The sequence below is a fragment of the Staurois parvus genome, unplaced genomic scaffold (genome assembly GCF_062004578.1).
Source record: "Staurois parvus isolate SC_StPar_1 unplaced genomic scaffold, SC_StPar_1.0 ptg000188l, whole genome shotgun sequence".
Taxonomy (NCBI): Eukaryota; Metazoa; Chordata; class Amphibia; order Anura; family Ranidae; genus Staurois; species Staurois parvus.
The window spans coordinates 220059-364237 of record NW_028317984.1 but is presented as its reverse complement, the minus strand read 5'-3'; the positions used below and the strand labels follow the sequence as shown (position 1 = coordinate 364237).

The 144179-nt window shown below is 42.1% G+C and overlaps 2 protein-coding genes and 1 long non-coding RNA gene across 4 annotated transcripts in view; 2 read left to right on the top strand and 1 right to left on the bottom strand.

Annotated features, from left to right (window-relative positions):
- SNRPC (small nuclear ribonucleoprotein polypeptide C) overlaps positions 1 to 916 on the top strand; it is a 14761-nt gene extending 13845 nt beyond the window's left edge. Inside the window, exon 6 of the mRNA XM_089677562.1 lies at positions 1 to 916. This exon is cut by the window's left edge and continues 38 nt beyond it. Within this exon, the coding sequence (XP_089533688.1) occupies positions 1 to 87 (87 nt within the window). The 3' untranslated portion in view covers positions 88 to 916.
- LOC149462004 (uncharacterized) overlaps positions 1 to 23192 on the bottom strand; it is a 30785-nt gene extending 7593 nt beyond the window's left edge. The window contains exon 1 of the long non-coding RNA XR_016312740.1: positions 22918 to 23192. This is a non-coding gene — a long non-coding RNA (uncharacterized LOC149462004). The remainder of the gene's footprint in view (positions 1 to 22917) is intronic.
- Positions 23193 to 45125: 21933 nt separating this feature from the next.
- BLTP3A (bridge-like lipid transfer protein family member 3A) lies at positions 45126 to 143963 on the top strand. Of its 2 annotated transcripts, none has more exons than XM_089677558.1 (21): positions 45126 to 45302; positions 87594 to 87756; positions 87937 to 87975; positions 91191 to 91282; positions 91397 to 91586; positions 91658 to 91795; positions 93984 to 94148; positions 104152 to 104320; positions 106033 to 106101; positions 114327 to 114467; positions 116612 to 116685; positions 116768 to 116894; positions 117000 to 117190; positions 117277 to 118289; positions 118506 to 118645; positions 119973 to 120052; positions 120202 to 120319; positions 125451 to 125713; positions 128857 to 128965; positions 136896 to 136987; positions 141631 to 143963. In XM_089677558.1, the coding sequence occupies exons 1-21, from the start codon at positions 45259 to 45261 to the stop codon at positions 141739 to 141741; spliced, it is 3528 nt and encodes a 1175-aa protein (XP_089533684.1). In that variant the 5' UTR covers positions 45126 to 45258; the 3' UTR covers positions 141742 to 143963. The 2 variants fall into 2 exon arrangements, with proteins under 2 accessions (XP_089533684.1, XP_089533683.1); XM_089677557.1 differs by having other exon boundaries at positions 141586 to 143963.
- The last annotated feature ends 216 nt before the right edge of the window (positions 143964 to 144179 follow it).

Below are 144179 nucleotides of genomic sequence, written 5' to 3'. Positions count from 1 at the left end.
ATGATGCCAGGTCCACCAATGATGCGTCCACCATCCCGTCCCATGATGCTTCAATCTCGTCCGGGCATGGCACGCCCTGACCGATAAGGATATTTACATACCTGTAACTGCTTTTCAAATGGTGTATGTTAATATGGAGTCACAAAGCCTATTGGCCAAAATACTACTTACCAGATGCTATTATTTTTGTTTTATAACTGTTCTCAAAATTTAAAACCTAGTAAAGAATATTGTGGAAAGGGTGATACCAAAAGTGATATTTCAGGTATTAGTGGAATTTGGAAAGTATCTCTTGGGGAACGACAGCACCAGGATTCCACTGCCACAATTTGACTCTGCTATAGGAGGAAGAATGGGACTCCAAGTTGGATATGAACAGAGGGTAGGGTGTTCCCTTTGTTCTCCTGTTCTGTCCAGTGTCAAATTAAAAAATCAAGATGGGGAGTGGGACCTGCTGCTTCCATGGCAAATATGCGGCCTTAGGAACTCATTAACTAATTCGCTGAGCTCTTGCCCTCAAAGTCCTTGAGAGACCTCTTTCCAGAATCTACTAAAAAAAAAAAAAGTTTGGGTTGACTGACCCTTTACATAACAGCAGTGCCAGCATGCATGTTGGCTGCAAATGTTGACCTTTTCATATTCCACAGCTTAACAAGTTTTAGTTCCTATTTAAGGCATTTGACTTATATACCTAAAAAGGAAACAGTACATCTTTTGTTATTTTGACAAATCATCCCAACGGTATGAAAAGTTATTTTTCAAAATAAATCACGATGGAAGTTGCACAACTTTCCACACAAGACAGTTGGACTTTGTGTTCAAACAAATGTTTTATGTACGTTTTTGTATTCTTTCCTAGAAAGCAACTGTTTCGTAAGAACTGCTTTTTTTTTTAAATTAAAAATTTTGTGTTAGACCTGTTGCATCATCTTTTTACTTGTTCCATTGTTCTGTATCCATAAACTGCAAGAATAAATTCTAAAGAGGTTGAACATGGGCACATATTGCCAAAATGTGGTCCTTTTAATAGGCTTGAGAGATAAGTTCACCTTTTTGTAGAAAGAGAAAAAAAAAAAATTTGCAGGTTAACAAGTGCTCTTACCCCCCCCCCCACTTTTTTTTTTTTGTTTTTATTTTCACTGTAGCTCGTAAAGCACTGCACACACAATCAGCAGGTTGTGGGTGTATTGCCAGGCTTCTGCAGGCACTCAGCATAGCTCCCATATGGACAGACAGTTACTGCATTGCAGGAAGAATCTGAACTATGAGAGCGCTTAGAAGTGCCCATGCATTGAGAATTAGGAGCGATCTGCTGCAGTGACACAGGACTTGTAGTTCATGCTTTCACAGAAGTCTGAATTATGCGGCTACATGGGTGAAGCCCCAAACAGTCGTGCTATTTTTAAGTTCTGATAGTGGGTTTAGGGAAAGGATCCCCCACCCACTGTCACAGCTGGGGATAGGGAGGGTTTGGGGACTGGAATATAGTAACATGTTACACTCTCTATATACATGTAACATGTTACAAAGGGTGAACTTCTTTAACCTACTATTACCTATGTTGACCTAAGAGAGAGGTAGGCAACCTTAAAGAGCTGGAGATCTACCTGAACAACAGGGGAGAAGTCAAAGGGCAATGGGCACATTGTTGCCTCCTCACACCTGGTTTAAACCTCTAATTGCTGTACTACCGTGTTGCAGACGCTTGCATTGCACTGCAATTATGGGTTTAAATCCAGTGGTGAGGCAAAATATCCTCCTAACCTATCAAACACAGTTGGATTGCTTTTCAGAGGAGCAGCAGTGCTTCCTGCACTTGTGAATGAACCATTAGTTGCATTTGGCAGCGGCACCCTTAGGGCTTGTTCACATGTAAAGTTGGGAGGTGGTAAAACCTTCTGGTGACGTTTTGATGTTACCTCCCCAGTCCCTCCCCCCTTTAGCTGCTGAGGCAGCTGCCAAAGATATACACATACCACAGCAGGACGCCTGTGAATTGCGGCCCATTCAATTAAATGGGGCCGCTCTGTAGGCGCCCTGCAACTGCATGCTTCTGCGGGGTCCAAGAGGTTAAAGGAAGGAAGATGAGGAAGCAACACAATGTTGCCTGCTTCAACCCCTTGTTTGCTGTACTGTACCAGGTTGATAGGGCATTTAACTCCTGCTGGGACATGTGTACACCCCTGGCCACTGCAGCTAAAAAGGGTGTGGTTGCGGCAGGAGTAGTAAAAACACATCCTAACTATGGGGGGGGGGGACCCTTACTGTTCTATAATATCCTGAACACCTGCATTCAGGATATAATAGAAGTCTATGGCTAAGTGCAGCAAACCTGCAGGAAAGCTGCAAGTACACGGCACTGCACCTGCGGTGTGGATAAACCGCAGCGTATCAGTGTGAAAGTAGCCCTACACTACACTGTCCAGTGTATTGCTTCACACTCCTCTTTCATGCTGCTGGCACCACTCTAGAGACCGCTAGCCAGGATAAAAGGTAGATATGTGGAGGAGGCATGCTGGGGAGAGGCAGAGTACCTTGCTGAGAAGTGGATGCTGTGGAGGCGGCAGCAGCAGCAGAACACCTCGCTGAGAGGTGGATGAGGAGCCACACTAAGGAGAGGCAGAACACCGCACTGAGAGGTGGGCACAGTGGAGGAGGCAGTATGATGTGGAGAGGCAAAATATCTTGCTGAGAGGTGGATGCTGTGGAGGAGGCGGAGGCATGCTGATGAGAGGTGGCACACCTCGCTAAGAGGTGGCACGCTAATGCAGGCTCCTCGATGCGGGACACATTGATAAAACGGATTACAGAGGAGCTGAGGTTCTGTGAGTACTGAATCCAGGAATACTTGGGAGTATTTTGGAGTACAGGGAATGATTTGAAGTACTGGGAGTAACCTGGAGGACTAGGCGTTTGGTGTAGTTATAACAAAAACAAAAATCCTGATTAGGATTAGTAAGGAGGTTTCACAGCAAAATGTGTGTGTGTGTATGTATGTATGTATATATGTATGTATATATATATACAGTCATGGCCGAAATTGTTGGCACCCTTGATATTTTTCCTGAAAATCAAGTATTTCACACAAAAAAGGTATTGCATTAACACATGTTTTGCTATACACATGTTTATTCCCTTTGTATGTATTGGAACAAATATAAAACAGAGGCAGAAAAGCAAATATGACATAATGTCACACAAAACCCCAAAAATGGGCTGGACAAAAGTATTGGCACCCTTAACTTAATATTTGGTTGCACACCCTTTGGAAAACATAACTGAAATCAGTCGCTTCCTATAACCATCAATAAGCTTCTGACACCTCTCACCCGGAATTTTGGACCACTCTTCCTTTGCAAACAGCTCCAGGTCTCTCTTATTGGAAGGACACCTTTTCCCAACAGCAATTTTAAGATCTCTCCACAGGTGTTCAATGGGATTTAGATCTGGGCTCATTGCTGGCCACTTCAGAACTCTCCAGCGCTTCTTTGCCATCCATTTCTGAGTGCTTTTTGACGTATGTTTGGGGTCATTGTCCTGCTGGAAGACCCAGGATCTTGGACGCAAACCCAGCTTTCTGACACTGGGCCCTACAGTGCGACCCAAAATCCTTTGGTAATCCTCAGATTTCATGATGCCTTGCACACAGTCAAGGCACCCAGTGCCAGAGGCAGCAAAACAACCCCAAAACATCATTGAACCTCCACCATATTTTACCGTAGGTACTGTGTTTTGTTCTTTGTAGGCCTCATTCCGTTTTCGGTAAACAGTAGAATGATGTGCTTTACCGAAAAGCTCTATCTTGGTCTCATCTGTCCACAAGACGTTTTCCCAGAAGGCTTTTGGCTTACTCAAGTACATTTTGGCAAACTGTAGTCTTGCTTTTTTATGTCTCTGTGTCAGCAGTGGGGTCCTCCTGGGTCTCCTGCCATAGCGTTTCATTTCATTTAAATGTCGACGGATAGTTCGCGCTGACACTGATGCTCCCTGAGCCTGCAGGACAGCTTGAATGTCTTTGGAACATGTTTGGGGCTGCTTATCCACCATCCGGACTATTCTGCGTTGCAATCTTTCATCAATTTTCCTCATCCGTCCACGACCAGGGAGATTAGCTACAGTGCCATGGGTTGCAAACTTCTTGATAATGTTGCGCACTGTGGACAAAGGCAAATCTAGTTCTCTGGAGATGGACTTGTAACCTTGAGATTGTTGATATTTTGCCACAATTTTGGTTCTCAGGTCCTCAGACAGTTCTCGTCTCCTCTTTCTGTTGTCCATGCTTAGTGTGGCACAGACAGACACACAATGCAAAGGTTAAGTGAACGTCTCTCCTTTTTATCTGCTTTCAGGTGTGATTTCTATATTGCCCACACCTGTTACTTGCCCCAGGTGAGTTTACAGGAGCATCACATGCTTGTAACATTCTTATTTATCCGCAGTTGTGAAAGGGTGCCAATACTTTTGTCCAGCCCATTTTTGGAGGTTTGTGTGACATTATGTCGAATTTGCTTTCTTTCCTCCCTTTTTTTGTTTTGTCCCAATACACACAAAGGGAATAAACATGTGTATAGCAAAACATGTGTTAATGCAATACGTTTCGTGAGAAATACATGATTTCCTGGAGAAATATCAAGGGTGCCAACAATTTCGGCCATGACTGTATATATATGTATATGTATATGTATATGTATATATGTATATGTATATGTATATGTATATATATATATATATATATATATATATGAGAGAGGTGTGTGTGTATATTATACAGTATCTCACATAAGTGAGTACACCCCTCACATTGCTACAATGTAAAGTAGTGAGTGTACAGCTTGTTTAGCAGTGTAAATTTGCTGTCAACTCAAAATAACTCAACACACAACCATTAATTTCTAAACCGCTGGCAACAAAAGTGAGTAGAGCCCTAAGTGAAAATGTCCAAATTGGGCCCGAAGTGTCAATATTTTGTGTGGCCATTATTATTTTCCAGCACTGCCTTAACCCTCTTGGGCATGGAGTTCACCAGAGCTTCACAGGTTGCCACTGGAGTCCTCTTCCACTCCTCCATGATGACATCACGGAGCTGGTGGATGTTAGAGACCTTGTGCTCCTCCACCTTCTATTTAAGGATGCCCCACAGATGCTCAATAGGGTTTGGGTCTGGAGACATTCTTGGCCAGTCCATCACCTTTACCCTCGGCTTCTTTAGCAAGGCAGTGGTTGTCTTGGAGTGTTTGGGGTCATTATAATGTTGGAATACTGCCCTGCGGCCCAGTCTCCGAAGGGAGGGGATCATGCTCTGCTTCAGTATGTCATAGTACATGTTGGCATTCATGGTTCCCTCAATGAACTGTAGCTCCCCAGTGCTGGCAGCACTCATGCAGCCCAAGACCATGACACTCCCACCACCATGGTTGACTATAGGCAAGACACACTTGTCTTTGTACTCCTCACCTGGTTGCCGCCACACATGCTGACACCATCTGAGCCAAACAAGTTTATCTTGGTCTCATCAGACCACAGGACATGGCTCCAGTAATCCATGTCCTTAGTCTGCTTGTCTTCAGCAAACTGTTTGCGGGCTTTCTTGTGCATCATCTTTAGAAGAGGCTGCCTCCTGGGATGACAGCCACGTAAACCAATTTGATGCAGTGTGCAGCGTATAGTCGGAGCACTGACCGGCTGACCCCCCCCCCCCAACCTCTGCAGGAATGCTGCCAACACTCATGCATCGATTTCCCAAAGACGACCTCTGGATATAATGCTGAGCACGTGCACTCTCAGCTTCTTTGGTTGACCTGTTCTGAGTGGAACCTGTCCTGGTAAACCACTGTATGATCCTGGCCACTGTGCTGCAGCTCAGTTTCAGTCTTGGCAATCTTATAGCCTAGGCCAGTGGTGGGCAACCTTTTTTTTCAACTGAGCCAAATCTCGCCAAAACCATGATTGAAATTTATTTTGAGAGCCACATTTTTAAAACTGAAAATACATCTCCCATATAGTAATTCATCCCCCATAGTAATTCATCCCCCATATAGTAATTCACCCCCCATAGTGTAATTCATCCCCCATAGTAATTCATCCCCCATATAGTAATTCATCCCCCATAGTAATTCATCCCCCATATAGTAATTCATCCCCCATATAGTAATTCATCCCCCATAGTAATTCATCCCCCATATAGTAATTCATCCCCCATAGTAATTCATCCCCCATATAGTAATTCATCCCCCATAGCAATTCATCCCCCGTATAGTATTTCATCCCCCGTATAGTATTTCATCCCTCGTATAGTATTTCATCCCCCGTATAGTATTTCATCCCTCATATAGTATTTCATCCCTCATATAGTATTTCATCCCTCATATAGTATTTCATCCCCCCATATAGTATTTCATCCCTCATATAGTATTTCATCCCTCATATAGTATTTCATCCCCCCATATAGTATTTCATCCCTCATATAGTATTTCATCCCTCATATAGTAATTCATCCCTCATATAGTATTTCATCCCTCATATAGTATTTCATCCCTCATATAGTATTTCATCCCTCATATAGTAATTCATCCCTCATATAGTATTTCATCCCCCCATATAGTATTTCATCCCCCCATATAGTAATTCATCCCTCATATAGTATTTCATCCCCCCATATAGTAATTCATCCCTCATATAGTATTTCATCCCTCATATAGTAATTCATCCCCCATATAGTAATTCATCCCTCATATAGTATTTCATCCCCCCATATAGTATTTCATCCCCCCATATAGTATTTCATCCCCCCATATAGTATTTCATCCCCCATATAGTAATTCATCCCTCATAAAGTAATTCATCCCTCATATAGTATTTCATCCCCCCATATAGTAATTCATCCCTCATATAGTATTTCATCCCTCATATAGTAATTCATCCCTCATAAAGTAATTCATCCCTCATATAGTATTTCATCCCCCACAGTACTATCTCCCCCCCCCCCTTCTAGTAAGCCAAGTCCCCCGTGTCAATTCACTTACCTTTTGCGTTCCTCTCGCTGTCTTCCCGCGCCGTTCGGGTCTTCAGGGCGGACTGTGAGAGGAGCCTAGCTCCCCTCCCCTCACGTTCGGCACGCTGCCCCGCCTACACACATCCTGACAGCCACATCCGCGGGCCGGATTAAAAGGTCCGCGCGGACTTTTGGGGCTGCCAACCGAGAGGAGGCAGGGGAGCGGCCGACCGAGAGGAGGGAGGGGAGCAGGCGCCCGGCACACAGAAGAGCCGCATTAGAGTGGGTAAAGAGCCGCATGTGGCTCGCGAGCCGCGGCTTGCCGACCACTGGCCTAGGCCATCTTTATGTAGAGCAACAATTTTTTTTCTTTTTTTTTTTTCTTTCAGATCCTCAGAGTTCTTTGCCATGAGGTGTTATGTTAAACTTCCAGTGACCAGTATGAGAGAGAGAGCGATAACACCAAATTTAACACACCTGCTCCTCATTCAAACCTGGGACCTTGTAACACTAACGAGTCACATGACACCAGGGAGGGAAAATGGCTAATTGGGCCCAATTTGGACATTTTCACATAGGGGTGTATTCACTTTTGTTGCCAGCGGTTTAGACATTAATGGCTGTGTGTTGAGTTATTTTGAGGGGACAGAAAATTTACACTGTTATACAAGCTGTACACTCACTACTTTACATTGTAGAAAAGTGTAATTTCTTCAGTGTTGTCACATGAAAAGATATAAAATATTTACAAAAATGTGAGGGGTGGACTCACTTCTGTGAGAGTGTGTATATGTATGTATATATTAAGGTGTATGTGTATATGTGTGTGTGTTTAGATAGATATACACACACGGCCAAAAATATTGGCACCCCTGCATTTGTCAGGTAATGCACCACGTTGCCCTGAAAATATTGCAATTACAAATATTTAGGCGTTATGTTTTTCTTTTGTTTGTATTGGTATGACACGAAAAGAAGAATGTGACACATTCCACGCAAAACCCCAAAAATGGACTGGACAAATTATTTGCACCTTGTCAAAATTGTAAAAAATAATTGCATTCCAAGTTTGTGATGCACCTGTAATTTGTAATTAAAGCGGAGTTCCACTCAAAAGCGGAAGCTCTGCCTATTTGCCTGTTTTGACAGGTTCCTGCTCCCACTTCTGGCTCAGTTTGCCGTGGCGAAGTGAGCCAGAGGTTCGGCCCCTTCCTTCCTCCTGCAGTCTCCTGGGAATGTTCAGGTCCCAGAAGACTGCCGGACCAATCAGAATGCACAGTGCAACTTGCGCATGTGCAGTGGGCAGCCGGCTGTGAACCTGCAAGCTATCACAGCCTGGTGCCCACAGTTGTGATGCTGGGGAGAGAAGAGGCAGAGAAGGGATGTCGCAAGTAAGCACATCGCTGGAACTTGGGACAGGTGAGTGTGTGTTTAATAAAAGTCAACAGCTACAGTTTTTGTAGCTGCTGGCTTTTAATAAACACAAAACTGACTGGAACTCTGCTTTAACCACTTCCCGGGCGCAAGGTGGTTCTCTCGTTCTGGGAGGATGTCATATGATGTCCTCCCACTCTAACTGTGCATGCGCAGCTCCGGGAGCCTCGGATACAGCGGATCACCGATCAATGGAAAGAGCTGAAGATGTCAGCTCGGTCATGTGATCAGCTGTGTCCAATCACAGCTGACCGCATGTAAATAGGGAAACGCCGGTTACCGGTTTTTCTCTCCTCACAAACTGTCACACTTTCAGCTGGAGAGGAGAGCCGGTAATCGGCTTTCCATAGAGGGGACATCTACAGTGATCATCGGGGCCCCAGCAGTGCCACCTGCCAGTGCACGTCAATGCCACATATCAGTGCCCATCTGAGCTGCCTTTCAGTGCCACCTATCAATGCCAGTCAGTGCCATATGAGTGCTGCCTTTCAGTGCCACCTACTAGTGCCTCCTCATCAGTGCCCATCACTGCAGCCTCATTAGCACACATCAGTAAAGGAGAAAAATCAATTATTTACAAAATTGTATAACAAAAACTAAGGTTTTTTTTTTCTAAATTTTCAGTTTTTGGGTTTTTTTAGCAAAAAATAAAAAAGCCAGAGGTGATTAAATACCACCAAAAGAAAGCTGTCTACAAAAAATTTTTTTTATAAAAATGTCATATGGGTGTTGCATGACCGCGTAATTGTCATTTAAAGTGTGACAGCGCTGAAAGCTGGCCTGGGCAGGAAGGGGGTATAAGTGCCCGGTAGGCAAGTGGTTAAACTCACCTGTATCAATTAACCACTGGCCCTCCAGAGGATTTACACCCCCCCCCCCCTCCTGACCAGGACAATTTTTGCAATATGGTGCAGTGTTACTTTGTGCAGTCATGCAACGCTGTACATAAATGAAATGTATGTAATTTTTTTTCCCCCCACAAATAGAGCTTTCTTTTGGTGGTATTTGATCTCATCCTGCGCTTTTTTTTTTTTTTTTTTTGCACTATAGACAAAAAAAAAGTTTTTGACTTTTTGCTATTAAACATGTCCAGTAAAAAAAATTTTAAAAATCAAATTTTGTCAAGAATTTAGGCCAAAATTGAATCTGTCTTTGCTAAAAAAAAAAAAATGTAAATTCATTGGTTTATGTGAAAGTTATAATGTGGACTGTAGCAGTACATCTGCTGTAGGGTGGCGGGCAAGCGGTTTAGGTGCTGATGATATAGAAATCACACCAGCTAAAATCAACCAGTTAAAATTGTGAAAAATTGACTCAACCTTTTCTGGTGTGTGTCTCTGTATGCCACATGGAGAGGACAAAGAGCAGCAAAGAATTGTATGAGGATTTGAGGACAAAAAACATGTGGAAAAGCATGGACAATCTCAAGGTTATAAGTCCATCTCCAGAAAATGTAATGTTCCTGTCAAGAAATTTACAGCCCATGGCACTGTAGCTAATCTTCCTGGATGTGGATGAAAGAGAAAAATTGATCAAAGAGAGCAACAAAATAATTTTTGAATGGTGGATAAAGGACCTCAGTCAACTTCCAGAAAAATTCAAGTGGGCTGTCAGGCACAGGATACAACTATGTCAGCTCGCACAGTGCATCCAGAAAGTATTCACAGCGCTTAACTTTTGCCACATTTTGTTATGTTACAGCTTTATTCCAAAATGGTGTAAATTCATTTTTTTCCTCAACATTCTACAAACAATACCCCATAATGACAATGTGAAAGAAGTACATTTTGAAATCTTTGCAATTTATTAAAAATGAAAAAAAAAAGTACATAAGTATTCCCAGCCTTTGCTCAATAGTTTGTTGACGCACTTTTAACACCAATTACAGCCTCAAGTCATTTTGAGTATGATGCTACAAGCTTGCCATACCTATTTTTGGGCAATATCTCCCATTCTTCTTTGAAGTACCTCCAAACTCCATCAGGTTGGATCGGGAGCGTCAGTGCACAGCCATTTTCAGATCTCTCCAGAGATGTTCAATCATGTTCAAGACTGGGCTCTGACTGGGCCACTCCAGGACATTCACAGGGTTTGTCCTTAGCCACTCCTTTGTTATGTGGGTTGTGAGCTTAGAGTCGCTGTCCTGTTGAAAGATGAACCGTCACCCCAGTCTAAGGTCCAGAACGCTCTGGAACAGGCTTTCATCGAGGATGTCTCTGTACATTGCTGCATTCATCTTTCTTTCGATCCTGACTAGTCTCCCAGTTCCTACCACTGAAAAACATCCCCACAGCATAATGCTGCCACCACCATGCTTCACTGTAGGTATGGTATTGGCCAGGAGGTGAGCAATGCGTGGTTTCCTCCAGACATGACACTTGGCATCAGGCCAAATAGTTCAATCTTTGTTTCATCAAACCAGAGAGTTTTGTTTCTCATGATCTGAGAGTCCCTCAGGTGCCTTTTGGCAAACTCCAGGTAGGCTGCCATTTGCCTTTTACTGAGGAGTGGCTTCTGTCTGGCCACTCTACCATACAGGTCTGATTGGTGGAGTGCTGCAGAGATGGTGGTTCTTCTGGAAGGTTCTCCTCTCTCCACAGAGAGACGCTAGAGCTCTTACAGAGTGACCATTGGGTGCTTGGTTACCTCCCTGGCTAAGGCCCTTCTCCCTTGATCACTTTTCCCTCTAGGAAGATTCCTGATGGTAACTGAAATTTGTTTAATACTTTCTACAAATCCTTTGTTGGTAATGACATCTTCAAGATGCTTCCTGTATGGAGAAACTAGTTGCATGTGTTGCTCAGGTGTGGTTGTGGCTCATTCTTCCATGCAGTCTTCAAATCTTGAAGGTTCCATGAGCTCTTCTATGAACTCTGATCTGTAGTTCTTTCCATAGATTTTCTATTGGATTCAAGTCAGGTGATTGGCTGGGGCCATTCTAGCAGCTTTACTTTCTTTCTTTGAAACCAATTGAGAGTTTCCTTAGCTTTGTGTTTGGGATCATTGTCTTGAAGTGTCCACCCTCATTTCATCTTCATCATCCTGGTAGTGGCAGCAGATTTTTATCGAGAATGTCTTGGTACATTTTTCCAGTCATCCTTCAACGAAATGAAGTTTTCCAATACCGTATGCTGAAAAACATCCCCACACCATGATGTTCCTACCTCCAAACTTCACTGTTGGTATGGTGTTTTTCGTGATGCACAGTGCTATTTGGCCTCCAAACATGGGGTGTTTTATGGCATCCAAAGAGTTAAATTTTGGTCTCCTCTGACCAGACTATATTCTCCCAGTATTTCACAGGCTCATCTAAATGTTGTACAGCAAACTGTAAACGAGCTTCAGCATGCTTTTTCTTCAGTAATGGAGTCTTGCATTGTAAGCGTGCATACAGGCCATGACAGCTGAGTGCATTACTTATTGTTTTCTTTTAAACAATTGTACCTGCTAATTCCAGGTCTTTCTGAAGCTCTCCATAAGTGGTCCTTGGACAACTCTTTTATTCATTCTTTTGGTGTCTTGGCTTTCCATGCCTCTTTGCACCCCCTTTCTCCATGTGTTCCATACTTTTTCCCTGTGTCATTCCATTTTATTAAACATAACCTAATTTTCTAACTTACTTTTTTTGTATGGATTGCATGGGTTGTTACCGACATGTGGTGAAACTTTCATGTCAATAGCACCTTTAGAAATATATTTACTGAGAAAAATGGTAATGTGTTCAATATTTTTTTACCCACTATATATTTTGGATCTAGAGAATCAGGTAGCAACACTGCAAAACATAGGTAACCTGGAAAGGAGCTTGGACATTACCCAGCAGGTGCTGGCAAAGGCCATTATTTATGGGGGGGGGATAAGGAGGTACAGGAGCCAGAGGTAGAAAGCTAGGTGACAATTAGAAAAGAGGGTAGATGGAAGAGCCTTAGACAGGCTAGTTCTGAGTTGGTACATCCCAATAAATATGCCATGTTGCATGATGTTGGGGATGTGGCATGGCTGGAGCAGGCTTCCTCCCCTAGCTGCCAGGGTAATGACTATTCCGGTAAGGAGGAGGGCAAGATACAGGCAAGGTTAGGCAGGTACTGGTGGTAGGGGACTCAATTATTAGACGGACAGATAGGGGGGCAGTCTGTCACAAAGACTATGATCCCCAAACGATATCTTGTTTCCCGGGTGCTTGGGTTCTGCATATTACGGATTGGGTGGGGCTGCAGGACCCAGCTGTTTTGGAACACGTTGGTACCAATGACAAAGTTAGAGGAAGGTGGAGTATCCTAAAATATGATTTAAGGGACTTGGGGGCAATATTTAAGAGAAGGACCTCCAAGGTGGTATTTTCAGAGATACTGCCTGTACCAGACCAGACCAGAGAGGCAGCAGGAACTCAGAGTACTCAACAAGTGGCTGAGGAATTGGTGCAGGAAAGAGGTTTTCTGGTTCCTGGAGAACTGGGCTGACTTTTCAGTCAGGTGCTGGCTTTATAGCAGGGATAGACTGCACCTTAATGGGGAGTATGCAGCTGTGTTAGGGGAGAGGATGGCCAAAAAAGTTGGAGGGGCTTTTAAACTAGGTGGTGGGGGGGAGGGATCAGATGAAGAGATAGCCAGCAGTGAGTAAAGGTCAGAGGGTATTAAGGGAAGCATTAGTGGTAGTAAAACCATAATAGCTAAACATAACAGCCCCAGAAAAACTAAGGAGGAAATATTATGTGCCGGTACAAAACGGAGAGGCATGTACACAAATGCCTGGAGTCTTGCTAACAAAATGGAAGAACTGGAGCTGCTGATTCACAAGGAAGATTTCGACTTTGTGGGAATATCAGAAACTTGGTTAGATAGCTCACACGACTGGCTGGCAACTATCCAGAGGTATTGCTTGTATCAGAGGGAGAGGGAGGGTAGAAAGGGGGGGTTGCCAGTATATCAAGAATGAATTGCTAGTGAATGTGAGGGATGACATTGCAAATGGAGCTAGGGGGAGGTAGAGCCCCTAAGGTAAGAAGCAAATGGGGTATGTTATAGCCCTCCTAACCTGAAGGATAAGGAGAAGTTGAATCTCCTATTACAGTTACAAATGGCAGTGAGACAGGGCAATGTTATCATAATGGGGGACTTCAACTACCGAGCTGACAGGGCGGCAAGGACATCTCACACATTTAAGGCTTGTCATTTCTTAAATGTTTTACAGGGAAACTTCATGTGCTAATTGATGGATACCCCAACTAGAAAGAATACATTACTAGATCTGTAAATTACAAATGACACAGATCTGGTCGCCAATGTGAAAATATGGGTCAACTTGGGAACAAGTGATCATAGGATAATGACATTCAGCATAAATTGTAGGAAAAGAAGGCACTTGGGTAGTACAAAAACACTAAATTTGAAAAGAGCCAACTTTTCTAAACTGCACTCAATACTACACGATATTAAATGAGACCAAATCCTAGAAAGATTGAAAACTGAAGAAAAATGAGAGTACTTTAGGAACAATAAATAAAGGTATTAACCAGTGCATTCCAATGGGCAATAAATATAAAAGAGCTAAGAATAAACCTGAGTGTCTAAATTTTAATGTAGCAAGATACATTAACTACTTCCCACCCAGTCTATAGTAAAATGATGGCTGGGTGAGCCTCTCATCCCTCCGGGAGGGCGTCACATGATGTCCTTCCCAGATCGTGCCATGCTCGTGCCCGCAGGGCCGCACTGTGGCGAGATCTGTCACAGGCTGTGTACCTCGGAGACGGCCAATGACAGTTCTGTGTACTGGCCCCGTTGCCAGTACCATGTGACCTGCTGTGACCAATCACAACAGGTCACATGACAGTTGTAAACAATAGATGGCTTCCTTTCATGCCATCCATTGTATACAAGTGTGTCTAGCTGTGAATGGTCACAGTGATCATATGCACAAGCTGGACCAATCACAGCGTCATGTCATGTGATTAGGCGTGGTAAATTACAGCTAATCACAACAAAAAAACCTGAATGAATCGATTTCATTCAGTTAAATACTTGCTTATAGCAAAGAAATTATTTTCTATAAGCAATCAAATTGTGTAAAAAAAAAAAAAAAACAAAATACTGATCAATTCCCCAAAATAGTACAATGGTACTATGGTAACATTATAGTACTTTGGTCATAGTGTGATATGAAAAAAAATCTTAAAAAAGAGAAAAAAATGTAATAAAAAATAAAAAAAATTAAAAAAAAGTATCAATTTTTTTTTCGTACTGTCACCAGTCAGTGTCCCTGATCACGGCAACACCAGTTATATAATGACACTGTACTGCACTGGTGACAGTATGTGAAAATAAAATTGTGATAATAACTTTTTTCAATTTCTTCATTTTCCAAAAATTATGAAAAAAAAATTAGAACTTCAAAAAGCTTGCCATGCCTCTTATGAAATACGGTGGACTGTCTGCTTTGCAAAAAGGGGTCATTTGGGGGATATCTGTACTGTTCTGACATTTTGGGGTCTCAAGAAATTACATTGGCTGTCAGTACTTCAGGACTGATCAATTTTCAGATATATTCCATAATTTGTGAACTTTATAACTTTCCTACAGACTAAATAATAAATACTGATTTGGGTTATTTTCACCAAAGAAATGTAGTAAACTACATCTTGGCCTAAATATATGAAGAATAATTAATTATTTGCAAATAGAAACAAAGAAAAACTTGGGTTTTTTTGTCAAAACTTTGGTCTTATTTTGTTAATTTAGCAAAAAATTAAAACCCCAGTGGTGATTAAATACCACCAAAAGAAAGCTATAGTTGTGTGAACAAAACGATAAAAATTTAGTTTGGGTACAGTGTTGCATGACCGTGCAATTGTCATTCAAAGTGTGAGAGTGCTGAAACCTGAAAATTGGACTGGGCAGGAAGGGGGTAAAAATGCCCAGTATTGAAGTGGTTAAAGAAAACAAAATTGCCTTTGAAAAATATAAGGCAAAGGGTACATTGTTGGCATTTGAACACTACAAGGAATGCAATAAGGAGTCTGCCCTTGTGGCTAACAGAAGACAGTGTCTGAAAAAGACTTCAAAATATTAACACAAATAAATCACCAGAACCTGATGGATTACACCTGAGAGTCCAATTATAGCCAGACCACTAGTCCTAATTTTTATGGACAGCATGCTGACAGGAATGGTCCCAGCTGATTGGCGAAAGGCCAACATGATTCCAGTATTTAAAAAAGGGCAGAGATACATTCCTGGAAACTACAGACCAGTCAGCCTAACTTTGATAGTATGTAAACTATTGGAAGGAATGATAAGGGACTATATCCAAGCATTTGCTGATGTAAACTGTATGAGTAGTAGTAATCAGCATGGATTTAAAAAAGGTTGTTTTTGCCAAACCAATCTGTTAGCATTCTATGAGGAAGTGAGCTGCCATCTAGACAAAAGAAGGCCTGTGGAAGTTGGTCTATCTGGATTTTGAAAAAGCATTTGATACAGTCCCCTATAAAGGCTTAATATACAAACTGAGGTCTGTAGGCATGGACCATAGGGTTTGTACATGGATGGAAAACTGGTTACAGGGGTGTGTCCAACGGTTGGCGATTAAAATGGTGTACTTAGATTGGTCTGGCGTGGTAAGTGGGGTACCACAAGGCTCTGTTCTGGGACAAAGTCTGTTTAATTTATTCATAAATGATATAGAGGCTGGCATAAATAGCTCAATCTCAGTGTTTGCTGATGATACAAAGATAAGTAGGGCAATAACACCGCAGCAGGAAAAAGACACTTTACAAGAAGACCTCAGTAAAATAAAGGGGTGGACAGAAACATGGCAAATGAGGTTTAATGTTGAAAAACGTAAAGTAATGCACTTGGGGGGAAATATGAATGCAAGTTACTCACTAGGGGGAGAAGCTCTGGGGGAATCCAGGATGGAAAAAGATCTGGGGGTCCAAGTAGATTACAGACTCAGCAATGGCATGCAATGCCAAGGTGCAGCAAGCAAAGCTGGCAGAATATTAGCATGCATTAAAATGGAAATTTGCACAAGAGATAAAACTATAATTCTGGCACTTTATAAAACACTGGTTTGGCCACGTCTGGAGTATGTTGTCCTGTTCTGGTCTGCAGTCCTCAGATGTGCTGGAACTGGAGTGAGTCCAGAGAAGGGCAGCAATACTAATAAGAGAACTGAAGGACCACAGTTATGAGGGATGACTACAAACATTAAACTTATTCTCCCTGGAGAAGAGATGGTTGAGAGGAGATATCACAATATACAAATATCTTAATGGTGATTCTGGCATAAAGAATAAACTATTCAGTTTATAGGAGTAAAAGAAGACACGGGCCACTCAATTAAATTGGAGGAGAAGCAGTTTAACCTTAAACTGTGTAGTGGGTTTTTCTCTGTCAGAGTGGTAAGGATGTGGAACTCACTTCCACAATCGATGGTGTCAGCAAGAAGTATTGATAGTTTCAAAAACTCTTGGATAGGCTTCTTAACGAAAACAGTTTACAACAGGGGTAGGCAACCCTAGAGTGGTGGAGATCTATTGAACAACATGGGAGAAATCAAAGATCACCAGGCACAGCACCTTATATTTAGGCACCATTCACATTTGGGTGTAGCAGAAACAGTGCTATTATTCCTTAAAAGGCACCCCAAATGCAGGTAGCAGCTGTGCGTTTTTCACACGTTGCAAAATGCGCTTGGCTCATGTCCAAAATTTGGTACATGAGTTTCTTTTAGCACGTTTATGGAGTGGAGGGAGGCCCATTCAAACGAATGGTGCAACTCCAAAAACACACTAAAAAGTGTGCATAAATTGAAATGCAGTAGCATTGCTCAAGTATGAACGGAGTCTTAAGGGAACAAACCTGAGCAACGCCACACATAGCGCAGAGTTCACAGGTCAGCAGTACATAGTGCAGAGTTCAGACAGTGGCTGCCAGTGTCCCCCTTCCATCTGCTCCTGCAGTATAATGCATTTTTTTGGGGGGATGGGACCCTGAAAATTAGCGGGATGGATGTGAGGGGAGGATCACAGGAGCCGATGTACATTGTGACGATCGTGGCGTCAGACCCCAGCCCTTCTCACCAAACTCGTGACCGAAGGGCTAGCCAATCTAAAACCGCGCTGTCATGTGCGTAACAATGCCACGCCCAGCTGCACCCTGCACAAAGATTTTCCAGCTAATGGACCACAACCTGTGTGCCGGCAGCCTGGGAGCGATTGTTACTGGGTCAGGTTAATTACGCAATTAACCCTTCACACTGCCACCACCTCCTTTTTGTACAGAGAAAGGGAAACTTGGCAACATCAGCAATAACACTATGATGTTTAAATAATCGTTGGTATACCACTGTCACCGCAGGCAGAGATGTGCCAAACTTTAAAACACACACACAGTAGCGCTTTTCAGAGGCAGGGATTCTTAGTTTGCATTAAAGAGCTTTAGAAACAGTTCAACACTTTCAGAAAGTAAGATTTATTACTAAAAGGTCAAAAGGGTACAATAAAAATATTTACAGAAAAAGATGTAGCCAATATATATATATAAATATACAGAGAGCAATAGCACAGCAAAGAGAACAGAAAGGAATTTAGATAGATAAAGTACTTGCCATCAGCCTGGGTTAAGCAGATCAGGTTTCAGAGCAAAAGGGCCATCTCCCAAGTTGGTTCCGATGTTAAAAGGAAGAATTCTTCAACTTCCAACAACTCAGCTTAGCTTAGCTTTTTCTAGGAACTCCACAGGGTGTCTCCCTGAAGCTGAGAACCAATCGCCTCATTTGGGGAGGGGGTTGTGTAAGCGGGGAGCTCAGGCTATGACCAAAGCCTTCTCAAATTATACTATGGCCAATAACTTTTCCTAGGCACATATAACATTCTATCCACGAGTAGATTAATACCCAGAATCATCTGCTGAACGGTTAGGTATGAAATATGATACACCTGCTTGAATGGTTAAGGAGATATCATTTTCTGCTCTCCTGTGTATGTCAGATAGGGGGTGTAATATACCAGGTGATTTGTATTAAAGTGAGCCATCCGAATATGTGCTCCATGTTTGTGTAATTATTTCCTATTTGGAAATATAAAATTATATGGAAAACTGGGTTTTAAAATGTAAGTCTGTTTTACGACTCCCTGGAATGTCTTTTGAAGCTCAGTGAGGGCTCGGTTTATGGCTTTACGATCCCTTCTCCAGCAAGAGTCTCGCAGACAGAGGGGCACCAGCTAGTTGTGGGATTTATAACCATGACGCCCTCCCAATGAGTTTGCTGCCTATGATCTGCATCAAACAGACCACATGTCACTCAACAGAGAGGGAGGGGGGATGAGGAAAGCTGATTTGGGAGTAGAAATTATACAAAATGGAAGATTATTAACAAGATGGATGACCACGTCCATCTCTGTATGCACAATTGCTACATACACATGTAGCTGTGCAGCTCAGGCAGCTGCTTCTGTGTGTGACTCTGCTGTGGGGAGAAGTTCTGAGAGTGGGTCGGCACTGCGTTGATGCGATCTAGACATCACCCATTCACAATCAACAGGTCACTGACCCCGGCTATAGAGTATGTTTGGGAGTGTAGCATTTCCACTAATGTTTGTAGTGAAGCCCAGATGGTTAGTTAAAGTGTTATTAAACCCAGGACCCTGCATTCACTATATCTAGTTTCCCACAGTACACAGAACATGGAAATGCAATTATTTTAGTAAATATAAACTGCTAAATACCTTTTCTCATCAGCAGTATATAGCAGTCTTGTGACTTCTATCAGTGGCCAGCTGAGCACTGGTTAATCTTGTAGTAGGAGTTTTCATTCTCCGCGGACTGTCCTATGAGGCTGCATGCCCCCTGACCTTCTGGCCAGACAGTGCTCATTGGTCCTGTGCTGATCACATGCACCCTCCCAAAGGAAAAAAAAAAACTCTAGCAATACACATTAAGCTGAGCATGTGCAGAGTGACTCCTGGAGCTCTGTACTATCAGCAGATGGAGTGGGGACAGTAGAAGAAGGGGAGGATCAGAGAAGAGGGGATCAAACAGCCTTTTTACTATGCGGAGGATTAACCCCTTAGGTTCCAGTGAGTATAACTAGCATGCGTTGCTGCATATACAGATTGATTTTACTGTTGTGAGTTTAGTAACACTTTAACAAAACAAAGGCATACCAACAAGTGAAGTAATTCCTTTTGCTCACTGAGAAGGAAAAAATACCAGTAAACAATACAGTATAGCTTACAGGGATCCTTACAGCTTGTAACCCACAATGTAGCAAATTTTAAAAACCTTTGTATTTTTGCTAGCTAGACAGAATTTTAATAAAGTAGTTACCCCTTTTAAAAAGAATGCTGTAAAAACCAGAAATACCGGCTTGTCTTAAGCAAGAGCACAAAACATCAGAATATTTGTGATAGTGTAAGCCGTGTACCGGGTGGGCTCCCCTGGATACAGTGACGTCAAGAATAGAGATGAGCGAATCAAACTTGGCGAAGTGGAATTCGTTTCGAATATTAGGAAAAATTTGATTCGCGCCGAATCCGAAAATTAGCAAACTTCGGATGCACGAATCGAATTTTCCCCGATCGGCCGATTTTCATCCCTTCTACAGCCGGCAAAAAGTGTCCTTGCAGAGAGCTCCGCTATTTCTGACAGTTCTCTGACAGTTCCTTCACATTTACAGCGGTTGAAACATTGTATCTATTTGTTTCCATTTAGGATACAGATGTTTTTATTCGGAAACAAATAGATACAATGTTTCAACCGCTGTAAATGTGAAGGAACTGTCAGAGAACTGTCAGAAATAGCGGAGCTCTCTGCAGATACACTTTTTGCTGTACTGGAATTCTTCTTATTTTCATCCTACTTCTTCTTCTTCTTCTTCTTCATCCTCATCCTCTTCTTCTTCTTCTTCGTCATCCTCATCCTCTTCTTCTTCATCATCCTCATCCTCTTCTTCTTCATCCTCATCCTCTTCTTCATCCTCATTCTCTTCTTCATCCTCATCCTCTTCTTCTTCATCCTCATCCTCTTCTTCTTCATCATCATCCTCATCCTCTTCTTCTTCATCATCCTCATCCTCTTCTTCTTCTTCTTCATCCTCCTCTTCTTCTTCTTCTTCATCATCCTCATCCTCTTCTTCTTCCTCACCATCATCCTCTTCTTCTTCTTCATCCTCATCCTCTTCTTCTTCTTCTTCTTCTTCTTCTTCCTCATCCTCTTCTTCTTCTTCTTCTTCTTCTTCTTCCTCATCCTCTTCTTCTTCTTCTTCCTCATCCTCTTCTTCTTCTTCTTCATCCTCCTCTTCTTCTTCTTCTTCATCATCCTCATCCTCTTCTTCTTCCTCACCATCATCCTCTTCTTCTTCTTCTTCATCCTCATCCTCTTCTTCTTCTTCCTCATCCTCTTCTTTTTCTTCTTCTTCTTCATCCTCATCCTCTTCTTCTTCTTCTTCTTCTTCATCCTCATCCTCTTCTTCTTCCTCTTCATCCTCATCCTCTTCTTCTTCTTCTTCATCCTCATCCTCTTCTTCATCCTCATCTTCTTCTCCTTCTTCATCCTCATCCTCTTCTTCATCCTCATCCTCTTCTTCTTCTTCTTCTTCTTCTTCCTCATCCTCTTCTTCTTCTTCTTCTTCTTCTTCCTCATCCTCTTCTTCTTCTTCTTCTTCCTCATCCTCTTCTTCTTCATCCTCATCATCTTCTTCTTCTTCTTCATCCTCTTCTTCTTCTTCTTCTTCATCATCATCTTCTTCTTCTTCCTCATCCTCTTCTTCTTCTTCTTCCTCATCCTCTTCTTCTTCTTCTTCATCCTCATCCTCCTCTTCTTCTTCATCCTCATCCTCCTCTTCTTCTTCTTCTTCTTCTTCATCCTCATCTTCTTCTTCTTCATCCTCATCCTCTTCTTGTTCTTCTTCCTCATCCTCATCCTCTTCTTCTTCATCCTCATCCTCTTCTTCTTCTTCTTCTTCATCCTCATCCTCTTCTTCTTCATCATCCTCATCCTCTTCTTCTTCTTCATCCTCATCCTCTTCTTCATCCTCATCCTCTTCTTCTTCCTCATCCTCTTCTTCTTCTTCATCCTCATCCTCTTCTTCTTCCTCATCCTCTTCTTCTTCTTCATCCTCATCCTCTTCTTCTTCTTCTTCCTCATCTTCTTCTTCATCCTCTTCTTCTTCTTCATCCTCATCCTCTTCTTCTTCTTCCTAATCCTCATCTTCTTCATCCTCATCCTCTTCTTCTTCATCCTCATCTTCTTCTTCTTCATCCTCTTCTTCTTCTTCTTCATCCTCATCCTCTTCTTCTTCAATTGAAGCTGCTTCTGCTCCGCCACTCTGCCATTGGACTCTTGATAGTCGTCTCCCCACACTGCTGCTGGGGGGACTTTTTAACATAGGCCTCTGTATGGCCTTCAATTTAAGCTGCTTACGCTTCGCCACTCTGCCATGGACCCCTGTACCGCCTCCTCATGCTGCTGCTAGGTCCAGAGTGTCTCATGGGTCCCTGTACGGCCTCCCATTGCTGCTGTCTCCATCGCCACACTCTGCCATGTGCCACTTTCAGGTCTCCTCACACTGCTGGTGGGTTCCATTTTGTCATAGGGTGCTGTATGGCCTCCCATTGCTGCTGCCTCCACCGCCACACTGTGGCTCCACACTCTGGTTTTGGCCCCGTGACTGCCCAAATGAGTGAAGTGTGCGGTGATTCTAAGATCGACGGCACTCATCTGCATGTCATACTGACTGACAGTATTATTTCTCTTCCCCAGCAGACTCCAAGGGCATTTAAATTAAAGGTACAGTGTTCTGCACTAATATAAAGGCTCTCTGAAGCCTAGAAACCCTTTTAATAAGTTAAATTCGCAGCGAATAAATTCGCATCGAATCAAATTTATTCCGCAAATTCGGCGAATCAGCCGAATCGAATTTTTGAATAATTCGCTCATCTCTAGTCAAGAACAAGGAAAGCAACCCCAACACCAGCTTTTGCCACAACAGAATTTTGGAAACATACAATAAATTTACATACACCCAGCCCAAAGGCTGAGACCCCTGTGCTGCACAGCACGGCGCCTACTGATGGATGAAGGCAGATAGTGAAGTAATTTACCTACTGGCGGGCACAAATAAGCTGCCACACCTTACCTGTTATTACCCTAAAAGAGCAAGAATCAGTGTATGGGTGTATGGTATGGGCTAGCCTGCGGTGCAGCACAACAGCTTAAAATCTTACACAAATCTACAGTATTCCCCCTCCCATAACTGGTCCTGTAGCACGTGCCTGAGTATTCCTTCTGAGCAAAACGCCAGTCTGGCTTGAGTTTGTGGGATTTTATCAGCTCTCCAATGTGAAATGTCACTTTAAGTTGTGGAGTCCTTCCAATAATCAGTAACAACACTTGTGGCCTGACACAAACAGAGACCCTAACTAACTATAGGCCTGGACTCAGTCTCAAGGCGCCAACACTGAAATGAGGTGCGTGCATGATCTTACCGACCTGAGTCTGCTTTCCATCCGCTGGTGACTCTGAACAGAACAAATGTCTCTCTAACAAGCATGCGGTCTCGCCGTATATGTTGCTTAGTTCCTCTGCTCTCATCAGCATTCCTGGCAGCAATCTCATCAGCATTCCTGACAGCAATCTCATCAGCTTCACTTAGCTGCAGCTCTGGATACGGAGGGATGCTTTCACACCTGGATGTCATCAGATTCTAAGCTCACAGGGCCCCTTATTCACCATGCTCCAAAAATATGGCTTCTCTCTCTCCTTCCTGTTTTCTCTCCACTCTGTGTGAAAACCCCACCTCTTCATGAATATACAAATATCTATGCAGTCTGAGGCTGTGTTAGCAAAACAGTGACATCTTGTGGCTAAACCGCAGAATGTCAGTCAAAACATTTAATTTATTCCACACAATAATTTACTTCCACACAAACAGTGTTCAAACAATGAGAGCTGTTTCCCCATCTCACATGCCACCCCACTAGAGGTTGTCGTCCTTGGCAACCCTCCCCATACAAACTCATTCTGGGCATAACGCTGTGGGGGCACACCAGCATTGGGCCTTGTTGACCTTCGTAGAGTGACAGGCTCAGAAGCACTGGGGACGTCAGGCACATTTAATGGTAGAGGAGCTGCTGACCGCTCAACACTTTCCCTTGGTGGCAAACTTGCTATGGTTGGAGCCTCTATGGGTACCAGGGCAGGGACAACCCACCATTCCTCCCCTTCCTCTAAGGGGATTTCCTCTGTACTCTGAGCAGGAGGAGCCATCCCCTCCACGCACACTGGTTCATCAAAATTACAACGTCTCAACATGTTACGGTGCAAGTTTCGTGAGGGCCCCCCAGTCCCTATTGGCTGTACCTCATAGACCGGGATGGCAGGGTCTACCCTCCTCTTCACCATGTATGGGACCCCCTCCCACTGCCCATCCAACTTTCCAGACGGCCGCTTGGCTTTGACTATCACTCGATCACCCGGGGCATACCCCTCCTTCTGCACTGGTTTTGGATTGAGGTGTACCACTTGTCTAAGGCGCTCCTCCACAACCTTGTGGATCGCTCTCAGCCGGCGGTGGTGCTCTTGCACCCATGCGGTAGTATTTCTTGGTGGTGGCTTCATCGGATCGGGCATGTGGAGATCTTCAATCTCCCGTCCGGCTCTCCCAAATATGAGCATATGTGGGGAGTATCCGGTGGTACTATGTACCCTGTTATTATAGGCCCACATCAGTTCAGGTAGGTATTCGGGCCACCAAGCTTTTTTGCGGTGCTCCAGAGTCCACAGCATCTGGAGCAAGGTGCGGTTGAACCGCTCGCATGCCCTGTTTCCCTGGGGGTGATACGTGGTGGTGCGGGAACGTTCGATCCCATACAGTTGGTACAACTCATTCATGAAAAACATGCCCCTGGTCCGAATGTATTCTCTGTGGACACCTGAACACCTGTATAAAGTGTTTGCAGACCGTTTCAGTGGCCAACTCTGCCGTCTGGTCTCTGGTGGGTACAGCCACCGCATACTTTGTGAAATGATCTGTCATGACTAGACAGTACGAGTGGTCCCGAGGTAGAGTACCCAGTCTGTACATAATCGATCATAAGGAGCTCTAGGGGTGCTGATGTCCGGATGGCTGGACAGGAGCCCGCTGTTCAGAACTCTTACTCAGCCCGCAGGGCCGACACTTAAGACATGCCTCAGCCACCATGTCTGCCAAATCTGGACAGTACATGAGCCGTCAGAGCCACTTGAACGTTTATCGCTCCCAAAATGGGCACTCCTCTCATGGGCTTCCCGGGCAGCCTCCGGTCCCAATGACTGGGGATGACAATTTGTCGCTGGTATTGCAACTCTGACTGCAAGTATATGGTCCAACACATGGAGGCCCTGGGTAACAGTTAAGCTTATCCCACTGCATCAACAACTTTTGGCCCTTGGGAGTCAGACGAGCCTGCTCTTCTGACCAAGGCCAGATCTTGGTCCGGACCCATTCTTTTACTTTCCACAGGGTCCGGGCAGCTATCCTGGACCCTCTCCCAATCAGCCAACGTCTTTCCCAGCACCACCGCATCCCGGACGCCACCCCACTTGAATGTGCCACATCCTGGAACATGGGTAATCGACCAAGGTCATTAGTTTTAGTGTCCTCTAGCTCCTCATCGGCACTCTGAGCCAACAACCCTACAGGGACTCGTGAGAGTCCCTACCTGACCGGAACTTGATGCGGTATTGGTACTTAGAAAGGCGAGCCAACGACCTCTGCTCAAGCGCACCGAGTTTGGCATTTTCCAGATGTGCTAACGGGTTGTTGTCCGTCATCACGGTCACCTCTGCACCGGTCAGGTACTCCGCAAACTTTTCAGTCATGGCCCACACCAGTGCCAGTAGTTCCAATTTAAAGAGGCTGTAGTTGTCAGGGTTGCGCTCTGACTCCCTCAGAGCCCGGCTACCATAGGCAATGACTCTCTCACGTCCATCCTGGACTTGGGATAACACAGCCCCCAGACCATGTAGACTTCCGTCAGTGTACAGCAGGAATGGGGTGTCGAACCGCGCATAAGCCAGAATCAGGGCACTGATCAGCGCCCCCTTCACTGTTTCAAAGGCCCCTTGTTGCCGGGGTCCCCACTCGATGGGACGATTCTCGGGCCCCCTGCAGTGCCCCTTAATAACTCGTTTAACGGGCCCACAAATGAGCAAACTTGGGTATAAACCTCCTGTAGTAGCCGTCCAGTCCAATGAACGCCCGCACCTCTCGTAGTGTACTCGGCTGGGGCCACTTCTGGACGGCCTCCACCTTGTCGGGGGTTGGCTTTACCCCCTCCTGGGTGACCAAATGTCAAATACTCTATCTGCTGTTGAAACAGTTGGCACTTCTTGGGCTTGATTTTGAGCCCATGGTCTCGCAGCCGTTCTAAGACCTGTCGCAGTTTCTGGAGGTGATCCTCAAAAGAGGCCCCAAACACTACTACGTTGCTCAGGTATATCTTTACTGACTCAAAGTTGAGATCTCCCAGACAGTGCTCCATCAACCACTGGAATGTTCCCGGGGCATTGGACAGGCCGAATGGCATCTGTTTGAACTCGTAGAGACCCATAGGTAGGATGAAGGCTGTCTTCGTTTTGTCCTTCTTGGCCACTGGTACCTGCCAATACCCACTGGCCAGGTCAAGAGTCGAGAAGAACTTCGCATGACTCAGGGTGGACAACTACTGCTCAATCCGTGGAAGGGGGTAGGCATCCCGGAAGGTCTGGGCATTCAGATTCCGATAATCCACGCAGAACGGAGACTCCCATCTTTCTTCCGCACCAAGACTACTGGAGCAGCCCAAGACTTTGACTCTCCTGGATCAGCTGGTTTTCCAACATGCTGGCCACTATACCTTCACCCTCCTGGTACATTTTAGCGGGATTTGCCGTTAACATTCCCTGATGGGTGCAGCATTGCTGATGGGGATTCGTGTTTGATGGTGGAGGCACACCCGAAGTCCTCATCATGTCTCGAGAAGGCCTCCTGAAATTCCAAAGGGTGTCTTCCAGCAACTTCTGTTGTCATGGAGTCACGATGTTGCAGTTCACCCCCATCCGGGCCATGATCACTCGACCGCTCCACTCCGCTGTCGGGTCTCCCTTTGATGGACCTCTACAGCATAGGTCCAGGCTGATCTCCTATCTGGCCGTAGCATGAAGCTCCTCCGTCGAGGGAATATCCCCTTCGGACACATAAAACTTCGGCCAGCAAGGTATTCCCAGGGACGGTTAACTCACAGTCTTCAACGTTGAGGCAGCGTACCGACACACATCCATCCTTCACAATAGCGAGGGCCTGGGCTACCAGTGGATGAGTCTGCGTTTCTTCTTGGTAAGCGACTCGATCAGGACCTCCAATCCATTCAGTTGTCATCCAGCCCCAACCGGCAGCATTAATATTCGCTCTTGTCGAGGCGGGATCTTCTCCGGGGTCCTCCGCGGCACCTCACTTGTCCAATGGGTCGACCGGACTTGTCACCCTTTCGCAGACTACAGCTCCTCACCATCTGCTGTAGAACCTTCTGGGTTGGCTGGTGTGTGGTGGCCGTTGCCAATACCTTGGCCCTTCTTTGGCATAACGTTGGTGGTCTAGGTCTCTCAGCACGTTCATACCAAGTGTCACGTCCATCCCTCTCCGGGACGAATGATCCACCAGCAGGACCCCCTTCTTGCCGATGTCTTGCCCACACAACCGGACCCGCATCCAGACTATTCCTCGGACGTCCATCTCTCTGTTATTGGCAGCCATCAGCTTGATGACGCTCCCATCTTCCGGCTCCATCATATGTTCCAAGTGTCTTTCGAAGAACTTAAGAGGCCTAAGGGTGCATTCCGACCCTGTATCAACTAGGCAGCCTACATTCTGGCCTTCCAACTCGGCTTCCATAACGGGGCTGCTGGCATACAGGTCGTGTTCCTCATGCTTAGGGCTTAGCTTCTGGTATACCGCCGCAGGACGCCCAGCTAGAGCCCCCAATGCAACCTCTGCCCGCAGCTCGGACGTCAGGTTACACATTCTAACTGCACTTCGCACTCTTTCAGTCCAATCCTGCAACGTCATATTTTTACCATCAAATTTTGGCAGGTGACTCAACAGCGCCCCCACGAGAATGTACCCTACTGGTACGGGCAGGGCGGGGGCAAGCTGTATCAGCGGTGTTGGGGCAACTTGGTCTTGCACCGGCGCACTCTGAGCTGGGTCCTGGACCGGTGCCATTGGCGCTGGGGGAGGATTTCCTGCCGCATTCCCGTCCATAACGGTCGCTGTATCCTGCCAACTACGCCAAGTTGTAAGCCGTGTACCGGGGTGGGCTCCCCAGGATACAGTGAAGTCACGAATGAGGAAGGCAACCCGAACACCAGCTTTTGCCACAACAGAATTTTACTTAGATGTGGCAAATAAACACAACCACAAATGCTGGAAACATACAATACATTTACATACACCCTGCCCAAAGGCTGAGACCCTTGTGTTGCACAGCATGGCGCCTTCTGATGGATGAAGGTAGAAAGTGTAGTAATTTACCTACTGGCGAGCACAACTAAGCTGCCACACCTTACCTGTTATTACCCTAAAAGAGCAAGAATCAGTGTATGGGTGTATGGTATGGGCTAGCCTGCGGTGCAGCACAACAGCTTACAATCTTACACAAATCTACAGTATTCCCCCTCCCATAACTGGTCCTGTAGCACGTGCCTGAGTATTCCTTCTGAGCAAAATGCCAGTCTGGCTTGAATTTGTGGGATTTTATCAGCTCTCCAATGTGAAATGTCACTTTAAGTTGTGGAGTCCTTCCAATAATCAGTAACAACACTTGTGGCCTGACACAAACAGAGACCCTAACTAACTAACTATAGGCCAGGACTCAGTCTCAAGGCGTCAACACTGAAATGAGGTGCGTGCAGGATCTTACAGACCCGAGTCTGCTTTGCATCTGCTGGTGACTCTGAACAGAACAAATGTCTCACCAACAAGCATGCGGTCTCGCCGTATATGTTGCTTAGTTCCTCTGCTCTCATCAGCATTCCTGGCAGCAATCTCATCAGCATTCCTGACAGCAATCTCATCAGCTTCCTGGCAGCAATCTCATCAGCTTCACTTAGCTGCAGCTCTGGTTACGGAGGGATGCTTTCACACCTGGATGTCATCAGATTCTCAGCTCACAGGGCCCCTTATTCACCATGCTCCAAAAACATGGCTTCTCTCTCTCCTTCCTGTTTTCTCTGCACTCTGTGTGAAAACCCCACCTCTTCATGAATATACAAATATCTATGCAGTCTGAGGCTGTGTTAGTAAAACATCTTGTGGCTAAACTGCAGAATGTCAGTCAAAACATTTAATTTACTCCACACAATAATTTACTTCCACACAAACAGTGTTCAAACAATGAGAGCTGTTTCCCCATCTCACAATAGACATGACTGATCTGCAGTAGATTAGGAGCGGAGGGACAACAATCAAAAGTTGGTAAAGGGAGGAGAGTGGGACCAGGAGCTGTGAAATAATGGGATGGGACTAGTGCTGGACTGGAGATGGAAAAGGCACAATTTAGGGCAGTGAGGAGGAGTAGACACATGCTGACCCTTGTGCCTAAGTATTTTGAATTATTTTCCAAGAATATTTGTGTATGCAGAGAAGGACTGACTTTTCTTATCAGAAAATGTGTTGTGTGTCAATGTAAGCTAGAACTGTTGTCACCAACTACCATTTTCAGAAACAAAATAGCAATGGCAGTTCCTGTATCTCACTCATGAAATGTCTATTAAGGCAAAATAATGTATTAATCAGCCTATTCATTTCTCAAGAAAACAATGTAAAAGACTGTGCTGTACAATGTTTTACAAGTAGAGGGCTCTGTTGTAAGTCAAACTAGATGAAATCTGTAAAGTTTACCTACTATAAGGAGGGAGTAGCTAAACTTCTTTATCAAAACCATGCACACTTGAGCGTATAGAAGCCAAAGGCTCTCCCGAACAACCAGGAAACTAGTATTTCTTGAGTTAGGCTAGCAATAGCAGCCCCTGTGTTTTCATGACAAGTTTTCTTTAATATTTAAAATACACGATCTAAGGTCTAATCTGAAAACTGGATCAGAATTTGAGTTTGTATTAGCAAAGTACCAACTGCATTGTGCTCCGAATACACTATTAAATTGGTGCTGATTGGATGGTAGACAATAGTGTGTGCTTAGGTGTCCCTGCAGGTGCTGATGGTGTTAGGGCACGTGCTAGCACTAAAACTGTGGTTAGAAGCAAAACCTCCAAAAATAGGTTTGTGTTTTTATATTTGTGTGCCAATAAAAATATTAAAAAGAAAAATTGTGTCGGGGGGTGTGAGTAACACATTGGAGACAGGTTCTTGTCTATTGCATGTATGGGTAGTTCAGTAATTTGGAGGGAAGGATTCAGCAAATCTGATTGCTGATCTGTGGCTGATGGCAGCTTGATGTCCACAGGTCACAAAAACATATGTACCTGTGTTTGTACTATAGGTTCCTGGTTGTCCTCTGCTTATTGCAGGTAAGAAGAGATCACCTTTAAATATATAGCTTTACTGATTCAACACCTACCCTTCTATGCATGCTGCATTGATTTTTTAGGATATCATCACCTCATCCCCTCTTTGACACATCCACTCCTCACTCAAATCTCTGTTCTCCCTATATAACCCCTAACACTCCATCACTGCATTTTTGACACTTTTTAGCTAAGGACAAGGGCTAAAACCTATGAGTACTATATTGTACACTATATTGTTATACTATATTGTTGTAACAGTAGTAACTCATCATGCTCAAAAAAATGTTTTTTTTTTTAACTGTCACAGGGCTAGGTTATGGTTATTAGGTCATTACCCCATAATTACCTGTATTTAAAATAGGCTACTCTTAAGAGCTCTAATTCCTAAACCCTTCCTCCAATTTGGATGTACATACCCTCAAATTAAACCTGAGAGTGAGCACTTTCAGCCCATATCCATTATATAACTATAGCTTGAATATGTTTTGGTAAATACCTGAAAAAAACTAAAATTGCGCCTGTGTCCAAATATATATGGACCCAACTGTATGTCCGGTGAGCGAGGAACATAACATTAAAGTGACTGGAAAGCTTTAGATTTTTTTTTTAATAAAATAAACATGCTGTGTGCAATAGTTCTGGACAAAGCAGCCCCGAACCTCCTCTTTTGTGGTCCCCCACCGGAACTCACAGCTTCCTTTTCCACGGCGCCAAGTGCCCCCATAGGAAGCTGCTATTCAGATACACAGCCCGGCCCCACCCTCCCGCTCTCTCGTCACAGGATTTGACAATGGCTCCCGATGCGCTCAGCCAAGCCCGTGAGATCAGGTAGAAGGGATAAGAGCTGCTGCAGATGTGCACAGTGCTGGATTGCAATCAGGCTCAGGAAAGTATTTGGAGGGCTGCAGGGGACCTACTATTAAAAGTTTTTCCTTAAAGCAGAGAAAGCATTAAGGTAAAAAAAAAAGTTTATTGTTAAAACCACTTTAAGCATTTTTTGTAACTAAATAGTAATTTTTACTAGGTACTATTATATGCAGGTAGAAGCAGCATAATTACTTATGGTATCCTACAGAGGCACTTGAAAATAACTTTCCTCACAGTGTTCCCTCCCTGTGTCTCAAATGAGGCTGCAATTTAAAACAATTTCACCTTGTAGGTGCTGATTCATTAGAAGGTGGACAGACTGTAGCAGCTTCCTCTGACCCTGACCTGAATTATCCTGACAAAGCTGTAAGAAATATCTCATGAGTTTTTGGCCTTCCCATCAGTTCTGGTTGGTGATCCTTTTATTACAGTAGATTTAAACCCTAACTAGATGACAGTTCGCTAATGCATGGTGTACCATTTAAAACCATTACCATTTTAATAGTAATACGCTCAAGTAATATGCTCTTTTGAAATTGATGACTTTTTCTACATATTTAAACATGAAACCTCAATTTGAATTCAAACAATGACTACAAAAAAAAGCATGCTTTAATTTTACAAATCAATTATATACTTAAATGTTCATTCCCAGTTCTACAAGAAACTATGGACTCCAAACCCCTATAAGCCAGGGGACAAGTCCTTGTCACAATGAAGGAGCACGCTACACTTGCTTAAGTGGGTTAGGTGTTTGCAGGCCTTCGCGGAGGCCAGTGTGTCTCATATGGTGCACATTCTGGAGAGGATTTGGGTGTGTTCAGAATTTTCAGAAATCTGCCTTCATTCCAGCCCAGTGGTTAGATTATCTTGGCCTGACCCTGGACACCATCCAGGTGAGATCCCCCCTCTGGATAAATGTCTTTCTCTGAGGACTAAGATGGACTTGCTTAGGATGCCAACAAAGGATTCACCTCTGTTCTCAGAAAGATCATAGCCTCCTTTGAGATTTTAGGCTCCTTCATTGGAATGTCTTATCGACATGTGACAGGAGGACACAGTCAGTGGATTCCCCGTTGCTGTTACTCCCCAACATGAGACTGTCTGGACTGGTGGACCTCCTTACAAATGCTAGAGAGGAGAAAATCATTTATTCCTCTATCTTGGAGGGTCCTGCTGATGGATACCAACCTGGTGGACTGGGCTGGACTTCTGGACAATCTCTTGGTCCAGAGAACTGGGTCACAGGAAAGGTCTCTGCATTGCTAAATCACATAAAAATATACAGCTGTGCAGCGCATTGCCCTGCTATACATTGCAATGAACGAGGTATACATTTTGCACACTTCAAAAAAGATCCTATTCTGGTTTAGGGCCTGTTGGCTTGTTGCCATCCCCTCATATTCAGTGCTTTGGAACATTGTAATGGACATGAAGAATCATGTATTGATTGTTATATTATTCAAAAGCAGATCTTCCTTGTGTTTTATTCAAGCATATCGCCTTTAACTTTAGACACTGCCTAAAGGAAGACCTAATGTTTGCCTTTTAAAATATGTTGAAAAAGTCAATAATTTCCATGGGGTGTACTTTTACACATTACTGTACCATGTCTTCATCATTCACATACCACTGGTTGAGAACTTATGCTTTATTTCATAAATCATTTTATCTAGCTTTTTCATGAAAACAGTGCAATAAGCAAAACACAAAGTAAAGGACCCACTGCCATAAATTAAATTGAGTTCCGTTTTAATTATGTGAATTCTGGTTGGCAAAAACGGATTGCTCTTGGCACGTAGCTCCTTTCACTGTGAATACAGATAATACCACTGACACTGAGCATGGGATGTCTGCAAGGAGGTTTCCCGCATTGCTCCTGTGTGAACTCAGGCTATGGCATTCCTGTTCAAATTGCATGCTATTCTTTGCGGTGCAATTTGCGTCCATTAACGCAAATCGCACAGCAAAGTATCGGTACTTGCTATCGGTGAGTACTTGATCGAAAGCATCGGTTCTCGCACACACTGATAAAAAAAATGGAATCGGTGCATCCCTAGTGTTAAGGTTAGGATACGGGTTAAGAATTAGTATTTTATTTATTGTCTTATTATTATTTATTTGTTTGTTAGGTTTACAGTATTAATAATTATACTAATAAATGAATAAATACTTGTAAAATAAATACACAAATAAATACAAATAATCATAAAAACATTCAGAAAATACGCATATCTGCCTGATTTGAAGGACAAAAAAACCTGTCTCCATTGAGAATAATTGATTTTTTACTCCTCAAGCATTTTGTAAATTTGAGCTTGCTTGCTCAAGTGTGAATGAGGCCTAAGAGAGGAATTCCCCCCCACTTTGAAAGATTCCCTCAATCTTGCTGTTGCAGTGTTAAGACAGGAAGTGAACAGACAGCAATTGTTTACAGACGGGAAGAAAAAAAAATGGCAGGGCTTTAAACCCTTCCCCACTCAATCCTAAAGAAGAAAATAGTTTTGGCTATGTAATTGTCAATAAACCTAAAATATATCCCTGTGCTGATTTATGTCCCCTGCCTGTTTGCAGAACCTTTCTTTACTGCAAGTTTTACTCTTTTGTAAATGCCTGGTTGATCTTGCCATTTCCCTGTAACTCCCTATTGATAGTGTCAATGCAATAGAGGCTGATCCTCTGGCTGCTGCTGCCTTGCTGCTTGCAATGCACATGCTCCACCATTAGCCTTTTTTCAGCCCTTGACTTCCTCATTCTTCCTCTTGTAGCTGCCCCACATGACCTCAATTGTCTGTTTGAGGGGCGTATACAACTGTTGAATTGACAACTTCACACTGTCCCTGGCGAGCTGCCCCACATGACAAAACGTTATTGCAGGGCAGGAGCACGTGACTGTGTGGTACTGCACCAATGTAGGCTGTGACTGCAATTTCCAGGTCATGTGGTGTGCCATTAGGATTAATGGAGGAACAAAATGCAAACTTTTTTTCAATTTGGATGGAGTAACACCTCGTTTTGCACCTAGCTTTGCTCTCTGAAGAGTGATCTGACTACAGATTGCTCTTCAGAAAGAATTTGATGTTCTATCAGCTTTTAACCACTTGTTTTATCCCCTAAGTCCGGGGTCAGCAAGTCATTGACCACGATCTACCTGTTGATCATGATAACATCTCTTCTTTACTGACCCCAGGAACCTGGCAGGAGCAGGGGGGTGGCATTCACTGGAACTGATCCCTTGTATTTTCTTCCTGCAGCAGCTTAAAGCCAGATTCTCCCCCTTTCATAGTTACATTTAGTTACATAGTTAGTATGACTGAAAAAAAGACAAAAGTCCTTCCAGTTCAACCATATAAAAAGAATAAAAAAAGTTATAATCTTACACCCACAGTTGATCCAGAGGAAGGCAAAAAACCCGCAAAGCATGATCCAATTTGCTTCTGCAGGGGAAAAAATTCCTCCCTGATCCCCCGAGAGGCAATCGGATATTCCCTGGATCAACTGTACCTATAAATGTTAGTATTCAGTTATATTCTGCGTATCCAAGAAATAATCCAGGCCTTACTTAAAGCAATCCACTGAGCTGGCCAGAACCAACTCTTGAGGGAGTCTATTCCACATTTTCACAGCTCTTACTGTGAAGAAACCTTTACGTGTTTGGAGATTAAATTTCTTTTCCTCCAGACGTAAAGAGTGCCCCCTTGTCTTCTGGGATGACCTCAGGGTGAATAGCTCTACACCAAGTTCACTATATGAATCACTGATGTATTTATACATGTTGATCATATCCCCCCTTAATCTCCTCTTCTCAAGAGAGAATAAATTCAGTTCCTCTAATCTTTCCTCATAGCTGAGCTCCTCCATGCCTCTTATCAATTTGGTTCCCCTTCTCTGTACTTTCTCCACTTCCCCAATGTTCTTTTTGTGAATTGGTGCCCAAAATTGAACTGCATATTCCAGATGAGGTCTTACTAATGATTTGTACAGGGGTAGAATGATATCTCTCTCTCTGGAGTCTATACCTCTTAATACAAGAGAGGATTTTGCTCACTTTAGAAACTGCAGCTTGGCATTGCATGCCATTATTAAGCTTGTGATCCACCAGAACCCCCAGATCCTTCTCCACCATTGATTCCCCCAGTTGTACCCCCCCAGTATGTACGATGCATGCATATTCCTAGCCCCCAAGTACATAACCTTACATTTATCAACATTAAACCTCATTAAACCTCATTTGCCACATAGTTGCCCAATTAAGCAGTGCATTGAGGTTGGCTTGTAAATTGGAGACATCCTGTAAGGAAGTTATTCCACTTTCACTTCTGCCAGCTTTCAGCTGCTGTAGGGAGAAAATACAGGGGATCGGTTCCAGCAAATACTGCCCTTCTGTCCAGGTACCCTTTCCTTCTGCTGCCTGGTCTCCCCTGTGTGCAAAGCCTGCCCCCCCCCCCCCCCCCCCCCGCAATATGTCATTTACCAGCCTCTTCCTTTTCTGATCAGTACCAGTCCCTCACTGTGTTCATTCATAACTGAAGCATAGTAAACTGTGTTTATTATGCTTCAGTTTGTGAATGAACAGGGAAACTGTGCAGAGCTCTTCCTGTTCATTAATTCTGTGCAGCTGAGTCTGGAGAAATGGAGATTGAAGACTGTGTCCTCAGTTTACTTTCTCTGCCTCAAAACTGAGACACCTGTTTAGATCCCTGCTATTTTACCAAAGTACCCCAACAGGGCTTCTAAAAAAGAATTATACAAAATAATAATATATAAAATTGTAAAACATTATATAAAAAACTACTGACACCATTCACTGCTTTACTGACACTGTCCACTGCCCTGCTGACACCGTCCACTGCCATACTGACACTGTCAACTTTTAGGCTAGGCTAAGTCTAAAGGTTGCCTACCCCTGCTCTAAATGCTGGACTGTGATGCAACTGTGCGTGTTGTGTGAGGTTATGGGGTGATTGCAGCATGTCCAAATTCACTTGAATTGGTCACATTTGTTGGGTGGTTGTGGCGACTGAGCCTGACGAGGGCATAACCCCTGCCACGCCTGCGGCATGTGTTCTGCCCCAAAATGCTAGTGTAAATGAGCCCTAGAGGAGAGTTATAACCCATCAGTTTTTTTCCAACTCTGTCCCCATTGCGTGAGATTTCCCTTTCTATCCCATAACCAAAACAGGAAGCGAGAGGACATCCCTCCAGAATGAAGGAATCCCTGGCTTTCAACAGATAGTGTCCCTATTGGAGGATTTCCATTCTATTTTTGTTCTGGCGTTAACCCAAAATTTGGGATTTTCTTTCACATTCACTCTTGGTGATAACAGTGGGCTCCATTCACTAAAGCAGATTGCATGCAGTATTTAGGTCATCTGACATATTTTTCCCACATATCCCACATATCACACGCAACAGTCAATTCATTAAAGGAAATAAATAAATGCATCAGTTAAATAAGTAGTAGTCCAGACATGTGGTATTTAAAAAATGTAAAAATGTAATAGCCAATTTTGAGTAATGCATAGACACCTACAGTAATAGAAATCTATGGCTACTGTAAGTGCAGTAAACCAGCAGGAAAGCTGCAGATACACTACACTGCACCCGTGGTGTGGGTATACCACAGCGCATCAGTGTAAAAGCAGCCCTATACTATTATGTCCAGTGTATTAGTTCACACTGACCTGAAGATCTCTTCTTTCCTGCTGCTGGCACCACTCTGGGAGACCGCTAGGTGGGATAAGAGGTGGAGCGTAGTTGGGATCACTCCGAATGGGACAGGAGCCAGCTTTACAGAGGGGGGGATCGGCTTATGCTGCTCCAACTTTACAAGTAGTTCCTCTGCATTGCACTCTGCTTGATGCTCTGGGATCTGGCTGTGATCCACAGGTAGATTGTGATCTACGGGCTGCTGACCCCCGGCCTAGGCGATCAGAGCGGAAGTCCCCCCCTTCCCCGCAGCAGGAGGACCATTCGCAAAGAGCAGCGCAGCTCATGCATGTGCAATGGCTTTGTGGCTTCACGCCGCGCTCCGGAAGTGCGCAGCGCGGCAATCGGTGGTGTGCTGTGTCCCTCGGACACAGCGGATCACCGATCAACGGAAAGAGCCAAAAATGTCAGCTCAGTCACGTGATCAGCTGTGTCCAATCACAGCTGATCACATGTAAATAGGGAAATGCTGGTTATCTGCAGTCCTCGAGAGGAGAGGAGAGCATCCCTCAGAAGGGACATGTACACTGATTATCAGGGCACTAATGATCAGTGTGCCCTGATGATCTGTGTAGCCCCAGCAGTGCCACCTGTCAGTGTCCAGCAGTGCCACATCAATGCCACATATCAGTGCCTACCAGTGCACATCAATGCCACATATCAGTGCCCATCTGAGCTGCCTTTTAGTGTCACTTATCAGTGCCAGTCAGTGTCACCTATCAATGCCAGTCAGTGCTACCTATCAGTGCTGCCTATCAATGCGCATCAGTGCCGCCTATCAGTGCGCATCAGTGCTGCCTATCAGTGCCTCCTAACAGTGCCCGTCAGTGCCACCTAACAGTGCCAGTCAGTGCCGCCTATCAGTGCCACCTATCAGTGCCGCCTATTAGTGCCATATATGAGTGCTGCCTTTCAGTGCCCATCAGTGATGTCTGTCAATGCCCATCAGTGCCACCTACCAGTGCCTCCTCATCAGTGCCACTTATCAGTGTCCATCAGTGAAGCCTATCAGTGCCCATTACTGCAGCCTCATTAGCGCACATCAGTGAAGAAAAAAAATCACTTATTTACTTATTTTATAACAAAAACTAAGAAAAAACTTTTTAAATTTTTTTTTAATTTTCAGTGGTTTTTGGTTTGTTTAGCAAAAAATAAAAACCCAGAGGTGATTAAATACCACCAAAAGAAAGCTCTGTCTCAAAAAAATGCTAAAAATTTCATATGGGTACAGTGTTGCATGACCGCACAATTGTCATTCAAAGTGTGACAGCGCTGAAAGCTGAAAATTGGCCTGGGCAGGAAGGGGGTACAAGTGCCCTGTAGGCTAGTGGTTAAACTAATACTTTGTTGAAGCATCTTTTGATTTTATTACAGCACTCAGTTTTTTGGGTAGGAGTCTATCAGCATTGTACATCTTGACTTGGCAATATTTGCCCACTCTTTCTTGCAAAAACACTCCAAATCTGTCAGATTGTGAGGGCATATCCTGTGCACAGCCCTCTTCAGATCACCCCAAAGATTTTCGATCCGATTCAGGTCTGGGCTCTGGCTGGACCATTCCAAAACTTTAATCTTCTTCTGGTGAAGCCATTCCTTTGTTGATTTGGATGTATACTTTGGGTCTTGTCATGCTGAAAGATGAAGTTCCTCTTCATGTTCAGCTTTCTAGCAGAAGCCTGAAGGTTTTGTGCCAATATTGACTGGTATTTGAAACTGTTCATAATTCTCTCTACTTTGACTAAGGCCCCAGTTAAAGCTGAAGAAAAACAGCCCCAAAGCATGATACTGCCACCACCATGCTTCACTGTGGGTATGGTGTTCTTTTGGTGATGTGCAGTGTTGTTTTTCACCAAACACATCTTTTGGAATTATGGCCAAAAAGTTCAACCTTGGTTTCATAAGTCCATAACACATTTTCCCACATGCTTTTAGGAGACGTCAGATGTGTTTTTGCAAAATTTAGCCGGGCTTGGATGTATTTCTTTGTAAGAAAAGGCTTCCGTCTTCCCATTCTACCCCATAGCTCAGACATATGAAGAATACGGGAGATTGTTGTCACATGTACCACAGAGCCAGTACTTGCCAGATATTCCTGCAGCTCCTTTAATGTTGCTGTAGGCCTCTTGGCAGTCTTCCAGACCAGTTTTCTTCTCGTCTTTTCATCAATTTTGGAGGGACGTCCAGGTCTTGGTAATGTAACTGTTGCACCCAGGGGCGGACTGACAACTCATAGGGCCCCCGGGCAATAGGGGATCATGGGGCCCCTGTGTCCTTGCCTAAACTCACAAAAGCCTATGAAAAAGGTACCAGGGGCATCTCATGGGGCCCCCTACTGACCTCAGGGGATCATGGGGCCCCTGTGTCCTTGCCAAAACTCAAAAAAGCCTATGAAAAAGGTACCAGGGGCATCTCATGGGGCCCCCTACTGACCCCGGGCCCTAGGGCAGTGCTCGAGTTTTCAAATGGTCAGTCCGCCCCTGGTTGTACCACATTTTCTCCACTTGATGATGACTGTCTTCACTGTGTTCCATGGTATATCTAATGCCTTGGAAATTCTTTTGTACCCTTCTCCTGACTGATAACTTTTAACAATGAGATCCCTCTGATGCTTTGGAAGCTCTCTGCGGACCATGGCTTTTGCTGTAAGATGCGACTAAGAAAATGTCAAGAAAGACCTACTAAAACAGCTGAACTTTATTTGGAGTTAATGAGAGACACTTTAAATGATGGAAGGGGTGTAATGGCTACATCCCCAGTTATAAGAGGGTGTGCACACTTATGCAACCACATTATTTTAGTTTTTTATGTTTACTTCACTCCGCTAAAATATTTTCTGTTTGTTTTTCAATTTATATAAGTATAGAACCAGCGCCACGGAAGTTGTATAAGACAAAAGTAAGCTGCAGAACCTAGCCTATAAACTTATAGGATATACAAAACTTCAAAAAAATAGGTTGCGCTTAAATACATAAAGTGTAACAAAAAATGTGACAAAACAATAAAAAACAATATTTTAAATCAAAGTGAAATCCAGCAAAAAAGAAAAAGTCCAAAAGTTCATATAATCAATAATGTCCAAAATAAATAATCACCAAGTGAATCCGCCACCAATGGTTAAATAAAACTCACCGGAGTAATAGGCTGATTGTTGAAAAAAACAGCACATAGCACTTGTTACTCTGGGAGCAATAATTATAGTGCTATATGCTGGTTTTTTCAACAATCAGCATATTACTCTGGTGAGTTTTATTTAACCATTTTTGGTGGTGGATTCACTTGGTGATTAATTATTTTGGACATTATTGATTATTTGAACTTTTGGACTTTTTCTTTTTTGCTGGATTTCACTTTGATTTAAAATATTGTTTTTTATTGTTTTGTCACATTTTTTGTTTTTCAATTTAGTTGTACAGTTTACAGGTCACATTAAAGGCGGAAACGTTCTGAAATTATTTGTATTTGTGTAATTTTTTTACATAACAGAAACCTGACACTTTAACAGGAGTGTGTAGACTTATTATATCCACTGTATACATGATTTACATTTCTGGGTAGGGGACGCGTGTACCACCCTACCCGCGCTGCTATTGGCAATTGGGGATGTCAATCACCGGGTCCCGGCTGGCGTTTCCTTGTCGGCACTCGGCAATCATCAGGGAAAGCTGACAGGGGAGAGACCTGTGTGTAAGCAACACAGGTCTCTCTCCTGTGAGCATGGACATGCTGCTTTGTATCTCTCTTCACAGCAGAGAGATACAAAGCAGCATGTCTCCCAAAGTAAAACAAACACAGTTAACCCTTTGATCACCCCAGATGTTAACCCCTTCCTGCTCAGTGTCATTGCTTTTTATTAGCACTGATCACTGTATTAGTGTCACTGGGTATGTCAGTGGCAGTCAGTTCCCACCCAGTGTTAGAATGCCCACTATAAGTCGGTGATCGTCGCCATTACTAGTGTAAAAAAATAAAAACAAAAATTCCAGAATATACACTGCCACGTGTAGACGCTATAACCAGGGGCGGACTGACAACTCATGGGGCCCCCGGGTTTAAAGATGGCTGCAGTGTGGCAGCCATCTTTATGATACAACATTAATGCGGCATTCCCTCTTGGAGGGGCACCAAGCTTAGCGACATGCAGAATGGCAGGAGACTGAAAGATGGCGACCCAATAAAGGTACCAGGAGCCTCTCATGGGTAGCACTACCTTAAAGTATTATTAAACCCACGGCAGTAAAATCAGTCTGTATATGCAGTAAAGCATGCTTGTTATGCTCACTGTGGTACCTAAGGGGTTAATCCTCCGCACTGTGTAAAAAGGCTGTTTGATTCTGTCTTCTCTGATCCTCCCCTTCTTCCACTGTCCCCGACTCATCTCTTGATAGAACAGAGCCTTAGGGGCAAGCTGCACATGCTCAGTTTGGTGTGTATTGCTAGAGAGTTTTATTTTCTTGGAAGGGTGCATGTGATCAGCACAGGGCCAATCAGCACTGTCCAGACAGAGGGTCAGGGGTCCTGCAGTCTCATAGGACAGTGAGAGGAGAATGAAAACGTCTCCTACAAGCTTTAACCAGTGCTCTGCTGGACACTGGTAGAAGTTGCAAGACTGCTATATATTGCTGATGAGAAAAGGTATTTAGCAGTTTGTATTTACTAAAAATAATTTTATTTCCATGTTCTGTGTACTGTGGGAGACCAGATATAGTGAATGCAGGGTCCTGGGTTTAGAAACACTTTAACAGCATCATGGGCCCCTTGGGAAAGTAATGCACTGGGGCCCCTACCAGGGAGATGGTAACCTGTGGCGAGCATAGCGCGCCACAGCACACAATAGGTGTGGCTAAATTATAAATATTGGGCATGGCTTTTTAATCTGCTTAGAAATTTTAGTCAGATTTTTTACAATTGTTTTTGCTGTATTTTAATTTTGAAACACATCCCCAGTCCCTATCTCTGTAGCCTCAGCTGCACTGCAGATGAATGAACAGGAGACAGAGGCTCCTGCCCATTCATAAACTGAAGCATAGTAAATAAAGATTTACCGTATTTTTCGCTCCATAAGACGCACCTGATCATAAGACGCACCTAGGTTTTAGAGGCAGAAAACAGGAAAAAAAATTCTGAACTAATGGACTGCAGACATAGTACAGGAGATGACCAGAGACTGAGGACAGCACAGGGATGACCAGAGACTGCGGACAGCACAGGGATGACCAGAGACTGCGGACAGCACAGGGATGACCAGAGACTGCGGACAGCACAGGGATGACCAGAGACTGCGGACAGTACAGGAGATGACTGCTGACCTTTGGGGAGGGGGGGGGGAGCGGGTACCTGAATTTGACAGTGCGCATGAGCGAGAAGCACTTGCGCTTTGTGATTGGTCCGGCGGCGTCTGGGATCTGTCCTGTGTCCCAGGTACCGCCTTACCATTCACAAAAAGCACCGCTTCTTGCGCATGCGCACTTGGCCCCCAGCTATCAAGCCCAGCGCCCACACTACAGAAGCCGGGAAGACAGCGCGCCTCTGGATAGAGGAACAGGTAGGATCAAAGAACAACTTCGCGGAAGTTAGAGCGGGTACCTGTCAAGTTCAGGTACCCGCTCCCCACCTCCCCAAAGGTCAGCAGTCATCTCCTGTACTGTCCGCAGTCTCTGGTCATCCCTGTGCTGTCCGCAGTCTCTGGTCATCCCTGTGCTGTCCGTAGTCTCTGGTCATCCCATGTCGGTGATCAGGACACTGGTATGGAACATGGCGGTGATCAGGATGCTGTTATGGAACATGGTGGTGATCAGGATGCTTATGGAACATGGCGGTGATCAGGATGCTTATGGAACATGGCGGTGATCAGGATGCTGGTATGGAACATGGCGGTGATCAGGATGCTGGTATGGAACATGGCGGTGATCAGGATGCTAGTATGGGGTATGGCGGTGATCAGGATGCTGGTATAGGTTATGGCGGTGATCAGGATACTGTTATGGGGCATGGCGGTGATCAGGACACTGGTATGGAGCATGTCGGTGATCAGGAAGCTGGTATGGGGTATGGTGGTGATCAGGATGCTGGTATGGATTATGGTGGTGATTATGATGCTGGTATGGAGCATGGTGGAGATCAGGACTCTGGTATGGTGGTGATCCGGGTGCTGGTATGCTGTATGGTGGTGATCAGGATGCTGGTATGGAACATGGCAGTGATCAGGACGCTGGTATGGATCATGGTGGTGAACAGGGCACAGGTATGCTGTATGGCGATGATCAGGGCACTGGTATGGGGCATAGCAGTGATCAGGATGCTGGTATGGGGCATGGTGATGATCAAGACGCTGGTATGGGGCACGGCGGTGATCAGGATGCTGGTATGGAACATGGCAGAGATTAGGATGCTGGTATGGGGTATGGTGGTGATCAGGATGCTGGTATGGAACATGGCGGTGATCAGGGTGCTGGTATGGAACATGGCGGTGATCAGGGTGCTGGTATGGAACATGGCGGTGATCAGGGTGCTGGTATGGAACATGGCGGAGATTAGGATGCTGGTATGGGGTATGGTGGTGATCAGGATGCTGGTATGGAACATGGCTGTGATTAGGCTGCTGGTATGCTGCATGGTGGTGATCAGGATGCTGGTATGGAACATGGCATTGATCATGACGCTTGTATGGATCATGGTAGTGATCAGGGCACTGGTATGCTGTATGGCAATGATCAGGATGCTGGTAGGGGGCATGGCAGTGATGAAGATGCTGGTATGGGGCATGGCGATGATCAGGACGCGGGTATTGGGCATGGCAGTGATCAGGATGCTGGTATGGAACATGGCGGTGATCAGGATGCTGTTATGGGGCATAGCGGTGATCAGAACGCTGTTATGGGACATGGCGGTGATCAGGACGGTGGTATGGAACATGGCGGTGATCAGGATGCTGGTATGGGTTATGGTGGTGATCATGATGCTGGTATGGAGCATGGTGGAGATCAGGGCTCTGGTATGGGGTATGGCGGTGATCAGCACACTTGGTTTGGCAAATGATGGTGATCAGGATGCTGGTATTGAGCATGGCAGTGATCAGGATGCTGGAATAGTGTATGGCTGTGATCAGGACGCTGGTATAGAACATGGCAGTGATCATCATGCTGGTATGGTGCATGATGGTGATCAGAACGCTGGTATGGGGTATGGCGGTGATCAGGAGAGCTGGAGCTGCTATGGGAGACTGTCAGCTGACAATACAAAGTATGGTGATCTGGGAGCAGACAATGCATGGGGGATCTGGATGGGACCAGAACTGACCTGACAATGGTTGTCTGTGGAAATCTGGATCTTGACAAAATCAGGATTGTCCGAGGGGAAAATGCTGTAGGTGGCTGCAATTGCAGTGGTCAACTCCTGGATGCATGCCCAGCACCAGCGATGTCACTGCATCCGCCTACATAGGAATGGCCACAGGAAAAATGCTGTTGGTGCATGCAATTGCAGCGTGCAGCCCGGCAACATGCGTGGATGGATGCCTCCCCAGCACCAGCAATATCACTGCCTCTTTTCCCCCCTACATCACACGTCAGCCTCAGCTGCACCTGGGAGGGGAAGATTCAGTGCAGTCTCAGCAGCGTTGCCTTGAGAGTTGCACTGTCACTTCTTAATGCAGAAGCCGTGCTTCTGTATTTAGAAATGACAGCAGTGAGAGGAAAACACAGGGCTAGCACGGAATTCATGGGGCAGGCCCCCTACTGGCCAGGGGCCCCCGGGCAGCACCCGAGTGCTTGAGTGGTCAGTCTGCCCCTGGCTAGCTATAACTTTCACGTAAACAAATATACAATTAGTGGGAATTTTTTCTAGCAAAGGCATGTAGCAGAATACATTTTGGCCAAAATTTAAGATGGAATTTTTTTTAAAATGTTATTGGATGTTTTATAGCAAAAAGTCAAAAAAAATTTTTTTTTCAAAATTGTTCTTTTTTGTCTATAATGCAAAAACTAAAAAAACGCAGATCAAATACCACTGGAAGAAACTTCTATTAGTGGGGGGAAAAAAAGAACAAATTTATGTACAGCATTGCATGACCGCACAATTGTCAGTTAAACTACCGCAGCACAGTATCGCACAATCCTCTAGAGGGCAAGTAACATAGTTAGTCTGGCTGAAAAAATACAAAAGTCCATCCAGTTCAACCATAAAATAAAAAAGAAGTTCTAATCCTACACCCACAGTTGATCCAGAGGAAGCAAAAAAAACCCAGCAAAGCATGATCCAATTTGCTCCTGCAGGGGAACAAATTGCTTCCTGATCCCCCGAGAGGCAATCGGATATTCCCTGGATTAACTTTCCCTATAAATGTTAGCATCCAGTTATATTCTGTGTATCTAGGAAATAATCCAGGCCTTTTTTTTTTTAAAGCAATATGGTTAACTTCTTCTAAATGGCCAGACTATGACTGCAGCAACCACCACAGACAGAAGTAAGCAGGTATTTGGTGAAAGATGCTGCGCACAGGAGATCTCTATGATGGCCTCGTCATTGCGGATTCGACATGCTCGCCGGGAGCACTGAGAGCACCAAGATGGCGGCGTAGCGTCTCCGGTTTCTAAGGAACTGGAGGTCTGTCAGCCCTGCCGTTCTTCTCTATGGTAGATCTGGTTGACACAGGGTCGGGATGCAGGCGGAGGACTGCAGGCTGGAGGTGGATGAGGCATAACAAGCGGCTCGGGGATGGCTGGAATCATCAAGAGGCAAATCTTAAAACACTTATCAAGGTACGAGCTGGGCTCTGTAAAGAGTCCGGAAAGCGGGAATTTCTGCACACACACGATGAGGTCATTGGCTGCTTTGTGGGAGGAGTGAGGTCTGTGGAAGATGCTATGGACGGCTCATGAAATGAAGAGCTCCGACTAATAGAATCCAATGCCGGCCTGACTCTTCGTGTTTGCTCTCTCTGCCCATTGTTACCCGAGGGCTTTTCATCAGCTTCCAGTGTGTCTGGGCTCTGTGTTCTTATTGATAAACCATGGACAGCCTCCACTGTTCTATATACAGTTCCTGCATTTGTTTGCTGCCAGCACAGATTTCACATTAAACCCCCAGTATGGCCCTGGAAAGCCCTTGCAGCCACTTATATTCTCTAAAAGCAGCAGAGCCAACCAATCAAAGTAAAGGATTACAGTCTTGAGTTTGAAGCAGAGCTACATTATGTCAGAGACACACAAACCAAAAACTCTGTTTAACCACTTCCAGACCGCCCTGTAGCAGAACTACTGTTACTACAGGGCTGCACAAAATTAGGTGTGTGTATATATATATATATATATATATATATACACACACCCCGTATTTTTCACTCTATAAGACGCACCTATATTTTAGAGGAGGAAAACAGGAAAAACATTCTGAACTAATGGACTGCAGACATAGTCCAGGAAATGACCAGAGACAGCGAACACAGTACAGGGATGACCAGAGACTGCGGACACAGTACAGGAGATGACCAGAGACTGCGGACATAGTACAGGAGATGACCAGAGACTGCGGACACAGTACAGGAGATGACCAGAGACTGCGGACACAGTACAGGAGATGACCAGAGACTGCGGACACAGTACAGGAGATGACCAGAGACTGCGGACAGTACAGGAGATGACCAGAGACTGCTGACACAGTACAGGAGATGACCAGAGACTGCGGACAGTACAGGAGATGACCAGAGACTGCGGACACAGTACAGGAGATGACCAGAAACTGCGGACACAGTACAGGAGATGACCAGAGACTGCGGACACAGTACAGGAGATGACCAGAGACTGCTGACACAGTACAGGAGATGACCAGAGACTGCGGACAGTACAGGAGATGACCAGAGACTGCGGACACAGTACAGGAGATGACCAGAAACTGCGGACACAGTACAGGAGATGACCAGAGACTGCGGACACAGTACAGGAGATGACCAGAGACTGCGGACATAGTACAGGAGATGACCAGAGACTGCGGACACAGTACAGGAGATGACCAGAGACTGCGGACACAGTACAGGAGATGACCAGAGACTGCGGACACAGTACAGGAGATGACCAGAGACTGCGGACACAGTACAGGAGATGACCAGAGACTGCGGACACAGTACAGGAGATGACCAGAGACTGCGGACACAGTACAGGAGATGACCAGAGACTGCGGACAGTACAGGAGATGACCAGAGACTGCGGACACAGTACAGGAGATGACCAGAAACTGCGGACACAGTACAGGAGATGACCAGAGACTGCGGACACAGTACAGGAGATGACCAGAGACTGCGGACACAGTACAGGAGATGACCGGAGACTGCGGACACAGTACAGGAGATGACCGGAGGCTGCGGACACAGTACAGGAGATGACCGGAGACTGCAGACACAGTACAGGAGATGACCGGAGACTGCGGGGACAGTACAGGAGATGACCGGAGACTGCGGGGACAGTACAGGAGATGACCGGAGACTGCGGGGACAGTACAGGAGATGACCGGAGACTGCGGGGACAGTACAGGAGATGACCGGAGACTGCGGGGACAGTACAGGAGATGACCGGAGACTGCGGGGACAGTACAGGAGATGACCGGAGACTGCGGGGACAGTACAGGAGATGACCGGAGACTGCGGACGTACTACAGGAGATGACCGGAGACTGCGGACGTACTACAGGAGATGACCGGAGACTGCGGACGTACTACACGAGATGACCGGAGACTGCGGATACAGTACAGATGACCAGAGACTGCAAACACACTATAGGAGATGACAAGAGACTGCAAACCTGTGGGGAGTGGAGGGGGGGAGCAGGTACCTGAAATTGATTGACAGGTATCCTCTCCCACTTCTGTGGTGTTGTCCTTCCCCCTCCCTCCCCATAATCTTCTGGTACACGTGACAGATCCCAGAAGATTACAGGGCCATTCAAAAAGCGCAGCGCTTCTCACGCATGCGTAGTGGGCAACCGGCTGTGAAGCCGCAAACTGTCACAGCTGGGTGTCCATGCTGGCGCCGGGGAGAAAAGACTGAGGACAGCGCTGGACCGAGGAACAGGCAGGACCGCTGGAGGTCTGCAGAGAAGAGCCAAACGGCCGGCCCGGTATTTTAACACGGGGGGGGGAATAGCAGGCCGGCCTCTCCATATTTGCTCCATAAGACACACAGACATTTTCCCCCATTTTTTTGGGGGGGAAAAGTGCGTCTTTTGGACCGAAAAATACGGTATATATACATATATTTTGCATTACCGGGTAGGGGGGCGCACCCGCGCCGCCATTGGCTACAACTGTTGATCACCAGGCCCCGACCAGAGATTCCCCGCCAGCACCTGGCGATCACCAAGCTACACTGACAGGTGAGAGGTCTGTATGTAAACAATACAGACCTCTCCCCTGTCAGCATCAACATGCTGCTTTGTATTGCTTTACATAGCAGAGTAATACAAAGCAGCATGCATACACAGCACAACACAACACACACAGCAGTTAGTAAAACGGCACACAGCACACAGTTAACCCTGTGATCGCCCCAGATGTTAAACCCCTTCCTGCCCAGTGTCATTAGTACAGTGTCAGTGCTTTTTATTAGCACTGGTCACTATTAGTGTAACTGGATATGTTAGTGGCAGTTAGTTGTCAGAATGCCCACCGCAGTCCCACTATAAGACGCTGATCGGCGCCATTACGCTATTATCGTTTAAACATTACAAAGAATATAACAGAATATGTAAAAAGGAAATAAAGGCTGCAAAAATGGAAAACGAACGACAAATTGCAAATATATTAATAGTAAAAAGGTCCGGTCTGAGCATTTAGGCCCTTTTCAAAATAATCTAGAGGGGGTGACTGCAGACAAAGAGAAGGAAAATGTATTAAATACCTTCAGCTCTGTGTATACAAAGGAGCATGGGGGAGCTTTTGTCCATAATGGGCATGGTATTGACACAGCTCCAGATGATCCACATTGGCTCACAATTGATATGATCCAGAAATATTTAGACAGAATAAAGGTGAATAAAGCACCTGGACCGGATGGCATACACCCACGGGTCCTTAACCCCTTGACGCCGACGTAAAACAAATATGCGGCCTCACGGACCTGGGCTTTTTTCCGTGGGGCCGCATATTTGCGTACCTGTCTTTGTGTTGGGAGCGCGCCCCTCAGCGCGCTCCCAGCACCGAGACCGCGGTGTCACTGAGAGCACCGGGTCCCGTTCTAACGATCGGGACCCGGGACTCCCGGTCCCGGGTCACATGATCGCTGTGATAGCCTCTGATTGGCTATCACAGTGATCAGTCACTGTGCAGCCCGGCCCCCTTGTTTTTTTTCTCTCTCTCTCTATGAATGGAGAAGAGAGATACATTGTATCTCTCGAACTCCTGTCAGAGAGAAGAAAAAAAAAGTTTGTAAAAAAAAAAAAAAAGATAAATAAATAAATATTAAAAAAATAAAAGAAAAAATTAAAAAAAATACCTAGATCAAGGTTTGATCTAGTTCAGTGCCAGGGTTAGTGTTTAGGTCAGGGTCAAGGTCAAAGGTCAGGGTCAAAGGTCAAGGTCAGGGTTTAAAAAAAAATTGGTATCCGTGTCAGTTAGTGTTAATGTCAGTGTCAGTTAGTGTTAGTGTGTTTTAGGTAAAAAAAAAAAAGACAAAAACAAAATGCGCACTATGGTTTCTGGGCTGTACTACGGGTACAAACAACAAATAACATACACATATATGGTATCGCTGCGATCGTCAAGAGCTGGAGAATTTATTTTGGGTTGCTCTTTGGTGGTAGGTTATGGTCATAACAAGAAACACATAGCTAAATAAAAAAAAAAGGATTTTTTTTACTATTTTTGGCCAGTTTTCCTTTGATAATAAAAAAAAATCAGGAGATATCCATTACCATTTACCACCAAATGAAAGCCCAATTTGTCCTGAAAAAATCAAGGTATAATCCACCTGGATGTGCAAAGTAGTTGTGATGATATGTACGGTTTTGCTATCACATGTCAACGGTGCAGAATTGTGCTTAGGCCTTTAGATTTGTTTTACCCTTAGGCGTGAAGGGGTTAAAGAATTGAGCTCTGTCATTTCAAAGCCATTGTTTCTAATTTTTAGGGACTCTTTAATGACTGGCATAGTACCACTGGATTGGCGTAAGGCCAATGTGGTGCCTATATTTAAAAAGGGGTCAAAATCTTTACCAAGTAACTATAGACCTGTTAGTTTAACTTCTATAGTTGGGAAGATACTGGAGAGTTTAATAAAAGACCACATAGATGAGTTCTTGCTGGAAAAAAAAATATTTTAAACAACAGACAGCATGGATTCATGAAAGACAGAAGTTGTCAAACAAATCTGATTTCTTTTTATGAGGGGGTGAGCAAAACCTTGGACAGAGGGGTGTCGGTGGACGTGGTATACTTGGATTTTGCAAAAGCGTTTGACACAGTTAACCACACATGGCTAATGTGTAAGGTAAAGTCTATAGGCTTGTAAAAATCTGTATGTAAATGGATAGAAAACTGGCTAAAAGATCGTATTCAGAGAGTAGTGGTTAATGATTCATACTCTGAATGGTCTAGGGTCATCAGTGGTGTACCTCAGGGTTCAGTGTTGGGACCCTTACTTTACATTTTAATATATTTATAAACAATATAGGGTCTGGGATTAAAAATATAATTTCAGTCTTTGCAGATGACACCAAGCTGTGCAGTGGAATAACTTCCTTACAGGATGTCTTCAATTTACAAGCCAACCTCAATGCACTGTTTAATTGCGTAACTATGTGGAAAATGAGGTTTAATGTTGATAAATGTAAGGTTATGCACTTGGGAGCTAAGAATATGCATGCATCATACATACTAGGGGGAGTACAACCGGGGGAATCAATGATGGAGAAGGATCTGGGAGTTCTGGTAGATCACAAGCTTAATAATGGCATGCAATGCCAAGCTGCGGTTTCTAAAGCGAGCAAAATCCTCTCTTGTATTAAGAGGTATAGAGTCCAGAGAGAGAGATATCATATTACCCCTGTACAAATCATTAGTAAGACCTCATCTGGAATATGCAGTTCAATTTTGGGCACCAATTCACTAAAAGAACATTGGGGAACTGGAGAAAGTACACAGAAAGGCAACCAAACTGATAAGAGACATGGAGGAGCTCAGCTATGAGGAAAGATTAGAGGAACTGAATTTATTCTCTCTTGAGAAGAGATTAAGGGGGATATGATCAACATGTATAAATACATCAGTGGTTCATATAGTGAACTCGATGTAGAGCTATTCACCCTGAGGTCATCACAGAGGACAAGGGGGCACTCTTTACGTCTGGAGGAAAAGAAATTTAATCTGCAAATACGGAAAGGTTTCTTCACAGTGAGAGCTGTGAAAATGTGGAATAGACTCCCTCCAGAGTTGGTTCTGGCCAGCTCAGTGGATTGCTTTAAAAAAGTCCTGGATTCTTTCTTGGATACACAGAATATAACTGGATACTAACATTTATAGGTAAAGTTGATCCAGGGAATATCCGATTGCCTCTTGGGGGATCAGGAAGGATTTTTTTTCTCCTGAAGGATCATGCTTTGCTGGGTTTTTTTTGCCTTCCTCTGGATCACCTGTGGTTATAGGATTATAACTTTTTTTTTTTAATGGTTGAACTGTATGGACTTTTGTCTTTTTTTCAGCCAGACTAACTATGCATACAGTTTTTTAAGTGCATTGCGGCCCATTAAAAATGAATGGGCTTCTTAACTTAATGCTCATGAAATGCCCAACAATTTGTGTTCAGCAATGCACATGTATAGACGAGCCCTGTCCTTGTTCACATCTGTGGGCCGTGGGAATGTGCGGGTAGTGGTGTTTTTATTGTAGGTGCGCTGCAGTGCCATTCATTAATGCTCTTTACTATGAACATTTTAAAGCACCACAACACACAGTAACTTATTACCATGCATAACAAAAATGTTACATGCATTTTACTGTAAATTATCTGCATGCAACGTATGTAAAATGCATAGAAAACCGTTAATCTATGCACATACGGTACATTGCCACATCTCATAGATGTAAATGGATACTTATCTGTCTTAGTTTGCTTCTGTCCCATTTGAAAGTATTTGGGACTAATCAGATGCCTCTCTGATGGCATTTGTAGGTTCAGAGCTGTTGAATCCCGGTCGGCGTAGCCAGAGAAGCTGCTGTTTGAGCAGGGTCTGTTCTTAATCTGCTTCAGCAGAGTTCAGGGGAGACATTAGGGGCCAAAAGAAACCCTGATGTCTCCATAAAGAGGAGCCCTCACCTGCCCAATGCTGTCACATTGGGGGCTTGTTATTTCATTGTTATAGCAATAAACCTAAATAAAAAAGAATTTGATAGCTTTTTTTTTTACCCTTAAATAAAAAAACACACTACCACACCACAACTGCTGCAAAAGTGACTGAGAGCTCAATCTCAGTCCCGTGAAAAGTCACTTTTGCAGCAGTTGTTTTTTTATTCCGGGTCACAATCCTCAATGTCCTTTTTGTCTCTTTCTGTCAGTTGACCATGTCAACTGCGCTTATGCTTATCAGATGACATTTTCATGGAAACTGTATATGCCATCTTAACCTTTGACACTGTACCTGGTGACCCCACAAATTAATTGGCAACTTCAGTCACAGAGGCACAAGCTAAGTGGGCATCAACAATTAGCCCTCATTGATGCTCAGTAAGATCTGACATGACTCTTGCATGCAATGAATGACGAAAGTGAGGCTACCCATCTAGGTGGCCAGGTGTCTCATCACACAGCAGAAGCAAAAGCGTTACATCACGACCGCTTTCAATGCAAAACATATAATCGCTTTCACACCTGTAAATCATGTAGTGTTTCCATTTTTTTTGTCCAACCCCTGTAAATCTACTTCATTATTTTTGAGAGCATCCTCACTTTACAGCATTTTTTTCACAAGTGTCTAAAACTTGCACAGTACTGTAAAAGATGAAAATGTGCTAATAAATCACAAAGACAGCTAGGTTCAAATGGGGCTAATGCATGCTTGAAAAGTAGTGAGGAAACTCAAATACACAAATCTCTAACAAGGCACTATGTTTGAAGCTGGAATCCGAGCTAAATAAATATTGTAATCTTGGTGTGCTTTGTGTATTGTTTTTTTCCATCTCTTTACAGTAATCCAGAATGAAACAACTGTAATTTGCCTCTGTACAGGAGTTCCCTGTATTAAGAACAGTCACTGCTGCTTACTCTCCTTGTGCAGGATGACTGGTCTTGTATCCGCCTTCTCTTTTAGTTTTCCGCAGGCAACCAGCCACCATCAGTATAGCAATAAAGGACGTTTCATATCCTGGCTTTAGAGCTGATCCGGAGTAAATAGGATCCTGTGCAGCACCTCGGGGAAACCCAGGGGTGCCGCAGTACCCTGGTGGAGAAACATTGCTTTAAATTATGTGATACTTGTGGACACATTTCTAAATGCTCCAGTATCATCTATCACGCTTCTTTTTTGATCTTTTCTTCACTAGGTTGTCCCCATTTCTTTGCTATGTTGGTAGCCCCAGACCATGGAGAACAAACAGTCATAGATCAGAGCATAACTGTGTTAGTCAAGTGAGAATAAGTCATTCATATATTCTACCTCGCTGTACACTGCATCTTGTAGAAAGCCAGTGGGAAGATGCATAGAGACCCCTTAGCTTGCAGTGTGCTACACCTGAATAACATGGCCATTACACAGTGGTATGCAGAGTGGTCTCTTTGAACCCTGTGGGGATTTTCTTGCAGTGTTTTTGAATATGTAAAGAGAGGGCGCAGCGCTAAGGATAATGACATTACCTCTGATACATAAAAATATAGCAAACAATTTATGAATATGTGACTATCTTGTGCTAAAACAACGTGCCAAAAAAGCCCTTAGAAATAACAAAGTGGTTATTCAAAACGTGTCTTCTGGTGATCAAAAATGATTGAATCATACACTCACCCGATGCATAATTCAAATATGCATTGTGGGAACTCGCTTCAAAGTGGTAGAGATTTAAACGCACACAGCTACTCACTTTCTTTTTTAAAGCCTTTTTTAGCCCACTTTTATTTAAATGAAAGTTCAAAACAGAAGTTTCCCACACAGGGGTATCGATCATCCACAAAACAACAGTTCAGCCTCCTGGCTTATACTCAGCTTCATGTCTGTCTCCTGCAGACTTCAAGAATTATGGCCACTAGCACACAGCTAGTCTCTAGCAGCCCCTTGCTGCTTTTGGCTTCCACCTCTCCTAGGCGAAGCCCACCTGACTCCTGTCTTCCAGGTGGAGCCCTCCTGACTCCTAGCTGCCGGGGTGGAGCCCTCCTGACTCCTAGCTGCCGGGGTGGAGCCCAGAACCCTGGTCCTGACTCTCTGAAAAGGCCTGCACACACCTGTGCAATCAGTCTCCTGGCCATTCCAAAAACCTGGCCCCAGGATTGGAGATTTCATCCCTCCCAGATCTCTTTGAAATCTCCAGGCTCCAGATCCCAAAACAGACCTTACAAACAAAGGAGGAAAGTGAAAAGCCACTTTCCTCTGCATCAAACACTTACCCTGGAGCCCCTCAACCTGCCTTGTTGAGAATCCTGGGTGACAGATTGCCACACTGTCACATATCCCCCCCCCCCCTTTGTTTTGATCCCGTAGGGGGCAGAACACACAACTTATACCTTCTGGCACCTCTGTGCCAGCTTTCACTTACAGGGGTCCAATTTGGTCTGACTATACCTTTCCTAAAGGGGAACTCTACCCAATGATTCCTTTGGTGTCTCTCCCCAAGCCTCATTGTCACTCTGCTATGGGCTCTACTCAGACCTTGCCTACTCTTTTTCCGGGTGCACTTCCATAAACACTTTCTCTCTTGAAATCCTAATGGGGTCCCTCTGGCCTTTCTATCGACCTTTCTGCCCCTTTGCTTCAGGTGCTCAGGTTTCCTAATACCTCTCTCAGTATTACTGTCCCAAGGCTGTAGGGAAACTATTTCTACTGTATTTGTACCAGGACCACCCCCCTGATTTCTTGTACCTTTAGCTATCAAACCATCATGACTCATTACCACAGCATTCAGTTTACCATGAACAGATAACTTCCAGTCAATATTACACATTTCAATACCTTTTCTAGCATTTGTGGACAGTGTCTGCAGAGGGCACATACACCATAGGGCAGCCATCACCCACGTGAACCTCACAAAATGCCACTTCACCCGGTGTCATGCACTCTGCAAGCAGCTGTCCAACCATTTTAACTTTTCCTACACCAGTTGGATCTGTATCCAAACCCGGTACAGATGAGCTCTCTTTTGATCTATTTTGCCAGTTTTCACATACCATTTCTCCCTGTATTTCAGATGTCTTATCAGACCTGTGACATAAACCTCTTTTTGGCCCAATGACCCTGATTTCTTTATGCACATCCGTCTGAGCCCTGGTCAGGATCTCTGCTGTTCTCTGGTCCATGCCCGGCCCTTCCATCTCATGTGGTTTGTCCAATGGTGCAGTCAACACGCCCTTCACTGACAACTGATCAGCACCATCCTGGACCATAGCAGCAGAAATGCTTCCCACCTGGCTGTTAGGAGGTGAAACCTTTTTTGACTAATTTTCCAATACTCCAAGACATTTCTCATATATCACATTTACAGGTAACCCAGTGGCGTACCCTGATACAACTTTTAACACTATCAACAAATTCCGAAACAAACAACTTTCTTGTTTCCCTTTGATCTGTACAGCCAGCCATTCGGTGCTCCACCTAGTGGTACTCCGCAGTACCAGACCATCCGACTGTGGAGGAAACACCCCAGTATACATTGGTTGTACATTCCAAAGTTCAAGCATCTCCTTTAAAACTTTGGTTACAACCCAACCACTTGACTCTAAACCTAAGACCTTCCTGACCATATTTAGGGCACTGGGAACGCTGAGAGACTCACCTGATGAGACTTGAGAAGTTGAAATTTTTAAAGGGACCTCCTCAGAGCTGGAGGTAACCACAGCCTGGTGCTCCACCAGAGCGCTGCCATGTGCTGGGCTCACTCTCAACGTCTCAGACTCAGCATCCACAAGCTGCCCCCGATCATTCCCAGTGACAACATCATTTTGACACTCCATGCCAACATCACTTTTGTGGGTCACAGACAAAGTCTCTGCTGTATGCACACCTTTATCTATAGGCTGTTCTATAGATCCTCCTGCTGGCACAGCAGAAACAGTGTCCACCTTATTTTTTTGCATAAAAACCTCATCTATCAATGAGATTAGCCTTTTACCCCAACTATCCCAATCCATTGTATATGTGCTCAATTCGTCAGTGCTCCTCAGCACCGATCCATCTGCCCAAGGAGACACATAAGAATAGATGGGCTTAGTTGCAGATCCATTGCACAATTCACTCTGGATCACATCAGACTTGGGTAACACCTGTTTTCCAACTGCAGATTGCAATACCTCACATCCACCACTTTGCTCTGGTGGTGCTTCCTGAACTACCCACACATTTGCATTTTTGCCAGGCTGCATTAACCCGCTGTTCACCTGAACACTTTCCGTATTGTTAGACTGCACCAACACACTCCTATGACACGGTGCAGTTCCACTCTGCTCCACCAGAGTGACATCGCAGTTGTCCAGGGCAACCTCCGGCTCCAATACACGGAGACCCCTGGAGATGTCTAAGGACACCTGTGCTGTCTTACCACCAGTTGCTATGGGAAATGACCCATCTTTAATTACAGCTTTTGCACTGCAAGAGCTCAGGGTTCTCCCAACAGCAGTACATTTCACAACAACATCATCAGCATTTGTAGCTCTTGTGGGCTGTACTAGCCTACTACCAACCTGTGACTGGCACACATTAGTGACATCACTTGCTTTTTGAGAACCATGCACAGGTTTTACTTTAATTCCTACCTCCCCACTGTACAAGGCACTGCACAGGGAAAAGTCACTCTCAAAAGCACATTCAGTGGCCCAACTAACTGGGGTCACTCCTACATCAGAATGGACAGTCTCATAACCAGTCCTTCTCAACATGACAGTCCCAGCCATGGTTTTATCACACACAGTCTTACCCACCACAGTAGTAGGTGTCACCATCTTCATTTGAGTGCGTCGTCTCATAAATGCATCCTCAACTGCACTTTCCTTGTCAACTTTTCCCTTACCCCAAGGTGAAGTAACAGACGCCCTCATAGGCTCCATGGACTCTCTGGCACCCCCTGCAGGCCCAACAGGAACTTCCTCCCTGTTGCCAGAGGTGGTTGCTGGCATTTTAAAACAAGACTCTGTACTTGCAGTTGTAGACATTTGCCCAGTATCAGCGGTATTCCAGAGTCTGGGACAGGAAAAGATCCCATGCCCCCACTGACCACATTCCAGGCATGGTACATTTCCACTCTTATCTTTGTTGGGACACTGAGCCACATCTTCAATGCAGCTCCTCCTTCCAGGCACTACTTTTTCTCCGGTCGCCATGGGAGATTGCACTCTCCAAGCAGAACTTTGCTGGCTCTTTCCAACACGCTGTATTGGCTCCTCTTGATGCCACTTGCCATGATCCTTGTACGACATAGCCCCCTGTACACAGACAACCCGACTGGCCTCCTTTGTGTTGCTATGGGCCTTCACTCTTGGTCCTGGCCTCTGGTCAGCTCCTCTCCTTGCACATAGCATAGGCTTCTCTCTGCTGGACCAACTTTCAAGCCATGACACATTCACATTTTTCACAACAGCTACTGGTTTAACTGCAGCAGCGTTGCCATGGGCAACAACACCCCTCTCCCAGGTACGGACATCCTGAAGCTCTCTCCTTGCAGTGAAGGTTGGCTTGCTTTCCTCTTTAGGTTGGTTCAATGCTGCCAGGTGCCGCTTGCACCAGTCCACAGCAGATTCACCCACATCTAAATTTCCCGGCTTGGCTGGGGCATGCGGTATATAACCCCCTAGCCACAGGGCTCTCTCTCTCATTTCGGCAAACATTGCCTCCTTTTTCTGTTTTGACCGGCTCATCTTTGCAGTCATGCACACAGCAGTGTGTTACACAGTTCAGCAACATGGAACACTGTCTCTTTAAGGCAAAGTCCTTTTCTTTAGCAGGTTCTCCTCACCTGCACACACAGATAGTGCAGACTTATGCACCAAACAGTTCATATAACTGATGAACTTACTTCAATCACCGGGATCTCCAATTCTGCCCACTGCATCCGCCACCATATGTGGGAACTCGATTCAAAGTGGTAGAGCTTTTAAACGCACACAGCTACTCGCTTTCTTTTTTAAAACCTTTTTTAGCCCACTTTTATTTAAATGAAAGAAATCAAAACAGAAGTTTCCCACACAGGGGTATCGATCATCCACAAAACAATGGTTCAGCCTCCTGGCTTATACTCAGCTTCATGTCTGTCTCCTGCAGACTTCTTCAAGAATTATGGCCACTAGCACACAGCTAGTCTCTAGCAGCCCCTTGCTGCTTTTGGCTTCCACCTCTCCTAGGCGAAGCCCACCTGACTCCTGTCTTCCAGGTGGAGCCCTCCTGACTCCTAGCTGCCGGGGTGGAGCCCAGAACCCTGGTCCTGACTCTCTGAAAAGGCCTGCACACACCTGTGCAATCAGTCTCCTGGCCATTCCAAAAACCTGGCCCCAGGATTGGAGATTTCATCCCTCCCAGATCTCTTTGAAATCTCCAGGCTCCAGATCCCAAAACAGACCTTACAAACAAAGGAGGAAAGTGAAAAGCCACTTTCCTCTGCATCAAACACTTACCCTGGAGCCCCTCAACCTGCCTTGTTGAGAATCCTGGGTGACAGATTGCCACACTGTCACAGCATGTAGATAATAATAATCTTATCCAGGTATCCAAGCAAAGTCATCTTAAGATCGGATATGACATATGACTCGACAAGGGTCCTGCTCCTCCTTTGTTTCCTCTTTCACCAGATTGTCCTCTATGGCCTTCTAGCCCAAGTTCTCCCTGTTGTCCTTTAGATCCCAAAGGTCCTCGAGGCCCAGGTGGTCCGCTATCTCCTCTGATTCCTTGATCACCAGCTGCTCCTGGCGTGCCAATTTTTCCCTCCTTTAGCTATATACAGCAGGTTTCTGTGCCTGTGATGTCACTCCTCCTGATTGCATTTCATAGTTTTATGACTTCCTGGACCCTTGTCGAGTCCACCACCCGCAGAGCCACCTGGGAAGACAGCTGAGAGGTGTTTTAGTGTGGAAGCACACGATCCATAAAGGGGAACTCGAACGGACAGATGTGCCCAGATGGTGACCTTAAGATGTCGTATCCGACCTTAAGATGACTTCGCTTGGATACCTGGATAAGATTATTATTATCTACATGCATATTTGAATTATGCATCTGGTGAGTGTATGATTCAATCATTTTTGATCACCAGAAGACACGTTTTGAATCACCACTTTGTTACTTCTAAGGACTTTTTTGGCATGTTGTTTTAGCACAAGATAGTCACATATTCATAAATTGTTTACTATATTTTTATGTATCAGAGGTAATTTCATTATCCTTAGCGCTGCGCCCTCTCTTTACATACTTTCTGCAGGTTTATGGGTACCTTTTGGCGTACAGCAGCTCTTAATCTAGCGCTCACTTTCATTTTTCTTTGAGCGTTTCTGAATAGTAGGTAGCTATTCTGATGACTATGGTACATATTGGGGCAACTGGTAATTGGGCAAAGCTCACAGGCATAGCATCCCACTCCTTTGCAAGCTGCATTTTCATGTGTTTTTCATGCACTGCCATTGAAGTCCATGGGGCTGAAAACATGCATTGATGCACCAAAAAAGGACCTGTAGTATTGTCCCTATTGTACAGCAATGCATTGCACAGGTGTGAAAAGGCCTCATAGAAAAGAAAGGGAATCCTGTTGTTTGGCAATGTGTATTTAGAATGCGCACCAAAACCATGGAACATAATAGAAGTGTATGGGAAAGTGCAGCGAACCCCCACGGAAAGGTACACTGCACTGTAGCCAAAGAGTAGCTGCTCAGTGTGAAGCGGTCTAATGCTGATGCATTGGGGTTATGTAGTACTACACTGTGCGATTTTAGAGCCCAGAAGCAGAACTAATTAAGACTTGACCCTATCAGCAATTTGTAAGTGGTATTTCAGCACAAAAAAACTTGTCAAACTGATGAAACTGTTTTTGTTTTAAAATGGTTCCACTGTGCTATTTTAAAATAGCAATCAGGACTAGTCAGAAAAACAAACAATTTAGAATTTTTTGTAACTATATTTCTAAAGCCATGAAATTGAGAAATTTGACCAATTTTACAGGCCTCATATGATTTTCCAGAGCAAGAACAGAGAACAGTTTGTTGAAAACTATTCACGCTTAAAGCTTGTGTTATTTAAGAAAGCAAGTCTCATGTGGGAAGTAAATTCAGACATGATGTTTACAGAGTAAGTAATATAATAAGTAATGGTATAATCTAATTTAAAAATAATGTCATTGTTTTCCTCCCTTAAATTGAACTGGTAGAAATCCTTTGATCAGCATTTGATGAACTACCATGAATCTTATTAACAAAGAGTGAAGCAAAGCCAGGTTAAATGAGCTTGCCTCTCTTCATGGATAGGCCTCAACAGACAGCAGAATTTATCCCTCCAGTAGGAGGTACAGTCAGTTCTCCTGTATGGGGCATCATGGACAGGAGAGGGGGCGATTGGTAAAGCAGGAAGGGGAGGGGGGCAATTACAGGAACCGATTCCTTGTGTGACTCTCTTCCCTGCAGCAGCTGAAAACCAGACTTTCCTCCTCTCTGTCTTGCCAGGCCCTTCGGGTCTGGTATGGATTTTGAGGGGAACTCCTACGCCAAAAAAAAAAAAAATGCCGTGGGGGTTCCCCCCCAAAATCCATACCAGACCCTTATCCGAGCATGCAGCCCAGCAGATCAGGAAAGGGGGGGGGGATGAGCGAGTGCCCCCCCGCCTGAACCTCAGGTCACATGCCCTCAACATGAGGACAAGGTGCTTTGAGGGGGGGAGCCCCTCTGCCCCAAAGCACCCCCCATGTTGAGGGCATGTGGCCTGGTATGGTTCGGGGGGCCCTCGCTCGTCCCCCCCCCCCCTTGTTTCCTGACCTGCCGGGCTGCATGCTCGAATAAGGGTCTGGAATGGATTTTGGGGGGGGCACGCCATTTTTTTTAAATTTTGGCATGGAAGTTCCCCTCAAAATCCATACTAGACCCCGTTTTTTAAATAATTTTTTTTAATTGCCGGCAATTCTTTTACATTCAGCTGTTAATGGGGAACCCCGCTGACAGCTGAAACATTAACACATGGTTGTCACTACTAAAATACTGCATCACTTGATAAAATAACTCATGAAGTATTTTAGTAGTGTTTACTTTTTTCTGACCCTTGGAACGGATTCATTCGTTTTCAATGCATTCCTATGTAAATGGCGTTTTCGCTTTACAAATTTTTCGCTATACGAAAAGTCCTGCAGAACGATTTAGGTAAAACAGTATAAAATAACAAAACATGCAACTGCTAATTTTCTTTTTAATCTGCAAAAATAAGTGTCATAAGATGCCACCAGCACAAGTATTTAAAGACAAAATATATATTAACCAAATATAAATGAACTGTGTTAACCAATCAGACAGAGAAACAAAAAAAAAACTGTTACAAAACTCCACAGTGATCAGCAGCTGCTAGCCGGCTTTCAGTAAGGGACTGAGTCTAAGAGGAGTACTGGAATCTTTCTTGGTCTACCTGACCTTGGCTTGGTATCAAGAGATCCCAGAACTTTTCACTTTTTAATAGGTGATTTAACAGTACTGATTGGCATATTCAAGGCTTTGGAAATCTTTTTATGTCCTTTTCCATCTTTATAAAGTTCCATTACCTTGCTACGCAGAACTTTTGACAATTCTTTTCCGATCCCCCATGGCACAGTATCTAGCCTAGTCAGTGCTTCCACGTAAGAGCTAACAAACTCATTGACTATTTATACACTGACACTAATTGCAATTTAAGAAGCCACAGATGTGGGACATTAACCTCTAATTGGCATTTTAACCCGTGTGTGTCTGTACCAAGGCCAAACATTCCAGGGTATGTAAACTTTTGATCATGGCCATTTGGGTGATTTCTGTTATCATTATGATTTAAAAAGGAGCCAAACAACTATTTAATAATAAATGGCTTCATATGATCATCATCCTTCAATAAAAGAGCATTTTTTGGCATGATCAGTCATATTTTCAATATCAATGCCAAAATTTCACAATTTCTGTCAGGGTATGCAAACTTTTGAGCACAACTGTTTATGTGTATGTATGTATGTATGTATATATATATATATATATATATATGTGTGTTTATTTATATATATATACAGTGGGGATCGAAAGTTTGGACACCCCAGCTAAAAATTTGTATTAATGTGCATAAAGAAGCCAAGGAAAGATGGAAAAATCTCCAAAAGGCATCAAATTACAGATTAGACATTCTTATAATATGTCAACAAAAGTTAGATTTTATTTCCATCATTTACACTTTCAAAATAACAGAAAACAAAAAAACGGCGTCTGCAAAAGTTTGGGCGCCCTGCAGAGTTAATATCTTGTACTGCCCCCTTTGGCAAGTATCACGGTTTGTAAACGCTTTTTGTAGCCAGCCAAGAGTCTTTCAATTCTTGTTTGAGGTATCTTTGCCCATTCTTCCTTACAAAAGTCTTCCAGTTCTTTGAGATTTCTGGGCTGTCTGTCACGCACTGCTCTTTTAAGGTCTATCCATAGATTTTCAATTATGTTGAGGTCAGGAGATTGTGAGGGCCATGGCAAAACCTTCAGTTTACGCCTCTTGATGTAATCCCCCGTGGATTTCAAGGTGTTTTTAGGATCATTATCCATTTGTAGAAGCCATCCTCTCTTTAACTTCAGCTTTTTCACAGATGGCATCAAGTTACCATCCAAAATTTTCTGAAATTTTATTGAATCCATTTTTCCTTCTACTCGTGAGATGTTCCCTGTGCCACTGGGTGCAACACAACCCCAAAGCATGATTGATCCAACCCCATGCTTAACAGTTGGACAGAGGTTCTTTTCATTAAATTCTGTGCCCCTTCTTCTCCAAACGTACCTTTGCTCATTCCGGCCAAAAAGTTCAATTTTAACCTCATCGGTCCACAGAACTTGTTTCCATAATGCATCAGGCTTGTCTATATGTGTTCATTTGCAAAGTTCAAACGATGATTTTTGTGGTGAGGACGTAGAAGAGGTTTTCTTCTGATGACTCTTCCATGAAGACCATATTTGTACAAGTATCTCTTTATAGTGGAATAGTGTACCACAACTCCAGTGTCTGCCAGATCTTTCTGGAGGGATCGTGCAGTCAAACGTGGGTTTTAAATGTTTTTTCTCACAATCCTGCGAACTGTTCTGTCTGATATTTTTCTTGGTCTTCCAGATCTTGCTTTAACTTCCACTGTTCCTGATGACTGCCATTTCTTAATTACATTCCAAACAGATGATATTGACATCTGAAAACGCTTTGCTATCTTCTTATAGCCTTCTCCAGCTTTGTGAGCGTCAACTATTTTCAGTTTCAGTTTTCTAGACAACTGCTTAGAAGAACCCATGGTGCTGATTGTTGGGGCAAGGTCAGATGAGTCTGGGCATTTAAAACCTTTGAGATTGACATCACCTGGTCTTCCCAGACGATGATTGAGAACAATCCATGACACTGGCAGGTCTCAGCTTTGCAAAGGGGGCAGTGCATGCTATAAATTCTGCAGGGTGCCCAAACTTTTGCAGACGCCATTTTTTTGTTTTCTGTTATTTTGAAAGTGTAAATGATGGAAATAAAATCTAACTTTTGTTGACATATTATAAGAATGTCTAATCTGTAATTTGATGCCTTTTGGAGATTTTTCCATCTTTCCTTGGCTTCTTTATGCACATTAATACAAATTTTTAGCTGGGGTGCCCAAACGTTCGATCCCCACTGTGTACACTCACACACACACGCACACACACACACGCACACACACACACACACACACACACCCACCCTTGAAATTTTCCACATTTTGTCATGTTAGAACCAAAAACATAAATGTATTTTATTGGGATTTCATGTGATAGACCAACACAAAGTGGTACATGATTGTAAAGTAGAAAGAAAATGATAAATGGTTTTCAAAATGTTGTACAAATAAATATCTGAAAAGTGTGGCGTGCATTTGTATTCAGCCCCCTTTACTCTGATACTCCTAAATAAAATCTAATGGAACCAATTACCTTCAGAAGTCACGTAATTAGTAAATAGAGTCCCCTGTGTGTAATTTAATCACAGTATAAATACAGCTGTTCTGTGAAGCCCTCAGAGGTTTGTTAGAGAACATTAGTGACCAAACAGAATCATGAAGGCCAAGGAACACACCAGACAGGTCAGGGATAAAGTTGTGGATAAGTATAAAGCAGAGCTAGATTCTAAAAAAATATCCAAAGCTTTGAACATCTCACAGGGCACTGTTCAATCCACCATCTGAAAATTTAAAGAGTATGGCATAACTGTAAACCTGTCATGGCAATCACATGATCGGAAAAGGTCCCGATTGCAAGAAGAGATCAGGACCTTTCTGTAGGACGCCGAGACGTGTGCTGGGAGCACTCTCAGCATGTTTCTTTAAAAAGTGTATGCCAATATGTGGCTGCTCGGCGTCAAGGTACAGGCGCCGAGAGGCCGCATATTTGCGTATGCTCGGTGTCAAGGCGTTAAACAGTGCATTGAGGTCGACTTGTAAGTTGAAGACATCCTGCAAGGACGTTATTCGACTGCACTGCTTGGTGTCATCAGCAAAAGACTGACATTGTATTTGTAATCCCAGACCCTATATAGTTTATAAATATAGTAAAAAGTAAGGGTCCCAACGCTGAACCCTGGGGTACACCTCTGACAACCCTAGACCATTCAGAGTATGAATCATTAACCACTACTTTCTGAATACGATCTTTGAGCCAGTTTTCTAGCCATTTACATTCAGATTTTTCCAAGCCTGTAGACTTTACCTTACACATTAGCCGCGTGTGGGGAACTGTGTGAAACGCTTTTGCAAAATCCAAGTATACCACATCCACCGCCACCCCTCTGTCCAAGTATACCACGTTCACCACCACCCCTCTGTCCAAGTATACCACGTCCACCTCCACCCCTCTGTCCAAGGTTTTGCTCACCCCCTCATAAAAAGAAATCAGATTTGTTTGACAACTTTTTTTCTTTCATGAATCCATGCTGTCTGTTGCTTAAAATATTTTATTCCAGCAAGAACTCATCTATGTGGTCTTTTATTAAACTCTCCAGTATCTTCCCAACTATAGAAGTTAAACTAACAGGTCTATAATTGGTAAAGATTTTGATCTCTTTTTAAATATAGAATGTCGCAGCTGAAATCGACTGCCCATTCTGCTCTAACATCAACAAGGCATTTTCGTCCACACAACTGCCTCTCACTTGATAGTTTTTCTTTTTCGGACCATTCTCTGTTAACCGTAGAGATGGTTGTGCGTGAAAATCCCAGTAGATCAGCAGTTTTTAAAATATTTAGACCAGCCCGCCTGACACCAACAGCCATGCCATGTTCAAAGTCACTTAAATCCCCTTTCTTCCCCATTCTCATGCTCGGTTTGAACTTCAGCAAGTCATCTGCACCACATCTAAATGCCTAAATACATTGAGCTGCTGCCATGTGATTGGCTGATTTAGCAATTTGTGTTACCAACAGGGTGGATAAAAATCAGTGATTTTTTTTATTTAAATCGGATTTTTTTTATTTAAATCGGATTTTTTTTAAATAAAATGCTTTTTGAGGAAAATATATTACCATCCAAAGGTTATTCCATTATGAAATAAAGATTAGTTTTTTAATTATGTAGAATAAGGCTGTATATGTTTAATTTGTTTGGTAAATAAATTCCATTAATCCATTCACAATGTCATGCTCTTCCAGAGGTTTTTGTAAGATTATTGGGCAGTTTCTCTGCCTACAAAATATTATCACAGATGCTTGGTTTACTTTTGCAGTTCTCAAAACTGAATTTGACTCAGCGGAGATCACATGCCTCGTCTTCACAGCAAAAATTTTATAACATGAACAGAGTTAAGAAAAAGACCTTAATCCTAACTTCTACAAACCTATGAATACAGAATCAACCCCTTCAGTGCTAAATTTCAAGAAGTTCAGTGAATAGAATAGAAACAATATTTTTCTGATTGTTTGGAGTGGAATAGATCTGCACAAGAAGAAAGTGAAACTAAGTGTGAGGAGGAAGGGCTGACGGTCTAAGTTTCTTAAAATATATATATTTTGTTTAGCCAAATTAATTAACAAACATGGATGTTTGTTTAAGCAAATGACATATGCTGTAATGTTATTGTTTCAGTTGAATAAATCTCTTTAAATTGTTATTATTAAGGTAATTATTATTTTTCTCCTTCCTAAGTACAACAGAAAAGTTGTCCAAATATGAATGATTAACCTATTAAACTGGGGATAAAAAAACTAATATGAAAAGTTGTTATTCTAAAAATCTTCATCTACTTGCATATTAAAGTTATACCAGCAAGAATTAGTCTTTATGTAGAAAACTATGATTTAAATCAAGCCTTACTGACTAGTCATTTAAATCGTGATTTAAATCAGTTGGATTTAAATCAAATCCACCCTGGTTACCAAGCAATTGAACAGATGTACCTAATAAAGTGGCCGGTGCGTATACAATATAACTCTTCTGTCTGCTCTTCTCAGAGTGGATTAAATATTTTGGTCTCTAACCATAAAGCTGGTTATTTGTATTTACCACTGCATATGGATATTCAAGAATAAATTGTCTTTTTTTTAAACTGTACATATTAACTAAATTATACACCACACTTTTCTTGAGTTTTTTATCTGATTAATTTACTCGAAACAATAATTGGCCAACTTATTGACTGTGAAAACCATTATTAGTTTCAGCCCTACTGTATTGTCATGTAGAGCTAAAAGTCTAGTTTTAGTTTAGCAGACTGTGTCTGCATTCGCCTACATCTTTGTTTGCACATTGGTATGTAGAAACACGCCTCTGTAAATAGTGGGCAATGATCCAGATAGGCTTCATGACGTGAAAAATAGTTTTTCCTATCTATTGTGTTGTGTTCAGATGAGAAAAGTTGTTGAGAGAGCTGTTTGTGGGAAAGTAGTCACTCTGAACTTAAGAAATAGCATTAAATACATTGTCAAAGATTTATTTACATTGCCTGCATACCATCACAGCCATAAACTAATGAGAAAAGTATGTTGTCCTATAGCAACTAGTCAGAATTATTTTTCATTGACTTTATTGCTTTTAATTGTAGTAAAGCAAAATGTAGAGGACGTAGCACAGGAGTCCTCAAACTACAGCCAACCAGCCGGAAAAAAAAAAAAAACGGACCAGCTAATGGCTAGGCTGCTCACTGGGTCCTCGGTCGCAAGGACCCAACCAGCGGCAGCCTGGAAGTCCCTAATTTCACAGGAACAATAGGAGAGGAGGAGAGCGCACCACGTACAGTGCATTGTGGTGTCCAGTGCGTTACAGAATACAGTGCATTGTGGTGTCCAGTGCATTACAGCGTACAGTTCATTTTAAATATTGTATTGTTTTTTCCCTGTTGTTTTTTTGCACTACAAATAAGATGTGTACGGTGTGCATAGGAATGTGTTCATATTTTCTTCAAACTATAGTCTGGCCCCCCCCAACAGTGTGAAGGTCCGTGAACCGGCCCCCTGTTCTCTGCAGATCTTGTATGGTAATTCTCACAGCTGTTGGTGTGAATTCTCCCCTCATCTTATCATTAAACTGTTGCTAATTTCTGCAAAAAACTGCATTAAATCACTTTAGATTATATAACCACGCTGTCCTCACTAACAACAGGAAACTGCACAGTAATACTCCTCATTACACTTAAAGGATAAGTTCACCTTTTTGGACAAAAATAACAAATGTACATTTTTTTGCATATAAAGAAATGTGCATTTATTGTTTTTGACCAAAGGAGCCTGTAAAGCATTGCACCAGCGATCAGTAAATCGCTGCTGCCATGCAGGTGTCCTGCAGACCTGTCAGAATATCTGCTCGCCGTACGGGAGGTACGAGCAAGCAAATATACTGATAGGAAGCTTCACTGAACTACCTAGTTCATTGAAAACTACAAGCCCACAGCTGCTGAGGCTGTCAGGACTTGTAGGCACTCATTCACAGAACAGCATGAGTGATGCGCCTGTGTGGGCGGAGCACCGCATGGCCGCACTGTTTCCAAATTTGACAGATAGTACGGGGAGAAGTTTCCCCGTACTATCTCTCAGAGGGGAGGGGGGGGGGGCGGCTGGCGGTGGCTACAGGAACATGTTCCATGTTCCACCCTAAAAATGGGTGGAACATGTTCCCAAAGGTGAACTAATCCTTTAAAGTGGAACTAAAAAGTCCTATTGTTTTCAGCCAAGGAAGCTGCCATCTTAGTCTCTATTTGATCTTCAACTGCTGTAATACTGCAAATGTGATCATTTATGACATCAGACATTTAATGGTTTGACAGTTTGATTGAAATGTTAGCCTTTTTTTTCTAGCTATCCTTTGTTGTTTTTTTGTTTTTAGTTCAATTAAAAACTCTTGCTATGTCACTACTGAGCTGGTCTATCTATACATCTATCCAGATCAGGCTTTTGGAGTGCTGTGTCTGGCCACTGCTAGATTGTATGTGTGGACTAGCCTTGAATGCGACCTTTGGGCACTGGGCTCTGAGTTGTGCTTTCCAGACCTGATTGTGTTGTTTTAGTTAGCCTTGGAGCGCTCCCTAGGTCGAAAGACCTTGCACACCCCAAGGTGTCACCCTGTCTCTGAAGAAACACTGTGTGAGTAGGCCATATGGGCCAAGCACCAGGAGCTACCTAGTTACTAGAACCAATGGGCACCATTTAAAAACCCCACTTACTATTGGGTTACCACATAGGAGAATAACACTAAGGGACTGAGCATTGGGTGCTCATCCAGTGGGTGGAGTGTCGTGCATGCTTTGCACTCTCTTTGTCACCATTCAGCACTCACCTTCTTGTTGTTGCAAGTGACACGTAGCGCTCTCCTTGGTTTGTTGCTGTGGCCTGCCCACAGTGACCTGGTCACCTTGGGCTTCCTGACTCTCTCCTGCTGCCAGCAGCAAAGTTTGAGTATTTGAGGCCTAGCCTTGTACACTTTGCTTCATTGCTCCCAACCTTACAATTCAACTTTCAGATCCTAAACACATGAAGAAGAAATCTCACTATTCACTATTAGTACTGGTTCTTGAGGTGCTGGACACCGATGGTCTGGAATTTTGCCTTCTTCTGGAGTCTTCCATAGCTCTCTGGGGCAAGCCCTTCCCCCACAGCTCTGTCCCAGGAAATTTCACTACAGTCATGCAGAATTTAGGTTCCAAATAGTAAGTTTGATTGCTGAATCTGATTGCATAGGTCATAAGCGTGCTTTTATGTCTTTCTCCTGCCAAGTCCAGTTATCTGATCTGCCTGCGGCTATAGCGGTGGCCTCTGATCCTTTAGTTGCTGAATCTCTTAAGTTCCTAATGGACAACTCTAAACTAAAGGAATCGTAGGCCCCTACTCCTAATGTTAGAGACTGTCTTGGCTCATTGATGTTTCACCAGCACCTCTTATTGATGTGGCACGCCCAGGGACCAGCCTGTAGCCTCTACCAGTGCTTTCCCTACTCTGGGATCCTTTGGATCTATGTAGGCTGAAGGAACCCTGATAAGTTGTTACCCCTCTCAAACTGCTAGCAGCCCTGTACCTGTTTGAGGAAGGCTGTTCTGTCTTGGCATCGGTTGTACTTGTGGCGAGATTCGTTTAGACCCAGTCTGTCAGAATGTGTGTGCAGCAAGTTGAATGATCGCCTTAACAGATAGTTTACTCAATGAATAACAACTTCAGAGGTATTTTCCAATGCTTCTTTATGCTTCAAGGTAACAAAGGTGTGAACATAAAGGTGTTTTCATAGGTAAATTTCCAGTGATGTACATAGCCTCCTCACTCTACTGCATCTTGATAACCACTAAACTAAAATGGTGTTACAACAGGAAATGAAGGGTGGAAGCAACCAACTAGTCAGAAACAGCAGGGGTGTGTGGATGATACCAAATAACATTATAATATAACATGTAAATAACAACTGCTAAACAGTAAAGCTGCGTGGCAGCACACTCCCTGTCTGGTATCGAGAGATACCACTACACAATTATTTTCTTCCTTTTAAAATACTATGAACATTGCATACAGTAAAATACTATCTAACCTTCTCAATTCTGCAAGTTAGCTATATTAGAGGTCTTAAGTGACTCCCTCACATAACACTGAATCAGAATTACTAGAAGCAGGCATAATTAGGACAATCTCAGTGACTGGTCTGAGAAAGGTTTTTGAGTCTCCGTCCTTAACGATCCTGACTTCCACACTTCGGACTCTTCCATCATCACTGGCAATGGCTTTTGTAATAAGTCCAACTGGCCACTGGATCCGGTGAGTTTGCTGGTCTTTTAGCAGGACTAGGTCCCCTTCCTTTAAATTGGGCTTCTGGGTTTGCCACTTTTTACGTCCTTGAAGAAGTGTGAGGTATTCCTTCCTCCATCTGTCCCAGAAACGATCTGCAAGGTATTGAGCGTATCTCCACTGACGTTTATATACGTCCTTTTCATCGAAAATACCTTTTGGCACTTGAATCTGTCCAATCTTCCTGCTCAATAATGTAGCTGGAGTTAAGATAGTCAGAAATTCTGGGTCTGTAGATACGGTAGTCAATGGTCTTGAGTTGATTATTGCATTCAGTTTGAATAGTGGGCTACCCCTTGAGACTGGTCTATTGCCTCTCAAACACTTAATCTCTTCTGCAAAGACTTCTTCTTGCACACGACGTATGATAAATAACTCTGCCTTCTCATACTCTAACGCATTGGGTGACTCCTTGCAAGTGTGCCATCCATGACAAGACAATGTCTGGTTGGACTTGTGGAAAATCTGTGCAATATGACTCAATCTTGCTATAGTCTTCACCAATCTTTTCCAAGAAGAGAAACGTTCAAAACGTCTTACTTCCAAGTTTCTTCTTGAGCAGATGTTAGAACTCAATGTTATAACTTCAGGGCGGATTTCTTGATCAGTGTCTGGATCCACCAGGTAGAAATCGATATCTTCTTCTGAGTTTGTAGAAGACTGATCTGTTAAAAACTTGGGTCCTGTAAACCAAATGGTTTGCGTGAGGACAACTGCTGGCACTGACCTCGTGGCAATGTCGGCGGGATTCAAACCAGTCGGGACATAGTTCCATTGTTCAGGTCTACTGATTTTTCTTATTCGTTCTACCCTGTTAGCCACGTACACATAGAACCTTCTTACACTGTTGCATATGTAGCCAAGTACGACCTTGCTGTCAGTGTAGTACTTAACCTGATCAATTTCAGTGTCCATTTCGTTTTGCAGGAATTCTGCAACTTCAACAGCTAGGGTTGCTCCACACAATTCTAATCTTGGAATAGTGTGAGCCGGTTTTGGAGCTAACTTGGCTCTTCCTAGAAGAAACCCGACATGGGATCTCCCGGAGGAATCTATGATCTTGAGATAAGCCACGGCCGCTATAGCCTCGGTGGACGCATCGCAAAAGATATGAATCTCTTTCCTCTGACTTCTTGAAGTTGAAGTAGGTGAATAGCAGCGTGGGATATTAAGTTCTTCCAATACTTTCAAGGAGTCTCTCTTAAGTGCAGCAAATCTGACTAAAGCTTGTTCTCGATTGTTAGGGAGAGTAAGCCTTGGTACACGAAAGGGTAATGGGGCTACCCAACTGTTGGAGTTGTCCTTGAAGAACTCTTCATTCATAATCTTGATAAACTCCTTGTCTTCGACCGAAGGAGCAATCTTGTTGTCATCACAAGTAGTCTGGTACACTGCATCACCAAGATCCTTGTAAGAAGTGAGCTTGTAAGTAATGCCTTGGAGTGCTTGATATGGAACTTCAGGATTGAAATCAAGTCTTTCCTTCACGTAATAGTGCAATGGACATTTCATCGATCGATAGGTGTATGATCCCTCCACATTAGTTTTGTAGGAAGCTACATCCGAGAGCTTGTGACATTGATCTAAACAAACTTCTCCTATTATCACCCATAGAGATGAGCGAATTTCTCAAAAATTCGATTCGGCTGATTCGGCGAATTCCAGTATGAAATTCGATTCGATGCGAATTAATTCGCTACGAAGTTAACTTATTAAAAAGGTTTCTAGGCTTCAGAGAGCCTTTAAATTAGTGCAGAACACTGTACCTTTAATTTAAATGCCCTTGGAGATGAGGAAGGAGAAGGAGAAGGATGAGAAGAAGGAGAAGGATGAGAAGAAGGAGAAGGAGAAGGATGAGAAGAAGGAGAAGGATGAGAAGAAGAAGGAGAAGGAGAAGGATGAGAAGAAGGAGAAGGATGAGAAGATGGAGAAGGAGAAGGATGAGAAGAAGGAGAAGGATGAGAAGAAGGAGAAGGAGAAGGATGAGAAGAAGGAGAAGGAGAAGGAAGAGAAGAAGGAGAAGGATGAGAAGAAGGAGAAGGATGAGAAGAAGGATGAGAAGAAGGAGAAGGATGAGAAGAAGGAGAAGGATGAGAAGGAGGAGAAGGATGAGAAGGAGGAGAAGGATGAGAAGGATGAGAAGGATGAGAAGAAGGAGAAGGATGAGAAGAAGGAGAAGGATGAGAAGAAGGAGAAGGAGAAGGATGAGAAGAAGGAGAAGGAGAAGGATAAAGAGAAGGAGAAGGATGAGAAGAAGGAGAAGGATGAGAAGGATGAGAAGATGGAGAAGGAGAAGGATGAGAAGAAGGAGAAGGATGAGAAGAAGGAGAAGGATGAGAAGAAGGATGAGAAGAAGAAGGATGAGAAGAAGGACAGTTCTGTGACAGTTTCTGTCTATTTCTGACAGTTCTGGGACATTCACTCCATACAGCGGTTTCAACCGCTGTATGGAGGGAATGTCATAGAACTGTCAGAAATAGACTATTTCTGACAGTTCTGGGACATTCACTCCATACAGCGGTTGAAACATTGTATCTATTTGTTTCCATAAATGGATCCATTTATGGAAACAAATAGATACAATGTTTCAACCGCTGTATGGAGTGGGTGTCCCAGAACTGTCATAAATAGTCTATTTCTGACAGTTCTATGACATTCCCTCCATACAGCGGTTTCAACCGCTGTATGGAGTGAATGTCCCAGAACTGTTATAAATAGTCTATTTCTGACAGTTCTATGACATTCCCTCCATACAGCGGTTTCAACCGCTGTATGGAGTGAATGTCCCAGAACTGTCATAAATAGTCTATTTCTGACAGTTATGGAACATTCACTCCATACAGCGGTTGAAACATTGTATCTATTTTTTTCCATAAATGACATTCTGCAGATACACTTAGAGGAGCGCTGCAGATACACTTTTTGCCGGCTTGGAATTATTCTTATTTTCATCCTACTTCTTCTTCTTCTTCTTCTTCATCCTCATCCTCTTCTTCTTCTTATGAGGATGAGGATGAAGAAGAAGAAGATGAAGAAGAAGTAGGATGAAAATAAGATTAATTCCAAGCTGGCAAAAAGTGTATCTGCAGCGCTCCTCTAAGTGTATTTGCAGAATGTCATTTATGGAAAAAAATAGATACAATGTTTCAACCGCTGTATGGAGTGAATGTCCCAGAACTGTCATAAATAGTCTATTTCTGACAGTTCTATGACATTCCCTCCATACAGCGGTTGAAACCGCTGTATGGAGTGAATGTCCCATAACTGTCAGAAATAGACTATTTCTGACAGTTCTGGGACATTCACTCCATACAGCGGTTTCAACCGCTGTATGGAGGGAATGTCATAGAACTGTCAGAAATAGACTATTTCTAACAGTTCTGGGACATTCCTTCCATACAGCGGTTGAAACATTGTATCTATTTGTTTCCATAAATGGATCCATTTATGGAAACAAATAGATACAATGTTTCAACCACTGTATGGAAGGAATGTCCCAGAACTGTCAGAAATAGTCTATTTCTGACAGTTCTGGGACATTCACTCCATACAGCGGTTTCAACCGTTGTATGGAGGGAATGTCCCAGAACTGTCAGAAATAGTCTATTTCTGACAGTTCTGGGACATTCCCTCCATACAGCGGTTTCCGGCAAAAAGTGTATGTGCAGAGTTCCTCTATTCTGCAGATACACTTAGAGGAGCTCTGCACATACACTTTTTGCCGGCTTGGAATTATTATTATTTTCATCCTACTTCTTCTTCTTCTTCTTCATCCTCATCCTCTTCTTCTTCTTCTGAGGATGAGGATGAAGAAGAAGAAGTAGGATGAAAATAAGATTAATTCCAAGCCGGCAAAAAGTGTATGTGCAGAGCTCCTCTAAGTGTATGTGCAGAGCTCCTCTAAGTGTATCTGCAGAATAGAGGAACTCTGCACATACACTTTTTGCCGGCTTGGAATTATTCTTATTTTCATCCTACTTCTTCTTCTTCTTCTTCTTCTTCTTCATCCTCATCCTCTTCTTCTTCTGAGGATGAGGATGAAGAAGAAGAAGAAGTAGGATGAAAATAATATTAATTCCAAGCCGGCAAAAAGTGTATCTGCAGAGCTCCTCTAAGTGTATCTGCAGAGCTCCTCTAAGTGTATCTGCAGAATAGAGGAACTCTGCACATACACTTTTTGCCGGCTTGGAATTATTATTATTTTCATCCTACTTCTTCTTCTTCTTCTTCATCCTCATCCTCTTCTTCTTCTTCTGAGGATGAGGATGAAGAAGAAGAAGAAGAAGTAGGATGAAAATAAGATTAATTCCAAGCTGGCAAAAAGTGTATGTGCAGAGCTCCTCTAAGTGTATCTGCAGAATAGAGGAACTCTGCACATACACTTTTTGCCGGCTTGGAATTATTCTTATTTTCATCCTACTTCTTCTTCTTCATCCTCATCCTCAGAAGAAGAGGATGATGATGAGGATGAAGAAGAAGAAGAAGTAGGATGAAAATAAGAATAATTCCAAGCCGGCAAAAAGTGTATGTGCAGAGTTCCTCTATTTCTGACAGTTCTCTGACAGCTTCTTCACATGTACAGCGGTTGAAACATCTGTATCCTAAATGGAAACTAATAGATACAAATTGTATCTATTAGTTTCCATTTAGGATACAGATGTTTCAACCGCTGTACATGTGAAGAAGCTGTCAGAGAACTGTCAGAAATAGAGGAACTCTGCACATACACTTTTTGCCGGCTTGGAATTATTCTTATTTTCATCCTACTTCTTCTTCTTCTTCATCCTCATCCTCTTCTTCTGAGGATGAGGATGAGGATGAAGAAGAAGAAGAAGAAGTAGGATGAAAATAAGAATAATTCCAAGCCGGCAAAAAGTGTATGTGCAGAGTTCCTCTATTTCTGACAGTTCTCTGACAGCTTCTTCACATGTACAGCGGTTGAAACATCTGTATCCTAAATGGAAACTAATAGATACAATGTTTCAACCGCTAAACATGTGTTCCTTCTGTCAGAGAACTGTCAGAAATAGCGGAGCTCACTGCAGGGACACTTTTGCCGGCTGATCGGGAAATATTCGATTCGCGCACCCGAAGTAGGCAAAATTTCGGATTCAACGCGAATCGAATATTTCCTGAAATTCGACTCGAATTCCGGTTCGCCTGGTTCGATTCGCTCATCTCTAATCACCCATCCAAGATCAAGTTTCTGGGCATAAGGAGCATCATCTGGACCGTTGCATAACTCTCTTATTTTATGAACTCTAGGAATGTGTCTCCCTAGAAGAATCAAGATCTTCGCATCCTTGCTAAGTGTAGGAATGCATTTAGCAATGTGGCTCAAATGAGGGTGATGATGTGCAACCTCAGGTGTGGGGATCTCTTCTCTGTTGTTCGGTAGTTGATCACATTCGATTAGAGTAGGAAGAGGAAACTCTATGTTCTCATATTCTGATGCCACTATAAAGCCATGGGCCCTTCTTCCAGAAGTATTGACTCTTCCTGCGCATGTCTGCAAGGTATAGGACCAGGCCTCTCCATGAATGTTGAATAAGTCAAAGAATTCTGTACTTGCCAACGAACGATTGCTCTGATCGTCGAGTATGGCATACATTTTTATGGCATTTTGTGGACATCCTTCAGGAAAAACCCTTACAAGACATATCTTGCTGCAAGACTTGCTATGAAGCCCTTCTCCACACACCTCTGTACATCTTGTGGTTACGGGGTTGGCATGTTGCTCGGTTCTCTCCCCGCCATCATCTGAGGTGGTCTTGGGGTTGCTGCCGGGTGTAGGTTTCCCTTTGAACAGGTCTGAATGAAGAGCGTCCACATGCCTCGCACTGTTGCACAGGGAACATCTGATGGCGATCTTACAGTCTCTAGCGAAATGATCAGAAGATGCACAACACTTGAAACAGATATTATGTTCTTTGAGAAATATCTTGCGTTCTTCAATAGGCTTGTCCTTAAATGCACGACATTTGGAGAGAGAATGTGGCGCATTATGAATGGGACACTGTTGATCAAGCTTGCTTGCCTTGGTATCTTGTAATTTAGTGTCTGTAGCCAAGACGTTGGATGTGATAGCGGTCTTCCTCACGACAATAGGATGCCTTAAGTCCTTGAATTTACTGTTGGTGGCAATACCCTTTGAAGTAGTTGAAGGAAAGATGGTTGTATCTGGATACAGGAAGCTTGGGTCATTCTTGGTTCTTGCGATCTTCCTGACGAACTCTGCAAAATAGGAAAAGGGGGGAAAAGAAACATGGTGTTCATATTTATACTTTGATCCTACGCTAGTCCACTTTCCCTGGAGATGACTAGGCAACTTTGCTACAATAGGATTTACGCCCTGAGCAGTGTCTAAATAGCTAAGACCTGGCAAACTAGGATCTGACTTAGCAATTTCAAGTTCATGAAGGAGGTCACCTAACTCTCTAAGCCTATGATTGTCCTTAACAGAAATCTTAGGAAAGTCCTTTAGTCTCTGGAATAAGGCAGATTCAATGACTTCGGGGCTCCCATAGTCTTGTTCCAGACGTTCCCAGGCAGCATTGAGGCCTGCTTCAAAGTTATAAATGTAGACAGATTTAAGTCTCTTTTACTTGTTCTGAAGATTGACGCCCCAACCACCTTATTAGTAAGTCAAGTTCTGCTTGAGGTTCAATGTCCAAGTTCTTGGTTACCGCCTTAAATGTAGATCTCCAACTCCTATAGTTCTCTGGGTGATCGTCGAATCTAGACAGTCCAGTAGTAATTAACTCTCGCCGAATCATGTACTTGCTGAACTCTGCAATATCAACCCTTTCAGTTTTTACATCCACAGGTGATACTGATGGTGCACCATCTTGAATCATGGTTGGTATCTGATGCTGGCTGATAGGTGGAGAGAAAGGTATTGCAGATGGGTTCAATCCAGGTAAGGGTCTGGTGTCTGAAGATCTCTGTGCGTTTCAAGTTGAAGTTAACTGTATTACAGGAGGTATAGAGTTCACTCTGTTGTCTTCTGTTGTGCCCTTGTAATCTCTATTCACATATGTTTGTGGTGGCACATGAGCTGGATAGGTTGGTACACTTAATTTTGTGGCACATGGTAGTTGTGGAGTGTCTCTGTTGGAAGGTGCGTCTGGTTGATCAGCTTGCTTTGACGACATGTTGCCTTCTGATTGACTTGCTGGATGATTATGGGAAGAATCTCCACCTGTAGGTGGAACTGTATCATTGTGGTTCTGGGTTAAGACAAACTGTAGGGTCCTTTCAACAGGGTCTTGACAAGCAGCCAAGCTGGGACAATATGCTCCTTCTTCTTCTAAAAGGGCTTGTTCCAAGACGGATAATTCTGCTAAGGCTACTTCCTTTTCTCTATTTTTCTGAAGGATTTCTAGCTGAGCCTCTGATTCTGCTTGTATTCTTGCTTGAATGCGTTTAGCTTCTGCTTCGAAGGCTGCTTCCTTGCTTTTAGCTTCTGCCTTGAAGGCTGCTTCCTTGCATTTAGCTTCTGCTTCCTTGCATTTAGCTTCTGCCTTGAAGGCTGCTTCTCTTTCAGAACAGGTGGCTTGAACCTGGGCTACTGCAACCTTTTGGCGGGCTTTGAGTATTTGGTCGCTCAGTGTTGACCTTACAGAGCAGGACCGCAATGACTTAGAAGATGATTTATGATATGAGCGGGCAGATCTATTTGATTTTCCTGAGTGTCTGGAAGAAGCAGATATACAGGATGTAATTTCATGTAGTTGTGCTAATCTACCCTCTATCTGTGTCTTTGCTTCAAGATAAGTGGTATGTCTCTGCTGGTCAGTAGAAATAAAGTTCTTTAATTCTATTGAAGCTCCCTCTTCATTGGAATGTGACAAAAGGGAAGAGTACTTTTCAGAAAGTCTTTTATAATTCTCAAATGCCTTCTTAACCCTTGAGAGGGCAGTGTTCAATTGCTCAGAATTGTTGCTAGTTTCATTACTGGCTGTTATACAACTTAAAGTTTTCTTCCATAATGCAGTCAGGTTACTGTATGTCTCTTCCTTACTTGCATCATAAGCCTCCCTTGCCTTCAAAGATGGATGAGGGGCTCTAACAGGACGGGCAGAATGCAGCATGGTTTCTGTTTTATCTTGATTACATGCAGGTGACTCATAAGAGGGATCTCTGTCAGACATAATGACAAGTGCTGTAGTTTTAGAATCTTGTTGGAAATCTGCAGAAGCTCAGTTCTGTAGGTAGTTACTTTTATTTGCAAGCAGGCTGAGCTGGGGAGCTGAATATCTATTGCAATGAGGCAGCTAGAGCAGCAGCCTGGCTCACACTGGATGCTTCACTCAGTGCACAGACAAGATTACTGTTCTTCATACAGGAGAATGGTTACTCACAGTTCTGAAGCTGCAGAGATGGCTGTGTTATGAATTCTCATGGAGATTTACTGGAAATTTACTGTTCTGTCTTGGCATCGGTTGTACTTGTGGCGAGATTCGTTTAGACCCAGTCTGTCAGAATGTGTGTGCAGCAAGTTGAATGATCGCCTTAACAGATAGTTTACTCAATGAATAACAACTTCAGAGGTATTTTCCAATGCTTCTTTATGCTTCAAGGTAACAAAGGTGTGAACATAAAGGTGTTTTCATAGGTAAATTTCCAGTGATGTACATAGCCTCCTCACTCTACTGCATCTTGATAACCACTAAACTAAAATGGTGTTACAACAGGAAATGAAGGGTGGAAGCAACCAACTAGTCAGAAACAGCAGGGGTGTGTGGATGATACCAAATAACATTATAATATAACATGTAAATAACAACTGCTAAACAGTAAAGCTGCGTGGCAGCACAAAGGCTTTGTTAAAAAATGGGCTGCCCCTTCTGTGAATCCGGCAGTATTCCTTCTTAACAAAGCCTTAACCATCCCTGTGGATGATGCGTCTGTGTTTAAGGATCCTGCTGACAAGCACTTGAAGACTCTTTAAAAATGTTTGCTGTCTCTGGCAGACCTGGCATTGCAGCCTGTCCTGGCCTTGACCTTAGTCTGCCAATGTCTAGCTGAATTAATGAAGGCCATCAAAAGGGATCTAATTACTATGGAAGTTGATTCCTTAATTACACTGTTCAACAAATTTTTATTATTTGCCAGTTTTGGAAACAAAAGGATCCATTTATTAATGAATTTCACATTCTGAGTTCAAATATAACAATGAAATTTGTCAATTGGCTCTAGTTTTTCTGTAAACGGAAAGTTTTCTACTATAGGCGTAATGACTACATAATGCACAATAATTATATAGATAGATGTCTTTCCACAAATATAAAGCAAGTGATATTGACTACATAACAAAGCCTAAATGGCATAATATATTGCATAGGATTACCAAGAAAAATTATAGCCATAAGCTAAGTTGAATATGATAAGATCGCTCAATTCCACTTGTGTAATGAGGTGTGGTTCAGTGGGTGTGGATGGAAGAAAGTCTGGGTCATGTGAGGTTGACGGTTGATGACTACACGCTTCAGGTTCTTCCTCACTTGACTCAACCATGAAGGATTCTGGTGCTTTAGGAATTGGTAGCCCCTCTCCATGAGGAACTGGACGTATTGCCGATGGAATATTTGGATAGTGCACAGATAACTTTTTCTTCTTATTTAGCCCTTTTACAATTGGAGGCACCATACAAAAGTAACAATTACTAACATGATCTGTTGTCTCTCTCCAAATCATTGGCACAGCGAAAGGCATAGATGCCTTTTTTCCATTCAACCATTGCTCCAGTGCCGTCCCACAAGAATTGCAGCATATATGTGGTGCCCAGCTCTTGTCCTGGTCTCCTATCTTGCAGCCAAAATACAAGTTGTAGGCTTTCTTAATCATTCCTGTTATCCTCCTTTTTTGTGAGATAAAAGTTATTTCACCGCAGATATAGCAGAAATTATCTGCTTTATTCACACAAGTTCGAGGCATTACTGAGTAGCCTATATAAGCATAAAACGAAATGTAAAGACGCTGTCGAACTACAATCAGCTACAGATACTGCAGCTTTTATGCAGTGAAGTGATGCAATTAAAGGCTAATATTGCATCATCTCAGTATACATGCAATTTTCTATTGGTCACCAGTATCAATTGCGCAATATGCAGCTGAAGTTGCATCATAATTTTGAATGGCTTACGTCATTAGATGGGTGAATATATCATGGAAACTAGAGCCAATCAACATTTTTTAGGGTCATTTTCGTTTTCAGCACCCCAAAATTATGTAAGATTAGCTAATTTTATGCCCAAAACTTTTTACCTGTTGAACAGTGTTATAAAGCATTTGAAGCTGCATGCACACTAGCATTTTTTTTAAACTCCTAGAAGCTGTTATGAGCTTTTTTTTCTACTCCTAGAAGCTAATAGTGTTATTCTATGTGTACATTCACACTTCTTTATGCTAGAAGCATTTTTCAAGCTTTAACATTTAGGAGCCGAAAACATTTTTTGTAGAGTTTTCGGGAGCATTTTCCTGTCAAAAAAATGTACTGTAAAAATCCCAAAGCCTCAGATAAATCTTTTTTATAATGAAAAGCCGTTGGAAAGTGGGGTAATGTCTGTTAGCCCTTGCGGATATTTGGGCAACCAGCATTTTAGATGCTTGGATGCTGGAGGTGGTTCCAGGGGTTACAAGATAACTTCCCCTCCCTGGTTCATTTCTTACAACCTGCTTGTGTCATGGCACAGATAAGCAGATTTGTATACAGCCCTAGTGGGTCTTTTGAAGCAGGGGGTCACTGCCCCAGTCGCTGTTGTAGTAAATATACCTGTGACACAACGGTTCTACAGGTTCCCAAACCAAAAGGAACTTTTGGCCCATCTTGGATCTCAGGGCCTTAAATGTCCTAATTTGGGCCCAGAAATTCTGTATGGTGTCTTTCATAGCCACCCCCCATTATGTAAACTTCCTAGAGTCTGTACACATTTCCCATTTTTCCATCCTATCAGCGATTCCTTTGGTTTGCTGTGGTTCTCCACTTCCAGTTTGTAGCTCTGTCAGTTCATCTATCTTCTGTACCAAAGGTGTTTACCAAGGTTTTGGCTTCTATGCTAACTTCACTGCACTCTCAAGGCATTCTCATTGTAGGATATCTGGACAACTTCCTTTTGCAGGAACAGTCAGCACAGATTCTGGTGGGCAAAATAACTTTGAGCATCCAGACCTTGTAGAGGTTTGGATGGGTCTTGAACCTTCAGGAGTCAATACTGGAACCAACGAATGACTTGGAAAATCTAGGCCTTATCCTAGGCACAGCTCAAGTAAGAGTTTTTCTTCCCAAGGGGAAACCATAAACTCTCCACTTCCAAGCTCAGACTCGTCAGTTGCAGAACCAGAAATTTCACTGTGACAAGAGGTACAAAGGCGTTTCACAGTGTGCGCTCCTCTGTGACTCCATGGGATCTGAACTTTTTCTTGGCACTCCAGAGACAGCCGTTTGAACAGATCAGGGATATTTTCTTTGTCACGGTCATTCACAAGGTTGAGTTTCTGGTTGCCATCACTTCTGGGAGGAGAGTATCTGAGTTGGTGGCATACTACATGAAACTGCCTTATTGCAGGAGAAAACTTTTACATTACATGTTAGTTAGCTGTCAGGTTACAAGACTGCTGCATGATTCAAAAGACTGTAACATTAGAGAGATACTTTTTGAAAGAGGCAATCAGTGTTGTAAGAGTGCTGTAATGTTACAAGTGAATATTAAAGATTAATCACAAGTTAAAGGACATTCCTGTGAGGTAAGGGGAAGCAAAACTGTTTCCATATTACAAGAATCTTAGGATGATTTTTATTAAATGACCCTCTTCGCATAAAAATGGCACTTTATTAAATGGTAGTTTCTCCTGCCAACCCTTGTGTCAATAAAAGCTGCTGTAGTGACGTGGAAATTGGTGGGAGGAAACACTGAGCTCAAGGGAGAACCAGGAGATCAACAATTGCTCTTCAAGGGAGTGACATTTAGTGGCATTGTCAATGAGAAAGTTAAGAATTTTGGCAATTTAATTTTCAAAATGGGGTTATTTTAAGGGGTTCTTAATAAATTTGAAAATTTGTTATCACCAATCAGAATACATTTTGTGAATTGTTGCTGTGACTGCTGCACTTAACAATTTTGTAACTAAGATTTTCTTATCAAATTAAGCTACTATATATGAGGCCATTGCACTATTATTGCTTGCCTAAAGCCAGCCATAGACAGATGGAATTTCGATCCATGTATGGGCTATCAATCAAATTCGGTACAACCAGCCTGTCAGGTTTTTTTTTTTAGTTTGATCACTACTGAAGGCTGTATATCATTGTATTCTGGTGGCTGGGAAACTTCACACTGTCAGAATACAATAGCTCCGCAGGAGTGATTCCCCAATCAACACTGAACCCAAGGTTGAAGGAAAGAAAAGTGGTTAATATACTATATGGCCTACCTAAAAGGAGCACAAGCGAATCTTGCCTGTATACTCTGCATGTTAAGTAAGGCTTCAGTAGACCTCTGCCCATTCGTATTGGACTTAATAATGTTTTTTTGTTCGCTCATCTGTGCCATTATCAAATTGGAAAATCTGTGTATGAGGACAAGTGCTTCTAACAATTAGAGGTGCTATTCAGTTACTTGGGGCATTTAATCAGAATGTGGATTGAGCTGTTTATGACCACCCTAAGTTGAAATTGAGACCATTGTCCTTGAGAAATAATCAGATGTGTCAGTTTGATGCTATCATGTTAAAACCGAAACGTAACTTTTAAAATATAGAGTTTGTAATTGTTCAGTGGGTTTAAAATAATTGTCATAGCTGGTCTTTGGTATAATGCCATCATAGCTTTCCAGAAAAATCTCAATTACTATAGAGTCTTAGTAATTGTATGTTTTTTGGATGCTTATGTTTGTTATTACTTAAATGATCTGTGACACAGCTCTCTATCACAGTCCTGATATGTGTAGTAGCTTAAATACTCTTGTTGTGGGAAAAGTGTAAATTTATTCTGATGCAACATTTTCCTTGGAATTGGTTATTATTCTACATTGTATCATGGTCAGCTTTAGGCCTCATGCACTCTGGGAGTACATGATGCTCTAGCATTTAGCTGTGGCTAGAGGGCCCCATCCATGCTGCCGGCAGCTTGTAAAACTTTTAGAGTCTGACAGCTGCTGTGGCTGAATGAGGCTGGGTAGTGCACATAGCTGTACTTCCATTTAAAGTGGAACTTCACTCTCTCAGTCAACATTGACTATTTTTAATCCTTATGCTGCTAGCATAGGATATAAACAATAATATGCTCAGTAATAAATAATAATAAGCCTTTCCCTTAATCTGTGAATAAATAAAGTCCCGTGAAACAATCAAAAATTCTTATAAAAATCATATAATCCTTAGAGAAATAAATCCATAAATCCAAGTGTCCAAAAAATTGTGTGTCCAAAAATTATGTTCAAATCCTCAGCCTCTTGTAGCAACTTGATTTACCTCAAAAACAAAAACATAAAAACCACATAGTGCATTATCCTTAATAAATAAAAATTATATAAGACTCCTCCAGTGATATTCCACCCAAGTGAAAAAGTGTAAACATAAGGATATATAAAATATATATATATATATATATATATATATATATATATATATAAACACATGTGCAAATACACAATGTGTAGTGCAAAACTGTGTAAGTGAATCACTCTTTTTGTGCTCCAAACACACGACAGAGTACACTTCTACTAGAGTAAGGAATAAATACCCTTACCAATGTTCCAAAACAACTTTTGCCTTAGAAACAAACATCAAGAAGACTGTATGATGGGATGAATTTTTCCTCCTGCCAGTATCCTCGAATTTCACTTCCACCTCCTAACACCATGTGGATCCATCCACACTAGTGTTTCAGACCATTCTCCGTCATATCCGCCATCCACATACCCAAATATAGAACAGAATATAGTGTAATACCGCCACACACTAAATTTCAAAAGCTTTAATGGTACTGCTTACAGTGTTAAAATCTTGCTTAACGCATGGTATATATGGAAAACCTTTTTGCCGTCACCAGTCAAGGAGAGTCCAACCGCCTGTAACAGTCCGTATTCCCCTCTCCAAGATGGCCGCCACTTCACTTCCGGTTTCTCGTTTGCGTCTGACGTCACTTCCCTCTTAGCATAGGATATTCTTTTTACTTGTTTTAATTTTTGTTTTTTTTCAGTGACTTCCTGGTTTCCATGCCTAGACAAAAAGATGTCATATGTCCCAGGAGTCTTCAGGAGGGGAGGAGGGACTTTCCAGAAATGCTAGAAGGGTGTTTTTCAAAATGATTTTTGAATTGAATAGTGTTTTTGGTTTGTCCTGTTTAGATGCAGTGTAGTTCCTCTTTAAGGCAGTATGGGGTTTATTTACTAAAGCTGGAGAAGTCAAAATCAGGCTCACTTCTGCAGAAGAACCAATCAGCTTCCAGGTTTTATTGCCATAGCTTAATTGAACAAGCTGAAGTTAGAAGCTGATTGGTTTCTCTGCAGAAGTGAGCCTGATTTTGCACTCTCCAGCTTTAATACATAAACCCCTATGTGTCTGTGTTCTGGGCAGTCATTCTGAGGTCCATACTGCCCTAATTAAAAGTATAATTGAGTACACCGCCCAGTCCTGTCCAGCCACACCAGCTGTCGAACTCTGATAGAGCTTGACAGGCTGCCAGCAGTGGGGCTGGATGGTGTGCCTGTGTCCTCCAGCAGCAGCTTAACACCAGAGTCACATGCATTGGGTCTTGGATGTGATTTCAGCAGCTCCAGAAGACTCTGAGATATAACTCATGTCACTTTCCCCTTTGCTTCATCCCCAACAGCTATATAAAAGATTAGGCAGGGAGATGAGGGGTGGACTTGCTGCTGGGGTAAGAATTAGAAGCTGCTCAAAGAGTAGAGGGTTGTAACATGCAAGAAGGAAAGGGGGTATGCTAGAGAAATGACATTCCTGATGTAGTGAAATTTGCTAGTGAGTTAAGAGTCACATTGCAAGTTAATAAAAAATTTTTTATGGAAAATAAAACTGCTTCAGGTAAGCATTCACAATAATTTTTTTTTCTTTGCTTTTACCTTTTTAGTTTTTTAAATTGATAGCATCTCATTAAAGTGCTTTGATAAAATGTTTATTTCAGTGGGACATTTAGGAAAATCTAACAGTGCATTTTCCAAAAAAGTAAATCCTTGAAAAGTCATCATTCTTTAACCACTTACGTTCCAGAAGATTTTACCCTCTTCAGGACCAGGCCATTTTTTGCTGTTCGGCACTGCGCTACTTTAACAGGCAATTGCGCGGTCATGCAACACTATACCCAAATGAAATTTCTATCATGTTTTTCACACAAAAAGAGCTTTCTTTTGGTGGTATTTGATCACCACTAGGTTTTTTATTATATAAACGACACAAAACTAAAATATTGAAAAAAAAAATACTTTTTAATTTCTGCTATAAAACAGATTCAATAAAAACATTTTAAAAATCAAATTTCTTCATAAACTTAGATCAAAATGTATTTGATGAAAAAAAATCCCAGTAAGTGTATATTAATTGGTTTGTGTGAAAGTCCTAGCACCGACAAAAATAGTATACACTATATTGCCAAAAGTATTGGGACACCCCTCCAAATCATTGGATTCAGGTGTTCGTTTGCTCCATGGTCACAGGTGTATAAAATCAAGCATCTAGGCATGCAGACTGCTTCTACAAACATTTGTTAAAGAATGGGTTGCTCTCAGGAGCTCAGTGAATTCAAGCTTGGTACCATGATAGGTTTCCACCATTGAAATAAGTCCATCTGTAAAATTTCCTTGCTACTAAATATTCTACGGTCAACTGTTAGTGGTGTTAGAACAAACTGGAAGCAACTGGGAACAATAGCAACTCAGCTACGACTCAGACACACTCCTAAACCTTAGTGGACAGCCTTTCTAGAAGAGTTGAAGCTGTTATAGCTGCAAAGGGTGGGCCAATTCAATATTGAACCCTACGGACTAAGACTGGGATGCCATTAAAGTTCATGTGCATGTAAAGGCAGGCATCCCAATACTTTTTGCAATATAGTGTATATGCTAGATTTTTTTTATACTGGTAATGACAGCGATCAGTGACTTATGTCTGTGATAGTGCGGTGGACAATTTGACATTAACTGCCACTTTGTGGGAACTGACTAACTGCCACTGACATCTCCAGTGACACTAATACAATGATCAGTGCTAATAATATACACTGTCACTGTACTAATGACACTGGCTAAGATGGGGTTAAAATCTTGGGGAAATCAAGGGGTTAACTGTGTGCCTAATAATGTGAAATGTGTGTAATATTTGCTGCTTTTTTTACTACCAGTTGATTTGTTCATTTTCTCTGCAGGGAAAAGAATCAAAGCGATATTTCCCTTTGTATAGATTTCTGTGTTGTTTGTGATTTGACGCCGTAGATCAACAGGTCCCGGCCATGAATCATTGGCCAGGATCTGATGACAAACTCCCACTGTGTCAAATCACAGGGAAGTAGGCAGATGGGGGCACATGCTCGCACCCGAAACCTGGAGACAGGCAGCGACGTACAGGTACGTCACTGTGCCTGTAGGAGTTGCCCCGCTACAGTATATGTACTGCGGTAGGTCAACAAGCGGTTAATAGTGTCTCTAAACCCAAACATTTTAAATATTGCAGCTTACCAGTTCGTAGATGTGGTGGCTGCATCCATTTTCATTTTTAATGCTAAAAACATTGTCCGCATGTACAGAAAATGTTTTATTAATCTTGCCAGAAATGTAGTGTCCTTATCACTTCATGTGAGCTGAAAGGAAAGCTCAGAGAACATTATCTTTATTGTGTAAATTATTAACCCACTGTCACAGAGATGAACAAAGGCAGACATCTAACAATCATGGCTGCCTCCATAGATACAGTGGGAAAAAATATGTAGCCATGAAGGGAAGTGTGTAATTCACAGGTCTACCAGGTGAAAATAAAGGGCAAAAAAAGCCTCAAAAAAGATAATTAATGCAGTCACTACACGTGATTTCTAGGCCAGTCTGGACTTCTCTTTGATTGGCCATAGTAACAAAGTTTTCTGAAATAGAAAAAAAAAATTCTGGTGGTTGCTTACACATGGCCCAATAAAAATAAGCAATTCAACAAATTTTGGTATCGTTTGCGTTTTTATTTTGGCATCACTTGTGTCAAGATCCCAATGGCTTCTGTGACTAACGCTAGGACAATTAAGACACATTATCTATCGTCTTCTTGGACATGCTTGCAATGTGGTTCCCTACTGTTTTTATAGAAGGATAGCCCAGAAATCTGGTAGGTGTGCTTTAACCACTCCATCTGACTAAAGGATTTTGCTTATATTTTTATCAAGAGTTATCTGCATAATTTATATACTGAAAAGTGAGCATGGTTTTTTTTGTGTTTTCCCCAAGGTTTACCAAGAACTTGTCTCCAGAACAGATCAATCTTAGCACATTGCGGGGAGAAGGACACCTGACAGATTTGGAGCTTGATGAAGAGGCTCTCCAGAACATGCTGGATTTACCCACATGGCTGGCCATCACACGCGTGTACTGTAATCGTGCTGCAATTCGGGTAAGGGGGGATCACATGGCACTAAGAAAACTCAAAAGGTGCGTTGGGGCAGTATGAAGAACACTGATCATTCTACCCAAGTCAAAATGTTTGTAATATTCCTTGAGAATAATTGTATCTTCATAAAAAATATGATGATTGGGCTATGTGGACATTAACTAAGTGCATTTTCTCTCACAGATACAGTGGACTAAACTGAAAACTCATCCAATATGTCTGGTAAGTAGACATTTAAATAAATGCTTTGTTGGAAAATTTCTTGATAAATGTGGAAAATCCTTAACATTGTAAGCTCTCTCAAGCAGGGCCTTCCTAACCCTCTTGTGTTGAACTATATTGTACCTGTAATATCAATTTTTATTTTGTAATGCACTGTGAAGACTGGTGAGAGTATCTAAATCCTATTTAATAATAATAAAGTTGCTGTTATATTTACTTATGCTTAATCATTGGTTATGCTCAATCTCCAATTACCTACCCTTGGGTAATATTTTCATATTTCAGACAGGTCTATGGCTTGCCAAGTCTATATATCATTTACCCCCCAGAACCATTGGATTTAGCATTAATCACAAGTGTGATTGTGTATAGGTGGGTGTTAAAGTACAGTCAACTAGGGCATACACAGCCATTCATTAAAAGGTCATTCTACCAAAAAGTAATATTTTATTTATAAATTGAGCTTAGTCAAATGACTTAAATATTCCCTCTTTCTGCCATAATATCAACTCTGTTCCTGTGCACCTTGCATGTTCCAGGCTCCTCTGGTTACATTTGCCATGCAATAAAAACTATCCAATAGAAAGAGTGGGACCCCTTCATAATGGCCACAGTAAATGCATTTTCCCATGTAGCGTAAAGACTCTGCTTATTTCTAATGTCCCAGATGCCCTAGTGCAGCGTACAGCTGCCCATAAACTTGAGTGGGTGAAGTCAACTGCACACAGCCATTTGTGTAAAGTAGTGAATGCATGCAGATGTAATGTGCTGAATGCACCTAAAGTATGTTAGGTGCATTATGTTTGTTCGCGTGTGCTACTTGATGCAAATAGCCTTGCGTAGCTGCTAACAGCCTCCTTAATCTATTCATGTCTGTGGGCGGCTTTAAGCTGCTCTAGGGCATCTGGGACAACAAAAATATGCAGTGTCTTTATGCTGCATGGGAAAATGTGCTTATGTGCATGTAGCCTTAGGGGTGCCCACCTACTGCATCCTTGGAATGGTGCACTGAAGGCTTTCTCTTAGTTACATACAGTACATAATTGGTAAGGCTTAACAACGGCACTAGTCCATCCAGTTCAACGTGTGTGTGTGTGTGTGTGTGTGTGTGTGTGTGTGTGTCACTACCATTTTCCATGTATCTGTACTTTTGTGTTCATTTAGAAACACATCCTAAAGTTTTTTTATTTAATTTATCTGCACTCATCACTGACACCACAAATTATGGAAAGGAGTTCCACATCCCTACTTCTCTAACAGTAAAGAACCCATTATACAGTTTAAGATTGAACTGCTTCTCATCCAACTTCATTGTGTGGCTGCATGTCTTCTCTAGAGACCTTAGATTAAACAGTTTTCTGCGAATGCTAGAGTCTCAATTTAAAGATTTGTATATTGCAATAATACCCCCTCTTAAGTGCCTCTCCTCCAGGGAAAACAAGTTTACTGTTTGCAATTTTTCCTCGTAACTTAGGTCCTCCAGCCCCCTTATTAGCATTGTTGCCCTTCTCTGAACTCTCCAGTTTAAGCACTACCTTTACCTAAAGATTGGGGACCAAAACTAGACGGCATACTCGAGATGAGGCTGAACCAGAATTTTTTTTAAAGTGGTAGAATTTTAGTTTTAATTGTTGAACGGTCTTTGATAAATTCATGTTGGTTACTATTAATTATACTCTTTTTATCAGCAAATGCTTGAATATGGTCCTTATCATTGCTTCCAATAGTATACATACTATTGGTGTTAGGCTGACTGGTTTGTACTTTCCAGATGTATATATCGGCCCTTTTTTTAATATTGGTATCACAGTTGCTTTTCACCAATCATCTGGTACCATTCCAGTCAACAAGTTATCCCTAATAGGAATAATGGTCAGGCTATTACATGGCTAAGTTTCATCAGAACTCACGAGAATAAGCCATCTGGTCCTGGTGATTTATTCACATGAGGTTTTTCTGGTCTTTTTTGAACAGTGGTTTCTGTCACCCACATGGGTACATTCAATATAATTTTGTTAATATTCCTGTCATGTTTATTATACAAGACAAGACACAAATGTATTTAATACAATTGCCCTCTCCCTGTCACTTATAAACTTCCCCTGACCATTTTCTAAAGGGGCCTGTATGCTCTGACCTAGCCTTTTTACCATTCGTATTTTTAAAAAAGATTTGGGGGATTTTTTTTTTACTCTTCTGTTTCTTAGTATCTGTTTTAGCTGCCCTGATCGGTCTCGAATTTCTTACTGCATTTTGTAGATTTGGAATGCTCATGGTGACCCTTCATATTTTTTTTCTCATTAATATGTCTTATTTACATTAGTATGTAGCCAACCATATTTAACTTTTGTTTTTCCACTTCTCTTCAGACAGCCATACTGTCATTCAAATTATTATTTTGGAAAAGGTGAATTTCGCTATTAAAGCTGAACACTGGGGAAATAAAACTTTTATTTAAATACACAAAAGAATATAAATCCACTTTGTGTGCACCAAATGCATTTGCAAACATAGTTATTACCTTGTAAATGTATCAGTGGCATCATCACTGTTCTCTGCCTGTGCACAGAGAGCAGAGCTGTAGGAGGGACACAGAAGTCCAACCCCCTACATGCTGCCTAGAGAAAACTACAGGGAGTGGATACAAGACCAGTCACCCTGCACAAGTAGTGAAAGCAGCGGTGACCAGTCTTTATTACAAGAAACTCCTGCACAAAGGCAACATTAACACTCCCTCAAGACTTGGTTCTGGCCAGCTCAGTGGATTGCTTTCTTGGATACACAGAATATAACTGGATACTAACATTTATAGGTAAAGTTGATCCAGGGAATATCTGATAGCCTTTCGGGGGATCAGGAAGGAGATTTTTCCCCTGCAAGAGCAAATTGGATCATGCTTTGCTGGGTTTTTTGCCTTCCTCTGGATCAACTGTGGGTGTAGGATTATAACTTTTTTTTATATATGTTTGAACTGGATGGACTTTTGTCTTTCTTCAGCCAAACTAACTATGTAATGCTGGATTACCATACAGATCTATAGGAAATATACAAAGCACACCAAGATTCATGTAACCGAATACACATGCCTCTTGTTTTAAGATAATATATACTTATCGTAGAGTTCAGCATTAAACATCATAGTGCAATTCTTTAGTGCGCTTCACTAGTAACAAAGTGACTAGAATTATTTTGCTTGTCTTTGCTGATACTGCAAGATGCTGGATAAAGTAGAGATTGAAATGAAAACATGTGAGGATCCTCGACCTCCAAATGGGCCTTCACCTATTGCACTTGCCGCAGGTCAGAGGTGAGATCCGTGTTCTTTGCGATAATTTTTAAAGCAGATGTTCACTTTCTGTAGCATCTAATGTTAATATACTCTCCATTCTTCCTACTTTTTTTTTTTCTTGCTACATTCTAGCGAATATGGTTTTGCAGAGAAAGTGGTTGAAGGCATGTTCCTGGAAATCGGATGCGTCAGTATTAAGATTCAGTCTCATACATTTCGTGCATCTCTGCAGCTGTGGCAACTCCAAGGTTATAGTGTTAGCCCAAATTGGCAGCAAAGTGATTTGCGCTTCACTCGCCTCACCCATTCCCAGCGTGGAGAGGTAACTTTAGTTTTTTGTAATCTCAGGACATTCTTGGAATATAGTATCTGAATATTTTTTTTTTTTTACAGGTCCTTACATTTAAACAAGTGACTTGGCAGACCCTTCGCATTGAAGCTGATGCGTCAGAGAGCTGTGAAGATGCGCCAACCACTCCTCTACGCCTGCTTACAAATGGGGGGAGATTGAATGTAGCACTTAAAAGAAGGGTGAGATTTAATGTAAAAACTAATATTGTTGCTCCATTCATAGCTTGCTTTCTCATTGCACCTCACTTAACTAACCATTTAAAAATCTGAAATTGGAACTCAAGGCAAATAGGTTAATGCTTAGTTGAAATGCCCATGTTTACAGTTGCACTTGATAAAGAATCTGTAATTCTGGTTAGCCTGTTTTGTTAGCACACATCTGCCACACTGCACAACCAGAAGGGTTACACTTATTTTCTGGTTTAGTAGTAATGGCTCTGTTACCTTTCTGCCTCCAGCCTGCTCATTGGACAATAAATCAGTATTATAACCTCTGTCCATTGAGTAGGGAGCTGACCCAAGAATCAGAATATGATGAACTAGTAAATATCAAAGAGATCGATATGTATCATGTATCGCAATCAACGTTTTTTGTGTGTAGGTACCCCTGACGTGTGCTTTTACGTTTGTATGAGCTTGGGTTTAACTTTAATTTTTTACAATGTTTTTTCACTTTAACATCACTTAATCTGGTGACAGGTTCTCTGTAATAAGACATCCAGGGGCCTAAGACCCTGGATGTCTCACCTGTGCTCCAATTAATCTAACTTATACTGCATTTGATTCCATTCCATCCAAGCTAGCCAGTAAAATTAAAAGGGGGACATTTTACACACCGTTTCTGCGTCAGCAAGAAGGAGGGGAGAGTGGACGCATGTCTGCTCAGATTTGTCCCCTCTACCTGGCAGAACCTGCCATGTCGATCTCAGGCATGCTGATGGGCAGCCCAAGATTTATGGCGGGGGCGCATGCCAATTACCGGGGGTGTTCATCTGACAGTCAGAAGTCAGATATGCACACACCCCCCCTCTTTCAGGTGTGTACCATGAATGAACCTGGTAGCGAAAGGGTTAAGAGAAAAATAATAAATGCACATTGTTTTGCAGACAAAATGTGCATTTATTATTTTTCCCCCAAAGAACCTACAAAGCATTGCACCTGCAATCAGTGGATCATTGGTACAGGCTCCTGCAGACATGTCTTCCACCTTTCTGCCTGTATCCCCTGTACAGGCTTTCATTTAGAAAGCTGGAGGGCATGTGAATGGACTACGATCACACAAATTAGTACACTCGTAGTCCATTAAAGTGATACTAAAGCTAAAAACATTTTTTTACCTTTAAAATGTTTTCTATTTCCCTGTCCTCTCCCTTCCCTGTGCGAAGAGAAGGGAGAACAGATCCAGCACTGTGCATGGCTGCATCTCTTCTCTCCTCTCTTCCTCTTCACACTACACTCGAGTAGCAGCAGGAGCTATTTGCTCCTACTGCTGTCAATCAAATGCAGTGAGTAGAAAGTGGGGGGGTTGGTCTTATGTCCCTGTGTAAGTCTATGGAACACGGCTCCATAGACACACAGCTCGGGAGCGGGCAAGACAGTGTGTGTCTCCAGAGCAAATGGCTTGCTATGGGGACACACAAATAAGAGGAGGAGCCAGAAGCGCCACTGGGGGACCCGAGAAGAGGAGGATCAGGGATGCTCCGAGCAATACCACTGCACAGAACAGGTGAGTAGAACATGTTTGCTATTTTAAATCATTTTAATAATAATAACACTTTAAGAAATACAAATCATCTTGTAGCACTGCACAGCTGCGCTGATTTTAAATGTGATAGCAGCAGGGGAGAAGAACCCCCACCTTCTGTCATGGGGGGGGGGGGTTGGGATGTGCTGGAACACTTTACATGTTATAATCTTAATAGCCTTTACCGTTTAAGGAAACCTGTGGTAAGAGAAATATGTGATTTTCATCACTGGTCTCTCTTAAAAGTGTTAGCTGTCAGACTGTCATACTGTTAAAATGGCTTGATAAATGCTAAATGTAATCATGAAAAACAAGTTTTTTCTTTTTATAGTCTTCTCCTAAGCTGCTGTCTTTAAAGCTAAACTAAATCTGTCGATTTAATGGTTTCCCAGAACTGTTACATTCCAGGTATTCCGTGAATAACTGTCTCAGTTGCCTGTTCTGTCAATTAAACTGTTAAGCCATCAAATGTCTGGTGTCATAACTAATCACATGTGTAGCACCATGGCATCTGAAGATCAAACCGAGGCTAAGATGGCAGCTTCCTTGGCTTTAAAGGATAGGCAGGCTTAGTTCTTCATTAACGTACCTATGGAATGTCATGTTGTTTGTACTTCTGCTTAGACCAAAGACTGCATGGTGCTGTCATCCAAGCTGTCCTTCTTCTTAGATGAGCTGTTGTGGGTGCTCACAGACTCTCAGCTTCGGGCTTTACTTTCATACACCAAGTCCTTAAGTGAAGCTGTACAGAAATCGGTGAGACAGAGGAAGCAACTAGGGGAGCCTCAGGTAAGAGTCATTAATAAAACATTGAAGTGGAACTCCAATCATTATATTATATTTAAGATGGAGAAGAGGAGATTTGTTATCTGTAATTTGTTTTGGCCATCTTTGCATGTCTTGGGGAGATCGCTTCTTTTCACTTTCTGTCCTAGTCACAACATCCTATCCAAGACAGGATATAAAGATCACACTGAAATTGCTGGCTTACATTGGAATTCTTGAACAGGAGTTATGCTTTTGACTGCTTGTGATTGTGGATTCACGTGTTTTATCTACTTCTTTGAGACTTTCCTATCAGCTTTTAAAACACTTCTTTCCTTTTCTTTTTTTTTTCCTCTCCCCTTTTCTGACATTTATTAAATAGCCTTTGTTTTCCGTCTGTCAGTGCCCGGTCACACAGGTGCAACTTGTCATGTGAGTTCATAGTTTCAAATCGCATAAGTCACACACTATTGTCTGCAATGGAAGCAATCATATCGGTGCGATTCTGACTCCATCGGAGTCACACCGATTTTTAAAGTACTTCATGCACTACTTTTTGCAAGTTCAGGTGCAACTTGCCTAGACATCTGTGTATGAAGTTGCACAGATGTCTTCCAAGTCGCACCTGCATTCGGACTGCCATCCAACTTTGAGATCCATGCAAATTCAAGTGAAGTTGCATGATTTCAAAGTTGGATTTGGTGTGACCGAAGACTCAGTCTACTAATTTAAGGGAGTGGTTAATTGTTCACAGGTGTTATATAACTTTCGGTACAGCTCCCATTAACCACCTGCCTACAGGGCACTTATACCCCCTTCCTGCCCAGGCCAATTTTCAGCTTTCAGCGCTGTTGCACTTTGAATAACAATTGCATGGTCATGCAACATTGTACCCATATGACATTTTTATAATGTTTTTCACACAAATAGAGCTTTATTTTGGTGGTATTTAATCGCCACTGGCGATTTGCGCTATAAACAAAAAAAGAGCAAAAAAAATTTTTTTGTTTGTTTCTATTATAAAATTTAGTGAACAGTTAATTTTTCTCCTTCACTGATGTGCATTGATGAGGTGGCACAGATAAGCAGCACTGATGAGCTGGCACTGATGGGTGGCACTGACTGGCGGCACTGCTGGGCACTGACTGGTGATACTGATGGGTGGCACTGATGGGCACACGTACGTGGCACTGCTAGACACTGATGGGTACAGATGGGTGGCGCTGCTGGGCACTGCTTGACGGCCTCCCAGAACTGAACAACCGCACTGTAGCCATCATTTGGCTATAGCCCGGTTGTCAAGTGGTTACAGTTCACCTTTTGACAAAAATAAATAAATGCACATTTTTTTGCAGGTAAAAAAAATGTGCATTTATTATTTTTTGTTGCTGGAGCCTGTAAAGCATTGCACCAGCGATCAGCAGATTGCTAGTGCCATGCAGGTCTTCTGCAGACCTGTCATATATTTGCTTGCCAGTATGGGATGTACAAGCAAGCAGATATACTGACAGGAAGAATCAATGAACTACCACAGCGTTCTGCAGCGCTGTGGTAGTTCATTGAGAACTACAAGCCAATAGCCGCTAAGATTGTCAGTAGTTCATTCATTCACAGAACCCTGTGAATGATGGTACCATGTGGGTGGAGCCCCGCATGGCAGTTCTGTTTTTAATAAGTGATAGCTAGTACAGGGAACCTCTCCCCATTCCGTTGTCACAGGAAGGGGGAGGGGGATCGGGCAGTGGCTGCAGCATTGGGATCCTGTTAAATGTTCCCAAAGGTGAACTTATCCTTTAAACTTGCTGGCTTGGAATTGTTGAACAAGTGGAATTTTGACCAAGTGAAGAGTTACAAAAAACAGGAATTCAAAACAGGAGTCTTTTACCTGTAAGCAATAGCCTAATTTTTTTTTAATATTAATGTTGTAACTGGGATAATGATTGCTAGCAAGGTAGAAGGTTTTGCTCAGTGTACAGTATGCCACGTTTATACAATAATGGATTAACAGCTCCAGGATGTATACTGCTGTGACAGATGTGAGCAGGTATCCCTTCTAGAAACTCAAATTAGAGATCTGGTGGCCCAAATTGCAACGCTTGGCAGAATTGACAACCTTGAAAAGGATCTTCTGCTCACTGAGCAGGTGGATAATAGGTTTAATGTGGAAGGGTTAGGGCAGAATGACCAAGTAGGAAGATGTATAAACGCAATCGTTCCCGCACTTATGGTAGGTCTAGAGTAGATGACTGGGGATAAAGAGAAGGCAGATACAGTAATTACCTTCTTCAGCTCTGTGTACTGTATACAACGGAGCATGGGGGAGCTCATGTCCATAATGGGGGATGACATTGACACAGCTCCAAATGATCCACAAAGGTTTAAAATTGATGTGGTCCAGAAATATTTATACAGAATAAAGGTGAAGAAGCACCTGGACCGCATGGCATACACCCACGGGTTCTAAAAGAATTGAGCTTTGTCATTTCAAAGCCATTGTTTCTAATTGTTAAGGACTTTTTAATAAATGGCATAGTACCACTGGATTGGCGTAAGGTGCCTGTATTTAGAAATGGGTCAAAGTCTTTATCAAGTAGCCATAGACCTTTTAGTTTAACTTTTATAGTAGGGAAGATACTGGAGTGTTTAATTAACCTCTTGACGCCAGCTAACCTCTTGACCCATCTGGGCCTAGATGCCGAGCAGCCACACATTTGCATCTATTAAAAAAAAAAACATATGTGCTGAGACCGCGCGCCCTGTGTGCTCCTAGCACACGTTTGGTACTCACGGAAAGGTCCCGATCTCCTCTTTCGATCGGGACCTTTCCCGATCATGTGACGGCGTGTCACGGTGGTCACATGACCCTAAACTCCGCTCCGCCTCCCGGCTTCTAAAACCCTTAAAGGGCCAGGAGGCGCCGGCGCCAAGGGGTTAAAGACCACATAGATGAGTTCTTGCTGGAAAAAATATTTTTAAGCCACAGACAGCATGGATTCGTGAAAGACTGAAGTTGTCAAATAAATCTGATTTCTTTTTATGAGGAGGTAAGCAAAACCTTAGACAAAGGTGTTGCTGTGGACGTGGTATACTTGGATTTTGCAAAAGCATTTGACACAGTTCCCCACACACGGCTAATGTACTTTTTAATATATTTATAAATGATATAGGGTCTGGGATTAACAACACCATTTCAGTCTTTGCAGATGACACCAAGCTGTGCAGTGGAATAACATCCTTACAGGATGTCTTCAATTTACAAGCCGACCTCAATGCACTGTTTAATTGGGCAACTATGTGGCAAATGAGGTTTAATGTTGATAAGTGTAATTATATTAATGTAAATGTATGTAATGCATCATACATACTAGGGGGAGTACAACTGGGGGAATCAATGGTGGAGAAGGATCTGGGAGTTCTGGTACATCACAAGCTTAATAATGGCATGCAATGCCAAGCTGGGGTTTCCAAAGGGAGCAAAATTCTTTCTTGTATTAAGAGAGGTATAGAGCGATATCATATTACCCCTGTACAAATGATTAGTAAGACCTCATCTGGAATATGTAGTTCAGTTTTGGGCACCAATTCACAATAAGAATATTGGAGAACTGGAGAAAGTGCAGAGAAGAGCAACCAAACTGATAAGAGGCATGGAGGAGATCAGCTATGAGGAAAGATTAGAGGAACTGAATTTATTATCTCTCGAGAAGAGGAGACTAAGGGGGGATATGATCAACATGTATAAATACATCAGTGGTTCATATAGTGAACTTGGTGTAGAGTTATTTACCCTGAAGTCATCACAGAGGACAAAGGGGCACTCTTTACGTCTGGAGGAAAAGAAATTTCATCTCCAGATACAGAAAGATTTCTTCACAGTAAGAGCTGTGAAAATGTGGAATAGACTCCCTCAAGAGTTGGTTCTGGCCAGCTCAGTAGATTGCTTTAAAAAAAAAGGCTTGGATTCTTTCCTAAATGCATATAACATAACTGGATACTAATATTTTTAGGTAAAGTTGATCCAGGGAAAATCCGATTGCCTCTTGGGGGGGATCAGGAAGGTGTTTTTTCTCCTGCTGAAGCAAACGGACTCATGCTTTGCTGGGGTTTTCTCTGGATCAACTGTGGGTATAGGATTGTGTATATAGGATTGTTTAAAGTGTTCCTAAACCCGGACCCTGCATTCACTCTATCCGGTCTCCCACAGTACACAAACCATGGAAGTGCAATTATTTTAGTGACTATAGACTGCTAAATACCTTTTGTCATCAACAGTTAGAGCAGTCTTGTGACTTCTGTCAGTGTCCAGCTGAGCACTGGTTTAAGCTTGTAGGAGGAGTTTTTATTTTGCTCTAGTAGGATGCAGAACCCCTGACCTCTGTCTGGACAGCTCTGATTGCCCGTGTGCTGATCACATGCACTCTCCCAAGAAAAAAATAACCCTCTGTAACAATACACACTAAACTGAGCATGTGCAGAGTGACTCCACAGGATATGTCTTATCAGGAGATAAGGGGGACACTTGAAGAAGGGGCAGATCAGAGAAGTCAGGATCAAACAGCGGTTTTACACAATGCAGAGAATTAACCCCTTAGGTTCCACAGTGAGTATAACAAGCATGCTTTACTGCATATACAGACTGATTTTACTGTTGTGGGTTCAGTGTTAACCACTTGAGCTCCAGAGGATTTACCCCCCTTAATGACCAGGCCTTTTTTTGCTGTTTGGCGCTGCACTAATTCAAATGATAATTGCGCGGTCATGCAATGCTGTAACCAAACAAAATTTACATCCTTTTTTTCACACAAATAGAGCTTTCCTTTGGTGGTATTTTATCACCTGTGCGCTTTTTATTTTTTGCGCTATAAACAAAAAAACCACGAAACCTTTGAAAAAAAACAATATTTTCTACTTTCAGCTTTAAAAAATATATCGTAAACTCAAAGTTAGTCATAAATTTAAGCCAAAATGTATTCTTATACATGTTTTTGGTAAAAAAAATCCCGTGCATTAGCGGGCAAACTGGCACTATCTAGGAGGGGCGCTAACACTATCAGAAGTCACCAGTGACACTAATACAGTGATCAGTAAAAATCTGTTCACTGTAATCAATGACACTGGTGACAGGGCAGTGAAGGGGTTAACTGGGGGGGGGGGCGATCAAGGAGTTAAATGGGATTTCTGGTGCACTAGCGGGCAAACTGGCGCTATCTGGGAGGGGCGCTAACACTATCGGAAGTCGCCAGCGACACTGATACAGTGATCAGTAAAAATCTGTTCACTGATCAATGACACTGGTGACAGGGCAGTGAAGGGGTTAACTGGGGGGGGGGCGATCAGGGGGTTAAATGTGACCTAGAGTGTTCTAACTGTAAATGTGTAGTGTTTTACTCACTTTTACTGTGTCTTCTTCTCTGTCTGGAACGGAATGTGTCCAGGCAGAGAAGAATGACATCATATCCTGCCCTGTGTAAATGTCAACACAGGACAGGATAGGACAGGGACCGATCATGTGATTTCAGCCAGAAATCACTGGCTGAAATATAATGATTGATCCCTCCTGGATCGAATCGTGTAACCCGCGGGTCGGCGGGAGCGCGCGCCCCCTACCCGCGAATGTGTCGGGAGCGCCGAGCACGTTTTAAAACTTGCTTTTGCGCTCCACTGCCGCCCTGCACACGTATATATACAGTGGCAGGGCGGCAAGCGGTTAAACTTTAATTTTTTCTTGATTGAACTAGATGGAATTGAGTCTTATTTCAACTAGAATAACTGTAATAAGACAGCGCTTGCCAATAGTATACATAAATAAAAACAATATGTTGCTGATCAACCCCCTTCCCACCCCCCCCCCCCCCCCAGAAAAAGAAAGTTCTTAATAGTTCACTAGTCTAGTCCGAATGTATTTGTGCTTTGCGTTTATAACATTCCGTATAAAGTTCTGTGCAAAGAAGAAAAAGTGCTGATAAAGGTGGCTTTTCCAGCTGGGGTATGTTCTAGATAGAAGTAGAATTCTGAGGTTAGGGATAATTAATACACTGTGTTCACCATATTATACTGACCCATTAATTTGCCAAGAGAGTCAGTATAGCGCTGTGTAACATCCACTCCTGGATAGGTGCAGGCTCTGCTTCTCTTCAGATGTTTTTTGCCCCTCTGTTTCCTTCTGAGTACAGATCTTCAGGATATTTTCAGCAAGAGGCCTGTTTCTATAGGGGCACTCAAGCAGGCTCGCTCCTGAGCCACGCTCCAGTGTATTGAGATTGTTCATTCACACCCCCCCCCCGCTGTCTCTTTATTGGCTGTGCTTGACAGCAGCAGGAGCCAATTCCTTCTGCTGCTGTGTGAACCAGTGAGGAGAGAGAGACCCAGGAGAGCTGTGGCTCTTATTCACATCGCTGGATCAAGATGGGGCTCAGGTAAGTTTAAGGGGGGCTGAGGGGGCAGCTGCACACAGGTTTTTTACCTTAATGTAAAGAATTCATTAAGGTAAAAAAAGAAAACTGCCTTTAGAACCACTTTAACCGCTTGCCCTCCAGAGGATTTACCCCCCTTCCTGAACAGGCCATTTTTTGCATCACGGCGCTGCTTTACTTTAACTGACAATTGCACAGTCATGCAATGCTGCACTCAAATGAAACTTATGTTCTCCCCCCCCCCCCCCCACAATTTCTTTCGGTGGTATTTGATCTCATCTGCGTTTCTAATTTTTTGCACTATGAACAAAAAAAGACTGACAATTTTGGGAAAAACTATATTTTTGACTTTTTGCTATTAAACATGTCTAGTAACAAAATGTAAAAAAAATCAAATTTCGTCACAAATTTTGGCCAAAATGTATTCTGCTACATATCTTTGCTAACAAAAATCCCAATACATGTAAATTAACTGGTTTACGTGAAAGTTATAGCATTTACAAATGGCGGTATATATACTGGAATTTTTTTTTCTCTAGTAATGGCGGCGATCAGCAACCTCTAGCGGGACTGCGGCGGGCATTCTGACACTGGGGGGAACTGACTTGGTGTCACTGACATTCCCAGTGATACCAATAAAGTGATCAGTGCTAATAAAAAGCATGAAGGGCTTAACATCTGGGGCGATCAAAGGGTTAACTGTGTGCTGTGTGTTTTCCACTGTAAGAGTCATAGAAAGCAGTGTGCAGGAGCTGACGGGAGAGAACTGTATGTGCAGGAGCTGACAGGGGAGAGAACTGTAAGTGCAGGAGCTGACGGGAAAGAACTGTATTATTTACATACCCCCGTCGGTAATACTTTGCAATCACCAGCGCGCGAACACCTGGATCTGCAAAATCACGTGTGTGTTTGTATATGTGTGTGTGTGTGTGTGTGTGTATATATGTATATGTATATATATATATATATACATACTGTATATCATCTTGTGCAACCCTGCCACCCTGTAGCACTATTTCTGCTATAGTATGGAGGGGAAGCAGTTAACTTCTATAGTCTTCTATATAGGAAGATACTGCGTTTTTTTTAGGCAACATGGAAGAGTTTTTGCTGGAAAACAATATTTTAAGCAATAGTCAGCATGGATTCACAAAAGATTGAAGATTTCAAACAAATCTGATTTCTTTTTATGAGGAGGTAAGTAAAAAGCGACTGTGGATACAGCATACTTGGATTTTGCAAAGTTTAAGATAGAGTTCCCTACACTGCTAATAGAAAAGTCTACCGGCTTGTAAAATTCAGTTTGAAAATGTTGTGACAGAGGATGGCTCTGTTACTGGTAGAATATAGGAAAATGTGACATAGGATTCGTATTAATGGTTAATGCGAGGTTCTGGACTACTATTTCTCCAGATTTTGTATTTCTGGATTGGTACTTTCAATCCTGTAACTGGAGTTTACCAGGTGCCTGCAATCTGTCTGAATACACAGGTGAGCTGGGTCATTATATTCTCAGGGCTGAGGATAGCTCAGTGCTCCCAGTTTGGAGACCATAACCCGTGTGGAAGACAGAAGCTCTCACTCGGGGTCTGGGAGCCCCAGCCAGAAGCCAATAGACAGAGGGTCTCAACCCCTGCCAGAAGCCAGGAGACAGCAGGTCTTATTCCAGGAGTCTGGTTGACTCCTATCGGGGTGTCAGGAGAACCCCAATTCATAGGCCAGAGGTGGACCGTACAGCAGGGCGCTGCAAATAACAGCTAGAGAGCCAAGCATCCAGGAGAGCTGGACAACACAATCAAAGGGACTGGTGAGAGAAAACGAGCCAGGTGGCTCAGTATTTTCATTTGTGCATATTGTGTGGAAGAAACCCCTGCGTGAACAACTGAATAAAAGTGGGCTGCCATGCCCTAAAATACAGTTTTGGACTTGCACAACTCATGCGCAAAACAAAACTGGCTAAAAGACTGTGTTTGGTAGTAGTGATTATTCATAATCTGATTAGTTTAATGTTATTAGTGGTGTACCCCAGGGTTCAGTGTTGGGACCCTTACTTTTTAACCTATAAGTTATATAGGGTCTGGGATTAATAACCACTTGCCTACAGGGCACTTTCTCCCCCTTCCTGCCCAGGCCAATTTTCAGCTTTCAGCGCTGGTTCTCGGCAGTACTTTTCTCACGCTCTGACAGCCGAAAGTGCAGCCGAGAACTGGCAGTTGCATTTCCCTGTGATCAGCGTGTCATTGGACACGGTTGATCACATGGTAAAAGGCTGCTGTGACTGGCCTTTTACCACATCGCATGATCACCTGTCTTCGCAGGACACCGGTTACGGAGATCGTCGGGTGCTCGCAGGAGAGCGCGTTCTGGTAGGACGTTATATGACGTCCACCCAGAACTGGCCGGACGCAGTGCAGCTGTCATTCGGCTATCTGTGGTCAGCAACTAGCTAAAAGTACAATTTCATTGTTTGCCGATGACTATGCAGTAGAATAACATCCTTACAATTTACAAGCTGACCTCAATTCACTGTTTAATTGTTCAATTATGTGTCAAGTTAACTTTAATGTTGATAAATGTAAAGTTTTGCACTTGGGGGCTAAACACATGCACGCATCATACATATTTGAAGGAGGTCAACTAGGGGAGTCAATGTTTGAAAAATATCTGGATGTTCTGCTAGATCATAGACTTAATAATTGCATGAAATGCCAAGCTTCTGCTTCTAAAGCTAGCAAACTCCATTTTTGTATTAGAAGGTATAAACTTCAGAGCGAGAGCAAGACATAATTTTCCCCTTTACAAATCATTAGTGAGACCTCATCTGAAATATACAGGTCACAAAGAGAATATTGGAGAACTAGAGAAAGTTCAGAAAAGGGCAACCAAACTGATGAGAGGCATGGAGAGGAGCTGAGGTAAAGGGGGATTATAATCACCATGTATAAATAAATGCGTTCCATATAGTGAACTTCCTGTTGAGTTTCCACTTTCAGGTCATTACAGAAAACAAGGGAGCACTCTTTATGTCTGGAGGAAAAGAGACTTAACCTCCACATATGGAAGAGCTTCTTTATAGTAAGAGCTTTGAAAATGTGGAATAAACTCCCTCAAGAGCTAGTTCTGGTCAGCTCAGTAGATTGCTTTAAAAAATAGCTGGATGCATTCCTTAATGCACAAAATATAACTTGATAATAACATTTATAGGTAACAACACCAGGGGCAGTTGATCCAGGGAATATCAAATTGCCACCTGAGGGACCAAATCGGAGCATTTTGTATGGGGTTTTCTGGTGTTTAAACTGTTTTTCAACCTTATGTAACCTCCAATAGGGAAGCACACAACAATAAAACCATTTTAGCTAAGTGGGAAATGGTCAGAACTGTTTAGCTTTGTTTCCTGTGCTAGTGACTATGCAGTCACTTGGATAACAAGTTTATATTGTCCCCAAAAGGCACACATACATTAAAATTGTGGGATTTGAAGCCCTGTCCTCTCTATCTAAAACTAAAGAAAACATTTTGGCTGAGGGTGCACTTCAACACTTGCTTTAATATTAGTTTCCAGTGTTCTTTTCTGTCTGTGTTAGTAAATTAGAAATTCTTCTTTTCCACAGGTACCCTCACCCACTGCCCCTCCACCTTGGTCTTTCCCCCCTCCCCCGTCCTCATCAACCAGTCTTGGCCAATACTTTGAAAGGTTTGATGTGAAGGAAACCTCTTATCATCTACTCATCTCAAAGCTTGAATTACATGTGTGTGATGAAAGTCAGACAAGGGGTACAGGTAAATGTATATGAAACAGATTTATCTATGCTATATGATGGGTTCTAAAGCCCGAGGTTGGTAGAAAGGGCTCCCAATCTTTCTGCACTGTGATTGACTGTATAGTGCTGACTTCATCAGGAGCCCATCCTACCTGCTCCTGATTGTAAGAATATGGCCGTGAGCTTTTGGTGACAGCTCGGCCGCAGTTCTGGAGGCTCCTATAGAGTGCATCCAAAAACTACACAGTAACGCATAGATGTGGTGGCTGGGCATTAGAGCCCACCTCCCTGCCACCAGATAAATGTGCATGGCAGTCATAAAGAATAACTAACTCTAAGTAGAGTGTGCATGTGTATGCCAGATATTATGTTTTGTGTTTCTGGTAGATTGTAAAAGAGTTAAAGTATACGTTCACGCTATTACTAAATAAGCTTAGTACTCTAGTCCAGTCCTGTGATCTCCTCAGTGGCCATTTTCAGAGGAGAGGAGAGTGCAGCGACAACGTCTACAATCCTGGTGAAGTGACATCACTAAAAGGCTTACTATGGGGCATTTGTTGTCGGCTGTCCTACTTCTTCCCTGAAGCTGCCACTGGGAGTCAGTCATGTGACCAGACCAGCACTCCTTGAGAATAGGTAAGTATAAGCAACTTCTTTTACAGGCTAGTTAGAATTAGATTTAAGCTCTGTTGATAGTAGCCTGGATTTCTACTTTAAACTTTCTACCAGATTTTTTTTTTTCTGTTTATGACTTGCTTGAGATTTACTTTCTATTGTACCTGTAATGCCTGAACAAGAAATGGTGAGTGCTGCTGTCATCAGGACAGAAAGGCAAGCAAATCATAGCAGACGTCTCATCCTTTCATTAGTCAATTTAATAATGTAATATATTTCACATGGCTGCTCCAGGCAAGACCAGGCTCCTCGCTTCACCATCACAACTCAGGTGTTGCCTCAGCTCTTCTCAAATGAAGCAATCATTTGTACGGTCAACAGATGCAAAATAATATCCTTATTTTGTTAAAATAGCAATCAGGAACAAGTTCTAATGTGATGGGTCAAAAAATTGTTTGAGAAAGCACTGTGCTTAGCATGAAGCATCTCAGAATAGAACCTGTTTCTGTCCGCTATTTTAATAAGGGAAGAATATTTTGCATCTGGGTGTGCAGCACTTCTTTTTGCCAGTACAATCTATAATAATGTGTTTGTGGAGATTTTTCCCATCACATCCTGAACTGGAAAGAAGTTAGGGGAAATCTTCCCTTCTCTTCTCTATCCCTCCACTACTCTTTTCAAAGCTAAACAGAACAATCTGGCAGAAGTTTCACTGCAAGCCTAAACTATTTTACAGTCCCTTCATCTCAACTCAGCTAAAATTAAATAATGGGAAAGAAACCGAAAGGGTGTTACTGACTGCTTCACTCCTTGCCAATCTCTGGGGTTAAACAAATCAGAATCTGTTATGACATGTTGAAAACTGTGGGGGAATTACAATTTATGATATAATAATTATTTTTTTAAATATTTGCCTACACAAGTGCCTTCCTGACAGAATCACCAGGTATTATTTTAGTGAAAGCTGCAAAAAAAAAAAAAAGCATTTGCATATCTTTCAGACTTCTATCTAGACTCCTATTCCAACTATTGCAGGGTTTTTGATTTCTTCTTGATGTTTTCATGCTGAGTTTTATGTTGATGATTTTTCTGTAATGTCCACCTTTTTGCTTCTAGTCACAGGAGGTGCCATACAGGTTACTTTGCGTAAAATTACACTGGATTATTATCCGACCCACAAGGCAGGTATGTATTCTTCTGCTGCTTTGATTAATGATTTATGTTTTGGATTTGCCTTGCACTTGGATGTGGCTTACATGTATACCCCCCAAGTTGCTGTGTATTTGGGGAAAAAAGACATTTCATGCCTCTTTTTCCTCTTTTTTTTTTTTTTTCTATTTTTTTAAATCAAGTGATATTTATTGTAAGTTTTGTTATGCAAGAACATAAACAAGCTCTGTGCATTCCATACACATAGTTCAAATATACCAAAATGATGATCAATGTAACATACTACAACATCAGTAGGTTCCATGAAATAATATAGGACCATAATTTAAAACACATTTTAAAGAGATAAGTTACAAAGATCCATGGTGGGTGTTAACTCGAGAATACTTGACACTGCCACTAATTTCAAACAGTAAGTCATAAGAAGGCTTTGCGAAGTCATATAGGATAAGTTGTTAGAGGCTGGGACTAAATTACTATGGATATCATACTTTTAAAACGTTTTTTGAACATCCTCTATGTTCTATGCTGATAGGTTAGCTTTTCCCTTTTAAGAATATGAACTACGGCAGGCCATAGACAAGTCGAAAACAGAAAGTTCTGTAGATCAAAAAACGAAAATGGTGCATACAATTGTGCCATCATTTGTGTAGTTTTTTTTTTTAACAAAATCCAGCATGTTGGTACTTTCGTTTGCGACATGAAAATTGTGTGTCGCAGCTCACACACTAATGATACGAAAAACAAACAACTAAAGATTTTCGTTCGGTTTTTGACTCGTCTATGGCCGGCCTAACTGCTTGTTGCCATTGTGGGAGTGGAAGATAGCCATTTATGAGCCACCACACTGTGTGCTAAGAACAGTAAACATTACTATTATTTGAGTGCCTGAGATAGCAACCTTTCTGGAATAATAATTAAATACTCAGTCTTAGGATCCATAAGAAGAGTGAAAGGACATTGTTAATCAATTGCAAAATATATGTCCAGTACCTAAATAGTTTGGGGCAGCCTTTCTCAACCTTTTCAACATGGAGGAACCCTTGAAATAATTTAAGGTTTTGGGGAACCACTGCTAATAGTTATATCTACAGCTGACAGTACATTAGTGTGATGATCAGTGGGAAGAATGCTCCTTACATTTCTGGCCATTGGGAAGAATCCCACCTTTACAGATAAGATTAAAAATAAGATCAGTGGTGTCAGTGGTTACTTATTTGAGAGGCAGAAGTTGCTTATTGCTCAAGAACCCCTAGCAATCTCTGGAGGAACAATAGAGTTCCACAAAACTCTGGTAGAGAGAGGCTGGTTTAGGGCAACTGCAAAACATGTAAATTAAAGTACCAGTATTACCCATACACCTAGGAGAGGTAGCCCACCCCCATTATATACAATTATTGTGGCGTATGATGCTGTGGTTTGAGGTGAGATAAAGAATATTCTCTAACTCCTTAGTGCATTGCGCATCCTTGGTGGGTCCCAGATCCTGTCTTTACCCTCACCACAACACAGTCAAATCTTAAAGCTGGATGCTATCAACAAGGCAGAGTAAAGATCACCTATCAATCCCTTTTTGGAAAGGCTTACAGATGCCACCATGCTAAAAATTTGTGAAGAATTATAGATTATTGTATCTGTAAGGCATGTTGTAAATATTGGGGAAAAAAAAGCTTAGAGAAGTGATTCTGCTCTAACAGAGTTTGGAGAGATGAAAGGATGCTATAATACAGCTGGTGGATGAAAATGATACTAGCTTCTTTTTCCACTTATCAAAGCCATCTAATTTAGATCGCTTAGAGCAAGTCGGAACTTATTTTTCTCTTTAAAGATTCCGCTCCATTTGGTGTTTGTTTTCCAGCATGTTGTTCTACACACAACTGAAAATAAGCAGCAAGCCCTTGTTTGAAGAGTTCTTTTGGTTTAAAGTGACCCTAAGGGATATCCTTATTCTTTAAAAATTATCCATACACATTCAGTACCTAAAGGCTCTGTAATCCATTTTAGTGAAATTGTTTCTTGTTGTGTTTTTCTGCTTGCTCATAATGTCATCCCTGAGCCCCCGAACCTCTCTTTTGCCCCCTCACTTCCATTTTTGTTTGGAATAAGCAGTGCATTTAGTTACAGTCATGTGCACTGCTCAATGCACAATACACATCCCATAGTCACTAGTCCATCTCAGGAGCAAGCAAGATATGGCTATGTTCCTGCAATACAGTGGGAGAATGACTGTAGCCATCCTACAAAGGAAGTTGGATCACAGCAGCAAAAAAAAAAAAAAAAGATTTTGGAGGCGACTGAGAGCAATAGAATGTACCCACAGCTGTCAGAATATACTGATCAGCGGCTGCAGCCGACGATCAAGAGATTTTTCAACATGTCACCCACATTGATTGAAATTTGTCCAGTCGCTGCTGAACCTGCCAAATTGGTGCATAATCAGCTAAAAGGATAGATAAACTCAAGAACACAAACATAATATATTGCAGCTTACAGTGTGCTTAGATGTGCTTGCTAGCTTAGTTTTCTTTTTTTGAAGGAAAGAACACTTTTAGTAAATACATAAAATACATGTTGAGCTTGTTAGAATTGTGATGTCTTTAGCACTTCCTATGAACAACTTCTGTAATTTACCAATTACCCTGCCTCCATGGAATGAAGAAGAAGAAATACAGGCATGTTTGTAAACTATATCGGAGGATAAGCCAAGAGTAACAACCATGGCTCCAGCCATAGATACATGGAGGATATAGCCACTCAGAGACAGGAAGTATGTTATTTGCAGGATTACCAAGTAAAAATAATGCAGAAGAAGCTTGAAAAAAGCAAGCATATGTAGCCACCACTCAGAGGATTATTAAGACGCAGTATGTTACATTTTTGGCTTTGAATCAAAAGTAAACCTCTTTTACATTTCAACTTAATAATTATTTGATGTGATGCATTAGTTTCCTTTTTTTAGGGTTTTATCCTTTATTTTCACCTGGCGATCCAGCCAGTAAGTTTGTTGTTTTTCCAGAGAACAAGCTGTCCTGCACTGGCTTTTAAAAAACTTTTAAAAAACAGCCACTCACCTGTCCCTCGGTCCCGTGGTGTGTCCCTCCACAGCTCATTTCACTGGCTGTCCTGTATTCCAGGAGGTCGGCATCTTCAGTGTGGGCACCCGGCTGTGATAGCTTGCGGCTTCACAGCCGGGTACCCACTGCTCATGCGCGAGTAGCGCTGCGCTTCATGAATGGTCCTTTAGTCTTCTGGGACCTGTCACGTGTCCCAGAAGACTACAGGGAGGGAGGGAGGACACCTTACGTTTCCGATCGCTTAGGCGATCGGACTGGAAATGGGAGTGGGTACCTGTCAAATTCGGGTACCCGCTCCCCAAAGGTGCCAATCCTTAATGGGGAGTGGGGGAGCAGTCCTTAAAGCGGAACCTCCCCTTTTGGGTGGAGCTCTGCTTTCATTTTGAGAAGGTGCTAATAATTTTGTGCAGTCCATTATTTGTGTGGAATGTGTCAAATTTGGCTTTTTGCTTCTCCACTGTTTTGTGTGATGCCAATACAAGCAAAATAAATAAACATTTGTAATTGCAGCAATTTTCTGGGCGAAGTGGTGCATTATCTGACAGAACTACAGGGGTGCCAATATTTGTGGCCTTGACTGTAGGTTTGTCCTCATCACCAGTTTTTCTGGCTTTGCTATCTGAGCCTGCTCTCTCTTTGGAGCTATCAGTCCTCAGATCTCAGCTGTCCAGAACATTTCACTGCTACATTTCAGGAGCACATACCTTTGGCTCTGTTGGCACTTCACTTTTATGTATGCCTGAGGGCTCTTATCACTCCGATTTTAGAGCCATCACAGCCTACTCATGTGGGATCTGTTTTTAATTGGGTCTTTAGTGAATCTGATGTGCTCAATGTTACAGTTGTGTTCAAAAGATTGCACACCTTTTGAAGAATTGGTAATATGTATGTACCATTTTTGAAGAAGACATGAGTGAGCAGGCAAAAGACATTTCTTTTATTTCTTGTGCAATTCAAATTTAACTGTAAGTCTTATAAGAATGGCACAATCATAAAAAAAGATGGTAACAAGTAAACAAATGAAATAGCCCCTGTTCAAAAGTCCTGAGTTCTTAATACTGTGTATTGCCCCCTTTCGTATCAGTGACAACGTGCACTCTTGATAGCTAACTCTGTAATAGTTGTCTATGAGGCCCAAAATCCTTGCATGTGGTATAGCTGGCAGCATTTCTGATGTGTGAAGGATGTGCTCTTTAGGGGCTACAAACTAGAGTTTGAATCTCTGTCTCCTCCCAACTTCCTGTTGGTAAATCAAACCACCATTCAACAAAGGCTTGAAGATCTCCTTGCTGCCTTGCCAGAACGTCCGGTTCAAGGAATCATCGCTGTTCCTCAAGCAGAAAGGTTTCAAGGTTTTTTTCCCCAACCCTATTCACTGTTCCCAAAGTCATCCACCCTATCCTGGATTTCTACGTACTCCATTTCTTCATTTAAGTGCAAACAATTTGCTTGAAAACCAACAGGTCGGTCATTACTTTTCTTCATCTGGGAGACTATCTGGCCTCTGTGGACATCAAGGACTCATACTTGCTTGTCCTCATCTTTCCAGCACATCAACACTTGTTTTGCTGTGGGCTGACGACACTACCAGCTTGTTTCCCTTGATTTATTTTGCTTTTGCACTGAGTGTTCACCAAGGATCTTAGATCCGGTGCTAGACTATGTCAGCTAGACTGTCCTGGCCTCACAATGGTTAAATCCTACACCTTTAAAAGTCATCACAGGAACTGACTAATTGCTTAGATTATCTGTATCTGATGCTGGATGTGACTTAGTCTAGAGTTTTCCTTAACCAAGTGAAACTCCACACCACCTCCTTCAAGGCATTGCAACGCAAAGTTTTGGCTGTGTGGGACAGGAAGGTACAGTTGTTGGACCTACTAATGCCCCTGACACCCAGGACAAGGTTGTCTGTGGCCAGGTGATTTGCCAATCCAGGCCTAAAATCAAGTACATCTACTCGCCTGGAAACTCCTCACAGCAGATGCCAGCCTGACTGGCTGAGGAGGAGTTCTGGATACCTTGAAAGTGCAAGAACTTGGTGGCCAGTCAGACCCTAAATTAAGAAAATTATTTATTCCACTTTCCTGGAATCCTGACAAATGACAGGCTGGGGAAGGGGGTCTGGATATTATGACAATGCAAGGAACTTGGTCGCCAGTAGAAACTTGTCTCTTATCAAGATACTGGTGTTTTGAGTGATCGGTCTGTCCCTATATTAATTTACTTGTCAACTGCACAGTCATCGGATTAGCACCCAGTGCAACAACACCACAGCAGTGGCATATATTAGTCATCAGGAAGGAACCAAAAGTCTTACTGTGGAAAGTAAAGCGGAACTAATTCTGTCTTGGGTAGAACTTTATGTTCAAGCCTTATCCACTGTCCACATTCCAAGTGTGGACAATTTGCTAGTGAATTACCTCAGTTGCCAGCACCTGGACTAGAGAAAATGAAGAAGTGTTTCCAAGGTCTATGTCTCAGGTGGGGGACACCTAATATGGACCTTCCAACCTCCAGATTCAACAGGAATCTACAGGTGCAGGGATCCCCTGACAGAAGCAGTGGTTGCCCTGGTTGGCTCTGTGGGATCAGTACAACCTGATCTATCTCTTTGCTTCTTTGTAACTCCATCATCATCTTCTCTGCAGAAGGGCATTCCTATGCTTCTAATTGCTCCGAACTGGCTCCGGAGGACTGATTTATGGTTGTTGGCTTTAGTGGCCTAACTGTTAAAGTCTTGGTCCTAAGTGAATAGGGGTCTTTCTGACTGTCATTCTTATGCTACTGAAAGCCAGGAAGTCTACTACACATAAAGTTTACCATTGCACTTGGAAGGCTTGCTGCACATGGAAGGGGTTGGAGAGGAACTGCAAGTTGGAGCACTGTCATGTCATCTACCTTAGCTTTGTTCAGGGTTAACCCCTAAAGCGCTGCTGGCTTTTCATTAGTTTGAAAGCCCAACAGCTTCGGTAAGAGTTCCTACTCACCTTTGTATCACCAGGGATTTGGAGGTGTCACTTCTTTTTCCGGTCTCATTGGATGAATGGGTCCTTTCTCTTTTTCCCGTTAATGGTTGGAATCACTTTGTATTGTGAATTTAATTGGAGCACGGACATTTATGATGGACTTTATTTCTTCCTCCAGTCTCATTGGATGAATTGGTCCTTTCTCTTTCTCCCTTTAATGGCTAGAAGCAGTTTGTATTGTGGATTTAATTGGAGGTTTTTGTATATCCTACCTGTGTCAGCCTCTTTTACTATATACTTTTTAATCTGAGTGCAGAAATTGATTGCATTTTAAGGCTTGCTGCTTTGCCTTGTGCGAGGTGAGGAAATTTCATCCTACGAAATACTCATCGTGAAAGAACCTGTCCTTTCTACAGTCCAAACTGGATCAACATCTGGTTTTAGATACCATTAAGAGACAAATTTCAGTGTTCCAAGCACTTATTGCTTCAGGTTTCCTAGTCAAAGTCTTTGTATATGGTATATCTAACATAATCTCACCTGTGCAAACTCCAGTGAGTTCTGTGGTCAGATCTATTCATGTTCTCAAAGTACTTCAATGACCTTCTTTTGAACTGTTTAGAGGTATCTGCTTGTCTTCTCATAAAGCAGCTATCATCTCTGCTAGATGAGTGTTTGAGCCTTATCTTGTAAAGAATCCTTTCTCATTATTCACAAGGAAAGGGTTGTTTTGAGACCCAGAGCCTCTTTTCTTCCTAAGGTGGTTTCTACCTTCCACCTTAACTAGGACATTGTTCTTCCTTCTCTCTGTTCTACTCCAGTTCACCCTAAGGCAGTATCTCTCCATTTCTTGTGGTCCGAGCTGTTCATGTCTACCTCCCATCTATGTCTTCTCTCACACAAGCTGACTTTCTTTTTCATCCCGTAAGATATCTGCAAGGGCCATCCTATGTTCCATTTCATCATCTTTCACTGGATCGGACACATTACTGTTTAATCCTATTGGTTTAAGATTAAGGTTCCACAATTTTCTGTTAAAGCGCACTCTACCAGATTTAGGAGTGCTTCCTGGGCTTATAGGTATGGTACCTCTCTCTCCCAGATTTGTCTTCTGTTCACACGTTCTACAAGTTTTACCAGATCAGTGTTCAGGCAACATCAGCTGCAAGCTTTGGACATAAGCTCCTGCAGGCAGCTCTTTAACCTGCAGGAACCCCCAGTGTTTTGCTTCACTGTTTGTTTTTTCTTTTTTTTTACTCTTAACCTGCTAACATTGTGTTGCTGTTTTGCTCGACCCTCAATTTGACTGCTTTGGGACATATCTGTGTTTCTGAATTCTACTGCTTCTGTGCCTTTTGAAGAGAATAAGAAAACAGGATTTTTGCACACCCTGCAATATGCCTTTTTTGGCGTTCATAAAGGCACACAGGTTCGTGTTCATGATCTATCCCTAATGCCTCATTTCTAAAAAAAAACAAAAAAAAACCAAAAAACTGAAACAATCACGGGAGTGGGAGGAGTTGTTCTTGGCCAGCCAGATGCTTTTTTTTGTTTGCCAGTGTCCGAATCCTCCTCATTATAATTTAACATTCCTGAATTTTACTGTTCCTATGCCCCTTGATGAACTACAAAAAAAGGATTTTATGGTGAATGAAAAAAAATATTATTTACAGTGTAACCGTCTATAGAAACATCTGTCATTTTTAGAGGCTGTTCTATGGAATTATAACTTGGGCAGCATGAGTGGCTGTTCCATGAAAAAATATCTTATTATGAATATTTCGGGGGGTTCTGTCTAACCATTGCTCAATTATATGTACACTCTATTATAAAGTTTCTCAACTAGTGTTACTTGCACCCCACAGGAGAATTATGACATGATTCGGGTGTTTCTACTAATTAATATAAACCTGCAATAGCTTATAGTTATGGTAGTTGTACATAAAATATTTTTTTACGTTTTTAATAAATGTTTAGAGGTCGGTACCACAGAGGCATAATGGCAACCACCAAAGGGGTACAATAATAGTATCTTATATTGTGAGGTATATAAAAAATAGCCAATGCTTTATGATATAAAGTTGAACTGTAAACTTGGCATAAGGCTTGGTCTGGTTATATTTTGGGAGACAAACAGCAGTTTTTCTTAATTGATTTTTCTTTGTTTGAAGAGTTTTTTTTTTGTTTTTTTTTGCAGGTCAGAGCTGTGCACATTGGAATCGTTTTTCCTCTGCAATGGGTACCTGTGAGCAGTGGATGCAGGAACTTGCCCAAGAGAGGCAGGCAAAAGAGGACTGTAATGACAATACGCTAGGAAAAATGCCATCTCCGAAACATGGTAATTTTTAAAGTTTATCCAAATCCAAGGACAATAATACACTGCTCAAACAAATTAAAGGAACACTTTTTAATCAGAGTCAATTAAACTCCTGGGATATTGATCTGGTCAGTTAAGTAGCAGAGGGGTTTGTTAATCAGTTTCAGCTGCTTTTGGTGTTAATTAAATTAACAACAGGTGTACTAGATGGGAAACAGTGAGATGACTCCCCAAACAGGAATGATTTTACAGGTAGAGGCCACTGACATTTTTTTCCCTACTCATCTTTTCTGACTGTTTTTCACTAGTTTTGCATTTGGCTAGGGTCAGTGTCACTACTGGTAGCATGAGCCGATACCTGGACCCTACAGAGGTTCCACAGGCAGTCCTATTCCTCTAGGATGGCGCATCAATACGTGCCATTGCAGAAGGTTTGCTGTGTCTCTCAGCACAGTCTCAAGAGCATGGAGGAGATGATACACATTAAGAGGTGATCAATATAGCACATGAGAATCTTAAGGTTCCTTGCATTTCCGAGGCCGGACAGACTTTTATCATTACAGGTAGAAGGGGTGCTTCTGATATATATCAGGCATGTATCTAAGAGGAGAAGAGGTGTATGGAGTATTCATAAGGAGTGGAGGAAAACAACGGAAATATATTCATACATGTTATCTGAAAGAGAATTTGAGGTGAGAGTTCTGGGAACACTTTGGTGGCACAAGATTGCACAAAGTGAATTTGAAGAAGCACGAGCACTTTGAATATTATTGGTATTGGACACTTATGTGATATATGGACTGATGTAGTGAAGCCATATTAATTATTTATATTTTGTTTGTTAAGATATATTTATTCTTTGCACATATGTGATGTATTCATGTTCACGTGTTTGAGTAAGCAGCTCTAAATCATTTGTTTTATATATTTTTTTGCACATATTATGTGTGAACACATGTAGATGTCAGCAGCAGCATACATTGATTGACACATTTAGGTACTTTAGTTGGCGCAGGAGTTTTTTCACTATTTTTGATACCAGTGAATGGCCCCCACACTCGCCTGACCTAAATCCAATAGAACACCTTTGGGATATCATGATCAGTCCATCTGACGCCACTAGGTTGAACCTCATACTGTCCAGGAGCTCAGTGATGCCCTGGTCCATCGTCTCATTAGGAGCATGCCCCGATGTCAGAAATGCATACAAGCACGTGGGGGTCGTACAAACTACTGAGTACCATTTTGAGCTGCTGCAATGAAATTTCAGCAAAATGGACTAGCCTGCTGCATCTTTTTTTCACTTTGATTTTCAGGTGTCTTTGAATTCAGTCCTCTGTAGGTTGATAATTTTAATTTCCATCAAACAATGGGGCATCCTTATGTTGCTAACAGATTACCCAGTCCATATCATTATAGATATCCAGCATGATATTTTTGCCTATTGAGATCTGATGTGTTTTCAAATTGTTCCTTTAATTTTTTTGAGCAGTGTATAATATATTGCAGCTTACCAGTCCATAGATGTGGTGTCTGCATTTATGTAATTTTTTAGGCATTGTTTTCTCTTAATTTTTACCTAGTGATCCTGTAGGCACCACAGACAGAGAGCAAAGAAAGATATTTGCTCACAAGATTTCTGAAAAGGTCAACAGATTTTATTTTCCATGTGTCGACCAGATACAATAAAATGCTTTTGCATGTATAACAGATCAAAAAGGACCAATGAAAAGAGGTTCATTGTTCAGATTTACATACCATTTTAATATTTGGAAATTGCCTCTGCAAACCTTGTTGTAGTTAACTAATCTTACCACTTCAATCTTTCACTAATTAACTGTGCTAAAGGCTAGTTAATTAGTGTCTTACACTTTTATATAGTATTGTATTTAGAACCAGTGGATAAACAGGGATTGGCATATTGATTCTAGATCTCTAAACATTACTGGATTTCTGTTTGCATGGCCACTGTTAAAAACTAGCCAAGAACTACTTTCATCCTTGTCTGCCTAGATAGACCTAGATATCCATTCCTATGTACGGTAAAGGAACCTGGATCCTCAAGATATGAGCAAGCTACATGTGCTTTAATTTCCCTGCATAGTTTTTTTTTATTCAATGTGTCTTCCTTTGCGCTGTACATAACTATGGTTATTTTTCCTCAGGCAGTGCAGGATCATCTTCCTCCCTTTACTTCCGTTCTGTGCTGATCAGAGTAGATGATATGGACATTCATCAGGTAGGAAGATGGAACTATAAAATCACAAGAACTAGTTTGTCGTCCTGTACTGGTTTATAACTGCTTTGTTCATCCTTCAAAGGTATCTTCCTCTGGACAAAGCCCACAAAAACCGCCACTTATTTCATGTGGTCATATTCCTGGTGCTTGCTCTGCTGTGCACCTTCAGTACACCGAGTTTTATCGTCTTCCAGGAGACAGCCTTCCAGGTGCTTTAGTAATTATTTATTCATGACTATTCTTGTTCTGTTTTATTTGTTTAGCGTAGAGAATGCCCCCTCTGTTCTTGTTGTTCATTTATTCTTTCTCTGCAGTGCCTCCTCCTGCTCTGTACATACAGTTACATGGTCTGCTGTTATACATTGCTACCCAGTCTGTTCTGTGGCTGAATTATTTTATGATAGACCTATCACATCACCTTCAGCAGTTTGCTGCTGTGACTTCTATTGTAAATGAAGAAGCTGGGGAGCACAGAGATGTGCGTTTGGATGGATTTAACCTTAAGGTTTGCCTTACATCTACTTACTACCTTGTCAGTTCTTTTTCTGTCATTTTTTTTCTCTCATCTGTATTTGTTTTCTTGCCTTACAGCTAAGCTTCCCTGTGCCACCTCCTTCTTACAGCCCACCTGAACGTCCTTCTTCAATATGTGCCCATCTTACCTCAGTTACCCTAACAAACACACGGCAAGCTCCTGGGTCAACCATTGACTTTCTTCAGAATACCTTCCGGTCCTTTGCTGCTCATGAAGCTTTTCATTGTCCTCCAGGACCTTTGCACCCTACATTTTTGTCTCATGTGTATCCTTCATCTGAGTCCCCATCAACATCTTTATGGAGTTTACATAGTCCTGGTTTGTCTTTGCGATTTGAAGGAGGTGTTCCCAAACACCAGTTACTTCTCCACCCCATGCCATTTACTGCCTGGGCCTGCCTTTTAATATCTGAACGACAACTACAGGTTATGTTCAATGTGGATCAAATGGTACGATTGCAGCTGAACCACTACCATTACCTCACTTTACTACGTTTACAGGAGCAGGTCCAGGCCTTGTTGGAAGGGTTGCAAAATCTGGCAAATTCACCATCACACTTGGCCATAGAAATGCCTCCTCTCTGCCCTCCTGCAGTCTGTGTTGGTCTACTGATTCCAGTGGTTACTATTTCCCTTATGCTCCCTGCTTCCCTCTCCCCAGTGCAGCCAGAGGACTCTGAGAGGAGCAGCCTTACTGGATTTGAACTGACAGATGGAGACACGGGAAGTGAAAGGGAGAAGAACAAGTTAATTCCAGTTAATAAAAATGAGATTTCACTTCTTGGACAGGAACCAGCACAAGAACCTCAGGAGGAGTTTTTTGTGCACTCAGGAATATCTGCTCAATCTGATGAACATATCAAGGCAGAAAAAGTAGAAGTGCCAGTAAAAGACAGTCCAAATAAGGTGGTAGTTCAAGATACTACACAAGCAAAGGAACTTTCTGTTGATCTGTTTCTGGGGAAGGATTTTACACGTGACACTTTGCTTAACACACTGGGTCTGACTAAAGAGACTTTTAGCTTTGGGAAGGAAAGAATGCAGCGTCTTCTGGGTGACACTAAACATAAGTGTGTGATACTTCACCTGAACTTACCACATTATACACAAATTCTTTATGCCATACATAGACCATTGGTCTTTCTTTTTCCTGGTACCATCTCCATGTTATTATCTTTGCTGCATTTCCACACCTTTTTATTATTTATTTGTTAATAGATCTACTTTCTTTTCCTATTATGTGTCTTTCTAACACAATATAATGTTTGCTGTTTGTTTTATTTCAGGGACGTGGATGCTACCCATAATCTGACAAGCTCACCTCTTTCTCGCACACAGTCTCTTGACACAGTTTCGATAGAGGGGCTGGATGTTTTATCTTTGGACAGTGAAACCACTGAGAATTTCTTACTTAAATTGGATGCTGGTAAATTAAAATACAGAATCCTTGATCTTTAGCAAGTGTTACGATAAAAAAACGTTGTGTGTAAAGTCAAGCAGTGTCTGAACTGATAATTGTATAGTATAAGGCTAGTGACCAGGTTAGGCTGTATGCCATTGGGGATATTTGGTTTCCCTGTGGGCTTTCTGTTGGCGTACAGCTGGTTAACTTGTGAGAAGGATTTTGCATTTGAGTGGATGACCGTTGTGAGAAAGCTATTTGCAGGATTTATATGAATGATACTGCTTAAACTGACACTTTAGAAAGTAGCCTCTTCCTGATGAACCAGACGCTGCTGCTTGAAATGTGCAAAGGCATTCCAAATTGTGACCATTACATCAATAATCTACTGATAAATATTTACAGTATGTTTAATGAACTACAAACTTTCGAGCGTGTCTGGTATGAACTGTTATGCTATGGTTGTATAGTGAACAAGTTTTTAAAGGATGAGTCCACCTTTGAGAACATGTTACATATTCCACTCGTTTTTTGTCCCCAATGCTGCATGGCACCAACCAAAAATATTTTGCCTGCAAAAAAACATGCATTTATTATTTTTAGTGAAAAGGTTAACTTCTCCTTTAAGCTTGATCTGGAAAAAAAAACAACAACAAAAACGGATATAATTCTAATATGATTTGTTAATGTAACATTTTATGTTTGGTATCTAGAAGGTCCTGTATCCATTATTTTATGCTACAAACAAATAGGAATAGAGATTCCAGTTGATACTTGAAATGGATCTACATTTTCACTCCCTATTGCACATTCTGTCTATTTTTCAGCTGCCTCTTTTGTTCTCTACAGATGGGTCTGCTGTTCTAAAACAAAGGGTCAAAAGTGATTGTGGGACTGATTTAACCAATGAATCTGCACTTTCATTGCCTTTCTACATACATATAAAGGCTTTCTCTTACCCTTCATTCACCCTTATCTGCAATGTATGCCATGGTAGTGAAAACTCCAACTTTTGTGTTTAGTTTTAGATACAGTATGGAAAGAATTAGAAGTTTCTGTTTTTTTATTGCTGTTCAAGTGTCTACTAGAAATATTTCCTCTCACTTCCTGTCTCAGACACAAGAGGAATTAAGAGAAAATCTCTGCAAAGTGAAGGTAAACTCTCACCTGATAGTTGACACCGGAACAGATGTCTCAGTATAGAGATTTACCTTCTACTTCTTTTTTTTTTCAACTGTAAAAATTTAGATATGCAAAGCTAGAGAAAAATAATGGTACCATTTAAATCAAAGAGGAATGTGTAATGTAATTGTTCTAAGCAAATAAATCCTTTTATATATTATTGTTTTAGAATTGGAAGTTAATGTAGAAACAGCATTATCTGATCAAGACACCACCTCTCAGAGTACAGAGGGTCCTGAACCACAGCAGGTAAGTGAGGCAATTACAACCATAGTGACAGAGAAGAGCTTAAATTAAACTGATATGTAACAAATGCAATTGCAAAGGATAGCCAATGTTCATAAAAAAAAAAAATCTAATTCAGTCTGTGAGTTTTTTTCTGTTATTCCATTTTTTAGATTTTGACTTTGGCCCTTCATCATGTCACCTCTGTGACTCGCGTACATGGGGAAGATGTCTCTGTTACTGTTCAAGCTTTGGACCTCAGCTGTGCACAGAAGATTGAAGATTTGAAAGGTAAGAGGCATATGAGAATTCAGTCTGAAAAATGACACTTTTCTTATTCTATATAAATATGAATAATGTTGGTCCCTGTTTATTAATGCGTCTGAAAGTTCTGAATGTTTTTTTTTTCTTCTTTTATTGCAAATTAAAACTTGAATTTGGTTGTTACAAGCAACATGAATAGTAGCTTGTGCGCTTTTATTATTAACTTATGTCTCTTGCGCACAAGCCCCTGCAATGTGAGTTCTGAAGTTTTTCTTCCACACAAAAAGCTCAGGTGCTGTGTGCAGCCACCCATAAACATAAATAGCTGAGTACAGTCATGCACAGCCATTCACATCTATGGGCAGCTGTATGCTGTGTCTGGGCTTCCTGGGTGGGGAAAGTATGCTGGCATTAAGGTTGCAGGTGCTCAGCTGCTTGTATGCAAGAGGCCTTTATATATCTGACTGCACAGTTGGAGAAATTTTAAAACTATGTTTATAAACTATATTTGTAAACTTTAGTGAATCCAAACACACTTCATATACTGGATTCACAGACGTCCATAGCAGAAATATCAGCAACATTTATGACATTCACAATGCTGCGAAAGTTCAAACCATTGATTGTTCTATAGGAAAATTTGTAGTGAATCTTTGTAAATAGCACAGGATGCAAATGGTTGTGATTTTGCATAAAGGATACAGACAGTTGTAATTTAGCACAGTCTGATTGTCTGCCTGTTATTGGAAATTATCTAAATATATTTCAATAATCTTGGATTTTAAAGCTTACAATGACTGAAAATACAATAAACAAATTAGCAGAACACACAGATTTATCATCTTATTTTAATTTATCTTCTCTTTTTGTGTGCAATCCTCTTTATAGATATCGTATATGAATTTATACGTAGTACTGATGTGTATTCTACATCTTTTTTATAAAACATCTAAGTACATAGTACAGAATAACGGTTCATATCAAATCAATTTGCCAACTGTCTAAATGTTTTTATCAGTGTTGCAGGAAAATAATTATGTTCTGCCCAGAATAGATGGGATGCCAGGGTGATAATAGACTGTAAAAATGGGAATGCACCACTTTATAATGGTTTTATCTCCGGAGCAAAGTTTTTAGTGGATGTTACATTGGCGGAGTTATAAATTGGATGATGAGCGCAGTCAGCACCATTTAACATTCAAGAACAGAAGTTGGTGAATGTTTATGAATTTCATTTGTACCAGCAAATGTGCAGATGGATCTTCCTCAAAAAATGTGCTAGCAATTGTTTTTAAAACTGCACACTGGGTTTAACAATTGTTATCTAAATACAAGAGGCATGTCAAAAATAAAGAGAACCAAGTCTGGCACTCTTTAGGTGCCCCTCATATATTTGACAATGACTTGCATTAAAATGGTTTCCATTTCAATACTTTTATTTGCATCCAAGAAATGTTACATATTAAATTGCCCCTTAGGTAACATGACATCATAGTTACATGATACTGACTATCCAACACCCTAGGTTTTTGACATATACGGACGGTTAATTGTATAGCGATATTAGATTAGGATATACTGATGGGGTGAGGGCGTGTAGTTCTTGCAACATGTTTCAAAGGTTACCACCTGTTTCTGCAGGAACTGTGGAACTTTAAAGCAGTAGTAAACTTTGCTTTTTGACTTGTACCTACAGGTAAGCCTATAATAAGGCTTACCTGTAGGTTCAGTAAATGTCTGCTAAACTTGGTGTTTAGGAGATATTTACGCTTGAAGCACCAGGTGATGTCACTGGCGCATGTCCACTGTGCTTTAAATTAACAGCACACTGAGTGTGCCATCCATTCAGAGTGCTGTTCCGCGACTATGACACTCCCTTACATATACACAGGAGTGACTTTATAGTGGCCCGGCCATTTAAACGACCAAAGAGCACAAATCCAGAAGGAAGACTGGGTGAAGATGGAAGCGCCAACATCAGTGACAGCGTGCCGCTGGAGGGCTTCAAGTCTGTCGTGCTAGTATCAACCTTATTAATACAAAACTGCTAATGTAAAAAATAAGCTGACCTGAAGGGCAACCATGCAGAGCATATTGCTCTGTTAACATAAAGCACTCGCCAAAATAGCCCCCCCATCAGCATTGCACATGCCACTGGCCACAGAGGGGGTGTGTGACATCACATCAGGCTGATACGTCATGTACAGGCTGGTGGCGATGTCATACCTAGAAGTTGTATTGCCACTGAGCTGCCCAGAACATGCCCTACCAGTGCAACTTACAGAGATGCACACGGAGGGTGTCTACACGTTAAGATTTGCACATCTAGTTGCCAAGATCCAAACTACTTCTTTAGAGAGGACAGCATGAAAGGTCAAAGTTTGAGTTCTCTTTTTTTTTTGTTTTTGTTATCTGACAATAAGGATGTGATACATCTTAAGCAAGGCTGGCCACCCCTTTAAATTTAATATAAATGCAAGAGGTATGTTTATTACATAAATCTGGGAGTACCTCGTATATATCTTCCTGATTTCTACAGCATTCCTTCATGAAACAAATTTCGAACATTGCCTCCATGAAGGAGTTTCTTGTAGTAAAGACCAGGCAGTGATTCTCTCCTTGTGCAGAGTGACTGGTCTTGTGTCCTCCTCCTGCAATTTTTACAGGCGGTCTGTATTTGGGGGACCAACTATTTCCTACCCACAGCTCTGCTATCTGCAAGGTTTGCAGAACTGTGATTGTGAAAATTTAGTGCACGCAAGTGGATTTACATAGTAAGTGGCTATTGAGGAATGTATGTAAATAAATATTTTTGAGTCTGGAATTCAGCTTTAACAATTTCTCTAAGCCAACATTTTAACCAAGCTATCAATAAATAGATCAAAAAGGACACTTGTAGGAAAAAAAAGCTTTCACAACTAAGGGTTTATGTACACTGGGCTTTTATAGTTATAATTAGAGATGAGCGAATTATTCAAAAATTCGATTCGGCTGATTCGCCGAATTTGCGGAATAAATTCGATTCGATGCAAATTTATTCGCTGCGAATTTAACTTATTAAAAGGGTTTCTAGGCTTCAGAGAGCCTTTATATTAGTGCAGAACACTGTACCTTTAATTTAAATGCCCTTGGAGTCTGCTGGGGAAGAGAAATAATACTGTCAGTCAGTATGACATGCAGATGAGTGCCGTCGATCTTAGAATCACCGCACACTTCACTCATTTGGGCAGTCACGGGGCACGACGAAGAAGATGAAGAAGAAGAAGAAGATGAAGAAGAAGATGAAGAAGATGATGAAGAAGAAGATGAAGAAGAAGATGAAGAAGAAGAAGAAGAAGATGAAGAAGATGAAGAAGAAGAAGAAGATGATGAAGAAGATGATGATGAAGAAGATGATGATGAAGAAGATGATGATGAAGAAGATGATGATGAAGAAGATGATGATGATGAAGAAGAAGAAGAAGAGGAAGAAGATGAGGATGAAGAAGATGAGGATGAAGAAGATGAGGATGAAGAAGATGATGATGAAGAAGATGATGAAGAAGAAGATGATGAAGAAGAAGAAGAAGAAGATGAGGATGAGGAAGAAGAAGAAGAGGATGAGGATGAAGAAGAAGAAGATGAGGATGAAGAAGAAGAAGATGAGGATGAAGAAGAAGAAGATGAGGATGAAGAAGAAGAAGATGAAGGAGAAGGAGAAGAAGGAGAAGAAGAAGGAAAATAAGAAGGAGAAGAAGAAGGAAAATAAGAAGGAGGAGAAGAAGAAGAAGAAGGAAAATAAGAAGAAGAAGAAGAAGGAAAATAAGAAGAAGAAGAAGGAAAATAAGAAGAAGAAGAAGAATGAAAATAAGAAGAAGAAGAAGGAAAAGAAGAAGGAGAAGAAGGAGAAGAAGAATGAAAATAATAAGAAGAAGAAGAATAAGAAGAAGAATGAAAATAAGAAGAAGAAGAAGAATGAAAATAAGAAGAAGAATGAAAATAATAATAAGAAGAAGAATGAAAAGAAGAAGGAGAAGAAGAATGAAAAGAAGAAGGAGAAGAAGAATGAAAAGAAGAATGAAAATAAGAAGAAGAAGAAGAAGAAGAATGAAAATAAGAAGAATTCCAGTACAGCAAAAAGTGTATCTGCAGAGAGCTCCGCTATTTCTGACAGTTCTCTGACAGTTCCTTCACATTTACAGCGGTTGAAACATTGTATCTATTTGTTTCCGAATAAAAACATCTGTATCCTAAATGGAAACAAATAGATACAATGTTTCAACTGCTGTAAATGTGAAGGAACTGTCAGAGAACTGTCAGAAATAGCGGAGCTCTCTGCAGGGACACTTTTTGCCGGCTGTAGAAGGGATGAAAATCGGCCGATCGGGAAAAATTCGATTCGTGCATCCGAAGTTTGCTAATTTTCGGATTCGATGCGAATCGAATTTTTCCTAATATTCGAAACGAATTCCACTTCGCCAAGTTCGATTCGCTCATCTCTAGTTATAATATATGCCTAACATAATTTCTGGTGCCCAGGAAGGCACACATGCTGCGTACAAACCTCACATATGTGCCCAATATATTTTTTGACCCTAAAAATTCCATGTTCATTGTATACAAATCATAAATAAAACATGTATAAGAAAAATAATATGGTGTAAAATGTTATACAAGGCTGTCTTAAAATTGATGGAATTTACATGTAAAGCTGAAATATGAACTGGCCTATAAAATGTAATTGCCCCTACCAGCATATGCAATATATATGCTTAGGGTGGATCTAAAAGAGGTGAATACTTGCCTTAATCCATGTTCTTGCAACAGTTTATAGTCCGATCCTCTTCTCTCCAGTCTGGCCCTCGACGTCATCAAGTACAAAGTATTGTGCATGATGATTTAGGCGAGAGGCACAGCAACACAAAAGAGCTAATTTGGTGGTTCAGTCATCACTACCACAACCGCCTGGAGGAAGATTGCAAGACCATGGGTCTCTCTGCTAAATTATCCACAGGGAAAACAAGCATTATTTTCAACATGGACTTTGGGGCCAGAATTGGGCTTTAGGAATTCTATTTGAATGTAAATGCTAAACTTTTTTTTGGTATATTTAGGTTGAATCTTGTATTGTCTATTGTACAACACATTATAAAATCACTTCTATTTTTACCTCTACCAGCCCCTGTGACAAGTATTCCTGGAACTCCTCCTTCTTCCCCGTCTACTCCTCATGTCACATTGCACTTTGATCTCGGCCCAGCTGCAGCCTCCTTCTCCCCACTTGCTGAGCGTAATGGATTTCTACAAATGTGGATTCAAGATTTTTGCTCAGAGATACCAGTTTCTGCAATAACCCACCTAGGACCTTTCCTAGAGGATGAAAAGATTCCCGAGATACTTCCCATGATCATTCAGGTCAACAATAGCAAGATCACGCTTAATGTGAGTATGTACAATGTGAAAAAAATATGTCAGTGCAACTTTTCCTGTTTGCATTGCACAAATTACACTCAAAGAACTTTGCTAAGCACTATTTACATCTTCGCTGGTAACCTAGCCAAACCCTAATGTATTTTCAGGAAAACCATAAGCCTCTACGTAGAAAGTAAAAAAAAATGTATTGAGTCCCTATGCAAGTGAAATCTGCACATCAGTTTCCCTCAGTTTTTATGCATGTATAGTGTGAATGTGTTTAAAAACTTGTCCCCCGCTTCCCATTAAGGATTGGTACCTTTGGGGAACGGGTACCCGAAATTGACAGGTACTCACCTAGGCAATCGGAAGTGGAAGTTGTCCTCCCCCACCCCCCCGCCCCGTTAAGACTACAGGACCATTCAGAAAGTGCAGCGCTACTCGCGCATGCACAGTAGGCACCCAGTTGTGAAGCCGCAATCTGTCACAGCCAGTTGCACACAATAAAGATGCCGATGCCAGGAACACCGGACGGCCGGTGAAACGGGTTGTGGGGAGGACACCGCAGGATTGAGGGACAGTTTTTGTAGCTGCTGACTTTTACTTTTTTACAGTGTGACTGGAAATACATTTTAACCACTTACCCACCGCCGTATAGCAGATATACTGCTACACAGTGGTATTTATATATATATATATATATATATAGAGAGAGAGAGAGAGAGAGACACCATTATACCATTTGAGCCTGCGGATGCCAATCACCAGGTCCTGGCCGGTGATTATCCACCAGCACCCGGTGATTACCAACAATCACCGATGGGGAGGAACACTGTTTTTGGGGAGGAACACGAAATTAGTTTTTTTTTTTGTTTTTTACTGGACATGTTTCATAGCAAAAAGTCCAAAATATTGTTTGTTTCTCAAAATTGTTGGTCTTTTTTTGCTTATAGAGTAAAAAATAAAAAAAGCACAGACGATCAAATACCACCGAAAGAAAGCTCAATTCATGAGGGAAAAAGGACGTAAATTTAGTCTGGGTGTGGCGTTGCATGACCGTACAATTGTCAGTTAACGTAAGTCAGTGCCGTATATCAAAAAATGGCCTGGTCAGGAAGGGGGTAAATCCTCTGGAGAGCAAGTGGTTAAATTTTTTTTTTTTACCTGAACACCAAACTCATCAATTTAACAGTTTCACAAAAATCTGTTACATTTCTGGCATGCCAGGTATGCCAGCTGTCACATTTGTTTGTGCTTTTAACTAAACTGTCAAACCATCAAATGGCATAACTGATCGCTTGTGCAGTACCATGGCAGTTGCAGATCAAACAGAGGGTTTAGTTCCTCTTGACCTATTTTTAGAAGAGACACAGGGTTTCAGGATGTTACATATGTATATTCTATGTATGCATTATAATGTGGCATTGTGTATTATGGCGCATACCGATAGTACACAGTAATTGTAATTTGATTTTTTTGGGGCTTATTGTTATGGTCAATTGCAGGAAAAAAATTCCAATAAAAATTATTGGTTATTATTTGAGTTTATCAATCTGAAAATTGACTGGTTTCTTTTATGGTTCTGCTTTGTTGAACATTGTTATTGCCTTGTTATACTATGAAAATATGTAAACCCAACATTTCATTTTCTTGATATGTGCCTGCTGTACAGTGTACTTGTATGAAAACGTTTCCTGTTTGTATTGCTTCATTTATGTGAAATACCTGGTGTTCCTGCCAGTCCCTATGCTTTCCTATTAAAAACTGACCTCCCTAGGCACGAGAGCACAGTGTGGTCAGTGTTTTGGCTGTGCTGGGGGGGTAATCCAGTGATCAGGCTTATGCTGACACCCCTACATCCCCTGCACAGCCATCTTCTGCACAGCCATTCACTGGGAAGTCCAGTGTCCTGCTGTTTCACCTCCCCAGCTCCTTATACAACTGAGAGTATGTGATCACTTATAAATTAAAAGCAAAACATTTATGTATAGATATGAAATATTATAAATACCTTTTTACCCTTTTTATATTTTAAAATGATTGGTTGTTTTACAAGGTGGGGGTTTACATATACTTTAAAGTATCCCAATATTCTTATTGGTGTACTTTAGGTAAAATTCATTAGCTACTTGCCCTCCAAAGGATTTACCCTCTTCCTGACCAGGCCATTTTTTGTGATACGACGTTGCGTTACTGTAACTGACAATTGCGTGGCCATGCAACGCTGCACCCAAATGAAATTTTATGTCCTCTTTTTCCCACAAATAGGGCTTTCTTTTGGTGGTATTTGATTGCCTCTGTGTTTTTTATTCTTTGCACTATAAACAAAAAAAGACCGACAATTTTGAGAGGAAAACAATATCTTTGACCTTTTGCAATTAAACCCGTCCAGTAAAAAATTTTAAAAATCAAAATTCATCATAAATTCAGGCCAAAATATATTCTGCTACATGTCTTTGCTGAAAAAATCCCAATACGTGTAAATTAATTGGTTTACGTGAAAGTTATAGCGTCTACAAATGGCGGTATATGTACTGGAATTTTTTTTGTTATACCCGTAATGGCGGCGATCAGCGACTTATGGTGGAACTGCAGTGGGCATTCTGACACTGGGGGGAGGGGGCGGACTAACTGTCACTGACATGCCCAGTGACACTGATACAGTGATCAGTGCTAATAAAAAGCACTGACACTGAACTAATGACACTGGGCAGGCAGGGGTTAACATCTGGAATGATGAAAGGGTTAACTGTGCTCTGTGTGTTTCACTGTGTAAGCACTGCTATGCAGAGCAATACAAAGCAGTGTGCAGGAGCTGACAGGGGAGAGATCTGTATTATTTACATACAGACCTCTCCCCCATCAGTGATGCTCGGCGATCGCCGGGTGCCTGTGGGGAATCACTGGCCAGGACCCATTGAACAACAGCTAAGGATGCCAATGGCGGCACGGGTAGGAATCACCCGGAAAAGCAAAATAATGTATATATACGTGAGCTTGCGCAGCCCTGCCGCCCTGTAGCAGTATTTCTTCTATATGGCTGCAGGAAATCGGTTAAAGTCTGAAGTATTTACAATGGTAAGTGACATCTGTACAAATGGTAAACAAATAGTATGGTACAGTGCATGGCATCTTCAAGCAATGAGATAAAACATGTTTATTATTTGTAACAGGATGATGGGCCACGATTATACCCCTCTCCAATCTCTCCTGAGCCAGTTGCCTTCTCTTTGAAGAGCCTGAAAGTACAGCGGAAAGAGGATGGCGTTTTCAGCCTCACAGGTAAGGACTGTACTGAATACAAAATCTCTATATGATTTTATCTTAGTGCAAGCCAAAAAGGGGTCTACATGCATTACACAGACATGGGTGAAACAGGTATTTAAACACTGTTTACTAAAATGTGAAATGTGTACTTGTGCACAGATATTTTTTATAGCTCACTAGTAATGCTGAGGAAAGTAACATCCTAGGAAAGAGGGGAAGGAGGTTAGATTTTTCAGCCATTTTGAATAGGAATTGCTACCTCCACAGATACCTGTTAAAGTGTACCTTTAGTACCCTAGACTATTCACACTAAAAGTAGTAGTAAAGGCCCTATCTTAACTTGTTCCTATAGGTAAGCTTACTATCAGGCTTGCCTGTAGGTACAACAAATATCTCCTAAACGTGCACCATTTAGGAGATAATCACATTGGACTTCACCTCTGTATGTGCAGTGACGCTGTACATTCAGGGCACACAGTATACTATGGAATGCAGAGCGCATGCTGCAGCAGGGGCTCCCAAGTGCATGCCCCAGCCATTTAAATGGAAGGAAGACCAAGTAAAGATGGAAGCACCAGGGAAGCCAGGACAGGGCTGCGCTGGAGTGCTCTGTTTTAAAGACAAGTCTATCATAATGTGCTAATATTCAGTGCATACTAGCACATTATGAGAAAAACATGCAGGGGGCCCGATTTTTTTTTTTTTTGGCGGTTTACGACTGATTTAGGTATTTACATATTCTGGACAGCCTGTAAAGGCTCATTTTTTACTTTTGGTACCCCTTGGAGGATTGCTTTTCCTAGGGTTTGTGGCAGGCAAGGAGGAGGTGATATGTCTCCTCCTCACTGCCTGTTTTAACCCTGAAAATGCCGACCCACCATGCCACACTCAAGTGCATTGAATATGATTATGGGCCCATTCGGCAGTGGTACTGCCCACCAAAAATATATTAGGGGGTATAATTTTTGACATGGCATGCATTCAGCCTTGGGCAGCTACATGTCTTTGATTGGTGGATGGTTGTGTGGGGGTACAACCGCGGTTCTACCGCCTGTTTTTCCTTCCTCCTGGCCACACAAATGAAAGAGCCCTAAAAGCAGTTTAACATATGCCCCTGTTCAACTCTGTAGCTATAGACATTTTTGGGAAATTTATCTTCAAAGTTCAAACAAAGGCACAGAAATCCTAACTTTTATTTCTATGGGGAGCAGAATTCTGAAAGTTTGCCAGCTCTTTAATGTAAAAACAAAGCAGACATTTCTGAACTGTCAGAAACTTTACTACCTGAATGTGCAACTTTGAAGGTGCATTTCTTAACATTACATGCAGCTATAGAGTTTAGGGATGGATTGTTAGAAATCTTTTCTTTCCTGTCCATTGAGGGTCAAAGGAAGTCTTTAACCTTCGGTTATACTGACACCTATAAGAGAATTGGATACTGGCAACCAAAAAACTTCAGGCCAGCAAAGGATAATCCCTTACTATCAGTATGCCTGATAGTGTTAGTGTCCTAGGAGGATGGACATCTTTTATTAGTGTCTGCTGTGTTAAAGTGAACCTATCTTTGCTAGAACTTCTTTTCTTCAATTTTGTTTTCCAATCAAGACTGTTGTCTACATCATTGCCGGAGCTTTGTTTCTTCGATTGCAGCTATCCGGCACGGTTGTCTTCAGCTTGGCTCTTGGATTTTCACGTTCAGAATCCACTGCACGGCTAATATAGCAGTAAACTTTGGACAACTGCGTTCCATGTAGGGCATTTTATCGACTCTGGATCAGTAAAAGTTATCTTCATTTGATCTATGCTCTTTCTCACTATTCAGTACTGAGAAAGCATCTCCCCACTGCTGCTCCTGCTTACCTGCTGCCCGCCCATAAATGACTTTGGTCACCTGCCCCTATCCAACCCTCACGTGCTTCCAGTCTGAATTTTTTGAGTACTTGAGGCTTTGCCATATACCTTTAGCATATACCTTGCATTACGGTCATGCAGTCGCAATGGGGTTTATTTACTAAAGCTGGAGAGTGCAAAATCAGACTCACTTCTGCATAGAAACCAATCAGCTTCCAGGTTTCATTGCCAAAGCTTCATTGAAGAAGCTGAGGTTAGAAGCTGATTGGTTTCTATGCAGAAGGGAGTCTGATTTCGGACTCTCCAGCTTTAGTAAATAAACCCCAATGTGTCTGATTCTAGACATGGAAAGGAACAATTCTGCTGTTCTGAGTGCCTCCAGCTCACTTTCTTGTAACAGCTCCAGGACACTTGTAGCACACCTACTGACAGTGATGATGTTTACAGCATGGAGTCAGGTTGCCCTCTGCTTTTTGAGTCTGTTTTATCCTTGGAGTTCTCTTTAGCTCCGCAAGTTGTAGCTGCGTCCTGTGCTCTTTCAGCTTAGGTCTTTGCTACAGTCATGGAAGACTTTGCCTTGAATCACCCAGTTGATTACTGACTCTGACCACAGAGGCCACAAGCACTCTCCTGTGTCCTCTACTGCAGATTCTGTATCCGATTTGCTCACGGCCCTAGCAGCTTCTGAGCCATCGGCTGTCAGGGACTGTCTGATTCTCTTCAGTCCTTGATTGATGAGCCTAACCCCCAAAGAGTTGCATACCATTGCTATTATGCCCAAATTAAAAGAAACAATTTTTCCTCTTAATGATGCTGCCAATCTAACACCAAACACCAATCTAGAGAATCGGCACATTTTTTTCTACCAGTGCAATCTCCTAAGGCTGCAAAGACTTGTACCTGTTTTTCCAAATATTTCTCATTAAGGATTGTAAGCATCCTGATTAGTTATTTGCTTCCCCTTCCCTCAGTGCTTGTTAGCCATGTATCCTCTTGATGAGGATTTTAGACAGAAGTAGCATTCCCACTGTGGGTCTGGCTGTGTCTCATCTTAAAAGGAAGCATACTAAAATGATGGAGGATGCACCTGTCTTCAATGACCCAATTGTTAAGCGGTTGGAAGCCCTTTATAAAGTTTTTTTTTCTCTCTGGTGGCTCCTGCCCTTCACCTGATCATGGCTATGACTTTACTTTGTCAAACCATGTCAGATTGGTCAAAATCCCTTAAAAGAAATCCAATCACTGGTGCAGTTTACCCCTTGCTTATTGGGCATGTGGAACATGCAGCTGTAGCATTAACCTCAGCTGTGACAGTTTTTTCTGGAAGCCTCTTGTCTAATTTCTCGTATGTGTCTCATGTCAGTACATACAGTTGTGTTCAAAATAATAGCAGTGTGTTGAAAAAAGTGAATAAAGCTCAAAATCCTTCTAATAGCTTTTATTTCCATACACACAAATGCATTGGGAACACTAAACATCCTATTCCAAATCAAAACATGAAGAGAAATATATCAAATTTGTGTTTTTCCTCTAAAAAAATTGAAGAAAAGTGAATGGTAGACTGTTCAAAAAAATATCAGTGTTTGTATTCTTCTTTACAAACTTAAACATTCACTATATAAACTGAAAAATGTTTGAAGATTTTGCTTTCCTTTGAATCACTTAATTAATATTTAGTTGTATAAGCACTGTTTCTGAGAACTGCAGTACATCTGTGTTGCATGGAGTCAACCAACTTCTGGCACTTGTGAACAGGTATTCCAGCCCAGGATGATTGAACTACATTCCACAGTTCTTCTCTATTTCTTGGTTTTGCCTCAGAAACTGCATTTTTGATGTCACCCCACAGGTTTTCTATTGGATTAAGATCCGGGGATTGGGCTGGCCACTCCATAACGTCAATCTTGTTGGTCTGGAACCAAGATGTTGCACATTTACTGGTGTGTTTGGGGTCGTTGTCTTGTTGGAACTCCCATTTCAAGGGCATTTCCTCTTCAGCATAAGGCAGCATGACCTCTTCAAGTATTATGATGTATTCAAACTGATCCATGATCCCTGGTATGCAATAAATAGGCCTAACACTGTAGTATGAGAAACATCCCCATATCATGATGCTTGCGCAACCATGCTTCACTGTCTTCACAGTGTACTGTGGCTTGAATTCAGTGTTTGGGGGTCGCCTGACAAACTGTCTCCGGCCACTAGACCCAAAAAGAACAATCTTACTTTCATCAGTCCACAATATGTTCCGCCATTTCTCTTTAGGCCAGTCAATGCGCTCTTTGGCAAATTGTAACCTCTTCAGTACATGTGTTTTTTTTCAACAGTGGGACTTTGCGGAGGCTTCTTGCAGATAGCTTGGCTTCACATAGGCGTCTTCTAATTGTAACAGTACTCACAGGTAACCTTAGACCTTCTTTGATCTTCCTGGAGCTGATTGTTGGCTGAGTCCTTGCCATTTTGGCTATTTTATCCATTCGAATGGTAGTTTTTTGCTTTCTTCCACGCCTTTCAGGTTTTGGTTGCCATTTTAAAGCATTTGCAATCATTTTAGCTGAGCAGCCTATCATTTTCTGCATTTCTTTATATGTTTTCCCCTCTCCAATCAACTTTTTAATCAAGGTACGCTGTTCTTCTGAACCATGTCTGGAATGACCCATTTTCCTCAAAATTTCAGAGAGAAATGCACTGTAACCAGCATGTACAACATTTGCTGCCTTCCTTCCTTAAATAAGGGCAATAATTGCCACCTGTTTTTCAAAGAATGAATGACCTCACTAATAGAACTCCACACTGCTATTATTTTGAACATGCCCCTTTCAATTAGTGATTCAATTACACAGAATCAGCAGCATGCATGTCATGACTGTTGGGTCTGTTGGATTTCTATTACTCTACTACACCTGCTAGTAAATTATTTGCCATGTAGAAATATAATTTCTACCAAAAACAGTGATTGATCAGGTTAGTGATGCTATTTTGAACACAACTGTATGTGTAGGGCACTCTGGCTAAAGTGCCAGACTCTGGAACGTTTTTGTGTACAAGGTTGTATCTGTTCTTGATAGAGTTCCATTCGACCAGTTTAACTCCAGATCTCTGGAATGCAACATTCAGTCATCATGGGACAGGTTGAACCTGTCTCTGGAAAGACTGATCTGTTTTTCACTGGGGACCAGGTTGTCCCTGGCTTGTTGGCTTTGGAGTCAAGGAAATATTTTCTTACTATCTTTGAAAGATGCTCATGATGGATGCGTCTATTTGCATGGGGAGGGTCCTGGAGGAGTCTTGTCTCCTGATCAACATCCTGGAATTCTGACTGTTTATACAGCATAGGGTCTTTTTTTGTAGGGTCAGTGGCATACATCAATTATCAGGGAGGGACCAGGAGTCTTCTAGCAGAAACAGAGGGAGAGTTGATCCTGTCCTTAACAGATTTTCACATTCTTATATATACTTTGTGCTCTAGCCTTGTCAGCTGTGTACATCCCAGGCATAGGCAGTTAGGCAAAATATTTAATCAACTGGCAGCATCTGGACCCAGGGGCAGTGGTCCCTGTATCCTGGATTGTTCCAGGATCTGTGCTGCAGATAAGGACTGTCAAATGTGTAGTTACTGGTAAGGAATTCTCTAGCCTAAGCAGTGAATGCCTGGTTGCTTTTTGGGATCAATACACTTTGACCTAAATTATATATAAAAAGGCTTCTTACATGTCTATTTTGCAAGATCAAGATTGATGGCATTCATCCATACTGGCCCAAGCAGCTGTGATATGCCTGGTAAGCATTGCCAGTTCATCAGGATCCTTTGTCCTAAATTACCATCATGGGATGTGAAAGGCATAGTGCACTTGGTATGAGTATTGGAGCTTACACCCCAGGATTTTCTCTGGACCACTGTTTGGCTCTCATCACTGTCATAGGTCAGGTTTTTGCGCTTTTTATCCTTTTCAGAGATTATTGGTCTCTCACTCTTTGAATAAGACCTTTGTACAGGGGTCTCCTCCAAATTCATTCCCCAGTGACGGTGGAACCTGAATATAGTTCCTTTTGCACTTCAAGAACTGCCTTTTGTACCCATTCCTCTTTCTTCTCTCACCCGTAAACTGGTGTTTCTTGTAGCTGTCACCTGTGAGGCAACCTTATCTTACAAAGAACCTTCTTTGTTTTTGCCCAGTTCTTACTTCTTTCCCTATGACAGTTTCTGTTTTTCACGTCAAACAGGACATTTTTCTTCCATCCCTCTGTCTGGCTCCAGTTCACCAAAAGGAAATTTCTTTCCATGGTTTGAATGTGGTTCAGGATGTGTGCATTTATCTTTCAGTCACTGCTTCTTTCTGAAAGACTTGATTGCCATTTTGTCATCCTGGATGTACCCTGAAAAGGTGTATCGGCTTCTCTTTCCCATCAGTCAAACCTATGGTGTCAAGGACCCTTTCCTTTCAAGGTGCAATCTGCTAGATCTGTGAGTGCTACTTTGGCCTTTTGACACTTTTCAAGGCTACCACCTGGTCTTTTGTTGACAAGTTTTCTAAATTCTACATGCTATATGTGGAGGCTTTGTCCAATTACAGCTTTATGCATAAGGTCCTTTGGGCGTCTCTTTGAACTGCAGGCAGTCCCCAGTTTTCTGTTGTTTTCTTTGGCCTTTAGAGTTTGTTCACTGTATTGCCCATCCCTTAGTTGGACTGCTTTTGGACATTCTGATCCTATTTCCAAAAGTGACTTATTAGCATTGGCTGAATTTACACATTTAAAGTGTTACTAAACACACAACAGTAAAATCAGCGTGTCTATGCAGTAAAGCAATCTTGTTATACTCACTGTGGAACCCAAGGGGTTAATCCTCTGCATTGTGTAATAAGGATGTTTGATCCTGTTTTCTCTGATCCTCCTCTTCTTCTAATGTCCCCAATCCATCTTCTAATAGAACAGAGCCTTGGGGGCGAGCTGCAAATGATCAATTTGGTGTGTATTGCTAGAAAGTTTACTTTTTTTCTTGAGAGAGTGCATGTGATCAGCACAAGGCCAATCGGCACTGACTAGACAGATGGTCAGGGGTCCTGAAGCCTTATAAAACAATCAGGGGAGATTGAAAACTCCTTCTGCAAGCTTTAAACCAGTGCTCTGCTGGACACTGATAGAAGTCACAAGACTGCCATAACTGCTGATGGGAAAAGGTATTTAGCAGTTTATATTTACTAAAATAATTGCATTTGCATGTTCTGTGTACTGTGGGAGACCAGATATAGTGAATGAAGGGTCCTGGGTTTAGTAACAATTTAAGAACCAAATCTGTTCTAATAACCTGTAAAACCTGAAAGAAGAAGAAGAATTGTATTCAGAAGGGAGTGCAACGGTACAACATCCCTAATATTGGAAAATATGCCAAGAGCAGACAAGAGAAAAATAAGAAGAGAAAAAGATGAGGAGAAAAAATTCCTCACATAGAAAGGAAAATAATGGGATTTTAAAGGTGCCAAAAAATTTAATAGAACAATAAGAGCTAAAATATTACAATGTTTATTGTCAAATCAATTTAAAATACATTCAAGTATATAAAAAAATCATGATAATACTTATTCGGAAATATAAATCTGGTACAATATTTCTCTCAACATGTTTCGCCTTTTCAGGTTTCTTCACGAGTTATTAAATATAACACCAAATAGTTCATACTGGCTCAAATAGGCAGATAGTATATGGGGTGATTGAAATGCAATTTCAGTAGGACATAAAATTCTCAGATAATCCCAAACAGGTTGATGCATCAGATGACTGGTGGAGGGGCCCAAACAGACTATTGAGAAGTTGAAGTAACCACCACTTGCTGAGTACTCAGTATATCAGCAATTACCATCATACTTGATTGTATTGCACCAGAAATGACCAAAAAAACTTTTGTTGAATTTGGGCACTCCATCCAAATACTATTGAATCAAGAAGGAGGGAGGTGGTATGCACCAAAAGTAAGGAGGCAAATACTATAGCATGCCAACACCGCAACACCACACCCCATCAACCAGCCTGTAAAACCTGTTAATAGTTGAACAATTCTTTTTTTTTTTTTTTTTTTTTACAACATTCTTTTCAGGTGAAGAATCTTCAGATCCTGTATCCAGAGCCACACATCCTTCTTTTGTACATAGCAGCATTAGCTCAGAAGCATTACCTGAAAGTATGGAGGTAAGAAGAGCAAAGTAGCACTGCACTTTATTAGATTTACAGACACATCACACGTATACACAGTACGTTCAATAGGTAAATGTTTTACATGGTAAATCCATTCAAATAAGAATCTACTGTTCATATATACAATACATCCTAAATATTGGAACTATTTAAAGTGTAACTGTAACCAAAAAAAAATTAAGACAATCAAAAATTAAGAGTACTTAACATACTTACTGAATATTACCATTAAATATACAGGTGAAACTCGAAAAATTAGAATATCGTGCAAAAGTTCATTTATTTCAGTAATGCAACTTAAAAGGTGAAACTAATATATGAGATAGACTCATTACATGCAAAGCAAGATAGTTCAAGCCGTGATTTGTCATAATTGTGATGATTATGGCTTATAGCTCATGAAAACCCCAAATCCACAATCTCAGAAAATTAGAATATTACATGCAATCAATAAAACAAGGATTGTACATAGAACAATATTGGACCTCTGAAAAGTGTAAGCATGCTTATGTCCTCAGTACTAAGTTTGGGCCCCTTTTGCAGCAATTACTGCCTCAATGCGGCGTGGCCTGGAAGCTATCAGCCTGTGGCACTGCTAAGGTGTTATGGAAGACCAGGATGCTTCAATAGCGGCCTTCAGCTCTTCTGCATTGTTCGGTCTCATGTCTCTCATCTTTCTCTTGGCAGTGCCCCATAGATTCTCTATGGGGTTCAGGTCAGGTGAGTTTGCTGGCCAATCAAGCACAGTAATCCCACGGTCATTGAACCAGGTTTTGGTGCTTTTGGCAGTGTGGGCAGGTGCCAAGTCCTGCTGGAAAATGAAGTCAGCATCCCCATAAAGCTCGTCTGCAGAAGGAAGCATGAAGTGCTCCAAAATCTCCTGGTAGACAGCTGCATTGACCTTGGACTTAATGAAGCACAGTGGACCAACACCAGCAGATGACATGGCTCCCCAAATCAACACAGACTGTGGAAACTTCACACTGGACTTCAAGCATCTTGCAGTGTGTGCCTCTCCATTCTTCCTCCATACTCTGGGTCCTTGGTTTCCAAATGAGATGCAAAAGTTGCTCTCATCAGAAAAGAGGACTTTGGACCACTGGGCAACAGACCACGTCTGTTTTTCTTTAGCGCAGGTAAGACGCTTCTGACGTTGTTTGTTGTTCAGGAGGGGCTTGACAAGAGGAATACGACATTTGAAGCCCATGTCCAGGATCCGTCTGTGTGTGGTGGCTCTTGATGCACTGACTCCAGCCTCAGTCCACTCCTTGAGAAAGTCCCCAACACTTTTGAATGGCCTTTTCCTGACAATCCTCTCCAGGCTGCGGTCATCTCTGCTGCTTGTGCACCTTTTTCTTCCACACTTTTCCCTTCCACATAATTTTCTATTAATGTGCATTGATACAGCACTTTGGGAACATCCAACTTCTTTTGCAATTACCTTTTGAGGCTTTCCCTCCTTATGGAGGGTGTAAGTGATGGTTTTCTGCACAATTGTCAGGTCAGCAGTCTTTCCCATGATTGTGATTCCTACTGAACCAGATTTGCAGGTGTTATGGCTTAATTAGCTGATTAGAGTGGGACACTTTGAGCCTAGAATATTGCACCTTTTCACAATATTCTAATTTTCTGAGATTGTGGATTTGGGGTTTTCATGAGCTGTAAGCCATAATCACCACAACTATGACAAATCACTGCTTGAACTATCTTGCTTTGCATGTAATGAGTCTATCTCATATATTAGTTTCACCTTTTAAGTTGCATTACTGAAATAAATGAACTTTTGCATGATATTCTAATTTTTCGAGTTTCAACTGTATTACCAATAAAAGTACTATGTGGTCCAAAATGAAAACAATGCCCTTTGCTGCCTCCTTTTCATATAATGTTGCCATTTTGTTATACAGTATCTTGCCAAAAGTATTGGGCCAGCCCTCCAAATCATTGGATTCAGGTGTCCAATCACCTTCATAGCCACAGGTGTATAAAATCAAGCACCTAGGCATGCAGACTGCTTCTACAAACATTTGTGAAAGAATGGGTCGCTCTCAGGAGCTCAGTGAATTCAAGAGTGTTATCTTGATAGGTTGCCACCTCTGCATAAAGTCCATTCATGAAATGTCCTTGCTACTAAATATTCCGTGGTCAACTGCTAGTGGTATTATAAAGTGGAAGCAACTTGGAAAAACAGTAACTCAACAACAACGAATCACGCTTCTATCTGGCAATCCGATGGATATATCTGTGTCTGGCAATTGCCAGAGGAACGGTACTTGCCTGACTGCATTGTGACAAGTGTAAAGTTTGGTGGAGGGCGGATTTATGGTGTGGGGTTGTTTTTCAGGGGTTGGGCTTTGCGTCCGCATACTAAGACATTTTGGACAATTGTTTGCTCACAACTTTGTGGGAACAGTTTGGGGATATCCCCTTCCTGTTCCAACATGACTGAGCACCAGTGCAGAAAGCAAGGTCCATGAAGACATGGATGAGTGAGTTTGGGATGGAGGAACTTCATGGGCGTGTAAAGGCAGGCATCCCAATACTTTTGGCAATATAGAGTATGTTGTATTCCTTGTTGCCCTCTTCATGATAGCTTCATTTCCCCACAGTTTTTCATCTCTAAATCCCATGCACGTGCATGCATACAGTATCATTTGACTTCAGCATTGATAGCCAAGCTAAAGGAACCCCTCTACCTTTTGCAAATGCACTCTATGCCCAGCCTTGCTTTGCATACAAACTGAACAATATCAGTGAGCATAGAGGAAGGATTATAAACATGATCTTTGTAAATACACACTCCCCCTTCTGTTATTGCCCTCTCTCTTTAGTGCTTCATCAGAATAATTTTCTGCCGGCAGCAGTTGGAAGCCTCTGTTTTTTTGCCTGAGCAGCCCTTTGCAGACCACTCTGAGTGGCACCCTCGGTTATGAAAGCTCTCACCGACCGCTCTTACTGACTTTGCAGAAGTCAGTGCTCTGCTCTATGTGATCTGTCAGATGATTTTACACAATCTCATATAAAAGCTTGGAAAAAAAAAAGGAAAATGTCCTCTGTCCAGCATCCCTACAGTAGGGAGCTGAGAGCAGCTTTCACAAATGCTAGTGTCACTTCAAACTTTCCACCAAATTTCTCCAATACAATCACAGTTCCCCAACAAATCACCTGTCACAATATTCACCTCTCCACATTGTCAGCTTGGTGCCTGAGTTACATCCTGAAGCTTATCTGCTTTCACTATGCAAACAATAGACATTTCCATTCTCTGCTAGACAGGAATGCTGTTAGGAACTGACCATTGACGCTGAGACTAAAATAAGGGCTGTATAAGTCAGAATGCAGAATCTGCAAATCATTACCAACATCTCCTTGGCAGTGAGCTGCATTTTTGGCACATCTCTTACATGCCAAAACCCTGCTCAAGCTGCACATGCACATTGGAGATTTCAATAATCATTTCCATTCCACGGCTTGGGAAGGGACATGGGAATCCTGAGGAATGTTGATCTTTGCAGAAAATGTTAATATGTGTGTTAAGTTTTTAAATAGGAACTCCAGTCTAATGCTGGGATAGACTTCTCAGTTATCTGTCAATTTCAACTGCACTAATGATTATATAGATCAGGGTTTCTCAACTAGGGTTCCTCCAGAGTTTGCTAGGGGTTCCTTGAGCAGTGAGAAATCTCTGACTCTCAAATACATTTCTACTGATACCAGTGATCTATTTAGTTTTTATTTTGACAAAATAAACAAATATAATAAAATTTAGTGGAATAAAATGATTGTCACTGGAAGACAGGGTATGTGATACCTTAATATTCAGTATGTATTACTTTCAGTGTACAAGCAGTACTGTAAATGTAACAACGGTAAAATAATGGGTTTATAATGTACAATGAAAAAACATCTCAGATGATTATGTTTGTAGTCATATTGTAGAAGCTGTATGCCACATCACAATGTTCTGCATCATGTCCAGCCCTAATGTATAGAAGAACCAGCAATGAAAGGGTTCATTTATATTTGCAGTATCCATTGACAGGAATATGGAGGTGATATGTTGCCGTCTGTTTGAACCCTGGAAGCTCACACCAACGCATCGTAACTGCATCCATTGCGTGTAGTTGCAGCATGGCCCTAGTCACTTCAATGGGTCATGCCTGCCAAATGCAACAGGGGGGTCATAAAGCATCATGGCCAGGAAACATGTGCAAGCCCCTCTGGCCGCTCTGTTGTGTTAAGGGGTCAGTCTACGGAGACAAAACTGTGGCTCAACTGCCTATTTTTTACAGCCCTTGGCTGCAAGTGTACACTAGTCCAGTTTATTTACCATACCATCTAATTTGCACTCATTTTTTAAAATATATGCAGCAAAGACTTCTGTCTATACTATTAATTTGAAATGGGTGTATGGCCTCCTATGTTTTTGAATAGTGGGGCTGTGCACTGAGGAATTGTGGACTTACTGAATTACTCCTCTAATTGTTCACTTCTCTTTCTTGCTATAAGTTGATTGCATGCTTGCCATTGTCTCTTATAGTCTGCTAAGGAAACAAACACTTATTTCATCAAGTTTTTTTTTTTTTTACTAGTTTTATGCGCACTCCGGTCACTCTAATGGTGGTTCTATTGTGCAGGAGCTCCAGCAAGAGTTGCTAGCTGCTCGGGCAAAACTGGAACAACAAAAACAGCAAGAGGAGAGGCTCCTCCAAGAAATCTGGAAATATAACCCCCTGTTCAACATCTGATTGAAAGATGCCCACGAGAATCACCACTTTAATCTGCGGACTGGATGTCACTGTAAATGTGATTTTTCATATACTGCACCCGTTTAATAGCTGAACCTACAACTGTGTTGCCACCTTGTATAAAAAAAAATGAATAATAAAAGACTGTCACTGTATATTGGATTAACAAACACTTTCCTTTGATGAAAATTACTATTAAAGTGGAAGTCAAATTGTTTATTGTATGGGTAAATTTGGGAAAGGTTACAACACGGTTTTCTGCTGTCCTCTTCCCTTTTGTGGAGATTTTTGCTCACTATCAGTCCTGGAGATGGGAAGTGAGGAAAAGCTCCCCATAGTTAAAGTGGTTGTAAACTTTGGTCATGAAATCAGAACAAAGCACATATTTCTGTAGTGTTTACTTGCCTCTCTCCAAAGCACTAAGTGTCATTTCTCTCTGCTGCCTTGTTCTTCTGTTAACTGTATGAGTCATGTCTGACAAGTTTTACTGACACCAAAAGGTAAAAAGGTGACAGGGGAGGGACCTCCAGCACACAGCCTGTGATTGGCAACCTCACCTACGTTCTTATGTGCTGTATGATGGGGGGATGTCCCTTCCATCCATTCAGCTCTCTTGTACAGTGTGCAACTGTAACTCCCCACCCCCTGATTTATGAGTCTGTTAAAAAACCTTTTTCATCTCTGAGTTTTACAAGGATGTATAGAACAAATGGTGCAATTAAGCAGGTATGACTGACTAAGGAGGATCTGTTTAATCTCTGTGCATCACGTGAGGCCAGTCACTTCACTGGTTAAGGTTTACAACCACTTTAAGAAAAGCCAACCTTTAACAGATTTCACCTTACCCTCTAGCTCCCATTACTCTTACTATCTGTAGGGTTTTCCCCTCAAATTCTCTCACCTGGAAGGAGAAACTTCCCAATGTGGACATAAAAAGCAATAAAAGATCTAACCGCAGTTCTAACACTTCCTTACCATATCCAAAAATTAAGATTTTTGTGTCTACGTTCTGTTATTACATTAGATCCACATGGTACTAGTAACAAGTATTATTTGTAATGATAAAACAGAATATTAAGTTAGTACCATCCTTCACTGCCCAGACAAGGATCAATTCAGAGCCACATAACCAATGGCACTTAGGATCCTAACTGAGAGACAAAACCATGCATTAGCTCCCACTATGGACATCACCAGCTTGTCCTTTTTTACATGACAGTCTCCCAGGGAGACTGTTAACCAGAGACCGTTAACCTGTGGAGAGCAGTGCGCATTGTCAGTATGAATGGTTTGCTGTACCACTTGTAGCAATGTACTGTGTGCAGATTGCTTGTTTGTTTACAATGTAGAACACAGACAAATGTAAAAACAATGTAAAGTATTTATAAACACTAAGCCTAATTTGTACATTAACTATTGTAGCAAAAACGTTACGAATGCATTGATGAATAACTAGTTTAAAAAAGGAAAAAACAAATCCCTCAGTCCATACTGGGCAGCCTTTGTATGCCTTGCAAACAATATGCAAATGTATTTTTACTTAAAAGGGAACTAAATCCTTTTATCCTTCACAGCCAAGGAAACTGCCATCTTAAACTCTCTTTGATCTGCAACTGCCGTGGTGCACATGTGATCAGTTATGACAACAGCCATTTGACGGCTTGACAGTTTATTTGAGAGTACAAGCAACTGTGACTTTTTCATTTGTGGCATGCCTTGAATGTAACTGTTTTGGGAAACTGTTAAATCAATGGGTTCAGTTCCACTTTAACTAGGTCCATTGCACTGCGTGGCTTGTGTGCAGTGCTTACATCCTTACACTAAGCTGCTTCTATAACATACCCACTGTGCCCTTTTAGTTTTTTAGATAAGTAGGTGGAGTCTGCCTCAGTCTGACCATTGTTTTCTATAAATTAACCGATGTGGACTCTACCCACTTTTCTGTATCATGGAAGCAACATGGGCAATGATGTAAAGGCATCAATCCTGTTTCCAAGGTAATTATAGATTTATATAATGTTTGCAAGACTGCCAAGCATCCTGATGACGACTGGAGGCATTTGTTCAGTTACTCTTTAAAAAAGGGTTTATGTTGGGCTGTGTGTACACTTTTACATAAAACTATCTAAAATGTTGATTGATGCTGTTGCAGTAACATACCTGCACTTTGGTGAAGCTCGTCTGTAAACCGAAAATAAAATAATGGATTTTTAACAGTAAAACAGTAGTGTAGTAGTTGTGTGATTATCCTTTAACAGTATCTTTCTTACAGATTGGTATTTCTCCTGTGCCTCAATCAGCATCTGACAAGGTACAAGTTGTACTAGAGACTCATTTAACCACTTCAGGACAAGACCACACTTTGCTTTTGCAATGTTGCAGTTACCATTTTTTTACTTTGTCACCATTTTTGTTTTTTCCAAAAGCAACTTTCTTCC

Bases quoted from the DNA above. Each gene is read 5' to 3' on its own strand.
- BLTP3A (XM_089677557.1), top strand. From the start codon at position 45,259: ATGGCTGGAATCATCAAGAGGCAAATCTTAAAACACTTATCAAG. The intron at 87,757-87,936 runs GTAAGGGGGGAT...TTTCTCTCACAG, and splicing joins GTAATCGTGCTGCAATTCGG to ATACAGTGGACTAAACTGAA. The intron at 136,988-141,585 runs GTAAGAAGAGCA...TTTTTTTACTAG, and splicing joins CATTACCTGAAAGTATGGAG to TTTTATGCGCACTCCGGTCA.